Source organism: Strongylocentrotus purpuratus, unplaced genomic scaffold (genome assembly GCF_000002235.5).
Source record: "Strongylocentrotus purpuratus isolate Spur 01 unplaced genomic scaffold, Spur_5.0 spur5_contig_822, whole genome shotgun sequence".
NCBI lineage: Eukaryota > Metazoa > Echinodermata > Echinoidea > Camarodonta > Strongylocentrotidae > Strongylocentrotus > Strongylocentrotus purpuratus.
In genome coordinates, this window is record NW_022145527.1 from 207138 (window position 1) to 351316 (window position 144179).

The 144179-nt window shown below is 38.5% G+C and overlaps 6 protein-coding genes across 7 annotated transcripts; 3 read left to right on the plus strand and 3 right to left on the minus strand.

Moving 5' to 3' along the window:
- The first annotated feature begins 962 nt into the window (after positions 1 to 962).
- LOC115918522 (succinate dehydrogenase [ubiquinone] iron-sulfur subunit, mitochondrial-like) lies at positions 963 to 18762 on the plus strand. The gene is made up of 9 exons (XM_030981717.1): positions 963 to 1091; positions 5148 to 5222; positions 6662 to 6720; positions 7108 to 7251; positions 7875 to 7953; positions 8822 to 8938; positions 9871 to 9972; positions 17081 to 17203; positions 17675 to 18762. The coding sequence occupies exons 1-9, from the start codon at positions 1005 to 1007 to the stop codon at positions 17753 to 17755; spliced, it is 867 nt and encodes a 288-aa protein (XP_030837577.1). The 5' UTR covers positions 963 to 1004; the 3' UTR covers positions 17756 to 18762.
- Positions 18763 to 22721: 3959 nt separating this feature from the next.
- On the minus strand, positions 22722 to 57525 carry LOC115918523 (ubiquitin carboxyl-terminal hydrolase 48-like). Its single transcript, XM_030981729.1, has 26 exons — positions 57272 to 57525; positions 50520 to 50640; positions 50056 to 50115; positions 49470 to 49557; positions 48749 to 48848; positions 48178 to 48235; positions 47654 to 47778; positions 45029 to 45137; positions 44589 to 44722; positions 43973 to 44055; positions 42707 to 42889; positions 41509 to 41610; positions 40123 to 40323; positions 39298 to 39464; positions 38057 to 38226; positions 35167 to 35339; positions 34363 to 34491; positions 33175 to 33299; positions 32222 to 32338; positions 31747 to 31922; positions 30133 to 30248; positions 29432 to 29631; positions 28048 to 28182; positions 26555 to 26732; positions 24771 to 24800; positions 22722 to 24119 (listed from the first exon to the last, which is right to left on the minus strand). The coding sequence occupies exons 1-26, from the start codon at positions 57400 to 57402 to the stop codon at positions 24097 to 24099; spliced, it is 3234 nt and encodes a 1077-aa protein (XP_030837589.1). The 5' UTR covers positions 57403 to 57525; the 3' UTR covers positions 22722 to 24096.
- Positions 57526 to 57622: 97 nt separating this feature from the next.
- On the plus strand, positions 57623 to 62709 carry LOC583925 (signal peptidase complex subunit 1). Of its 2 annotated transcripts, XM_011671070.2 has the most exons (5): positions 57623 to 57778; positions 59143 to 59202; positions 59497 to 59583; positions 60749 to 60888; positions 61043 to 62709. In XM_011671070.2, exons 1-5 carry the CDS (start codon positions 57746 to 57748, stop codon positions 61044 to 61046), a joined length of 324 nt encoding a protein of 107 aa, XP_011669372.1. In that variant the 5' UTR covers positions 57623 to 57745; the 3' UTR covers positions 61047 to 62709. The 2 variants fall into 2 exon arrangements, with proteins under 2 accessions (XP_011669372.1, XP_788906.1); XM_783813.5 differs by having other exon boundaries at positions 60749 to 62709.
- A 3095-nt stretch (positions 62710 to 65804) lies between these two features.
- On the minus strand, positions 65805 to 72543 carry LOC115922543 (ileal sodium/bile acid cotransporter-like). Its single transcript, XM_030981562.1, has 4 exons — positions 72067 to 72543; positions 67832 to 68025; positions 67010 to 67214; positions 65805 to 66509 (listed from the first exon to the last, which is right to left on the minus strand). The coding sequence occupies exons 1-4, from the start codon at positions 72391 to 72393 to the stop codon at positions 65805 to 65807; spliced, it is 1431 nt and encodes a 476-aa protein (XP_030837422.1). The 5' UTR covers positions 72394 to 72543.
- A 17840-nt stretch (positions 72544 to 90383) lies between these two features.
- LOC115922548 lies at positions 90384 to 93836 on the minus strand. Its single transcript, XM_030981572.1, has one exon. It carries the CDS (start codon positions 93834 to 93836, stop codon positions 90384 to 90386), a length of 3453 nt encoding a protein of 1150 aa, XP_030837432.1.
- A 22290-nt stretch (positions 93837 to 116126) lies between these two features.
- LOC105442694 (histamine H2 receptor-like) lies at positions 116127 to 117512 on the plus strand. Its single transcript, XM_011675052.2, has one exon. It carries the CDS (start codon positions 116127 to 116129, stop codon positions 117066 to 117068), a length of 942 nt encoding a protein of 313 aa, XP_011673354.1. The 3' UTR covers positions 117069 to 117512.
- The last annotated feature ends 26667 nt before the right edge of the window (positions 117513 to 144179 follow it).

Sequence of the window (144179 nt, forward strand, 5' to 3'; positions counted from 1 at the left end):
AACGGCGTTTGTGTATTTCCTATTATTTCTTCTTATTCTTAGTATAGTCTATATTCAACTATAATAAGTATTTCTCTACTTGGGGGGGGGGGGGGGGTTCATTCATTAGTGATAGGGATCCTTCAATTATCCTTATTTCCCAGTCAATCACTGGAACTCCACGGTAATCGCCACAAAAGCAATGCACATATTATCAATCCGTTGAATGGGGGTTAATAAACCCTTCGCCCCCCCCCCCACCCCCCACTCAAAAGACGTTTTTTGACTGACCATTTCAGATTCTAGAGCACTTTTCTTTTCAAGTCCGAGCTTATACACCCATTTTCTCTTTTCTCCTATTATATGGGAGTACATGTAGTAGAGCGTTAAAACTTCATTTAAACAAATTTTTGGATTCTCCAATATATTTTGAGAACGACCCCAGGCATTTAAAAATTTCTTTTCGGGAAGACACATCCCTATTATATATTTTAATCAACGATGTCCTGATGTTGAAAGAGATATCATATGTCTCTATATTAAGCTGATTGAACCAAGCGGCATGCAGGCATAATTCTTCTTTTTTTTTCATTTTGGGCGTATATGGGGCTTTTCGGGGGGGGGGGGGCAGCATATTCAGATTTCAATGGAGAAGAGCTGTATCATGACTAGTTTTCGCTTTTGATGAACGGCGTTTGTGTATTTCCTATTATTTCTTCTTATTCTTAGTATAGTCTATATTCAACTATAATAAGTATTTCTCTACTTGGGGGTGGGGGGGGGGGGGTTCATTCATTAGTGATAGGGATCCTTCAATTATCCTTATTTCCCAGTCAATCACTGGAACTCCACGGTAATCGCCTTAGCTTGCTACGTTGTAAGGTCTTCGTACATTCAGAAAACGACTGGCTATACGTCTATTTCCTGCAATCTATTTTATAACACGCACAGCGGAGTGACATAACGCGAGCTTACTACGTAGAGATTGTGTACGTTATGTATACCGGCGTCATATAATTGTATGCATGATTTATCAAGTGAACGAAATGGCGACTGCTCTACGAAACTCAATATCTCTGCTTCAGAGACAACATTTAGCACAAACATGCCAGGTGAGTTGACTGTTTCTTCTTTCATGGGTAATTAATGATCTATAGCTGATAAAGACATCATTGGGGCCACTTTTTGTCCAAACAATTTAGTAATCTAGGCCTAGATCTAGGCCTAATTTAGATTTAATTTAATGAAGCTTTGTTAGTTTGTCATTTGTGAATTGTGTGTTGCTGTTGTTTTAGATTTTTTAATCAAGTGTTGCTTCAAATTTCAATATTCAGATTTCTTCCATTCTGTGTTACGCTTGTTCACCGTAGCCTTACGGGCTTGGTTATTTATGAAATATATGTTAATTGTTATAGATATCACCAAGAGGTGAGACTTATTTAACATGCAATTGCTTGTTGCTGTGACGGTTCCATGACACATGCTCCGCCGACGATTGCTCCGCCGACATTTACTCCGCAAAACGCGACAATTGCTCCGCGACATTTGCTCCGCGACATTTGCTCCGACGTCAAATGCTCCGCCGACAGGTGCTCCGCCGACAGTTGCTCCGCCGGCAGTTGCTCCGCCGACAATTGCTCCGCCGACAGATGCTCCGCCGACAATTGCTCCTCCGACAATTGCTCCGCCGACAATTGCTCCGCCGTCAATTGCTCCGCAAAACGCGACAATTGCTCCGCCGACATTTGCTCCGCCGACATTTGCTCCGCCTGAAGCGACACTTGCTCCGCCGACATTTGCTCCGCCGACATTTGCTCCGCCGACATTTGCTCCGCCGTCAATTGCTCCGCCGACAATTGCTCCGCCGACATTTGCTCCGCCGACAATTGCTCCGCCTGAAGCGACAATTGCTCCGGTGACATTTGCTCCGCCGATAATTGCTCCGACGACATTTGCTCCGCCGACAATTGCTCCGCCGACAATTGCTCCGTCGACAATTGCTCCGCCGACAATTGCTCCGCCTGAAGCGACACTTGCTCCGGTGACATTTGCTCCAACGACATTTGCTCCGCCCAAAAAGTGTCCCATTAAATACAAATGCTACTAGTACTACGACAAATGCTTCGCCGACAATATTTTTTTTTCACGGGTTGTTTTTGTTTCTTTCTTTTTTTCTTCATTTTTTGAATGCATTTCTTGACATTATGTAAATGAAATGAAATGAATGAATGTTGATAATGTGGGAGGAAAAAGCAGTTGCCTAAAAGTCATTTTGAATATACTGAAATAACTTTCCATCTATCACTGTACGTCCCACATAATGTACACTTAACACTCATTACATGTCATGGGAAGTTTTTTTTTTTTTTTAAAGTAGAGCAGCAAGCCACATTCCCCAATACGCGCATACCTCCTAGTTAATTTCAAACAGCTCATCAATATGTAAGACCTGAAATTACCTCAATGAAAGAAGACTAATAACATGAGAGGAAAGAAAAGAGCAAAAAAGACAATCGTTTTTTGCTATTCCCCATAATGTTTGATTTAAAAAAATAAAAAATAAAATTATAGCTCCTTACGCAAGTTCTCCGGCGAAAGATAATTACTCCGCTCAAAATCTGTTTCATGTATTACTCATTAGCTGATCCAAAGCTCAAGGCTATCTCTCTCTCTCTCTCTCTTTCTCTCTCTCCCATGCTCCTCCTTTTCCTGTTTACACCGTTTTCTTGTCTTCTTTGCTCTTTTCTTTCCTCTCATGCTATTAGTCTTCTTTCATTTCCATCACTTCTTCTCTGCTCCCCTCTCGAGTTCTATTTCTCTCGTGAAATTGAAACATAAAGTAATACAATCATGTAGTACATTCTTGTTTAGAATAATATGTTCAATAATATCCAGTCCATTTTCTAAAGGTTTCTTTCCTTTAGTTAAGTGTATGTAGCTTTAATATATATATGTTAGTGTGCAAAGCACTCCGTTTCATTCGAGTACTTTGTTTTCACTAAATAATTTAAGGGACTCACGAAGCCACCGGAAGAAGAGCAATTGGCTTATCATGAAGAACTAACATCAAACTGCAACAAAATGACTTGTATAAATGTGAATAAGCAGAAAGGCTGCCATCTCATTTTTCCGTCTGAATGGGTTCTCTTCCTTACGTATATAAGTGCCCTTATTTTCTAAACTTTTTTTTTTTTTTATATTTGTGTGTTTATTAAATTTTCAATCATATAAAAATTACATATTTACAAGTCATTGGTAATAATTAGACAAACAAAAAAAACAATATGTATAAGAACAACTAACAATAATGAAAGGACAAGAAAGTTAAAAAAAAAAACATTATAGTAAAAAAAAAAAATACACTGTACACATATAAATCATAGTTTGAACTCCAGTGCATAAAGGGGAGTGAGGGGGCACAGGAATAAAAGTTAAATCAACATGAGTATCATAAGTCAAATCGCCATTTCTTAAAATGCGAAACAAGCTTGTTCCTTTTTTTCGCTGAGAAATATTCAATATCTTTTTGTTTCTTTATAAAACTCTTAAAAAGATCAACACTTGGTAAATCCCCCTTACTTATTTTCTAAACTTCCATGATGACCTATTACATTGTATAATGCTTTACCTAGTAAGATGCATTGATCGAGGTAATTTCAGGTATTACATATTGATGAGCTACTTGAAATTAACTAGGAGGTATGCGCGTATTGGGGAATGTGGCTTGCTGCTCTACTTTTTTTTTAAAACTTCCCACGACATGTAATGAGTGTTTAGTATACATTATATGGGACGTACAGTGATAGATGGAAAGTTATTTCAGTATATTCGAAATGACTTTTAGGTAACTCCTTTTTCCTCCCACTTCATCAACATTCATTCATTTCATTTCATCTACATTATTTCAAGAAATGCATTCAGAAAATGAAGAAGAAAAAAAGAAACGAAAAAAAATAGGTGTAAAGAAAATATTGTCGGCGAAGCATTTGTCGTAGTACTAGTAGCATTTGTAGTTTATGGGACACTTTTTGGGCGGAGCAAATGTCGTCGGAGCAAATGTCGGCGGAGCAATTGTCGCTTCAGGCGGAGCAATTGTCGGCGGAGCAAATATCGGCGGAGCAATTGTCGCTTCAGGCGGAGCAATTGTCGGCGGAGCAATTGTCGGCGGAGCAAATGTCGGCGGAGCAAGTGTCGCTTCAGGCGGAGCAAATGTCGGCGGAGCAAATGTCGGCGGAGCAATTGTCGCGTTTTGCGGAGCAATTGACGGCGGAGCAATTGTCGGCGGAGCAATTGTCGGCGGAGCAATTGTCGGCGGAGCATCTGTCGGCGGAGCAATTGTCGGCGGAGCAACTGTCGGCGGAGCAACTGTCGGCGGAGCAACTGTCGGCGGAGCATTTGACGTCGGAGCAAATGTCGCGGAGCAAATGTCGCGGAGCAATTGTCGCGTTTTGCGGAGTAAATGTCGTCGGAGCAATCGTCGGCGGAGCATGTGTCGGGTTACCGCTGTGACTTGTGAGCTGTGTGGAGTAGTCTGAAGGGCTAGATCTAGGTGATTAAAAAATGGGCGCTAGTTCAAAGGTGTATTCAGACTTTGAACCGTAACTCCGGCGTGGAGATACCCTAACTAAAACATACTGAAAATCAACTTAATCTTCATCAATTATACCTTGGATATACCTTGGAAGTAGGCATTTAAGGTTAAAAACTTATTTGCCTCTCGTTGACATTCGGATGAAGAATCCATATTTTGACACATGTTTAGTTGTTCAAATAATGGTCATGATTTAAAAGTCATTATGTTTCTTACCAGTTTCGTGTCAATTTTCTTATCTTTTTTGGAGTGTTTTTCCTGAAAATGAAGACTTACTTTCTCACGGGATTCACGGCAAACTGCTGCACAATACAATTGCATACCGTACCAACGATGGGGTGCGTGCGCGCTCGCGCGTGTTTTTAGGTAACGACTGTAATCTAAGCAATTCAACATTAGGGAGCTCACGAAAATCTAAATTCAGCGAATTCTATTGACTTTAAAAAATAAATGACGAGAGATAATTTCCAAAGCTCTTTGGAAGCGCATAGAGACGTTACATAATGTGATATGCGCTATGATACAAGAACCGAATCATTTATTGCATGAATATATTGACATATTATCTTTCATACAGGCAATAAGGCTGGCACAAACTGCAGCTGCAGATAGACCAGCTGAAAAGTTGAAGACGTTTTCCATTTACAGATGGGTAAGTATTTCTTACATTGCTATCCCATACCATAGTACATGTAGGTCAGAGTTTTGTAGTTATTAGGTTCTCTTATTAGCACCAATTATTTTGTATTTTCTACTCTTTCATAGTTCAAGAAAAAACAAATAGAAATATCAAAAAAGTATAAAAATGAATAGTGTGAAAACTCTGAATGAACATTTTGAAGAAAAAAAAAATTGAACAAGAATTTTCCAATTTGTATATGGAAATGTTGATTATCATTTTTGCTCTCCATTACTAATTTAGAGACTTACCTTAACAGTTATTTTTTATTCAATCGCTCTCTTTCATGAATGGCCTAATCTACTGCAGCAGACATGGAATCAAGTTTTCCTGTGATTTTTGTTTAGTGCTTTCTGCTCATCTAACAAGCTGTAATTCTGATCATTCTTGATGAATAGATAATAATGAAATGTCACTAAAACTAAAAGGCGATACTGAAATGCAATGGGCTAGAGCAAGATTCCCATGATTTTGACAACATCGTTCCAATTCTGTAAGTTGGAACCCTTATCATAAGAATGTTTCATGATTTTCTCGCCTTTTATTCATTCTCTACCGCACTGGTCCAATTCTAAAAATATCACAAAGTAAAGTTAGTCCAAATTCTGAACTGTCGTCTTTACTGTAGCAAGCAAGATGATTAAATATTTGCACATGTATGTAATCCTCACTGTTGACATTAAATTTCATTTTAAAGGTCCATTGTATTGAGTTAAATGATACAGAAGTTCACCGAAGGGATATGCATTTACGCAATAAAATGTTTTACTATGCTTCCAGCTACGTGCAGGAGATCATGAGCTACATGTACAATGTAGATCTTAGATCTTGCAGATGTACTTAAGGCCAACTTATTACATGTATATGGGTTCAAGGATACATGCTCATGAATTTTACTTTTAAAGTCAAGCTCTCATCGTACATTTGTCAATATTCACTAGATGATGATGATGAAAAGAACCTTATTTATAAATTTAACGAAAAAGATCCCCCTTGTAGCAGAAATAACAGAGTAAATCAAAACGACATTTTCAATTACAATATTTCTGGCATTTGTCTGGTATTTATGGAGGTGGAAACACAAAGAATGTTAAGTTTTATCAGCATGCCGCCAGGGTAAGGGTGAAGGTTCCTTTCGTGATTGGGTATTTAGTGCAGTTACAGGGAATAATTTTCCTGGTATCGCATCGCAATTTGCTATGCATTTTTGCATGACTGCTATACAAAATATCTTTTGTGTAGCAGTTTTCTTCCATAGAAATGTACAGAATTTCATTTGAAATATTTATCCATCGACTGAAATTGCTAATCAAAAAATTTGAGGAAAATTATTCCCTGAGTTATTCTTATTTTTTTCCTCTTGAAAATGTCAATTTTCATTATTATTATTATTTGTGTGTGTGTAATTTTAGGACCCAGACAAGGAAGGAGACAAGCCCCGTATGCAGACGTATGATGTGGACCTCAACACGTGAGTCATTGTAACACTTGATGATTAATCTATAGAACAATAGCCCTTCATACAGGAAGGGAGAGAGCCTTTGTCACCTTGTGTTGGTGTGTTTATAAACTGTAGAAAGCTCCTCCATTGATATGTCTGCTAATAAACTCTGTGCTGAGACAGAAACAGAAACAGAGATTTTATAAGTAAACTCAGGTGTAGATGGGCACCTGATGGAACCTGGGCCCTGTGTCTTAAAAACTTTTGACCAATAACAAATGCTAAATTTATTTATACCTTTTAAGCACTCTGTACTTCATGTATACTCAGTTGTATTCATGAACATCAACAAGCATATAAATGCTGTTCACACTTTGAAAAAGAAACTCTAATGTTATTCCTTTTCTCCACATACAGGTGTGGCCCCATGGTCCTTGATGCGTTGATCAAGATCAAGAACGAGCTTGACCCCACGTTGACCTTTAGGAGGTCATGTCGAGAGGGCATCTGTGGGTCATGCTCCATGAACATCAACGGCACCAATACACTAGCATGCATTAGGTAAGTCATGAAACAATCAATATATTTAGTCATCTTATTTTACATTTTAGTGGTTAATAGTTTTTGGCTAGACCGGTATCTACACCCCCCCCCCCCCCCCTCTCCAATCAACCTCTGTGAATGTCAACAACACCATCACGCAAGATCTTAAAGGGAGTGTAGCTTGGCAAATACTGGTTAATGCCATCTACGTCTTCTTTTGGACAACTGCATGTAACAAATAGACTGATTAACGGTAAGCATCAGGCTAGTGCTACACTCCCTTTAATACCATAAATGTATGCCTGCTTTTAAATGTTGAAGGGACAGAGTCGATACTGCACGCTAATAAAATTTTCATGCGTACAAGGAGTCAAGGACAAACTTTCAGTGTATGTGTACAAATATTGAATCATGGTAAACAAACTGCTGCACATCTGGCAGTTAGTTGTAGTTCTTGAAGTAATGTAGATACAAAAAATTAAAATTCTCATATCGTCGGGCAACAGAAATTTCACTTGGCTGGCAAGAGACAAGTTAGGCATTTAAATCATACCATTTCTATATACCATCTCTGTTGGATTTTAAGATCTATTGACAATTTTTTTATCACATTTCTTTTTCACATTTTTCCCATCTTTTAGCCGCATTGACCGCGGTTCAAGCAAGGCCACCAAGATCTACCCCCTTCCTCACATGTACGTCATCAAGGACCTTGTGCCGGTAAATAAGATCCTTGTTTATATTTTGAAATAGATAGTTTGCACAAAAAATGTGATCTCAAAGATGCACGCATTCCAAAGCAAATATTTGTTAAGTTTATATTTATGACTATTTACATGTATGTTTTACTGGAAACTACATACATGATCCAAGCTGGCCCTGATAAGATGTCTACCTAGCTATTTAATGCAGCCTGGTAAAACCAGCGAATAACATAGCCTACATGTATACGTTATGGAAAAGAAAAGTAAAGTGTGAACTTGTGGGGCTTGTAAACCTCCCTGTAATTTGAGCAAAGGTTTAACATGAATCGTTCTACTTTTAACACGTTCCTACACACCTCAGCTATGGACTATGCTAAGGTCTGTTCGCACACACACTGTAGTAAACCGTGATGGATCAATGGAGGGGCTTTTAGTGTAATGCAAATCACATTTCTGCATGTTAGTATGCATGGGTCCATTGTTCCACGCAGCCATTTTTTATCCCCACATCCAATTCATTCATATGTAATAAAATACTATGGCAGTAATTGCTGCTTATTCTCACATAATGCCTTAATGCCTCAGTCACACTTTTGCGTATATGGCTTGCGTATTGCTGCGTATTTATGGCAAGCCGTTTTAACATTAATTCCTATTTCTTGATATCAAGGATTCAATTCTTGCTATCAAGAATTACCATTGCTTTACATAGAAAATCATTTCATGATATCAAGAAATAGAAATAAATGTTGAAACGGCTTGCCATAAATAGGCAGCAATACGCAAGCCAAATACGCAAAGGTGTGACTGAGGCATAAGAGAGAGAGAGAGACGATTCAAGTCACTTTTAATATTTTAATGTTATTCTCATTATGTTTCTCCAGGACATGAACAACTTCTATGCCCAATACAAATCCATTGAGCCGTATCTCCAGAAGAAAGAGGACATCAAGTATGGTGAGAAGCAGTTCATCCAGTCTATAGACGACAGAGCCAAGCTGGTAAGGGCGCCATTTTCAAGTGTCATATTGTTTATTCAGAGCTGTTAACATTTACTTACAATGAAGTTTTCTTGTTCCCCTGATTTTGTCTTTTCTTATACACACTTATCATTAGTGGAGGGATTAAATTTTGCAACTCATAAATGTGAACTTTCAGGAGTGGGGGAAAAAAATTGTTTGTTTAGTATACACGTATCACTTGGCATTATTTTTGAAGATATATATTGCATGGTTTTTATCAGAACAGTTACTTGGTCCTTAACTATTTGTATACAATTATGGGGGGGGGTGGGGTGGGGGGACTGATGCCTTAAATTAAGTTACGAGGTATTATTACCCCACTGAAATTATGTTGGAAGGAGTTACACAAGGAGTCCCTAGTTTTAATCCATCTTACGCATTTCACTCAGTGTAATTCATATAATAGTAATTCATATAACATGTACATTGAAAGAGGCGCGTTAATGATGATCGCTGATAGGTTGCCCACCATTTGCTCCGAAGACATTTCGTCTGGGATTTATTTCATCAAAGATAAAGAGTTAGGTTTCTAGGGTTGCATGTAGATTTTAGGTTAGGTGCAAGGTTAGGGTTTAGGTTAAGGGTTAAGGTAAGATATAAAGTTTGTTTCAAGATGGAAGTTGAGAATTTGGTTAGTATAGGAAAGTGACGAAGAAGCAGTTGGGCCGGAGCAAGAACAAAAAGTTCATTGATTAAAGCCCCTCTGCACTAGTTTGGCATGGAGGGATTAGACCTCCCTACATGGTCACTGACAGGTGGTTATCTCATCCAATCAGTTCTCAATTAACATAAGAAAAAGGGGAATATAGGACCAATGGTCACCGATTACGGTAGGCATTGTTTGCTATATATCAAGTAGCTATAAGTAGTGCAGTTGGGCTTTAACTTCAACTTTTGTTTTCTCCTTTCAGGATGGTCTCTACGAGTGCATTTTGTGTGCCTGTTGCAGTACCTCCTGCCCAAGCTACTGGTGGAATGGTGATAAATATCTTGGACCAGCTGTTCTTATGCAGGTAAGCTGTCCCTAGATCAGCTGGACAAAGTTCAGAAAACTTGTTACTATTTACAAGTTACAATAACTATTGAAGATAAACTTGTAGTCAGGTCAAGATATGAAAAAAAAGGGGTCAACCTAGAACTAATTGCAACAGAAACGATTCCACTTGCATATAATCTGGAATAGCCATGAAAACAACATACTCAAAGTTGACAAAAATTGAAGTGGTGGATCAGTGCCTAATTTGCATAAATTCAAAATGGCCGCCATGTCAGACCCTGGTAGACACACAAAACCTATTTTAGCCTATATCTCTAGATCTTAAACACATAGAACGCTAAACGAAGTGTCTTTACACATGTTTGGGGGTCAATAAACATGATTATAGCATTATCAGCAGCTAACAACTACTCCTTGACTCTTAATTTGCATAAATTTGCATAAAATTAACCCTTTTTAAAGTCAAAATGGCTGCCATGTTTCATGTTTAAAACTATTTCTCATCTGATACTTACAGAAAGTTGATTTAAGTGCCCTTATCCATGTTTAGGGGGTCAAGGAAAAATAATTATGGCTTTATCGGCAGCTTAGAACTATTCCTTGACTCCTAATATGCATAAATTTGCATATAATTAACCCCTTTTAAATTCTGAATGGCTGCCATTTGTTCATGTTTAAAACTATATCTCTAGATCTTATACACATAGAAAGCTAAACGAAGAGTCTTTACCAATGTTTAGGGGGTCAAGGAACATGATAATAGCATTATAATCAGCTTACAATTACTCCTTGACTCCTAATTTGCATAAATTTGCATATAATTAACCCTTTTTAAAGTCAAAATGGCTGCCATGTTGCATGTTTAAAAGTATTTCTCATCTGATACTTAAAGAAAGTTGATTTTAGTGCCCTTTTACAAGTTTAGGGGGTCAAGGAACATAATTATAGCATTATCAGCAGCTTAGAATTACTCCTTGACTCCTTATTTGCATAAATTTGCATATAATTAACCCCTTTTGAATTCTAAATGGCTGTTTTTCATGTTTAAAACTATATCTCTAGATCTGAGACACATAGAAAGCTAAACGAAGTGTCTTTACTGATGTTTTTGGGGTCAAGGAACATAATTATATCATTATCAGCAGCTTAGAACTACTCCTTGACTCATAATTTGCATAAATTTGCATATAATTAACCCTTTTTTAAAGTCAAATTGGCTGCATACGTTGCATGTTTAAAACTATTTCTCATCTGATACTTATAGAAAGTTGATTTAAGTGCCCTTATTCATGTTTAGGGGTCAATGAACATATGAGCAATGATTATATAATTAAGGTGCATGTATGATTTAATACTTTCTTTAGAGTAGCTCACAATATACGTCACGGTGTTGCCAATTTATGTGTGCTTGATTACAACTTTAAAAAATCATAATTTTCTTTAATATTTCTTCTTGTATTTTGCTCAAACCTTCACTGATCTGTTTCTTTAATTTTTCTGCTTCTGTTAAAACCAACTTCTAATCAGGGTGGACTTCTCATTAAAGTTTGGTGTTTTAACCATTTTCTTTGGTTAACAAACTTGACTGTACCATTTACTTCAATTCAATTCGTTTATTCGTCCATGTAAAAATATAAAAATAAGCTTCAGTCATATAGCGTGATGGATTTAAAGCAATTATAATGAGTTTAGTGTATAAAAATGTAATGGCAAGTCAAACCATTCAAAAGGGGATATGACCCGATTCTGATAACTAAAATCTTTTGCTTGTAAATACACAGGATATGGGTTAATTAACACTCAAAGAAACCAGACTTTCAAATTGAAAAACCCCCGGAATGATATTAAGGACGGCATTTGTTCCCTCTTGAAACGCCGAAAAATACCCCGGTGTGTGCAGCTGAATATACAATGGCGTCTTATTTTGTTTACAAGCGACACATTCCTTTAGTTTTGTATCGCTGCATTTGTCATCAAAATAAAAACATGCGCGGGGTTTAGAGTGAGGCAATAGATTATACATTTAGCCTGAAGGTAGTGAAGTAAGAGAAAGAACTCAAGAGAAGATGAAAACACAGGCACTGAACATGTGTGAGATGTCATGGGACATCGTCTGCTTGTGCAAATCATGTCCATACTGTGATCTCACACATCTTAGCAGCGTTCAGAGAACTCTTCAGGTGCTATTCCGGGGCTGTATTTAAGCGTTTTGAAATTTATAATAATCAGTACTTCGAATGTTTCCAAGCATTGAATTTTGATATCATTGTTGAATCAAAGTTTCAACTTTGCAATAATGAAAATAGAGTAAGTTTTTAGAATTAATGAATATCTACTTTAATTTCTGTCTCCCTTACAGCTTTGACGATAAGAGACACGACGTTAAAACCGTCTGTGTTTCTTTCATCACTGTACGTGGATGAAAATAAAGTTATTTTTTAAAATCAATGAATATCTACTTTAAGCAAAATGACAAGGCTCACCTAGTGTTCAGAAAATTAGAATGGTTCTTAACAGTTTGCTAGGAATGCTTTCTGATTAAAATAAGGACCTATGCATTTATACCAAATACAACTTGATGACACTAATTTGCAAAGTAGAAAGAAAATCATGAAAACAAATGAGCATCCATATTAGAATATGATGCATTTATCAATCATTGGATGTAAGGTGCAAATGTTTATGGTTGATTATCTGGCAACCTGTGGATAAAAATAAGAATTAGAAGTTGTGCTTCTTAATGTCTCAACCATTTTGCAAAAGTATCTACCATTTACATTTATATTTCTTCCAAGAAAAGTGCTGCTTCAAGGCCTTGAAGATTGCGCACTGTGTGTGTATGTGAGGAGCCTGTGTGAGCCTGCTGGCCAGGATCCTTGTGCATATATGTACAGGGTGCAAGTAAAAACTTTTAATCCTGTGGGGGCAGTTAGGGGTGCTTAAATGCCTCAAGGGAGAGTGAGCAGGCTGGATCTACTGGAAGGTTGTTCCAGTCCTTGGTAGTTCTGGGGAAGAAGGAGATGATGTAGGCTTGGCTAGTGCACAGTGTCGCTCCGAAGCGGAATCCGTGACCTCTTGTTACAGATGTTGCTGCCTTAAGGTATTGTTGCCATTCAATGTCAACAAGACCAAAGCGGATGCGATACAGCATTGCAAGATGGCTTTGCAGACATCTACTAACTAGCGAGGGCCATTTTACTTTCTTCATCATAGATGTAACACTGCTGGTACGATCGAAGTCGCCACAGACATACCACGCACTCCTGCATTGAACCATTTCGACCTTGTTGATGTTTCTTTGGGTGTGTGGATCCCATGCTGTTGCAGCATACTCCACTATGGGCCTAGTGTATGTGACATACGTAGCCTCCTTGATCTTGTGGTTGCAGTGTCGAAAGTTACGGCGCAGGAAGGCACAGACAGAGTTAGCCTTCTTGACTGTGGCATCTACATGGGCATGGGCGTCAATCCTGGGGGGACGGGGGGGGGGGGGGGGGACACGTCCCCCCCCCCCCACGAATTTTCAGGTGGTGAAATGTCCCCCCATGATTTGGGGTTTAAATATATTTTTTTTGTTCTCTCTTTCTCTCTTTCTCTCTGTGTTGAGAAAAATCAAGCAAAATCAGGCGATCAGATTTTATTAAAAGAAGCGTCATTAATATTACATTCACATTACCGGAAGTACAAACATTGGTTACGATGAAGACAAAAAATCTTTTCACCAACTGAAAAAAAAATCTCCCTTGTATCTTCCAAACCTTATGGCTGATTGTTCAATGGAAACGACAAATTCATCCATCTACCCCCTTGCATTCTTGTTCCTGTTATTTGATCTTAAGACTGTTTTCTCTTTAATTTGGCAAAAATTATGCCCCAAATCAAGCCATCTATCCATCAATTTAAAAAAAAATCTTTAACTTCTGAGGGGGGCACATCCCCCCAACAGACACCCCTGCGTTCTTGTTCCTCGTTAATTGAACTTAAGACTTGTTTTCTTTTTAATTTGGCAAAAAGTATGCACCAAAGCGAGCCATTTAAGCATAAATTTGAAACAAAATCTTCAACTTCTGAGGGGGCACATCCCTTCAGACATCCCCCCCCCCCCTGTGTGGCGCAGCCCATTCGCCTCCCTAACAAAATAACCTGGCGCCGCCCTGTCTGAACTTGTGTCCCCCCACTCCACGGTCTAATTTGGATTGACGCCCATGTACATGGGCATTGAAGTTCAGCTTCTGATCAATGTGGACCCCGAGGTACTTGGTTGAGTTGACCTGCTCCAGCTGATGACCATGGATGGTGTATTGGCCTAGGAGTGGCTTCTTCTTGTTGGTCACTCGCAAGACCTGGCACTTGGAGGGATGGAATTCCATCTTCCACGTCTTCTCCCAGTCCTGGAGCCTGTCTAGATCTTCTTGCAGTTTGTCACAGTCCTGGATCGATCTGATTGGTTTGTAGAGCAGACAGTCGTCAGCATAAAAGCGTGTGGTTGAATGCCTAATGCAATCTTGTAGGTCATTGATGTAGATCAAAAATAACAATGGACCTAGGACGCTACCCTGGGGTATGCCAGATGTGACCTTGGCTTCCGAGCTGAGTTGGCCCTCCAGTATGACTTGTTGGGTACGGCCAGTCAGGAAGTTCTCGATCCACTGAAGAGTAAGGCCGTGTATACCACAATGTTTGGCTTTGAGAAGGAATCGTTTGTGAGAGACCTTGTCAAAGGCCTTAGCAAAGTCTAGTACGATTACATCATACTGACCCGTGTCTTCCAGTCCTCTAGCAAGGTCATGGATGGTGAGGGTCAGTTGTGTCTCACAAGAACGGCGCTTCCGAAAGCCATGCTGATTGTCAGATAGAATGTCATGATGGATGAGGTGGTGGATAACTGCACAGTGAACAACATACTCACACAGCTTGCATAAGATCGCAGTCAGTGAAATCGGCCTGTAGTTACCCGGGGATGACTTGCAGCCCTTCTTGTGGATGGGAACTACAAGTGCCTTCTTCCACATCGATGGAACGCATCCTTGATGAAGGGAGGCTTGGAAAAGCAGGGTGATCGCAGGGGAGATCTGATCGGCAGTTTCCTTCAACATTCTGGCAGAGATTCCGTCTGGCCCTGTTGCTGTTACTCGACAAAATCAAAATTGTTTTTGCAACCACTGGATTATTTATTTGGAATGGACCAGTCATCTGCCAGAGCACAAAAATTGTGTTGGATTCAAAGAATAAAAGAAGCCGATAAACAAGGATGGTTTCAAATTCTTCAATTGTATCTTTAAAAGAACAGTAGTTTGTTCCTGCTTAACTGTAACTATGGTTATAAAATGTTAGACAAAAACATTCCTAAGTTCTACCAAGCTATTTTCCTTGACCCCTAAACATGAATAAGGGCACTAAAATTAACGTTCTATAAGTATCAGATGAGAAATAGTTTTAAACATGCATCATATTATGGCAGCCAATTTGACTTTTATATAAAAAAGGGTTAATTATATGCAAATGTATGCAAACTAAGAGTCAATGAGTAGTTCTAAGCTGCTGATAATGCTATAATCATGTTCCTTGACCCCCTAAACATCGGTAAAGACACTTCGTTTAGCTTTCTATGTGTATCAGATCTAGAGATATAGTTTTAAACATGAAAAAATGGTAGCAATTTAGAATTTAAAATGGGTTAATTATATGCAAATTTATGCAAACTAGGAGTCAAGGAGTAGTTCTAAGCTGCTGATAATGATATAATCATGTTCCCTGACCCCTTAAACATGGATAAGGGCACTAAAATCAACTATCTATAAGTATCAGATGAGAAATAGTTTTAAACATGAACAAATGGCAGCCATTCAGAATTTAAAAGGGGTTAATTATATGCAAATTTATGCATACTTGGAGTCAAGGAGTAGTTCTAAGCTGCCGATAATGCCATAATTATGTTCCTTGACTCCCTAAACATGGATAAGGGCACTAAAATCAACTTTCTGTAAGTATCAGATGAGAAATAGTTATAAACATGCAACATGGCAGCCATTTTGACTTTAAAAAGGGTTAATTTTATGCAAATTTATGCAAATTAGGAGTCAAGGAGTATTTGTAAGCTGCTTATAATGCTATTATCATGTTCCTTGACCCCAAAACATTGGTAAAGACTCTTCGTTTAGCTTTCTATGTGTATAAGATCTAGAGATATAGTTTTAAACATGAACAAATGGCAGCTATTCAGAATTTAAAAGGGGTTAATTATATGCAAATTTATGCATACTTGGAGTCAAGGAGTAGTTCTAAGCTGCCGATAATGCCATAATTATGTTCCTTGACCCCCTAAACATGGATAAGGGCACTAAAATCAACTTTCTGTAAGTATCAGATGAGAAATAGTTATAAACATGCAACATGGCAGCCATTTTTACTTTAAAAGGGTTAATTTTATGCAAATTTATGCAAATTAAGAGTCAAGGAGTAGTTGTTAGCTGCTGATAATGCTATAATCATGTTCCTTGATCCCCCAAACATTGGTAAAGACACTTTGTTTAGCTTTATATGTGTCACAGATCTAGAGATATAGGCTGAAATAGGTTTTGTGTGTCTACCAGGGTCTGACATGGCGGCCATTTTGAATTTATGCAAATTAGGCACTGATCCACCACTTCAATTTTTGTCAACTTTGAGTATGTTGTTTTCATGGCTACTCCAGATTATATGCAAGTGGAATCATTTCTGTTGCAATTAGTTCTTGGTTTTTTCCTATTTTGACTGTATTTTCACAGAATCAAACGAAACTTACACTGAATGTTCAAGATTACAAATAAATGTCATTTGCCAAACAATTTTGGTAGAGAATGTATACTGGCTGAGTAATGAGCATAGAAAGATAAGGAAATCAAGGTAAGTATGCCCAGAAACCATTTGTGTAGTCCCATATACATCTTTCTGTGTACAGCGCTTGTAACTTTACCAAGACTGGGCCAATTTCTTATTATTTTGATGATTCCAGAACCTTGCAGTACACACCAATACATGTATATGCTTTTCTGGCCGATTTCACAATGTTTCTTTCACAATGCAATTGCATGACCAGATCTGGTCTATACCTTTAAACGATTCCTTTAACCCTCCCTATCCAGGCCTACCGCTGGATGATAGACAGCCGTGATGAGCTCCAGGCTGAGAGACTAGCCCAGCTCCAGGACAAGTTCTCCGTCTACCGATGTCACACCATCATGAACTGCACCAAGACATGTCCAAAGGTACACAAATCATTTAAAGCCACACAGTCCTTGTAAATCCCCTCTAGTGCCATCTCAGGTCAACTGGGTCTTATTTAAACCAATTTTGTTTTTGGCTGATTCAACATTTTCATAGGTTTTCAGGAAATGTTAAATAAATTGACAACATTTTTTTTGAATTCTTGCAAGTTTCAGAGAAAATGACCGTAATTAGAGCTTTAAAGTATCACATTTCAAATGTTCTTTTATCATTGCATCAATATTTTGGGAACGATTCAAATGATTTTTTTAAAAGATAACATGGCATTCATATTTATCTGTTATAGATTAAAAATGAAGTTATTCTTGGTCCTAAAATATACTTGCAGTACTGTCCAGCATTTGATTTCTTAAAAAAAGAAAAAAAATAGAGACGTATCTGTTAAAGCATATCGTTGCCTTCTTTTGGTAATTTTCTGACTTTATTTTTTATTTTTCATTTTATAAACACAGGGTCTGAATCCAGGCAGGGCAATCGGTGAGATCAAGAAACTTCTTGCAGGATTTGGCACAAAGGAAGCAGCGACTGTATAATCATGGAGGATGGTGTACAATCCCACAAGAAATCCTATATATGGGACTACAGACTTTCTACTGTGCTTTTAACCAAGTTTATGATACACTTCAATTGTCTATATGCAAGTCCGGATGATAGAATAAGTGCTTTATGGATAATCTTGGATTGTATGTGGTCACAAAATGACAGTTACAAAATGTATTTAAATTTAGCACCGGATATTTGATCCAAAACATCAGGTATTGTAAATAAATATGCAACACATCAATTGCATATTACAGTATTCATTGTTATCACCAAAGTGAGAGCTAAAATCCAGCAAGGGAAGGAGTTAGTGGGACTGTAGTATAGAGTCGTGAGTCAGATGTTTGCCATTTACATGTATTACACTGACTTGACGAGACGTCTGTTATACAGATTATGCGTTATGTAAATAAAGAGGTTATACCGATAGCACAGAAAGGTGCGAGTACAATGAGAATTTGTATCTCAATTTCAGTGAAAGTGATACGGAAAAGAGCAATCTCTGAAAGAAAATTATAAATTAGCACAATATTTTCCTTCCTTGAATATTTTCTTCTTTAATATGCCACATCTTTTAAATAAGTCTGTTGAAAATTTATGATTTATGTAGATAAAGAGAAAAAAATGTAATGAATTCCTGAGCAGGTAACTCTAGCTCTGTTTAAACAAAAACTTTTCCTGAATAACATAAAAACATTGTAATTTTGACAATTTACCAAGTACGAATTAAGATACCTCATATGTAAGATATCATCATATTATAAGTGATAAAGAAGAAAAAAAAGTATAATGGAAGAAAGAAGTATTGAACCAAATCATAATGGGAACTTATTTACCTCGGTCGTGGATTTTAAATCTTATTCAGATTAAAAGAAAGAAAATACATCTTCTCTTTTGTAAGTAAGGAAACTTCCGTATTCTATTCCTTGAAACAGCACTGTGTGTGGTTTCCTTAATTTGAGATATATATAAATTTTAGGAGATTGTGGATTTTAACCAATACATTTTGTGTACTCGTCTATTTTTGTTTATGGGGCATGGGTGTTTGCATATAGACCTCCTATGAAAGAGCGAAGTATTTTTAAGTCTGGTTGGTGAAAGAAGGGAGAGAGAAATAGAAGCATGGTAGGAAGAGGGGAGGAGAAAAAGAGAGAGGGAGTAAGAAAGAGACAAGGGAAGGAGGGATCGGGACTGATGAGGAGAGAAAGGTAGACAATAGAACTGTTCACTAATGTATTCAAACACATGGACATTTCTTTGAAAAAACCCTGAGCCACTCGATTGAGCTTTGGTGTAGGGTAGCACCTCTACGGCTGTAATTGACCTTCAATACTGGGCTATTACTCTACCGGGCTTGTTGTTGAATTTAATGGCGTTTTTTCATTGTCGTTGGATGATTTTTGCGGTTAGGCGATCTTCTTTAAAAGCTTATAGGTTGTCAAGATAGAGTTTTCATCCATATAATATAAAAATAAATCTAATTTCGGTTTAGTGAAGAAAAATCCTTATAAAAACAGTCCAAAGACTGAAACATATAAATTTTGCATAGTTGCATTATGAATAGTGTATGTACTTGTATCAATCTTTGGACTGTTTTCAAGAGCATCTTTTATTGAGGAATAAAACATTAAATTTAAATTCATAGATCAACTGGTATATGAGAACAATAACATAACCGAGGAAGGGAGCAACTACATGACAAAAAGTAGTCCAGATTCTGTCCGAGAAGGTATTGAAAAGATATGAATGTATATAAAGGAGAGAGAGAGAGAGAGAGAGAGAGAGAGAGAGAGATGAATCTTTTAAAGATAAGAATGCTAGAGAGAGAAAAGGAGATGATATATACCTACCGGATAGAGGGGATGGAAGCAAAGATCATTATAGCCTTGTTAACACACAATGCATTAATACATCTTTAAAATATAAGCAATGGTAAAATAACTGAAACGCATTGTTGCAAAATAAATACCATGTTATGAGTGAATGAATGGCAAATGAGGGTCAAGAAAATGTACCTAGGGCCCCTAGCCATATTTATCTGATGTTAGATGGATTTTGTTTTCTCTGCCGCATATTTTGTTTAGGCGGTTGACCGCATCTTGTGTAAACTAGACTTGAGGGAAGAGAGATGAGAAAGATAGAGAACAATCTAGCAAGAAACAAAGACAAACAAGGATAAGGCAAATTATGACGGTCAAAGACAAAGACTACTCATGGAGACCTGAAGATATGGAAAACGCAAAAAATATTTATTCTTTCATTATACCGATACACTAGCCTCGACAAAGAAACGTGTACATGTGCTTCACAAGCCTTTAGAAGTAGTGTCTCTTATTTACATCATTACATGTATATACATCCACATGTGAACACAGTGACCATGTCATGTGCACTTACGGCATAGGACTGCTAAGCATAACAGAGGAATAAACAGTCATGTACAGTAATTCTTTGACAAGGAATTTTCACTTAAGTTTAAAGATGAAGTTGAGTTCTGGTCATGCGATTTCAGTGTGAAAGAAACACTGTGGAATTGATCAGAACAGGTTGATCATCTAAGTATTGGTGTGTACTGCAAGGTTCTGGAATCATCAAAATGATAAGAAATTGGCCCAGTCTTGGTAAAGTTACAAGCACTGTACACACAGTATATGGGACTACACAAACATGTGGCGTAAAAATCTGTCCTGACTTTTATGATGTTACATACCATATTTAGAATATGTGGGCATTTGAAGAGCCATGCTTTTCAGAGATCATTTTTTATCTGATGTTCTTACACACTTCATAATAACAATGATAATGCTCACAAATATTTTTCATCTCTTACCAGAACTCAACCTTCTCTTTAAACCAATAACCCAACATCGGGTTTAAATTTGAATAGAATACAGGCCCAAAAGTGCCTTTGACCATGATTGTCAATTGATATGAACAGTGCTTTAGACCGACAAGAGATTTGTGTAATGTTTTGCATCTGAATATACACATGTAAACATACATGCAGTACTTTATACATGTATACTTTACCAAACAAAACTCGACATAACTTAGCATCGTATAATCATGATATTTCTACAATTTCTACTGAGTTATACATGTTTTCTCTTTGAGACAGTGGGAAATGTACAATTATGAAAGACATTCTTAAACACAAAATGAGCACAAATGTCTACTCAACCTAATCCTAAAAAATAACATGTACTTTTAATAATGATTGTTAGAAGTCTGCTCTAAACATTCACCTCTGTTTTTTGAAAATTCATAATATATCTGGAGAGCCAAAAAAGCATTAATTAATAGCATTTTATTTTAATAGAGGAATTGCCTTTTTAGCTCTTAAAGATAAACTTGAGTTCTGGTAAAAAAAGAAAATGAATTCTCACAGAATCTAACGAAACTTACACTGAATGTTCAAGATTACAAATAAATGTCATGTGCCAAACAATTTTGGAAGAAAATGTATACTGGCTGAGTAATGAGCATAGAAAGATTATGACATCGGGGTAGTACTAGCCCCGACACCATGTGTGTTGTCCCATATACATCTATCTGTGTAAGTGATTGTTACTTTACCAAGACTCTGCCAAATTTATGATGATTTTGATGACTCTAGAACCTTGCATTACACACCATTACTTACATGCTATATGATCAACTTTTCTGATCCATTCCACACCTTTTCTTTCACAATGAAATCGCATTACCAGTACTCAAGTTTATCTTTAATAGGCAATACTTCAGCCATCTCAAGTTCCACATCAACCCTTTCTTGATGGTTATGACTCTACTTTGACAAAAGAATTTGAAAGGTGCCATTTGGCATCACAGTGACACAAGAAGTGTAAATGAATAGAATGCTCCCCAGGGAGTGGAGAATGTGCATACATTGTGTGAGGGCAAGCCTGAAAAGCACTTAGAGATATCTTCAATGTATCAAGCGTGGAATATTATTATTATTATAAAAGGCAAACTAGCCACAAGGTTTCTTACTTCTAACAATACAGTACATGTATATCATATGTTTTCACATTTCATGCCTTCTTTGGTCAAAATAAGGCAAATTTCACGAGCTTAATTTACAAACTGCATGGCACAGATCACAATTTGAAAAGTCTATCAATATTAATTAATTTTCCTACAAAATACAACCTCTTTCATGGGCATAATGTATCAGCAATTTTGTGTCTACAGTTTAATGTGTTCTGTACAGTTAATTTTCAAACAGAATTTGAAGCGGCAGGTTACTCTTGTAATTTGGTATGTCAAATGGTACGGGCACATCCTACATGAATAAGTATATTTCTAACTAAATTGTGATGCAACTATAACAAAGGGGTTTCTTATACTCTTACTGTCAAACTGTCATACCACTACCACATGTATGTATGTATGTAAGCCAAAAGCACCAGGGCCCTGTTTGCACAAAGCCTTTTTTCAATGACAAACGACAAAAATCAGTGACAAATCTGTTGATAACCAATCAGAAGCAAGGATTTCAGTAGCTAACAACAAAACTGTCACTGGTACAGGGTTTAACACTCAATGAGCAGCAGAGATAATTGAAAGTCGAATGGAAGGAACGAGAAGGAGAGGCAGACAGAGAAATGGATAGAAGTGGAGTAAAGTGATTGATTATCAGGAGTGCAGATATGGACACCAATAGCCAGTTAAATGAAGGAGGCAGCCAGGCAGGTATGTGTACAATAAGGCAAACAGATATTTAGTATTCACAAAAGGCAAGAAATAAGGAATATCTGAGCTGAAGAGATCATGTCCCCCCCCCCCCCCTCCCCTCCCCTCCCATTCTACGTATGAGATCGGTGCATTTGCAGTCACAGTGTGTACAAGCCCATTTGGGTCCTGTTTCACAAAACTTGTTATCAACGACAAGTTACAATAACTGTTATAAGCTACTGAAATCATGGCATCTGATTGGCTGCGAGCAAATTTGTCATAGAAATTTAGCATTTGTTATAGATAACAAGTTTTTGTGAAACAGGGTCCTGTTTTCAGCTCAGAGAAAAGTACAAAAGATATATGACCCACTATGAAAAACAACAACAGTGACATCCATCACAAACGAACTGGTTTGAAGGATACATGATTCTCACAGCATATTACAGGTGTTAAATGTAAAACTGTAAAAGTTCACAAAGTTTACAAATTCACGATAAGATTCTTGATACAAAAATTGTTAACAATCTGCACACATTTTCGATTTTACTGTAGAGACTACATAAATTGATTTGGCATAACAGTTAAATGTGCATGCTACAAATAATGCAGATAATTTCAGACAAGGAAACCAAACTCTCAATATGATCTGCCAACCATTGCATGAGTACAAATTACACTATAAAAGACAGTGCTCTGATTGTCATAAGGCCTGCTCCGGGGAGGTGCCATGGCAACAATAACTTTGGGCTTTTTGGCCAACTATTCTGGATTGTCATCACAATGCTATATAACAGCAAGAACACTGAGGGAACTTATCTACCAGGCACACAATACATGGAGTAGACTCTACTCTCTGCATGGTACTGCCACTGTACTGCCACAAATATATGTTCCTTCAACTTCCGTCTTTTTAAAATATACAATTTTTAAACATCCAATATCTAGCACATATAGACTATTTTCTCTGTTTCACATACTGCCACAGATATTTTCATATATATTTGCCTGTCTGAATTAAAATAAAATCTTAAAAATCAGACTATCTAGTATATATATTTCTCCTTGTATAAGTACAGACATCTTCAATACTTTACCTACATGTAGTCTCCCTAAAAATGCAATCTCCAGACTCTTTTTGCAGCACTATTTCACTTATATCCTTTAAGGCTCGTTCAGATATTGTGTGGTAAACTTGCAACAGTCGCAAAAAGGTGTCACATTTTTTTTCTTTTTTAAGTGTAAATGAATAGTTACTGTGCGCTGCTAAGGACATGCCTGCATTCACTAAGCTTTTTTTTATAAGATACAAAAATGTAATGAGCAGTACATTTAATGTCATCTTGAAAAACCGCCAGTTTTGTCGTGTCTGAGTGAGCCTTTAGTCTACCGCGTACCTGCATTGATAATTTTCCCCCATCTTCTTCACAAATATAATTTGTAAACACACAATATCTAGCATATATCCTTCTATATGTCATGTTTTACCATGGTCATCTTTAATATCTTTCCACATTTTCTTTCACAAATACAATTTGTAATCACACAATGTCGAGCATATATCTTTCTCTCTCTGATGTGCACTGTACATCCCTGAAACACCCCTACCCACTTGCTGCATTTTCAGTCACTGAGGTCAAAGGTCAAAGGTTGGGGGTCAACTGCTTTGCAGGCCAGTTCCTGAAGAAAAAAAATTGAGAGATGCTACATTATTCAGTGTGCACCTTCAAGATAAATGTAAAACATATAATGGTATCAAATTCTAACAGCCTTCCTTTTTTTAGAATCATTAATTTTAAAATATGTGTAGAATTTGCCTGCTTAAAAAACATGTACATTTACATGTAGCATAAAAGTGCAAATAATCCTTTGAAAAAGTACTTTAAATAGTCTCAAACTAGAAGGCACACATTACAGTTTACTCTTCATCTGTATATTAGTTTATGGACTTGCTACCAGCCTACAGTTTCTACATGTTTAACACCATCATAACCACATCAATCTGATCACTCTCAAATTCATAAAACTTGTTATCAATAACATATGCTGAATTTCTATGACAAATTTGCTCTCAGCCAATCAAATGCCACAATTTCACTAGCTTGTAAACAAGTTTTATGAAACAGGGCTCTGATAAACTTGTACTACACCATCGTAAAAGTGTGTCCAGATTTGATTAGGTTCTCTTTATTTGTTAATACTGGATGCAAAATATTCAAATTTATCAACTTCACTATAACAAATTTCACAATGTCTTCAAGTGCACCAAGCTATGAGGCAGAATCCCTGTATCATAGCAGGATAAGGACATTAGTGCAAGTATCAACATACCTTTAAAACCTGCCTCTGGTACTGATGACGCTGTAGAAAAAAATAACACAACAGAAAGAGAGGCAAATGAGGCTAGAGCAGATTTCAAATCACTTTATCCTGCATACTTATACACAAATTCCTAATCTAACTTTAGTTAAACACTGGTCAATAGTTTTCAAGTTAATTTATGAAGTGGAGTAGGTTTTTCATACTTAACCCTATTTAGCCCGGGGGGGAGGGGGGCTTTAGAAGCCCCCCCCCTCGACATTTTTCGCGATAATTTTTTAACGCAAGAAAATCTTGCACTGAAATTTTGTGATTTTTTTCTTTCGAGTCTTGCGCATCTTTTGAAAGAAATTTTTTCGAAAATCGGACCTACCATTACGTGTCCTTTTGTCTTTGCATGTCAGCCCGAAAATCGCTCATTTTTGTGATTTGTGTACAAAACATATGGAAATCTCATTTTTCAAATAAAGAGATAAAACATTGGTTATTTGGTCTTATTTATAGTTTAGGTGTTTATTTTGGGGTCAAAATTGTTGAATTATTGTTGGAAATGAAATAAAACAACAAAAACAAGAAAATACATAAGTTAAAAAAACAAAGAAATACATAAGAAATTATCAAAACATTAGATAACATAAGGAATAACCCTGGTTTTTCAATTTTTTGTGTTGTATTATTTTTCCAAATGGTCTAACAAATATATGTAGTGAGAAAGAATGCTTAAATGTGAATAATGTCTGATTTATGGGCAAAAATGTGAATTGTATGACCTTATTTGCATAAATTACCATCAATATGCAAATGAGTGAAATTTTCAAAAAATTGAAATTACCATAGTATTCTATACACTTTACTGGACATGTATGCAAATTTTCGCGGCGATCGGGTGTTTCACGGCCGAGATCATAGGGGGGGGGGGGGGGGGGGGGGGGGGCACCTTAGAAGCCCCCCCCCCCCCCGGGCTATGCAGTTTCAAAATAAATGTGCTGTATTGAATGTACTGGTAGGTGGAAATATTTACAACTGATGTGATCATGTGTATCTTCCACCATTTTCAAGGGAAACCCCAGTATTGGAAACGCCCCAATTTCAAAAAATGAAATGGAAGCTCTTATTACCAATCATGCGAAAGAATATGTTTTGAATAATACATGATGATAACAATTTTGCCGGGAAACCGCCTACTAATTGATATATTTGGTAAATTAGTTTATCTATTGGTGTGTGAGAGATAAAAATGCATGTGTCGCGCACATGTGCGTAGTCCCATATACATCTTTCTGTGTACAGTAACAATAAGTTATGTAACTTTATGAAGACTTGCCAAATTTCTTATCATTTTGATGATTCCAGAACCTTACAGTACATCTATGCTAGATGATCAACCTTTTCTGATCGATTTCACAACTTTTCTTTCACAATGCGATCGCATGACCATAACTGGTCTTTATCTTTAATAATGACATTCAGGCTCCAAGTTATTGTGGTGACAAAAAGTGGGAGAGAGAGATGTACAAATAGAAAGACTGAAAACAAAGTGCTTCTAGCACCACTGTGATGGAGGCATAATTATGATACTCGTACCTTAGTCACACCAACAAGATACACCAACAAGATTGGCATCGGATCGACAAGAGACCTAACACAAACATTATATTACCCCTATGGCCAAGAATTGGTTGATTTGGAGTCGTATTATAGTCGGTTTTGTGCTTCGACTGAGGTATGGAATCAAAATCAGGACCAGACTGCTTAATTTGAAGGGAATGGAGGGGAGAAGGACACATCAGACTTACCTCTGGCAATCTCATCCATGGCAAGGGGGTCCTCACATATGGGGCTGTCTACGATCAGCGTGATTAAGGCCTCGGGCGTGACCCCCAGATGACTTAGAGTTGCTTCATTATCCTGGAGGGGTTTCCCCCTGAACAGCAGGGTCTGATCAAAGGGTGCTACGCTGAATGCATGCATGACCTATCAAACAGAGACAAGGTAAGAAAGTTCTGTTATCTTTGCTTTAAAGTCTTTCAGGAACGCTTGATGAAGTGGAGCAAGATCTGGACCCTGTCTTACAAAGAGTTGATATTAATGGCAACTTATTTGCGATTGATATCAATCGCAACAAAGTACATACAGTAAGAGATAGGAGACTGCACACTTGCGATTGATTGGAGGACTTGCGTTTGATTTGGATCAATCGTAACCGTTTAGTAAGACGGGGCCCTGTATAAATGAATACATTTGCTTTATTGCACGTGCTGGTAGATGGAAACATTTATAACCGACGTCATCATGTGTGTTTTCCACCAATATATCACAGCATATTATATGTTAGGAACCAAGAGGGCATTAAATCTGTGCAATAATTAAAATGAAGGTAACAACGCCCTTCTGGCTTCAAGCAGATAATGACTTTGTTTTAGATTTAGTGAACTGCTTTATTTTGCTCCAGAATAAATAAATAAAAGATTTTACATGTAGTGAAAGAAATTGAGTTTTCTAATCATCAAACAATATTCTAGGCATTAAAGCCCCACTTCACTACTTATAGCTACTTGCGCCCTCTTTATAGCAAACAATGCCTAATCGGTGACCATTGGTCCCCCATGATCCCCTTTTCTTGTGTTAATTGAGAGCTGATTTGATGAGATAACCACCTGTCAGTGACCTGGCAGGGAGGTCTAATCCCTCCTGCCCAAACTAGTGCAGATCGGCTTAAATCAATTATTTTCCTGACTGCTAAGAAACCATGCACAGGTACATACTTGGAGATAAGCAACCACAGGACCTACAGTCGTGAGTCCTATCCCAAGGATTTGGTAATTGAGGATTTATGTGCATGTCTTACCAAAGACTTTATTTCTCTTGATGTTACTGTACATTGCAAAATTTAAAGGTATATTGATATCAAGACTCAAGACATATACACATATCTATATGTATGTAAACAATTTTTAGAACAATTGTTAGTATGCTGGGATTGATTTATTATTGTAGAGGTGCAGATATGTCACTGGACTGTCGATCACAAGGTCTGCGGTTCGAGTCCTGCTGCAGCACTAATGTCCTTTGGCAAGACATTGATCTATATTTGCCACACTCCACCCAGGTGTGGTAAATGGGTACCTGGTAGGAAGTTATTCCTTGAAACGCAGAGTGTGTGACAGCTGCTCTGCTAAAGCCAGGGTAATTATGCTGCATTACTGTAGAGCGCTTAAAAAATTAAATAGTGTTAGGCGCTATATAAGCAAATATAATTATTATTATCTACTTTTGAATTATCTCTTACCTTTATCTTGAGTTCTTTGAGTGTGTTTGTTGACGAGACCATGACTTCTTTCTCCCCTCTTACTCGTCTGTGTCGTGAACTCCTCCTAGAGCTCGAGCTGTTGTCTAGTTCCAACTTCATTCGCTTAGGATCATTCTAAAATACACAATAATGTAATTGATCAACAACAAATACAACATTTGAACCATCGTGATAGTGTTGTTGCTTTGTGTGAAGGTAGGAAAACCCTACACATTCTGAATACCTCTTCAAATAAAAACCTTAGAGAAGAACAGGAGCATGAATTGATTCAATGGAAAACTGTAAGGCCTTGTTCTACAGGACTCAGGACTAAAAAAAGAGATTGACACTGCAAGACATAATAAAACAAGATTGGTGTGCCTCACATTTCTGTATATTATAACATACAGATAAGAGAGGAAGCTACAGGCTCATTCAGATATGGAGCGGCAATCAGCCACAAAAGAATTAGAAATCCTGCAGTGTTTTTTGATGTGTAAATGAAAGGCAGCTGAGTGCAACAATGGTCTTACGCTTAATTCTGTGTTACACGATACAGAAATGTTAAGTACTACACTTTACATCAAGATCATTTTTGTTAACGCAATGGTTTACTGCTGCATATTTAAACAAGACTTCAGGGGACTTTTTTATTTGCAGATACTTTATTTCAACCCCCCCCTTCCTTTATATTTAAATGAGAGCATAGTTTGCTGCAGTAGATTACGATGTTGTATGGTTAAACAAGCTTTTCAACAATTTGAGGGTGTTCACTGGGGGGGTTGTATGACGCAGCAACAACTGCTCTCCAATTTCCTGCACTAACTTAATTTCAGACTTCAACCCTGGAGCAAGCCTAACCTTAACCTGAACAGGAACGCTTATTCTAACCCTAGCCTAAAACCTAATTGCAACTATAACCTGACCTTATTCCCTAGCCCTAAACCTAACCCTGAACTTACAACCTAATTGAGACCCTATCCCTAATCCTTTATATTTTGACAAAAAACCTGGAGCTATTGTCACCTGAGCATATATCATGGCACCTCCCTGGAGCAGATCTTCCACAATCAGGGGAGTGTTCCACAAATACTAAGATGGACCTTAAGTTAGACTTAACTATGGCTGGCCATTCATGCCACTGTTTGCTCTCACCGTTTACTGGCATTGGTTTTTCAAAGGATGAAGAAATCGTGGTCACAAATCTACAAAATTTCTATTTTTTTGATAGTTCATTATTGAAGGAAACAAATATTATCTACAGATCATAATTAAGAGACCAATAGTAAGAGCAACCAGTGGCATGAACGGCCTGCCATAGTTAAGTCCAACTTAAAGTCGATCTTAATCTTTATGAAACACCGTGACCCTCCAGAGCACTGACCTGCTGGAAATCAGGATCCTTGTTCTCCTGATCGCTGGATCCACCTGGAGACGTAGCCTCCATGAGGAAGTTGATTGCAGCTTTGGCGTTCTCGCCGACCTCTGGCATGTACTTGCGGATGTAGAGCTTGACCCCGGAGTAAGTGAACCTTGCCTGGTGCTCGGCTAGCTGTCTCTCCTGGGAGCATGTCTGGCAAAGATCTGTGGCAGGTGGAATTATGGGAAATGATTGCAACATGTATGCTGTGGAAATGGGTAAACGACAGCGATTTTCATGGCAAGAAAGTTTTGCGGATCACAACAAATTGAGTGTTGTATCCTGTATGAGTCAATGACTTGCGACATGAAACTTGGGAAATTTTAACCACTCACCAAATTTACAACCATTTCATGCATGCAGAGGTTTGAAGTTTTAAGGAGAAGTTACAAGCATTTAAACAATAGACTACTGAATTATCCTATTCCCCATAGATTTATTAAGGAACCATCCGGTTCCAGTTTGTAATGGCTTAATTCGAACAGAAATTACCAGTGAAACCTGTCTATAAAGACCAAAGGGAGACAAGGAAAGTGGTCTTTATAGGCAGGTGGTCTTTATGTACAGGTTTCTATAGTACATGTTTCAATGAGAAACCGTTTTCAAGGGAAACAAAAAATGTTGTCTTTCTATACAGGTGGTCACTAAAGCAGGTTTGACTCTACCTGGTTCTGTAATGAAGCAAGGCTCGTCCGCAATCACCTTCCATATCCTAATGGGTTGATCTACGATGAAGTTTGCTTTCAGTATCTCCCATTCATAGGGCCATACTAACGCAACTCTGTAGGGGGAAAAAACACATTGCCCACGATCATTATTTGAAATGATTCTTTGATTAAACACTAGCAGTGAAGATCTAAAATCAAGTCATAATTCTATCAAATGATAATTCAATTGAAAGATTGATGGGGTACTGTTTGATAACAAGGGAAATGCTCTTGGCGGTCTCGCCTGCATTACGTTAGGTTAGGACATTATTTATAAGAAGGGTGGCCCATTAGCAGGCACCCAAAAAAAAGAAATCCTCTGAATATAATGAGCATTTTGAAGTGAATATTGACTAAGAATCATTGGAAGAAATTATTTACTATCATTTGTACCAAGATCGATAACTTGAATGAAATATGAACAAATAACAAATATTGATTTCTTTATTCTTATATTAAGTTGTTAAAACATAATCCAAGTCTACCGACCTAAAATGATCTTTGACCTTTACTTTGTGACCCAGAATTTGTGTCATATAATTTGAGATACCTGAGATATATGATAACCCTTGGGTAGAAGTTTCATGTAATTTTAACAAATGTTTTTGAAATTATGCTCAAAATTCAAAATCTTGATGTTGTACCACTGAGTAAATACGCGCAGGACTTCTGCTGCATGCAGTTGCTATTCATTAACACGTGAAAACAAACACGACTGGTTTTTGTTTCCGTTTAAAGCATCATATCTGAACAAGTCTTAAAGGTAAAGACCAGTATTGGAAACGCCCCAGTTTCAAAAAATGAAATGGAAGCTCTCATTACCAATCATGTGAAAGAATATGTTTTGAATAATACATGATGATAAAAAATTTGCCAGGAAACCGCCTACTACTTCATATGTTTGGTAAATTTGTTTCTCTCATGGTCTGTGAGAGATATAGGGTAGTCCCATATACATCTTTCTGTGTATAGTGCTTGTAACTTTACGAAGAATGGGCCAAATTTCTTATGATTTTGATGATTCCAGAACCTTGCAGATGCTAGATGCTAGATGATCAACCTTTTCTGATCGATTCCACAACGTTTCTTTCACAATGCAATCGCATGACCATAACTGGTCTTTACCTTTAAGGGTAAGGGTTTAGGAACAATGGACATTGTAAGATCTAGGGTCACAGTAAGCAGTCTGAAATAAGGAATATGTCAGGTGTATTACATGTAAATTGAACTTAGAGATATAGTTGTTAGGGGGTGTTTCACAAAGATCTTAGGTCAAACTTGACTCTAAGTTGGACTTAACAATTATGGAGAGCTCTTTGTGGTCTTGAAATAAAATATATTCAAAGTTCAAGTATTTTAGACTTTTCATAAATTCCACATCAAGAACATGAAATCTCCCATGATAATAGAAAATATAAATGATTTGAATCAACATTTTATGCCTTTTAAAATAACTTTTACAAAATATTTTCAAGGATGCTAAAGGCTTTCCATAATTGTTAAGTCTAACTTAGAGTTAAGTTCAACTTCGGATCTTTGTGAAACACCCCCATGTGTCATCGAGCTGCTTACCCTGATGTTTCATCAATGGGTGAGATGGTGCTTGGATCTAAGATCAAACCATTGTGTGCGCAGATGAACGAACTGTTTACGATGTCGGTCGGGAGATCCGCTTTGACCGGGTGCCGTAGAAAGCTCCGCCACGCCTCCACAAAGGGAAGTGGGGCAACGTACACTTCCATGGATTCCTTGAATTGAACAGAAATTATAAAATCATTACACACATCTGCATAATTGATTAAAAAGGAGTCCATCTCAAAAGGTCTTGTTACTTTGCAGAGCTAAGCCTGATTTCATAAACTGGTGTCATATATTAGATAATGTAAGACTTGAAAGAAAGTAGCCAAGAGAGCATGGGAAATATTTTGCATATTTCTCGCACTTACCTCCTTTTGTTCCATGACAAAGATCTTATCTCAATTCACACAATACCCTCTCATACTTTACATAAAACAAAGCCCCTCAAAAAAAAAAATTGTGTACTTACTCCCTTCTTCCATGCAGGTCTACTCCTTCCATGAAAGAGCTGTGAGAGGGATTTCTTCTGTTCTGTGGCAAGATCACATCTCTGCTGTGCTTGCTCTGCGTCCTCCGCATCTGCAAGCTGTTGATAAGGTGAGTACAGGGAGGAAATGACCGACATGTAAAAGAGTATGTGGGACAAAAAAACATATAAATAAGTTAATGGGACTACATTAGGCTGTGAGAGGGATTTCTTCTGTTTCAAGATTACATCCTTTCTGGGCTTGCCAGGCATCTTCAGCATCTGCTAGCTGTTGTAAAATACATGGACAGTACATGAGTGACAAGGAAATAATTTTGTATGTAAAGCGCTGTGAAACAACAGTTAGTTTGTAAGAGCGCTATAGAAATGACTTCATTGTATTGTATTGTATTGGGACTAAAGGAAATATTTGAAAAACATAAAAACAAGTAAATGGGACCACATGGATTTAAATTTAGCATTGAGAGGGAAGACATTAGTAAGGTCACGTCTCTTCTGGGCTTGCTCAGTGTCCTCTGCATCTGCTAGTTGTTGAAGGCATAGCACTTCACTTGGACAGAACATGGAGAGAAATGAAGACTGGCACGTAGATGCAGGCAAGAAAAGGGAATTGTGGGACAAAAGGCTGCAGCATATTTCTCATTTTGTAAACATAAATATACATTAATAAAACTATATTAATCAATTAAACATTCTACATAGTGATCAATTCAACGCAGAAATAAATTGCACACTAAATTGCAATAGTGCCCGTATGCATGCATCCTGTCTTAATTTTTTTAATTTTGTGGGTCTGGCGTTAAAATTCAGGGACCGCTGTCGGTCCTGAGTGACTTGAGCCCTGTTTGCTAGGCATGTGTTCTTTGGTGTGTTTTTTTTTTTTTTTTTTTTTTTTTTTGGGGGGGGGGGGGGCAGAGTGATGCATTGTGACTCACATGACACTGCAGGCAGTGCTGGCTGTCGGCTTTAAACTCTGAGGATTCCGGGAAGTATTTGCGGAGGACCTCCCACACTGGTGCAAAGACCAGTCTCCTCTGACTCATGTCTGTGCTCAGGTTCCCTGGATGGGGAATAAGTTATAATGACAAAAATATTCATAATGTTCACATTTGAATTGCGCTTGATATTCCATTTTACCCAAACCCTTAAAGGGCAATCCAACCTTTGTAGTAGGTTCATTCGTGTCAAAGCAGAAAAATAAGAGAAGCAGGATTCACATATATAGGAAGTTATGCACGTTTTGAAAAAGAGATAACTATTATTAATATCTATGCAAATCTAGAATCAGCAAGTACATCAGTTGAATATGATGTATTCACAGACAGCTTTCCCAGTTTTTGTAAGTAAAATATCACTGAATCAAAGTACAGATATTATGTCAGCATCACTGTCATCATCAAACAGCAGCAGCATCATACCGGATTTGCCGGCGATAAGGCCGCACCCCGATTCTGACATTTAAAAAGAAAAAAAAAAAAACTTTTTGTCAAAGTCGGGATTTGATCTCTTGTGTATAAATGTTGAATCGACTAAAATCACCGCCTTAGACCGATCGACCATCCCGCACTGATGCTAGCTTATGTAGTTTTTTGTAATGTATACATTGCGCCTCTCTCTTGTGTATTGAAATGGATTCAAAATAGTGACTTCGCGTGCTGGATGCTTTGCGGCAGCTATGTTAAACGGGCCCTTCTTTTACTTTTGCAATGCATTGGCACAAACTTAGATCAAGATCTATCGGCAGATGTTGTTTTTGGAAGTTTATTTTTGTCTTCATGTCAACAATGCAAGATAAAATTGTCGGTAAGGTGTGTGGAAATGTATAGTTATTGTACCGTTCGTAGCTCTAGTCCCATATGTGCAAATTCGTGCTGGTTCTGACTTACTTTATTTTTTGTTTTTTTACTCTTTCGTCGCATAGGCCGCACCCCGACTTTTTGATATTTTCTCTTCCAAAAATACTGTGGCCTTTATGCCGGCAAATACGGTAATTAATATAAATATCATCACTATCAACACCATTATTATCATCACCATCATCATAATCGTGATCATCATCATTATCAGCAGCATCATCATCATCATCCTCAATATCATTGTCATCATCATTGCTAATAACCTACCATGGGGGCAAAGAAGGTCTTCGTTGAATACCAGTGGTTCTTCATCCTCTTCCTCTTCCTCTTCATCCTGCTCATCTTTCTGCTCTCCGTTTTCTTTTGGAGGGGCTCCATTCTCTCCTCCATCAGCGGCTATTACAGTGTAATATACATACCAAAGCAGGTTAACAAAATATGCTGCTGCGAAAATTTTGGGTGCAAATAAATGGCAAGTTACATTTTTTGTTCTTTTTGGTTTGAGGGGGGGGGGGGGGTTAGAATTACATGGTTTCATGGCCCCCTATAACATGTACTCTTTGATCTTTATGTGATTATAAGAAAAAAATGCACATAAAACTATGCTTTTGTTACGGTATTTGTCTGCCACAAGCAATATATCACCATTTGTTAGTGTACCTTGAGCTATATACGGGCACCAAAAAAAAGGTGGATAACTTGACCTACGAACAAATGAACAGACATACCATGATCCCAGACACATTGAACCTCCAGTATCAAGGGGGAAGACAAATAATACCAACAAAAAGTGCATTGTAAAAACAGAAACAAAACATCAGCATGGAATTCACAATTAATTTGTAATCATTTTATTTTTGATTGCACAATCGTTTTCAATTTGGGGAGGAAACCGATAATGTAGTATGCTGTAATGTTATGAGCTGAAGTTTCACAGCACTCCTAATTTGAACATAATTTATGTGCTCATTATGAAACAGTCATGCACATATTCATTATGAAGCAAACATGCAGAAAGCACTCTTCAATACATCACATCAAACACCATGAATGGGATTATATGTATCATACCTCCAGCTGCAGAGGATTTGCCATTGGGCAACGCCTGGTCTTCATCATCGATCTCCATATCCTCTTCTCCTTCTGTCGCTCCTCCTTCTCCATCAAACTGAGATTCTACCTTCTCAACTGCCATTCTCTTCCACTGCTTTAGAGAGTCTTTACCCACCCAAAAGCCATCTTCACTGAATTCACACACAAAAAAATAAGAAAGAAACTAGTTCTAAGACACATGCTCTGGTGATAATTGCTCTAACAACATCTTGGCCCTTGTTACATGAGTGACAAGGAAACAAGTATGTGGGACTACATGAAATAATTGAGAAACATAAAAACGAGTTAATGGGACCACATGGGTTTAAATTAGTTATCAATAACAAGTTACAATAACTGTTATAAGCTACTGAAATCATTGCATCTGATTGGCTGAGAGCAAATTTGTCATAGAAATTTGGCATTTGTTATTGATAACAAGTTTTACGAAACAGGGCCCAGCATTAAGTTTCCTATACTGGCTGAATTCCTAGCTTGAAACCCTGAACCTAACTCTGACACAAACCCTAAACCTACACGTAAAACCCAATTGCAGTCCTCAACCTACATGCTTGATGAAATATATCCCAGAGCAAATGTCGCAAGAGCAAATGTTGGGCAACTATGAAACAACTAGATGGATGTTCGACTGCACGCAGTCGAAAATGATGCCTCCGCCATAGAGCAATTTTTCAAATTCAAGTTTGATTGTAATCCATTAACAGGTTCGCAGAATATCGCGATTACAAGTTAGTTTTTATATACATGTATGACCCTTTAGTCTTTGATCTTATGACCCTAAAATCTAATCAGGTCAAGATAAATACATGTTTTGATGGTAATCTGTTCATCGGTTTAATTAAATGTGATCATAAGCTATTTTTGCATATATAATGAGCCCTGTGACCTTTGACCTTTGACCCCAAAATCTAATCAGATCATTGGCTCTGCAAGATACATACAGGACTAAAGTTTGGCAGAAATCCATCCATCGGTTCAAGTTCTCTCAAATATGTTTAACAAAAATACTGAATTTCATAGTTACCCCACGAGAATAGCAAAATGCTATCACCTACCAAAGCCAAGAACGCAATTTTCCAGCAGAATTTTCACTTTCACTGGCCCAAAATATTGGAATGCCCTTCCTGGCACATTACAAGAAAAGCCCTCATTAAGTGGTTTAAAAAATGCCCTCAAGCTCTTTTTGTTGCAAACGAATCAGAATAAGTAGTACCCCTCTCCCTCTCTGTCTCTTTCTCTGTCTCCCTCTACCCCCTCTCTCCGTCTCTTTCTTTGTCTCCCTCAACCCCTTTTCTGTTTTTTACTCTCTCATTCTTATATTCTTCATTTATCATCATCATCTTGTCATTCTGCTAATGTTTCTGTTTTATTTTTGTCTCGTTTAATTGTTTGTTTTTCTATTGTCTGTCATGATTTTTTTGATTCCGTAATTTTTTTCAAAATTAAGTTATAAATGTATAAAGTATAATTATTATTGTGCGAACCTAGATCTAAGAAGCTTTGCTTTCAAGTAGGTTCATTTTTTCATTTCTTGTAATTAAATCATTTTGCATTACGATGACTAAAAAACAATGTCAAAAATATTTCAATGCTCATTTCTGCTATATCATTACGTGTATTATTGTTTGTTATTGTTTATATTATGTGAAAAGAAATGGAAAAATAAATTCGCTCTGTATAGAGCTACTACTACTACTACTACTACTACTACTACTACTACTACTACTACTACAGGCTATTTTTGCATACATAATGAGCCCGGTGACATTTGACCTTTGACCTTGTGACCCCAAAATCTAATCAGTTCATTAGCTTTGCTAGATACATACATGACCTAGGTTTGGCAGGAATCCATCAATCGGTTCTTGAGATAACGTGATCACGAGCTATTTTTGCATACATAATGAGCCCGGTGACCTGTGACCCCCTGACCCCCAAATCTAATCAGTTCATTGGCTTTGCCAGATACATACATGGTTTAAGTTTGGCAGGAATTCATCTATTGGTTCTTGAGATAACGTGATCACGAGAACGGGACGTATGTACGAACGGACGGACAACCTTTTATTTATTTATTTATTTCACATCTTTAAAAAGGGTAGCCCGATCAGCATGAGCTGGTTTTCATCAGGGCCCTTTACAACATACATGGGTCAATAATAATGTCAATCAAAACAACAATAAATGCACATTATAATATGAGAGATAATTCGGACATGCAATAAAAAGGCGATACAGTACATTTCATAGTATACGAAGTTCAAATTAAGATAAGGTATGCTATAGATATTTATAAAATTGTTGCGAATACTGAAAACATAATGCCTCCGGCTACTTCGTAACGGAGGCATACAAATGGGGAAGGGTTAAATTACAGTAGTGCTGGCAATGACAGGACTTTAAATAAACTTGTTTTAATTATGCATTTTCTGTGGGAGACCTTATACTATTCACAAGGAGAAAGCATTATTTAACGCCCCACTGACCTACTTGTAGCTACTTGCTCCCTCTATATAGAAAACTTCCCAAATCGGTGCCTGTTGGTCCCCCATGATCCTCTTTTTCTTATGTTAGTTGAGAGCTGAGTTAATGAGATAGCCACGTGTCAGTGACCTCGCTGTGTGGTCTAATCCCTTCTGGCCCAGTAGTGTTGACGGTCTTTAATGGGTCTTTTGATAATGACTTTTTGAACACACCTTCACTCTGCCATCATGTAAGTTGAAGAACAAAAGAAAAGTTTTGGCAAAACAAATAAGACATTGAGCTACATGTACCTTCGACATATCGTAGCTTATAAGTGTTCCTGAAAAAAAGAAAATTAAACAAATTTAGCACAAAAAAAAACTACCTTTGACATTTTGCTTTGGTGTTGTCGGTGACAAACTTCTGATCGGCGACCAGCTGGGCTTGGATCCTCATGACCTGGCACTTCTGTTTGACACACGCTAGACACATCTTAGACTGTGTCATTCTAAGCTGTAACCCATCACTACCATACTTTGCAAACAACAGGTCAGCCTAAATGAAAAGAGAAAGCAGAAATTAACAATTTCAATTTCATGCAGTTCATTCCAGAAATAGAAAACCTAATGATATATTCTATTACATTGTATATTAAATACATTCAGTAAAATAAAGAAAAACCAGCTGAGCCAGGATCGTCATGACCTGGCACTTATATTTGACACACGCTAGACACATCTTAGACTAGAACATTCTGAAATGTATCCCATCACTACTACACTTAGCAAACAGGATAGCCTAGATGAGAACAAACAAGGGTATCATAGTCAAGTGGTTCAGATACTTGACTGGAGATGAAAGAGTCTTGAGTTTAATTGCCATCACCACAATTATGTCCTTAAACAAGGCATTTTATCAACATTGCTTCTCTAGCCAGGCATTAAATGGGTACCCAGTAGGATGCACAGGGGTGATAGTGAGCACTAAAAAAAAAAAATAGGTTTTTTGTTTTCCCCTCAACCACGCCCCCCTTGAGTAAAAAAAAAAAGTGGATTTGCGGGGAAAAAATTGCATCTAACAACATTCTCCCCTTTCGAGTAAGAAAATTGGGACAAAATTGGGGAAAAAATAGGGCAAAATAGGGAAGAATAGAGACAATAAGAGAGAAATCGGGAAAATCAGGATAAAAAAGGGAAGAAAAAAAAAATTGTAAAAAAAACCCAAAAAAAACACTTTTTTTTTAAATCGGGAAAAATCTGGAAAAATAAAAAAAAATCGGGAAACCGATTTAAATCAGGTTTTTATCAGGCCTGGATGCAAGAGTCCTTTTCATTTGCTAGCATTATGAGCATCTGTAAAATGGCGACGAGCTGGAATGCTCCGTAGGGGGTGGAGAATGCGCACGTTTTATGTGCGATCAAGCCTGAATACAATGACCAGGGTAACGATATGTCTGTAAAGTGCTTAAAGATTTCTTAGATATATGAAGCGCTACATGAGCCCATGAATGTAATGTATTATTATTATTATTATTATTATATATTATACCAATTGTGTTTAGGGTAAAGCTCTAGAATGTTTGTTTTCAAACTCTACAAGTTTATACAAATACTCTTAGTTACTTACTGCTTTTGAACTTATCCTCTTGAGTTCCTTTACTTTGTGTGGATCAAGATTCTTGTGTTTGCATTCAAACTTGTAGTTGTTGATCGGGCCAACCTTTGACCCCGTAGTTTCATCCTCGTGTAACCATTTCTTCAGCCATTCCGTTGCTATCCAATCACATCTGCCATCTACAAAAGATGATTTGGAAAATTGTTTACATGTGTCAAGAATTATAACTCCCTGACATCACTATCACAATCACCATCACCATCGATCATTATCATTTCATCGTCATCCTCATCATAAATAAAATAAGCTTTATCATAATCACCATCTACATCACCATCATCATAACCATCACTACCACCATCACCTCATCTTCACTATCACTATCATCATCCTGCTCCTCCGCATTATCATCATCATCATCATCGCGTCATCACTGCCACCATCATCATCATCATCATCATCGCATAACCACCACTACCCCCACCATCACCACCACCACCATCACCACCACCACCACCACCATCATCATCATCGCGTCATCACTGCCACCATCATCATCATCATCATCATCTTCGCATCACCTCCACCACCACCACCATCATCATTGCCTTACCACCACCACCACCACCACCACCACCACCATCTGTACCACCACCTCCTTACCATCTTCAGGATGTATCTGCTTTTAGATGGTTTGTATTTCCTGCTGCATCCTTCTTCCAGCCTCCACATTCCTGGTTCTCATTGCCACCATCTCCACCTCCACCACCATCACCACCATCATCATCATCACCACCACCACCGCCACCACCGTCATCTGTACCACCACCACCTTACCATCTTCAGGATGGATCTGCTTGTAGATGGTTTGTATTTCCTGCTGCATCCTTCTTCCAGACTCCACATTCCTGGTTCTCATTGCAACCATCTCCCTCAACCAGTCCTCAAACTTCTCATTATCCCGCCCGATCAGCTCCTGTAAATAGTCTGGTAGGCTCTCAACGCTCGTGACTGTTGATGAATTATCCACATGACTCTCTGAAAGTGAGAAATGACATACACACAATGATGCATTTACAGCTCCAGAAAGTTTTGATAAACAGTCAAACCTGCTTTAGTGACCACCTGTCTACGAAGACCACTTTTTGTGTTTCTCTTGAGTGAGCGCTATAGACAGGTTTGATTGTACTTGATATAGGCATACATGCTCTGGAAACAATCTCTCTGCAGTCAATTTCCTACACTTACCGAATTCCCAACTGCAACCCTAGACCAATCGCTATACTAACCCTATCTAATCTACTAATCTACCGCATTGTAACCCTCACCCTAACCCATATCTTCCATTGTAGATAAAATGAGAACTGGAGCAATAGTCACCAAACTGATACAATGTAGGTCACTCTTATGTGAACATTCGCAATATATCTTTTTTTCTAAGGCAGTTTGCCAACACTTGTAGAGATACATCATAGAGATACATGTCTATACTACAGTCAAACCTGCTTTAGTGACCACCTGTATAGAAAGACTACCTGTCTATAAAGACCACATTCTTTGTTTCCTTTGAATGTTTTTTCATCGAAACCTGTCATGAAGGAACCTGTACATAAAGACTACCTGCCTATAAAGACTAGTTCTCATGTTTCCCTTGAGTGGTCTTTATATACAGGTTTCACTGTATATGTTATCCAATGAAATTTCTAGTCTCTGAAATTTCTTTGCCTACTGTGAAGTCTAAAACAATTAGGAAGAAAACCGATAACTTCTGTCTTTCTTTATTTAGTACATCAAAAATGGGAGAATAATTCCATGAATGACATCACATATCGTGTCTGGAAAGTCAATGGAATACTTATATAATATTGGATGGCTATGAGTGTGATACAAGAATATATTGCTTGAGCTTTGACAATATTGAACGAGTCAGAGACGAGTCCAATATTTTCATAGCCAGAGCAATATATTCTTGGATCACACGAAAACAAAGACATACAATATTATTAATATTATCTATATCAGACTGCATGACTAGCGAAATAACAAAATTTGACTTCAGGAAATATGGCTTTGTTTTCGTGTGATGTCGATAGTCGAAGTTCCTGGATGACTGAGCAATGCAAAAACAATATTGGTCAGTCGTCCGGGTACTGCGCTAAAGAAATTGAGAACACTGATCTATTGTATCACTTGGAAGCCTATATAGATAATAATAAGCGTTACCTCTCTGGTCTGTGGACCTTCTTTTGTAGACCAACATGTAGGCATTCTTGGATGCATGGTTTCCCTTTGGTACTTTGGGTCTCTTGCCTTCCTTTCCTGCGGCTGAAAATAAGAACATCATCAAATAACTTATTGGATTCCTTTCCAATTCCTTTTAAAATACATAATTAATTTGTTATTTTAAAAGGACAAGAAACACACTAACACATGAATCTTACCTCAAGCAACACGATAAAAATTCTATGTATTTGAAGTGATAATGCATAATACTATCTTAAACAAAAATAACTGACTCTTACAGTGCCACAGGTGATTTCAACCTCTAAGACCCGAATATTGTATCAAACATCTTTTGACTTAGAAAAACTTGTTCTCCTTCTTGAAATCTATAACTCACCTAAAGATAAAGTCGAGTTTTGCTCATGTGATTGCTTTTTGAAAAAACGGTGTGGAATCAAATCAAAAAAGGTAAATCATGTAGCATAAGTATTGGTGTTTACTGCAGGGTTCTGGAATCCTCAAAATGATAAGAAATTCGGCCCTCTTGGTAAAAGTAACAAGCACTGTAGACAGAAAGATGTATATGGGACTCCACTAACATGTGGCATAAAAATTTGGTCCTCATTTTTAAGCTTATATATGTCATATTTAGAATATGAAGGCATTTGAAGCACCATGCTTTTCAGGGAACATTTTTTCTCTGATCCAGACTTGCATAATAACAATGAAAACGCTCACAAATTATTTTTCACCTCTCCCCAAGATCTCAACCTTCTCTTTTATGTAGTTGAACAAACCATGATTAAAACTTGTCTTCTGAGATATTAAATGTGCAGCTGTAGTTTTCAAATATTCAAATTTGTCGAAATGAACAGCTCCATCTTTCACTTATGTATTTAATACATAAAACTTCTTGTTGGCTGCCTGCAAGAAAGCCTATATGAGCTTTGTATAGTCAACGGCAGTAACAACCTTGTTGCAGGCAGTCAATGCTGTCAATCATTAAAGGGATCGTTTAACAATGTTAAATCTGAGATGCATGGCCCTACGTATTATCAGTGTCTGTGAGTCAGGGATTCCTGACTGACCTAAAGATTTATAATTATCATTGCAGCATGAGCTAAAATTCCAGGATTTTATTTCAGAATCTGAGACAATGTTACCGAGTCACTTTAACAGAAAGAAATAGACCACTCACAGAGCTCATCCTCACAGCCTAGCTTGAGATTCTTTCCCTCCATCTTCTGAATCTCCTCATCGTTGAACTTGAACCACACCCCTCCGTCGCCATGGCTACGGATGTGGGCCACGTAATGACCAGAGTAAGCAGTAGGCCCCCTGTGTATCAGTACAGCCTCTAGATCGTACATAGCACTGTTGTCTAGTAATAAGCAGGACGAAAAAAGAAATGCACATAAAAAGGGATTTCCCCTGGTATATTTTCAACCTGATTTAAACCATGGAAGGAGGGACATTGACATATCATTTTTTACCTTGGAATTAATCAAACATGATAATCTATTCCATTTGCATAAATTATAACTATTTGAATGAGCTCTTTTTGAAATAAATATATCATTAGTGCTGAAGTTTCCTTGGTTAATTCATGAGGACCTAGTATACGTGTACAAAATCAGCAAGAAAAATTGACATGCCCTTTCAAGGGTTAAAATTTAGAAAATACAAAGGAAAAAAAAGAACATAAACCCCCATGTACAAAACTAAAGCTAGACTCCGGAACCGTGCATGCCCTTTTTTGTACAAGTTTATTGAGAAAAGGGGACGCACAAAACAAAAGTACAACTTGTTTAGTGTACAGGGTCTTATGATATTGATTATTCTCTTCATGCTCCTGAACAATTAGCCCATAAAATGCCAAGTAAAATGTATAAACTACACTCCAAATATATACTAGATGTACACAAATTATTTTAGGGGTGAATTGTATGTACCTTGGCACCATGAAGTTGTATGAACTAATGCAAGTTAACATTTAATATTTCTTTAATCTTAGGTTGGATATTAATTTAAATTATTTTTTATGCGCCTTGAGCATCTCTAGAGATGGATATGTTGCGCTTTCTAAATATTGTTATTATTATTATTATTATTATTGTTCCCTTTTAACTTAACGGTGGTATTCTTGAAAGCGGACTAACTTCAGTCCATGGTTAATCGACTGACTATATATGGAATGCCAAGTGTCCATATGAATATAGTTTTGATTTGATATGTCCCTAAATTATCATGATAACATAATTATATCGTAGTTATATACTTGTTTATTAATTATGTTATTACATTTTATTTCAATTTAGTGACAGATTAAATTATTCAGACAAAAAATTCATATGGACACTTGGCATTCCATACTTAGTTGGTGGATTAAACCATGGATTAAAGTTAGTCCGCTTTCGAGAATACCACCCAAACAGAGCAAGCAATTCATTAACTGTATTAATACCTCTCCTGGCAAGGTGTTTGGACATGTCAATCTCCTCAGGGAACTGTAGAAAGTTGTTTAGCTTCTTCTTCGTTCCACTATGTCTGAGAAGAAAGAAATCATAAATACAATGAAATTAAATGATAATTCATTATATTTATACAGAAATTTTATTTTAAAGGCATCGTTTAACAATGTTAAATCTGAGTTGCATGGCCCTATGTGTGTAATATTGAAGCCCTAAAAAAATTGTGCCTCAAACAAATATCAATATTTGGGTGACCGATTTTACCATACTCATTTTCCCCAATAGACTGTAGTGTTATAAAAACCTTTGGGTAATTGGTTTTGAAATTTTGAATTCCAATCATAAATATCTGGATAATCAGACGGGCGATCAGCTTGTAAACGTCATGGGATTCCTGACTGACCTGAAGGTTTATAATTATGATTGCAGCATGAGCTAAATCCAGGATTTTGTTTAGAATCTGAAACAAAGATAATAATAATAATATTCCGCTTTTATAAAGCGCTTAATACAAATGTCTCTAAGCGCTTTACAGATACCCAATCCCTTTAACTACGACACATTCACAAAGTGTATCACACCAAATGAATGAAAAGTATGAATGCTTACCTGTCAAACACAAATCTTAAGAGTTGGATATTGAGTACCGGCGGCAGAGTCTGAAGCTTAATGCACCTTGTTGCATTCCTCTTACAGTTACACTTCTCACAAAGATACTGATTAGCGCCCTCTAGCTTCTCCTCCTGAAAAGAAACAAAATCAACAGGGTGAGATCATCAATCATTTCAAAAACGAAAAACACAAAAACAGCAAATTTACAAAGGGTATGAATAATTTAGTTGTTAAATGCATTTTTGTGGGTAAACGTCAACATATTTATTCCCCTTGTCAGTACCCTTGTCAACAATAATTCGCCTTAGGAACTAAATTTTTCTGAAATCCCCTATGCTTGGTATTATTACCAGAGGTGTTACGTACTAGCAAGAACACAAGTAGTAAACATTTCATTCTCCTGAGAACTCCTGCCAACCAGGGGGAATGACACTTACCTTCAGAAACTCACTCAGACTGTCTTCCAGCTGTTTGTGACCTTTGATGTTGAGGTCGAGCTCGTAGAACCGAGACGGCCTCTCAGAACAGTTGCCACAGTGATTGCACCTGTTATAATAGCAAATTATTTTAGCAGTTAGACTTGAAATCTTTTTAGGCCCTCTCTTCCTTTCAAAGATTACTGATCATGAAAGTAAAAGGTGCAATACACAGTTTCCATAAAACACATGGAATGCAATAATTCCATAACATCAAGCTTGTAGCGAGTCTGCCAAAACAGTACTGGGTTTACTTTAAATTTCACACACATTGATATACATAGATCATGTAAACAAGCAACTTTTAAGTAATTAACAAGTCAGAACATTATATTCCCTGTTTACCTTGAAACATATGAATACTGTCAGCTGAATTGCTCCTTGAAAACGTTCCTAACCAAAGCAAAGGGTAATTCTTTCAGCTTACTTCGTGACAAGGTATGTGCTCTCACATGTTCACAACCCTAACTAGTGCTGTAGCTCGGAACCCAAAACCCGGACCCGGCCCGACCCGGCAATTTTCCAAATTTCTTAACGGGACCCGGAAAGGACCGGTAACCCGGTGAGAGTTTGACTGAAAAAATATTGACTAGATTCTATTTGAAAGCTACTACAAACACATCTTGTGTGACCTACCGACCTTGTCCTGAATAGAGGGCACATCGCTTCATTTTGTTTATCATGCTGTCTGCGAGTCCAGACATATAAGTCCCAGGTCAGCATAAATTATCACCCTTAATCCACTCCCTAAAAAGATGAAGCATAAGGCTAGCTACATGTATGTAGGCAACCTAAAAATAGCTCATTTCCCTGTCAGAGTGCCCATACAACATGCTCTACTATGATTGGTCTGTTTGTCTGCCAATTAAAAACAATGATCACATGTAAGGCACATGCTATAGCTTACCCAATATTTGCATATTTTTTGGAATGTGCGCTATAGCTGGACAAAGGCTGCTTGTTGATCCTTTGAACCTTTGAACCCTGTTCAAAGAAACCGCGTGTAATATTACACCCAGCTGGGCCCAAGCTGTCTGGCATGCATTAATCTTTGATAGGGAATGTTTTTGTATTCTAAATTTCTGCGACATGAATGTGAAAGAGATATATCAGATGTGAATGAATTTTTGGGGGGATCGAGAGACACAATGTAAGAAACTTAAGAAAGAAAAGAAAACATGAGAAAAACTACATTACGTAAATAATTCTGTACTTTTATTTTTTTAAGAAAGAAGATCAAATTGATTTGAGGGGGGAAAAGGGTTTAAAACACATTCGGAAGATGAATAAATAGAATGGAAAAAAGATGGAAGGAAGAATGATGATGAAGATAACTTCTTTTTCCTTCTCATCTCTAAAGGCTATCAACATTTCACACACTTATCATTTTTTTTCTTCATTTTTTCTTCTAATCTGGGCTTAAACTTTTTGTTCAATTTTGGTTACGAATGAAGGCAGAGAGAGACAGGGGAAGAAGAGGGAGGATAGACCCCAATAATTTTTCTTCGGAGGACAAATCAGCTTAGGTACATGTATTGTTTGCTAATTAAATCCGCTTGTCAGGAAGTATTTTGGTGATGGAATTACTCTTTTATTTAACTCTCTGCCGACTTCATTTCAGCTCAGCCTCCACCTCAAGCATAACAAATTTTCACATACACACTCTCATACACATTATGTCAATTTGCCACTCACTATATCGTCTATCAGCTAGGTCAACAAACTTCATAATTTATGAATCGTCTGTTCTACAGTGCCAGCAGTCACTGAACTTTAATTTATGCTGGTTTCACTCTCCGCCCACTCGGGGGAAACTTTCTGATTGGTCAGTACAGTGAGCTGATCAGTCACATCACTTGCAGACAGGGCCAGGGAGATCAATATACACACTTGAACACACAACACAAAATCTATGCGTGCAGTGTCTATTGCAAAGACAGGTCAACAGATGTAAAAGATCGAGCCGTCATGCTGTGTTTGTTTACAGTTACTTTTGACGGTTTTATCGTGATGAAAGATAAGTAGATAACGAACAATGAGCTATTTAAAAACTCTTTTTTACTGCCGGGTTTTGTTACCGAGTTGATCCAATTCTGGCTACAGTTCGGCCCGGAACTGGTCCGGCCCGAAATGCTCAACCCGGCGGGTTGGAACCCGATAAGCCTTCCGGGCTACAGCACTAACCCTAACCCTAAGCTTTGATGAAATAAAGCCTGGAGAAAATGTCACTAGGGGGGTGTTTCATAAAGCTGTGCATAAAGTTATGCATGACTTTACGTACGACTTGAATATGAAGAGCTAAATGGAATTCTCAAATCATTTTATTTGCATAATCTAAAGTTGAAATATGCAGATGTAGATTAACCTTATGATTATTAACAAAACATTTTAATGCAAAGTGTATTTTTGGCTACAATTTAATTGAGATTATGAGAAAAAAGTCACACTTTGTTAAAATGTCAGGAAAAACTTTGGGCTTCCCATTTGGCCCTCCATATTCAAATCATTGTAAAGTCATTTGTAACTTTATGCACAGCTTTATGCAACACCCTCCAGACCACATATGTCACAGCACTGTTGACTTACCTTGTAACATATGAATATTGTCCGCTGAATTGCTGCTCGATGACGTTCCTAACCCGAGCATTGGGTTGCTCTTTCAGTGTGCCCTCCAGCAAGGAGATCAGAAGCTTGCTAAACTCTTGAGCATCCTGAAACAAGTTCCAAGAAGAGATGAAAATGAATTAATTGTGAAGTATAAAATCAACCCATCTTTGCTATAGATGCATTTACATTTTAGAAAAGAAATGTCAAGCTTGAACAACCAAAAACAATTCATTCAGAGGAAATGAGTATACATTACAGCTGGATAATATTTGATCTTTAAAAATAAATATATGTTAAGTGACCACTCTGCACGAATCAATCATGACCACTACGAAAGACACCACACCACAGTATCCTCGTTTAGTTGCTGAAAAGGCTTTTGACGAGTGTTAGCATAGACAAAATACCTTTGATTGCAAATTTCACTAAGAAACACTGAATATTGATATCAATTATCTGGACTATGTTAAAATAACAAGAATGTGTGAAAGAAATTTGATTACCTGCTGTAGAGCTGCGTCCAGTCCCAGGCAATTGATGAAATTCGAAGGATCAATGTACCTGAAAGATAATCATCAATTACACTTTCAGACTCACAGACACAATCACTCAATGAAATCTTGAAGGGGAAGAGAGAAATGGGGGGGGGGGGTGGGAGAATTTTGGGCAGTATCTCAACCTCCCGTTTGAAAAACAGTAGTTTCCTAGGAAAAAATATTGACAAATTATTTTACTACCAGACTATCCTGACTAAACATTTTCATACCTTCTTGCAATAACTAAGAATCTTTAGACCAACTAATCAATAAATCAATCAATCAACTAACTCTTGCTAGCTTTATATCGATCAATCTACTATCTATCTGTATATAATTTATCCTTCTATATATTATCAGTATGTATTTATTGATCCACTGATACACATCTTTATTTTATTTTTGGTGGGAGCACTGGTCTAGTGTATGATCTTTGCTTTGTTTTTACATCCTTTGACAAGGTATTATATACCCTGGGTAAATAAAAACATAATATCATTACTATTGTTATTATGTATCAGTGACTCATCGGGCATACCTTCTCTTGCTGAACTGTAACAATGCAAAGAGGAGTTGTAAGTGACCACATATTGAAGTTGGTTGTAGAGATTCGTCGGGAATGGCAGCCAACACTCCATCTGAAATCATAATAAACATAAAATAAAACATTAATTACAAAGTAAAAACAACAACACTAACAACAAGTAAATAATAATTTTATATAGTAATTCTCTTGCTAAACTGTAGCAATACAAAAAGGAGTTGTAGGTGACCACATATTGACATTGGTTTTAGAGATTATTATGGAAGTGCAGCTGAAACACCAGACTAATAATGATAAAAGACGATTTTGAGTACTTGCAGTAAGGTTTCATTTCAAGAGATTGTTATCATTAAACAATCATTCATCATCACCATCACCATCATTATCAACATAATCGTCATCACTATCATCATCCAAGAACAAAACAAATGAGATTGAACAAGAAAAGTAATCTGACTCTTAAACTATTCCTTTCTTATTTTTATATTTGTTCATCCTGTACCTCTCCATACCGTCTCTTTCAATAATTTACGTCACATACTCAGAACAAACAAACATTTCAAAATGTAACACTTTAACTTCCCAAAAACTAGTTGCTCTCTACTCCATTCCCAAGCCTGTAACCCTTATGTTCTATTTTTGTGTTTATTATAATATAATCAGGACTTTAAAAGAAAGGGGGAGGGGGGCTATGAAATGGAACACTCCGTCCTACCCTCAAGCGGTTGATCTTTTCCCCATTCTTTATCCAACGGCCTCCACTTGTAAATGGCTTCTCGAAATTGGCGGTTGTGAAACCAAACCTAACAAGGATTTTAAAAAGAAAGGAAAGAAAACCATACACGAATAAAAGATTGAATCAGGAAAAATGGTCAACATACAACAGCTGCTGCATCAGGATCAAATCTTACAATTGTTATGCATTACTTCCTGTTGAAACTGTCTGACTTCCAACATTCTCTATATCAGTGTAAAAAATTCACTAAAACAGTGAATGCTTTAAGCTCTAGAAAGCTGAAAGAGTGCTGGGGGGTGTTTCATAAAGTTGTTCGTAAAGTCATGCGTAACTTTACGATCAGCTTTATGAAACACCCCCAGGACCACTAACTGTTACTACTAAAAATGTTACCCCACTGATACACCAGAAAATTTATTACAGCTGATCCACTGAAAAAAAGGCTACAAGCCTTTTACACACAACTTTCAAGATAGAAATTTAATTTTGGCCAAATCAGGTTGAACTCGTTTCTTTTTTTGTATGTATCTTAAAGTTTAGCACGAGTACTTGCTGATTTGCTTACCTGTAAGAAAGTGTTGACATAACATGTTGCGCCAAGATTTTTCAATCCGACTAAGTCCTCCTGAAAAAAGGACAAAATAGCATACAAGATAAATTGTGAAACTTCAGGGAATATAACTTATATAATTTAACTGATGAATAACTTGAGTTCTATTATATAATTGAACACACCATTCATCAATAACCGGTAGTAAACATAATACCCACACTGTATTTTCCCTGTACTCTATTTACTATTTTGTGCATAATATATTCAAAGTTATTGATTGCTCACATTGTGATTGCCCAGGGGGCAATTGTCCTGATACGCTCACATCAATAAGTAACACATGTATGTGATAGAGGACTGGAAACTTGCGATTGATTGGAGGACTTGCAAGGTGCTATTTGGATAAATAGCAACTCTCTTTAAGATTGGCCCCTGGATTACTAAAAACATAGTACAATTGCTTTATAGTCACTGACCTTTGTTCTCTTTTCTTCTTCGGGGTCATCCATCTGATACCAGTGCTCATCTCTGATCTCCTTTAGCCATTCCTTCTCACCCAGATTCACCAGGCAGTTGGGATTGCCTTTGCAGTTTCGTCTGGACAAGAAAGAAACATGATAAGTTATAAATGACAAGTAGATCTGAAATAAGATTTTGAGCGTACAGATCATTAAAAAAATTAATTTGTGTACAGCTAGGATGTATACTTTAATCAACGTCAAAAGACTTTATTCACATACTATTGGCTACAGATAAAGAGTAGACCTATAAAATTCGAGATGCACTGCCAATATGGGAGACTGTCTCGAATTTCAGAGACTTTTGTCAAGCATGTGCCCCCCCCCCCCCCATTGAATGGCAAATAAAAAAGGGGGAAAAGTGGGCAGTGTCATGATAATGAATATGTATCAGATTATGCAAATGTGACACCTGTGACCTCAGGAGGTCAGATCGCATGTGCGCGATGTATATGCGATACGCGTGACTTGATACCCAGTGCGGGGAATAAACACCAGACTATGGTTTATGGAATTCAACTACTTTGTTAGTTTGTTTGCACTTAATATGTGACATTGGCGACGAGGATTAATGTTTCTTGGATGTTGAATCTGTGGCTACGAGCTGGAAAAGTTTCAACATGGCATTCGCTGGAGCGGAATTGTTAGCGCTTCGAGGAGTTCCACACTTCGATCCGACGGGTGGTGCAAGTATTGTCAGCGGCAAGTGGAAAGCTTGGCTTGAAGAGTTCGAAGCCTACGCCGATAGTCGCGGCCTGTTTCTGGACGGATGTACGCCGGCCCAGGAGGCGCAACGGAGAGCACTGTTGCTGTACACTGCGGGGCCTGTGGTAAGGGAGACTTTCAAAACACTTCCCAATAAAGGAGAGAGGAATGAGTATCAAAAAGCCACAGATGCCCTAAATGCTCATTATGTTGTCAAACCTAATGCTACGTTTCAAAGACATTTGTTCAGGAAAACAAAGCAGGAAGATGGTGAAACGGTTGCCCAATTTGTTACCAAATTACGACAGGTTGCTATTGGATGCAATTTCGTAGCTGGGGATGTAGAAAACCAAATTCTTGACCAAGTAGTTCAGTACTGCAGAGCTGATAAACTTCGCAGGAGAATGCTGGAGAAAGGAGGTGAGCTCAAGTTAAATGATGCATTGTCCATGGCTGCTGCTCTAGAAGCTGTTGAAGGTCAATTTAACTCCATGTCATTGAGAGAGAGAGAAAGGCCTAGAGCTGGTGGACAAGTTCAAGTGAACCAAGTATCGTATGAGAATGACAGAAAAAAGAATTTGGAATGCTACCGATGTGGGAACAAAGGACATTTTGGGAAGGATGCATCATGTCCAGCCAAAGGAAAGATCTGTCGGAAATGTGGAGGCCAAAACCACTTTGCGACAATGTGCAAAAGTAAGGCCAAGAGCACAAGTGAGGCGAGAGGAAAATTCAGAGATGGGAAGTCCAGAGATGGAAAGAAGTATAAGAATAGAGTTCGCCAAGTGGAAGGTGAACCCAGAAATGATAGTGATGATGACAACAGCCGTGGCCGTGATCAGAGGTACTATCAATTTGCTGTGAATGGTGATCATGAGAAAGTCCCAATAATCATTGGAGGTGTCACAGTCCCAGTGATAGTAGATTCGGGAAGTGATTGCAATGTAATAGATCAGATATTGTGGGAGAAACTGAAGAAGGACAAAATCATCTGCAAATCTACTAAGAGTACCAAGAGGCTTTATCCATACACATCACATATACCATTAACGACCATTGGATGTTTCACAGCCACCGTAGAAGTTGGCAAGATGAAGTCGACTGCAGAGTTTGTTGTCATCAAAGAAAAGGGAGAACCTTTACTGAGCAAACATACGTCTAGAGAGCTGGGAGTGCTCCAGGTGGGAATTGTACATGTAAATGCGGTACAGAGTTATGCAGGTTTAAAGCAGGAGTTTGAAGCAGTCTTCAAAGGAGTAGGGAAGTTGAAGGGTCGACAGGTGCAGTTAGCAGTGGATGAAACGGTGAAGCCAGTGGCCCAGCCTGTGCGAAGGACTCCATTTGGACTGAGAAAAAAGGTTGAGATGAAGATTGCGGAATTGATCGATCTCGACATCATTGAGCCAGTTGAACGCTCCACGCCATGGGTAAGCCCAGTTGTCATAGTTCCAAAGAGAAATGATGAAATCAGACTGTGTATCGATATGCGTAGAGTGAACGAAGCAATCATAAGAGAACGTCACCCCATTCCCACTATTGAGGAAGTCCTACAGGAGCTGTCGATTAGCAAGGTCTTTTCGAAAATAGACCTGAAGTGGGGGTACCACCAACTGGAGTTACATCCGGAGTCTAGAGAGGTGACAACCTTTGTCACTCATTGTGGGTTGTTCCGCTATAAGAGACTGTTGTTCGGAATCAATGCTGCTCCAGAGATTTATCAATATGAGATACACAGAGTGATAGCTGGGATAGAAGGAGCTGCGAACATATCAGATGACATCATTGTGCATGCATCGACCCAGAAAGAGCATGACAAGAGGTTGAAGCAGGTGCTTGGCAGACTGCGGGACGCAGGACTTACTGCAAATGCAGAAAAGTGTAAGTTTGGTGTCTCTGAGTTGGACTTCATGGGGCACAGACTGACTAGCGAGGGACTCAACCCAGGATTGGCCAAGGTGAAAGCAATTGCAGAGGCCCGTGAACCCCAGACTGCAACTGAGATGAGAAGTTTCTTGGGGCTAGTCAACTACTGCGCAAAGTTCATTCCGAACTTTGCTACATTGGCAGATCCACTGAGAAAGCTGACCAGAAAGGACACGCCATTTCAATTTGGTCATGAACAGCGACAAGCGTTTAAGTCGCTAAAGGAAAGCTTGATGAGTGCAGAGACCCTGGGCTACTATGATCTAAATGCACCGACAAAAGTCATAGCGGATGCCAGTCCAGTTGGCTTAGGAGCAGTGCTGGTGCAGGTGCATGCTGATGGCCCGAGGATAGTAGCATATGCCAGCCGCTCGTTAAGTAACGTTGAAAGGAGATACTCTCAGACGGAGAAAGAAGCCCTTGGACTTGTGTGGGCTTGTGAAAGATTCCATGCGTACCTGTATGGAATAGAGTTTGATCTAGTGACTGATCACAAACCGCTTGAAGTCATTTATTCACCGAGATCTAAGCCATGTGCGAGAATAGAGCGGTGGGTTCTGAGGCTTCAACAGTACAAGTACAGGGTAGTCCACATCGCAGGAAAGTCCAACATAGCAGATCCATTGTCAAGATTGCTGAAGGATGATCAACCGAGAGAAACTTCTGTGTTGGAAACAGAAGCAGAGAGCTTTGTGCGTTTTGTGGCAGTCCAGTCAACGCCAGGTGCGGTGACAACGAAGGAAGTCGAAAGAGAATCTGAACATGATCCTGAACTCGAAGTTATCAGAGAGTGTATTCACAGTGGACAATGGGATGATTGTCCATATAAAGCATACATTCCCATCAAGGATGAACTCTGTATAATTGGTCAGTGTGTGCTGAGAGGTAGCAGATTGGTGATTCCACAGGCACAGAGGCCAAAGATGGTGTCATTAGCTCACGAAGGACACCTGGGCATTGTTGGCACCAAACAGAATTTGAGAACCAAGGTATGGTGGCCAGGATGTGAGAAAGATGCAGAGAAATTCGTCAAGACGTGTCATGGTTGCCAAATCACAAGCAGGGGTAATCCACCAGAACCAATTCGAAGTACTATGTTGCCAACAGGACCTTGGGTGGATGTAGCTGTTGATTTCCTAGGACCACTTCCGACAGGAGAATCTATACTTGTGGTAGTTGATTATTATAGCAGATACTACGAGTATGCAATCATGAAATCAACCACTGCAGAGAAAACAGTCAAAGCCCTGGCTGAAATCTTTGGCAGACATGGGTTACCTGTGACGTTATACTCAGACAATGGACCCCAGTTCATCTCAGAAGTTTTTGCAGAGTACATGAACATTACAGGAATTCACCACCATCGGGTGACTCCTAAATGGCCCCAAGCCAACGGCGAGGTCGAAAGACAGAACCAGAGTATAGTGAAAAGGCTTAGAATTGCACAGGCAGAAGGCAAGGATTGGAAAGAGGCCTTGCTGACTTACGTCGCAGTCTACCGGGCTAGTACTCATTCGACAACGGGAAAAAGCCCGGCAGAAGTGTTGTTCGGGAGAAAGATCCGAACTAAACTACCACAAATTCAGGACATTAGTGAGGATCAGGAACTCAGAGACAGGGACCTCCAAATGAAAAGTGGTGCAAAACACTATGCAGATCTGAAGAGGGGAGCCGTACATTCTGACATAGTGCCAGGAGATAAGGTGATAGTAAGACGTGATGAAAGGAGGAAACTAGACACGCCATACTTTAGCCAGCCATACACAGTGACAGCAAGAACAGGAAGTATGGTAACTGTGAAATCACCTGACGGAGTCCTGTATAATAGGAATGTATCAAGTGTAAAAAGATACATGTCCCGAGACACTCATAACGAAGCTGCCAATCCAGAGAGGACAGACGGCAATCCTGAGGCGGTGACCGGTATTCCTGAAGGGTCGGACGGTAATCCTGAGGCGGAGACCAGTACTCCTGAGGCGGTGACCAGAGATCCAGACTCAGAGGCAGCGAGCAACACATCAGGCGGTGACCAGAGACATCAAGATGGTGATACCCAAGCAGAGACAACAAACACCAACGTTCCTATGGCAGCTAGTAGACCACAACGCCAGAGAAGATTCCCTAAGCGATATGATGATTTTGTGTGATTCCAGATCAATATGGTGGGGATGAGCTCTTTGTAAAATAGCGACAGTGATATATGAAACTACATGTGCCAAGGAGAAATGTTTGGAAATCATTGGTTGAAGCCAAGTTATGATTTAAAGGGTGTACGCCTTGCGCTGCCCATAGTTGTGAAATCGACATGTTGGAGAAATCACCATGGAAACCAAGTGTACGAGGAAGTTGTGTTATGTGCTAAAATAATAAGTTCTGATATATATATGTTTCAATATTACACATACATTAATCAATGTAAAAGGGTGTACGCCGAACGCTGCCCTTATTGTATGTGATAGGTGTTGCGAAAAACACAAGTTTGAGTTGGAGCATCGATCAGTTTTCAAAAATGGATTCAATCATCGAAGAGAGTATTTCCAGAAACTTCAGTTTCAGCTAGTCGTATGAACGCTTGGAGATAACAGATGATTTACACAAACTCAAAACTAGAACTCAAATAGTATCCAGTGAACAGTTGAACTTTTATTTGGACCACAGACTGGATGCATGAAAGATATTGCATGAAAGATATTATATTGCATGTTATGTTTTATGTTGTTCAACAAAGTTGTTTGGAAGATAAAACATTTGGGAAAAGTTTATCGACCAGATAAATTTGTTGTTTGTTAGAAGTTGTTCTTTGAAAAAAAAAAAGGAAGAAACAAAAGCAAATGCATCAAAGCATGTTTATTTCAGTAATTCACATATGGCTGAAACACAAGAACAAAAGAAATATTACAAGAATTTTCAGTGAAACTATAGTATAAAAATAGACCAGGATAAAGTTTCATTCTGGCAAAGGAGGGATGTCATGATAATGAATATGTATCAGATTATGCAAATGTGACACCTGTGACCTCAGGAGGTCAGATCGCATGTGCGCGATGTATATGCGATACGCGTGACTTGATACCCAGTGCGGGGAATAAACACCAGACTATGGTTTATGGAATTCAACTACTTTGTTAGTTTGTTTGCACTTAATATGTGACAGGCAGGGGAGGTGAGCTGAGAGCGATGGGAAAGATGAAGTTGTTTTCTTCGGCGCTCTGCTGGTTTCAGGTTCCCGATCCATGCGCTGGCGATGCGAAAACGGATTCAGCGTAAAACAATACCCCCAGTTCACCATCTATGAATGAGCTAGTTTTATGGGTTGTCCATCTTCCCAAGCCCAAGGATTTATCGCTTTAGTCTTAATTAACGTGAAACTCTCTCTCTGTAGACCCCTCTACAACTACAAAGGTCAATGTAAAATTCATCAAAAAAAATCATTGTAGAACCTGTTTTTCGCATCGCCAACTCCCGGATCGGAAATCAGAATGGTCAGTGAAAATGCAGACACGTCTGTCCCAGAGACACCAAGTTTAAAGATCGGCAATGCGTGACATTTTCATGATTCGGCGCGTGCGAAGGTACTATAACACACGTAGGCCTATAACTTATAAGGTATAACGTTTTTTCAAAATCTAGCGTGCGCGTCGTGCGTAAGAGCATTTTCAGACCCTCGAAATGCGTGATACTTGGTAGCTCAGGGCAGCGTCTCACGAAACCGTCATAAGTACAAGTTCACTGACATCCCATTGAAACGTGTGTATTAAGTTTAACACACGTTTCAATGGGATGTCGTTGAACTTGTACTTATCACGGTTTCATGAAACGCTACCCTGCTGTCCATGTTTACAAATTTACGAAGACGATCCTCGTTTGTGCGCACGATCCTTATTCTCGGACCAGCACCCGGCTCCCGTTTAATTTTTCAAATTAATGTACCACCTTAGCGCTTAACAACACAAAACATCTCTCTTACTAAGTCTCACTGCACTGCCCCCACCCATTTTCTAAACCAGTGAGCAGTGAGTTTGAGTTTATGATGCGACATGACTGAGTTTTCTTTACAAACAATGTTGTGTGAATGCATTTACCTGCACGACGTTGAACAAATTGGGAGATTCACACGATAAGCGACCCGAACATGCTCCTCCGTCACTTCGTCTGGAGAGGTTGTTTCTGTCCATCGCCAAATTTCTTTGTCTGAAGCCGATTTGCTTGGCATTTCAATAGCTGTTTTCTCCCTAATAACAAACAATTTTAGATAAAAACGTTGGCATACCAAACTATGTCTGAGATCGGCGGCAACAGTACGGCTGATTTCGCAACAAACAAGTGGAATTCGTTCGCGCGAGAAAATTCACACACAGTGTTTTCATTTTTTCATGATCTGGAAATTTTATAAGAACGTAGATGACGCTATACCATTTTGCTGCCGGGAAGAACACGTAGATCTATGTTTATGATTCTTCACGAAAAACACCATCAAGGGTGATATTTGCTTTCCTAGATCAGTAATTATTCATAGAATTTCCAGTATTCTAGAAACCGTCATCATAGACTTTAAAATGGGCTTCTTGGACAGCATACCAACCCATATGGTAAGGAAGATTTTAAAAAATTGAATTAGTCTTTTACTGTGGTCCCACCTGAAGCGATATGAGTTTGTGTTTTACTCTTTTTAGCACAATGATTGAATGAGCAGATGAAAGGAAATTGTGTTTTTTCAATTTGACTTAGATTTACATTCACGCATAGACTAGGTCTATTGTACGGTACAGTAATCTGTAAGTGTTATAAAACAGTGTGCAAAAAAAAGTCCAGTGTTTTTTTAGCTTTGTTTTGTCATTCTGTATTGTACTTTTATTGACGGTGGTGTTTTGTGTTTTTTTCCTCCCTTTATTTTTTTATGAATGGGTGACCAAAGTTCGCGTACATTTTAGAACATATTACAAAATGTGATATTCGAACTACGATTTCTCATATTCTACACAAATTTATTGATTTCAATTACCAAAGGGACGGCAAAGTTTTTAACTACAGATTAGTTCAACTAGAAAATTTTAACGTCAAAGGATTTCAGAGCGGAATTCATTTCGGAACGGACGCAAAATAATGCAAAATTTGCTGATCTTTTGTCAATATTTTCACAATTTCGTACCCAATCCTGGGTAATTTTATGTTCCTCTTTCCATTGGTGATATCAGATTTTCGTAATCTTACTGTTTTTTTTGAGATAGCGAACTTAGGTCACGCGCGAACTTTGGTCACACCACCATACTGCAAATTCTCCTTACGCCAACACCCCCAAATCCAAATGCCTCGATGTTGACCTCTTAGATGTAATTTTGAACTACCTCGAGTACTTACATGCTTCCGTTGCATGCTAAGGTCCTGGGCCAGTTTCTCAAAACCATCATAGATCTACTTCTCAAGCAGTTGACTACAAGTTATACAATGCATGTTTCAACGGGATGTCCAAGAAGTTAAGACTCGGAACAGTTTTTTGAGAAAAGGCCCCAAGAATTTGTTTTGTGTATGGATCATAAATTTAAAAATGTATAGCAGGCAGTAAAAAGAGGAGATCTTTCTTAAGAAATATAGAATTCACATGTTCAAGTTGGCCCAAAGTTTTTCATCTGCAACAAATGTAAAGAAAGTAAATTTTGTTTCCTAAACGCAAGACTGTCTCCCAAATAGGCTACAAAAAACCTTGATAAAACTTTCTGGCAAATAGACAGCCAGTCACAGCTCAGCCTTCTGAATATGAAAGAGTCTGCTGTATGGGCCATGTGTCTCTATTGACAATCTAGAAAGAGATTACTAGATTTAGCGCCCTCAATTGTCTGATAATGACATTCAGCAATTTTATCTCTTAACCGTTTATCGTTTTTCAGATTTTTCAGAAATACATATTAGCATGATTAATACTTTCCTTTTCTGTTTTAATTCTATTTCTCGCCAGGATTATACAGGACAGAAGCTAGCGGAGCAGATATTTCAGGCAATAATCATGCTCTTTGGGGTAAGTCATTTTCATTGAGATTTGTTAAAGTTTTTGTGGAATGATGAGTCTCATCTACGTTTACGTGGATCAGTCATCTAATGTTAATCAATCTAAGAAAAGTAAGGGCTTCACATTCTTATTATTTTTTTAAGTGACACAAAGTTTAAAGGTTCATACTGTCAAGTGATTTGAAATAAAATGAAATAAAATGAAAAGTAAAGAACTAGGAATCTTCTTTGTGAATCGGTGCAATGTGTCCCGTTTATTCATACACATATAAAGAGCTACTTTTTAACTTGTATTCATTTTCAGGTTGTAGGGTTCGTCTGGGGTTATGTCTGTGAGCAGTTTGTCCAGACTGTGTACATACTTGGTGCTGGCTTTGTTCTTTCCTGTATAGTAAGTACCAAACAATTCTTCAAATATTCCACATCAAGGGGGCGTTTCACAAAAATTGTCATCGGTGACAAATGACAGTTTTTGTTATAAGCTACTGAAATCCTTGCTTCTGATAGGTTATCAGCTTATTTGTCACTGATTTTTTTTGTCATTTGTCATTGAAAAAAGGCTTTGTGAAATAGGTCCATGTTCATGTGTTTCATGCTAATCTGCAACAGACAAATTATTCACAGAAGAAGTTCACTGTGACACAAGTTGGATTTAATGAAAGCAGAGTATTATATCCATGAATTATTTTAGAAAATCAGATTTAAAAATTTGAATGTTGTAATTTTTTTGGAATTTGTTATAAATCAGATGTTCATTACATTATCTGTAGGTGTCATTCTCCCCAAATTTTTCTCATCACTTTTAATTGCTCTACAGTTAATTTTCATTGTGAGACACATTCCAAATTTGATTTGTGGCCCATGCTCTCTCCTCTATGGCACATAATAAACTTATTGGTTTGGTCTGGTCTGATAGTTTGTTTTACCTGACTGCTAAGAAAGCACATGTGTGCTTGTAAGTAAGCAAACATTCTGATTTACTTGCAGCTGCTGCTATCCAACTCTAATGGAATATAAGAAGAAGAAGAAGATTTTAGATATCAGATAATTTAGAATCGCTTCACACACCATGAACAAGTTCTGCTCAATCTTAAGTTTTGTTTTAGCCCCAAATGTGCTGTGACCTACTGACAACAATTACGTGTTGTATTGTCAAAGATAAAGGGTTAGGGTTAGGGTTTCAATTAGGTTTTAGGTTTGGTTTAGGATTATGGTTACGGTTAGGTTTAAAGCCCCACTGTCCTACTTGTAGCTACTTGCTCCCTCTATATAGAAAACTTCCCCAATCGGTGCCTGTTGGTCCCCTATGATCCTCTTTTTCTTATGTTAGTTGAGAGCTGAGTTAATGAGATAGCCACCTGTCAGTGACCTCTCTGTGTGGTCCAATCCCTTCTGGCTCAGTAGTATTGACGGTCTTTAAGTTCAAAATTTAGTTACTGGTAGTACATGTATAGGATATTGACCTGGGAGGAATTGTTGGTGGAGCATGTGTCGTAGAACCATCCCAGAGTCGATCCATAATTATGTCTTTGTCGCGTCTTTGTTGTGTCTTTCAGTTGACCTTACCACCCTGGCCTATGTACAGGAGAAATCCAGTCGCATGGCAGAAGCCTCAACAACAAGCAACCATCGCGCCGCCAGCAGAAACTACGACACAATCAGCAAGGAAGTCAGGGAAGAGGAAGGACAAATCCAGATAGATTTGTCTCAACATTTCATTAAATATTCCCATTTATTCAATCTTTTGTTTCTCTTTAGGCTAGTCAAAAGTATTTCAGTTTCTATTTAGACAAGTTAACTCAATGCCTCACAAGTAATCTACCTGTGCCACAATGGAAGGACAAATCCAGATAGATTTGTCACAACGTTTCATTAAATGTTCCCATTATTCTATCTTTTGTTTCTCTTTAGGCTAGTCAAAAGTATTTCAGTTCTTTTTAGACAAGTTAGATCTTTAAATGCCATTGTGGCATTGGAAGATTATTTGTGCCACATATAAAGAGTTAACAGTCATAGTCTCTTCTTCATAGGCCACTGGCACCTATTCTTCCTTCTTCTTCTTCTTTTTTTCCCATAACTTGTGGAAATTTTTCTTGCAATTTATTTTGGACATAACTTAATTTGGATAATGGCAATTGTTTATAAGATATGGCCCTGATTTGATGTATGAAAATAGAAATCTACAGGGATTCTGTCTCGTGCACCCAATTTCATTGCATAAGTATGGTTGATAAAACTACTTGTTTTAGGGCAGTTACTTTTAATGTAATTGTGAGCACTTTTTTGTCAATGTTGTTTCGGTGATTGTTTGATCATTGTCTCTTTTACCCCCTTGAGAATTTATCAATGTAGCACACTGACAATGCTATGAAAGTATGTCTTTATTCTGACACAGTTTAAAATACTTTGATGTTATTCTTTGACACATACACGGTAGCACTGGATAATATGCAATACAATAGTGTACTGATCACCCTTGTACATTGTACATTGTGTGTCTAAGAAATCATTATCCATTTTGGAGAAAAAATCAGGAGCTCATAGTTTGTTTTTCTATTCTAATTTTTTTCTTTTTTGTGTCCTTTTTGGTATGTTGCTTGTACGTTCTTATGATGAATATTATTTGTTTGACTCTAGTTGTGTCTGTCTTTGATGTTTCTTGTTTTGGGTTAAATTATTTAGTGTATACCATGTACATTTATTTCCTTTTTTCCTCGTCCACAAATATTCAAAAGACAAATTAGATAAAATTTGTCAATGATTGGAAATCTTGTTACTGACATCTTCATTTGTTTTGGTACATGTATATAAAGTTTATTTCATTCCTTAGTTACACGACTTAAAGATTTAATACTGTGTAGTGTGTACCAAATTTCTTGCACTTATATCTCAATAAGCTAAATTTATCAATTAAAATATTTGTTAAATTGAGAATGGAATATTCATGAATTTCTTTATTCTTGGTGCCTGGGAGTTTGGTTGTTTGAAATACTGAATGATGGAAATAAATTTCATGTGTCTATAAGATTATGGACCATCAGTGCAGAAAGATGAACAAGTTTGCCGTTATGGTTACACAAGCAAAAGTTATTGATCAAGGCCATTAATTTATCAATAGCTATAAGTTTAATTGAATGCAAATTGGCAAGTAAATTGTGGATATGCGTTAATATGCTATTTTTTACAATGGAGATGTTACACAATGGTCTTTGGGCGAGTAACCTTGACATTGAATCAGCTAATTTACTTCCATTGGTAATAAAACGTGCATTTTTAGGCATATGAACTTATTTAGATTTGTAAGTTTGTGGTTTCGCCATGAGGGTTATAGTCCTATAAAGGACTGTTGGGTTTGAAAGAAGATTTTTAAAAGATAATAATAAAAACCCCACACTCTCTGTCAGGACTACCCAGATGGTGAAACCATGAACTTGTGAATGTATACACACCACCATGCAACCCTCAATCTCACAGATCATCTGAACGTACATGTATATAAATGAATGTCTATTGTGTATTTTGCGGATGGTTTCATTGATTGCTCTTTGAGAGGAACATTGAATGAATGATTGAAACTTCCCCCAAAATGGATTAAATAGTTGTATTAATCAAAGTGCAATCATGAGTGTGAAAAGGGAAAAAGAGGGAGAGGGAAGGGAATGGGAGAGAGAGAGGGAGGTTACTAAAAAGACAGGAAGCAAGTGAGAAAGAGAGGAAGGGAGGGATAAAGGAGGAAGAGAGAGCGTGGAAATGGAATAGGGAGAGGGAGTTGGAGAGAGAAGGCCAGAAAGCGACAAGCGAAGATGATCCAATACACCCCATAAATAAACTTTCAATATTATTTCAGTTCGAATGTTCAAATGGGATAGGAAGAAGTTTTGAGGAGATAGTATGAGTGAGATAGCACCAGTGACAAAGATAGGTGTGGATACTGTGGGTGTGTGTTTGAAAATGTCTGAAAGGAATATATAATTTTTTAACGTTTTTTTTATACAGGGTAAATGGGAGGGAACTCGCAAGATACCTCACGGAGTTCCCAGTTTGTCAACTTTCATATTTTTAATCGGTTTTTACATCAAGCTTTCTCTGACTTGTTTTTCTTATTTTTCTTCTTCTACTTAAAACCAATTTGAAGCCCCTTTGCACTAGTTTGGCCAGGAGGGATTAGACCTCCCGGCATGGTCACCGACAGGGGGTTATCTCATCAAATCAGCTCTCAATTAACATAAGAAAAAGGGATCATCATGGGGGACTAATGGTCACCGGTATGGCATGGTTTGCTATATAGAGGGCGCACGTAGCTGTAGTGCATTGGTGATTTAGTATCAAGGTGGAATTCTCTTTCAATTATTTTTCTAACGTTTAATAAGTAAATAATGACAACAGAGGTAATTTCGTGCTGTGATAATGGCAGTATATCAAAAGTGATTTATTTTTGCATAGTGATATTACAACACAGGGATAAAACAAATATGTAGTTCAGTAAGACAAGATATACGGCATAAACAAATATACCCTTAATCAATTGTATACGAATCAGTATACATGAATATACTATACATTATCATAATACTTGCATAACGTTATTGTAAATAAACATTAGTAGCATATAGCGCGTAGTTTGGGTCCAGTCCGCAATTGAGGGTCGGAGGCACTGGACATGGGTCTTACAAAAATTACAAGGTAGAATCTTGTAGGGGGGGGCAAAGCGACCGAGCGGAGTAGTTATAATGTGCGAGGGGTCCTTTCTTAATATTCCACTCACTTTGATACTGGTATGTGATGATAACATCAACATTTAAATTCATCAATAATTTATCAATACTTTATCAATACCTATACAGGAAGAAAACATGAAGTTACAATTTTTACAACATTTGCACTTTCTTCAAAAATATGACTCTACACCTTCAAGTAAAGCCGTGATGAACGATACTCACTTTATGGTTTCCTTATTCACAACATTACTCCTGCCAGATAATAGACCCACTCGATCCTCACTATCAAGTTAATGACGTACCTAATTGGTTATACGTTCAAGGACTCAAGGACAAGGTCAACTAACTTCCAATAAAGTATTGTTTACCTATTGTGAAAAGGGTTCGTTTTGGACTCCCGTCATAGTTAGTACTTCAGATTAGATTTTAGACACTCAGAATACTTCAGAGTAGATAAGAAAATGTACTTTGTAACATTATCAGATAATGCATTCGAGACATCAAATACGTAAGGTTACCATCAGACTTAAGTTAACAACTAAATTAATCATTCCCTTACCAAGTTTTGCAATTTTATAAGTATATGGAAAAGCGATTGTTCTGATATAATTATGTTTCATGAGAATATAACACATTAAAGCTTACATTTAAAGGTATTCAACAAGGGCCCTAAGTCAACCAGTCAACTTTGCATTATTGAGTTACGAAAAACACAAAAACATAAAATTGACATGGGTTATGAATAATTTAGTTGTTAACTGTATATCTCCCTTTATCGTTATGATTGTACCTTCATGGTATGCTCTATCCTCTCATCAACTAATCGCGTCACCATTCCTAATGATTAACTCTTTGTACTCATGAAAGCAAACTGTTTATCATAATCCGATGATCCCTACACATAATAATACATCTTTCTTTTCTTTCCTCTCATTTTTTTTTAAATTTTGGGGCTGAGCGAATGATGCGTGCGTGCGCTCCCATAGCTACCTAGCTTATACCTACATGAGTAAAGGTACAATAATATTGATGAAGAGAAGGAAGAATAGTCGAATGGCAAAAACAGAAAGAAAAGTAGGGAAAGATGTGGAAAGAGGGAGCGAGGGTAGGGAGTGTGAGGGAGAGGAGTGGGAGGGAGAACAAGATAGAGAGAGAAAGAGAGAGAGAGAGAGAGAGAGAGAGAGAGAGAATGAGAGTAAGATGGTATGGTATGGTATGGTATGGTATTTATTTCATTCTTCATAAAAAAAACATATACAATACATACAGAGTATTAAAAAAATTAAATATATAAATACAGGTACAAGGGTAACATTACAGATAATATGAATACAATAAAATTAATAAGGAAACTAGTTAAGAAAGCAAATTTATGTCGAATGAGGGGTCAACAAAAAAAGAGCATTTAGCCTTGTTAAACGTTGACCCCTAAACAAGTACGTAATTAATATAACATTAGGAAGAAAAAGATATCAGGTAGAAACAGTAAAACAGAAAAAGAAAACATTATACAAAAAAAAAAACACATATATATATATATACTATGATATTCAGGTTGTTGAGTACAAATTTGATAAAAACAATCGAAATGAACGTTTAATACTATATAAGTAAAACTTGAATAATAAAATATATCATCATCAAAAGAATATGATATAACATGTATATATTCTCCCTATCCCCTCCAATTACCCTCTATCACATCAGAACCCCCCCCCCCCGTCAATGACCAGGAAGCCTTTTTAGGGCACTTTGGGGGTTCGGGGGCTTGGGGTTTCTCGCATTCATTTTCTACATCATGTACCACGTGACCATTTCTTGAGGAGCTTAAAATAAGTATTTAACAAAACGTGTCCGTTAAATCTTAAAACTAAAAAATATTCTGAGCACAGCTTTATACAGCAGGAACAACATCTGTATCAACAATAGGATTCTCAATTATCTTCATGTTTCTTTCGTCATGAGTGGTGTCATCTGATTTAAGAAGCTGGTAATCCCCATTTATAGTTATTTTGATTTCATTGTTCTTTTTATCCGAATCTTTGTTTGGCTGTTTTTCTCCGTTAGCTGTCAACGTGCCAGTGACGTCATCAGGTATTGGCTGGTATTTGATCTGGATGCCGTTGCCATGGTAGCAATCCTGGTCGATATCTTTCCCCTTCTCATTCACCTCATCCTTATCAGTGTCTCCTCCTTCGCCTTCGTCTTCGTCCATCTTTGTCGGTGCATTGCGTCGTCGATAGTGCATCCTGGCACGGAAGAACGCGACGTAGAAAAGGAAATCGACGAAACTGATGATACCGTAGAAGCACGGAACAGTCAACATGTCGTAAAGCAGGTCCGAGTCGGCGAAAGTCAGGAGCATGATCGTGACGGCCAGCGCCGAATTCTGTATCCCGGTCTCGAAGCCGATGGTCCTGCATTTGGAGGTGGGTTGTCGGCAGATCCGTCCAACGCCGTATCCGAAGAAGTAGCCCACGAAGGGGAGAATTGTGGTCGAAGTCCAGATCTTCCAGCTGGCAGAGAACATACCCGGGTTGATGATGCCGATCAGGGAGATCGAGACGGGGATCGTCGCAAGCCCCATGATGCTTCCGAACTAGAGCCATTAAGGGTTATAGACAAAAAATGATAATAATGATATCTCTGGAATATACAAATAACAGCCCCGTAAGCCCTTTATTAACCAATGAAAAGAACTCGAGGTTCCGAAATTTTCTTTAGCCCTATGTCGGCCAACGGAATAACATGACCACTTGAACAAGTTATTTCGAAATTGACGCCCGTTAAAGTAAAGGCCTTCCTATTTTGTATGTAATACATTTGACAATAAATGACAGTTATGTTTACATGTAGCGCTTGATACTATAATGTTTTTATGTATTTTTACAAGGTTATTTTTTCCCAGGTCGAGCCAAGTAACCCTGATAAGGCATTCGATCAACAACAAATCTTCATATACTGATGGGAATACCCATTTACTTCAACAGGAGTCACCGTGGAAGAGAGTGGCAAATGTAGATTATAGTGCTTGTGCTTGAAATATTATACGCTTATTGATGTCTGATCGACGCTGGTGGACCTTCTCTATTTTCCTACCTGTGAGACTCTACTAGCCCATTTCACGTTGTATCTTCTGACGATCATGCCAGCGATGGCGGGGACGATGATGGTGACGAGGGTGGTGAAGATGTTCATGAATGGGACTTTGGTCTGCTCCGACGTCCATCGTCGAGAGTAGATGAGGAGGTTGAGCGGCATCATCCCGATCGCAGCCACGCACGATACCGACGTCATACACACACTGGTTGACGCGAAGAAAACAACATGTGAGAAAGATATTGGGACAAGATCGCTATTGGAAATATCACATCATCACTTTCATCTTCAATGTTATCATCATTATCCTCAGCAGCAGCATCATCATCATCATCATCATCATCATCATCATTATTTCCATTAACATTATTATCATAATCTCATCTCCATCATCATCGTCATCATCACCATTACATTATCATTATCATTATCACTATATGTGACATTGTAATCATAATCATTACTGCCCGGATTACCCCTTATAATCGCCATTATTATCACCTTTATCATTAAGTACATGTATATCATAATCATGATCATAATCATCATCATTATTTCCATCAACATTATTATCATAATCTCATCTCCATCATCATCGTCATCATCACCATTACATTATCATTATCATTATCACTATATGTGACATTGACTGCCCGGATTACCCCTTATAATCGCCATTATTATCACCTTTATCATTAAGTACATGTATATCATAATCATGATCATAATCATCATCATCACCACCACCATCATCACCATAACCATAGCATCATCAGCATCGTCAGCAGTAGCGTCGTCGACTTGAACATCCCGTGATCGTACCTAAGACAGACGTCGCCATTAGTCCAGAACGTGAAGAGGTTCGACACCGTCCCGCCGGGGCAGCACCCGATGATGAGCAAACCGAGAGCGAAGGGGGTCTCGAGCCCGAGAGCGAGGGCGGTCAGGAAGCATATAAGAGGCATGGTAATGAACTGGGACAGAAACCCGATCACGAAGCCAATTGGGTGACGAAACTAGAAAGAAAAAAAAAGCAAAATGTTTATTGTAATATTGATGTATACTTATTCCCCCATCGCCATCTTCAAACTTCCCAATTATAACTCCTGAAATAATATTTTTTTAACTCATCTGTCTCGGGAATCCTTTTCATATATGTATTTTGTAGTAATAAGTAGCCTATCACAATTGAATACTCCGATTGGCCAATTGCCATACGAAAAGCCTGTTAGAATATCATTCTCTTTATTTTGTAATTGACTTTACATTCTTAACGATTGCCAATTCTCCTTTATTCTTGTTATATTATAGTTCGTGTTTGAGTATATTCTTTACAAAAGCTTATATGTATTGCCAACAACATTTTAAATGTGTCATTTAAAATCACCTAACATCAAATATGATCATTGGAGGGGGTTTAACTTGTTTCCTGTCCCCCCCTATACCACACTCCTAATTCATCACTAACACGCCCTTTTAATTATTACGTGTAAATATATGAGTACTTCTTACATCACTAGTAAAATAACTGATGATGATGATGATGAGAATGACGATCATGATGATGGTGATGATAATAATGATGATGATGAGGATGATGATGATGATGATGATGATGAATAGGATGAGGAGGAGAAGGAGGAGGAGGAGGAAGAGGAAGCGGAAGAGGATGTGATGACGATGATGATGGTGATAAAAATGAAAACTAGATCAATGCTACATCAGATGGAAATTGAAACAGCGAGCATTTGGAGATGAAACAAAATAATCCAGCTCATCTTTTAAAACAACGAGAAGTGATCGAATATTCGACAGAATGCCTTGATCCTCCAAAATCTTAGTTAGTTTTTATCAAGCTAGAGGCACAATAGGTATTGACAAATTTAATTTAGTCCCATATGAATAGACGAAAACATTCTTCTCGTAAATTCAGATATTTTCACTGATTTAAACGACATTTTAACCACACAAAGGGCTAAGAAATGGAAGAGAATAACAAAGGTGACCTGCATGATGACCTTCAACTGATTATGGGAAATTGTTATTGACATTTAGAACATCTGTTCCGACATTCTTCACTTTAAAATTTATGTGTATCTAGATCTTTTTTTAAAGACATTGTGCTTGCAAGTCACGCAAAAGGTAAGTATTAGCGCTTTCATGTTGACGGAGATCTTTTTTAATGTCAACACAAACATTCACATGTTTTAGTTGACTTATGCCCCTGAACTTTATCAGTAATACTAGAATAATTAATGTCAAGTTTAGATAAGACAAGTCCGTGATATAGTTCTACAATTAACATACGCCTAGCTAGTCTTAATGTTTCGAATTATGAACTTTATTTGCGGAGGAGGCGGTGGGCAGGTGGCACTCGGCGCCCCCCCCCCCCCCCTCCCCGGCCCTCCTCTGCTCTCGATGCATTCTCAGGTTTAGGAAATACACTCTGTTCACTTGGTAGAACGATGTGTAGGAGAGTACAGTCACAGGCCATTTGATATGCACATTATGTTCTCTATTGGGTAGATTTAAAGTAATTGATAACAAATAATTTTGATTTTTGTTTACACTGAACTCTTATTGATACCATAAGTAATTGTACTAAACATAAGTACATCTAGCTTCATATCTCATCTACATACAGTCAAGTTTTAGTTATTTTTTCTCTCCTTCACTTTAAACAAAAAATCCATTCTGTCTTTTCTTTCCATTTATTTAAAGAAATAGGGTAGTAAATAACGATGAGACGAGATCCCTCGTTGTTGAAAAATAAAGTCTGGCGTCTCAGCATGCATCCAACTCACTACTCTTGGGACAAATACCAGGGGTGGATCAAGGAATTTGGTCAGGGGGATAGGGTCAATCTGCGCGGAGGTGGGGGGGGGGGGGTATTATTAAGAGCAAGAGGTATAAACATATCACACTTTGCATTGTGGTGCTCTCAGAGAGAAAAATATTAAAGAGGGATCCGAGAGGGCGGGGGGGGGGGGGCTTATTTGTTCTTGTGTACTTGGGATGCCTCTAGCTGCCCCCCTCATATTATATATCCGTCACACAGTGCATGCCAATTCTCTATCTGAGAAAAAAAATTATGCGCAGCGTGGGATTGCAAACAGGTTGAGAGTTGAAAGCTGTAAGTTGAACTCATAATGAAAGGATGACCGTTGCATTGACCCCATGAAGGAAAAGGAACATAAAACCTTTGTTTTCCTGTTCAATATAGTCAGGAAAGTGAAAGGATAGTGAATTTGCAGGATAATTTCTCTGTTTGGTAGGTATTGACTTTATATGGTATATCACACACTGACTACTGATGCACATGCTAATTGATATTCAGACCTTGAATTTCTTATTAAATTCTTTCTATCGCGAATTCGAATCGACTCTGTAAAGTGGTTTATCAAAGTGTAATCCAAAGTTTACCCACATGAACTTTGAATCCATATCCGTTTTAAATGTGCATTGGAATAGTGATATAGATAAATGGGCGTGGGTATGTGACCAGTCCCCCTCCCCTTCCAATCGCATAAGAGAGAGAGAGAGAGAGAGAGAGAGAGAGAGAGAAAGAGAGAGAGAGATAACGAGAGATAGAGAGAGAAATGGAGAGAGAGGGAGAGAGAGAAAGAGAGAAAGAGAGAGAGAGAAAAAAAGAGATAAGGAGATAAAGGAAGGGAAAGTGAAGAGGATGAATAGAAGATGATGCAACCCTCTCCCATATACCCTCACCATATCCACGCATTTCATCCGTCCACCAACACCACCAATTTCCAGGCAAAGAACAAAAACAAAAACGTAGATAGACAGAGGAATTCAGAAATCCGGCAGACTAGTGCTCGAGGATCGTCGAAAGGAAACTGATTCCTGTCAAGTAGGTTCTTAAAGTTGAGGTTAGCTAAAGATTTATTTATCTCGAGGCCTGATCGCATGCGCATTTGCAGTAAACTTGGTGGCAAGAAGAGTGTACTTCTGAAATGGTTAATTGTTTTATAAACTGAAACAGCTGTGTATAATGAGGTTTTGCGTAATCAAACGAATTAATCAAAGGTTACTGAAAATCAGTGGCTTTTTTGTTATCCTTTGTTTGACCATCTGTATGTTTATTTGTTTCCTTTTTAATCTTACAGATTTACCTTTACTAGAGTTTCCTATTTGTTTCAATACCTTTTAAAACTAATTTTATGGAAATGAATGGATGCTTCTTGAATAGGGAAACACCTAGTGACGATAATTATATCCAATTAATCAATTAATCAAAATTGACTCAAATGAGAATAAAGAACCCTGTTGAAATGTATGGTAGGCCTTTATAGTACAAACATGGTCAACTTTGAATAATCTCCGTCCCAGAACATCATATCTTCTACTATAAACAATTACCTAACTGTTCGTATCTTCTTCACATAATAGAGGCGTAAACCGCATAAATTAGTGTTAATTGCCGTACTAAGTACAATGTATACATGCAAGCTTTCGGGATTTCAATTTACTGTTTTTTACCCCGGGGTAACACGTGTATTGAAATTGCGGGAGCTAATTCAAGATTTTAAAGATGGGGCGAAAGGCCATGGGGCACATATACTGTCATCCTTGAAGATGATTTGAAAATGAATCTCTTTACTAAGATTACATTCTTTTTAATTTAGTGAACCAAAAGGGGCATGGGTCTCCTGGGTTGTCCAAATACTTGGACATCTGAACCCTGCTTAGTATCGTCAAAGATTCAGGATTCGGGTTAGGGTTTTAATTTGTCTTATGATAGTTTTAAGCAGTGGCGGGTTTGGGCAACCGGCCTGTACTTGTACCCCCCCCCCCCCCACCATACTTTGAAACCAAAATGACATACCTTAAATAGAAGTTGCCCCTTAATTTTAATGGTGCCCCTTATATCTCTCCCTTTACAAATTATGGATCTGCCCAAGGGCTGAAGTTAGGAATTCGGTTATTGTAGGATAAGGATAGCTGCGTAATTGTCAACGGGGCAAGTGTCATAGAACCCCCCCCCCCCCCGCCAATTTGTTACCCCTGCATACGCCGCAGAAGTTGACTGAATTGCTCACCGTTTCTTTGAAATCCTTCGCCGTGATCACAGCCCCCATTGATAGCATGATGCAGACCAATGCCACAGTAAGGAGCCACTTCTGAAATGTCTTCAAAACAGTCAGATAATGTGGCTCCGAGTATCCCACGGTTGTACCGTTCATAAAGTCTTCCGTACCGTTCATAATTCCGAACTCGGTGGTTTCTACGATGTCGGACATCATCATAGCTGTTGTCGATGTCGATATCGACGATAGAAACACCGCTGCTGATCCCGACAGCGTCGATGTGTTGAATCCATCCATGGGTATAGTTCCAGGGGCCTGGGTCTGCAATGCTGTCTCCATGATGTCAATTTTTTAACTTTAAGTCTTTATTTCCAGAAAGCAGATACTTCGCCTTAAAACAAACTGTAGTAAACCTTCTGATCTAAGTTTGCTTAGATTCAGATTACTCGAAGATTATCTTTGCCAAAGTACCAAATTAGGGACATCTAAACTGGTATATACTTTAGAGGAGATGCCAATTGGCGAATCTTGTTCCAGTTACTTGTTTAAATCCCAAAGCAGAGCGGTACACCCGACAGAAATAACCGAGCAAACCCATTAACCCAAAATCCAACCTCAATACGAAATGGCAATGACATCATTGACAACTGTATAGTTGTGCAAACAATGCTTCACTGGCCATGAACTGTATATAGGATGAATTTTGATTGGGCAAAGTTCGCGCATGTGCTCAGCACTCATACTAGGGCCCTCGGTAGATCAGAGGGGTGTTAACCCCTCCCTGTTTTGCACCCCCCCCCCCCCCCCACTTCGAAATGTTCTAGCTATTACCCTGAACTTCTGCGAAACTTTGATAAGCTTCAGACAGTGATTTTAGATCAGACGCATGCTGTGTACGGTATTTGTTTTCAAACTTGTGAATGACCGTTCATGAAAATTAACATGGAGAAGGGGTGGGGTATCTCAAAAGACATGGGTACCAGTTATTCATAATTGTTTTTATATATCCTAAATCATGACAAACAGTATATCTTTTCAAAATGAACGAATTTTTGTTCATTTTTCCTCAAAATTTCATCAAAATGATTCCCTGATTTTTTTTTCACATCTCCGCACACTACCACACACATATCTGAATTTTCGATCTCTCTGCTTGACATGCTCTCCAGTCTCTTCACTCAACTATCATTTGAACATAAAAGAATTAATGTCAGTTACTCCAGACAAAAATTATGTGAACCCAAATATTATTTCAATTGTTATATCGATGTTAACGTCTGTTATCTTGAAGAGCTAGTAATTGATTATTTGCTACATGTAGGTCGCTTGGTTGTATAGTTATCAAAAATGTTGGACACGCATACATTGTACATTAAAAGAGGTGGTTTCTTCTGTTGCATGTGGTTCGATTGTAAGTTAAACGTTTTATTTACATTTTAGTGAACATTTTATTCCTTGTATCTCGGTTACAGTGACGTAGACAGGTCCCCAATATTATTGTGGGGATGATTAATGAAAATACAATATATCTTATGCATGCACATACACACATGCACGCGCGCGCGCACCCCTGAAACCTGGGGATGAATACTGTACACGCTACCCCCCCCCCACACACACACACACACACACACATACACACTATCTACGCCGCTTCTAGCTATTCTTGCTCCCTATGCTTGTCCTGGCATCATGATGTACATGAAGAAAAGTGGTTTTAAATTAGAAATCCAAATGAAACTTATTACAAATAATGTTATTTTCTCCTCAAGTTGTTCGATCATGCATTTTGCACGATCTAATTAATTGCACCGTATTAAATGCCAAAATGTGAATTTCAAATCAATTAAAATGGATAGCCTCCAACTCTTAACCGAATTGATACACGTTTCGCCCACCAATTTCCGATATATCGTCGCTGTTTTCACGAAGTGACGGTAGTGAAAAAAAATTGCATTCACTTTGCGTTACGATTTTCCTCACTACCGTCACTTCGTGAAAACAATTATGATAGCCTAAATAAATGAATAGATCATATGGCTCCGTGTAGTCTCATTTCACAACGCCCCTATCGTCAGAGTCAGCAGCCTAACATGTTAGCCTATGGAGAATTACCTCAAAAAAAATCGTTAAAAATTCTTTTTTTTTTTGTGCCAAGAACACTGTTCTGTGCATGCGCTGGCGTGCCACGCTCACATAATTGGGTTTCTGGTGGCTTGTCATGCACACATAAACGCTCATTTGCTCGCGTGCCACGGACACATTTTCGTGCATAAGTACACACGCTAGCTGAACCTACCTTAAATTAACATGGCACACAGAGGATTAGTGGCTGGCACAATAGGGATTAGCACTGTGGCACTGGGTGAATTGAATGGGGGCAGCTTAAGAGTTAAACGAAAAGCACATCCACCCCGACGTTCGTTATCACTAGCTCTTTCATTGGAACCCTCATGTCCCATTGAATTTTGAAAGTTCACCCAGCGTAATTTGATCAAAATAGGTTGCAAGCTCGTCATTGCCTATAATACACATGTGAAACAAGTCGAACTTTGGACTCAGTTTGCCAAGCGATTTTAAGATTATAGGTCAAGCACACGAAGGATAAGAAGCATGAATTATCATAGATCACTTCTGCTTGGTTCATTATGTCCATTTCATCCAACCCCTAACGTCATTTTCCATTTCGTAAAAGCAAACATTTTGCCGAGGTAAGCAAAAACATGAATATTCATGAACGGTCAGACAATACAGCCTTTCAGTACGTAACGTATAGTGAATGGAAATGGGCGATGATCCGTCCAGGAGGTAGAGGTCAGTGGTTTGTGCTGTCAATGTTCCAGCGAGCGAAAATGAGGCAACCGGAGCAATATGCCCCAAATCGAGGCTATCAAAACTGTCTCTATGAAACCATATCGCACTGCAGCCTCAATAGTGAGGTTTGTGTACTTAGCGTGGATAAAGGTCTATTACAGAGTGGTTTGAGTGTTTTTATTTTTTATTTTGAAGGGCACTTTTTTCCGAAGGTTTTTTTTTTTAAACGGCCCGGTTTACCGCTGCATATTTGAACGAGGCTTTAATTTGATTATTTTCATGTTGTCGCGATGACAGTGGATCGATTCTTAAATAGCTGCAGTTATGAAGTTTTTGTGGTACACTCTAAAAAATATTGGGCAAAAAAATTTGCCCAATTTTTACCCGACATGAAGGCGATTATGTGTCCAACCAACTGTTGGGTAAATTAAAGATTTTGCCTGATTTACCCAGTGTTGGATAAACAGAAAATACCCAACTTTTAACCAACCAAAATTTACCCAAGCAGAAATTCACCCAATTCTCACCATAATGTGTAGCATATTAGACTCTAGTTGGGCAAATAAGTTGGATAAAATATGATATATATATATATATATATATCTTAAATAAAAGGACATTAAAGCGGCGGCGGGATTCGAATCGCGGACCTTGTGATCCACAGGCCTGTGAAATATCCACTCGACCACGATACCTCTACTGTAAAAATTGAACACTATTGTTGCATAACTGTTGCACGACTTGCGTTTGCCCAGTAACATCTGTCCAACTAATTTTAAACATTTAATTGGTTAACTACACATGTAGTAAATGGTTGGGAGAAAATAACCCGAATGTTGGAAAAAAATGGCCCAACTTTAATTTTCCCAATAACATTACCCAATAATTTCATCGGTCACTACATGGTTGGTAAAAAATTACCCAATTATTGGACAACATTTGCCCAACATCGATTTGCCAAGTAACACCTACCCAACCTATTTTTTACCTTTTATTAGGTAACTTCATAGAGTAAATTGTTGGGAGAAAATAACCCGATTATCGGACAAAATTTTCCAAAATTCGATTTACCCAGTAACATCTGCCCAACTTTTTTTTTACAGTGTACGTCAACCTGGTGACATTTAAACACATTGGTATCATTGTTGGATCGCTATGGTTTATTGGTATTACGAGCAACTTTCCCGTTACGCGAATCCTCATCTTGAAACGTATGTCTGAACTCTGAAAATAATTAAAGTTTGTATTGTAATTGTGCTGAGCATTTTCTCCCAGTTTTAATGCAGTCACCTTTTTTGCTTATCTAGCTCATTTTTTGCCCAATTGGAGAGCCCTCCTGACCGCGACCCCATCACCCTGTGCGCGGCAGATGTCCCTTTCCTACCGTGGCTTTGTTCATGGATCAATACTATTGTAATCGAAAAACAGTTCCCTTTTTCCCGCTATGTTGACACCCTCAGGCCATCGGCCTAAAACTCCCATTGGCTTAAATGCGCATCCAACAAAATAAAATTACCACATACAGCACATCTATGAATATCCCCACCACCCCACTATGGTGATAGAGCTTTTTGGACATTAAAACTATTTACTATCGAGAAACATTTGTAATAAAATGAAAGCAGTTCCTATTTGTGTGTTGTGGATTAGTTGATAAGTCACCCGATCAGGCGCGGATCCAGGATTTCTTAGGGGGGGGGGGCCCAAATTTGAAATTATGCGAGCAAAATATTGGTACGTAATGGTGACCAACAGCGACGTAATGCGGGGGGGGGGGTGCAGGGAGGGGCGAGTTTTCCCCTCCCTCTTGACGTTTCATTGAATTAGTAGAGAAAGATGACGATTCGTTGTACCGTTCTCGAAAATAATCCTCGTCTGATTTAAGTTCCCCCCCCCCCTCCCGCGCAAAGCGCAAGCTTTTACGTTTCATTAAATCATTAGAAAAACAAGACAATTCGTTGTACAGTTTTCGACTCTTAATCCTCGTCTGAATTCAGGTTCCCCCTCCCGCGCGAAGCGCGGAAGCTTTTAAGTTTCATTAACCCATTAGAGAAACAAGACGATTCGTTGTACAGTTCTTGATTCTTAATCCTCGTCTGAATTAAGTTTCCCCCCTCCTGCGCGAAGCGCAGAAGCTTTTACAATTCATTAAATCATTAGAGAAAGAAGACGATTCGTTGTACCGTTCTCGACTCTTAATCCTTAGATTCAGTCCCCCCCCCCTCCTGCGCGAAGCGCGGAAGTTTTTACATTTCATAAAATCATTAGAGAAACAAGATGATTTGTTGTACAGTTCTCGACTCTTAATACTCCTCTGAATTAAGTTTTTCCCCTCCCGCGCAAAGCGCGGAAGCTTTTAAGTTTCATTAAAATCATTAGAGTAAGAAGACGATTCGTTGTACCGTTCTCGAAAATAATCCTCGTCTGATCTAAGTTTCCCCCCCCCCTTCCGCGCGAAGCGCGAAAGGTTTTACGTTTCATTAAATCATTCGAGAAACAAGACGATTCGTTGTACAGTTCTCGACTCTTAATCCTCGTCTGAATTCAGGTTCCCCCCCTCCCGCGCAAAGCGCGGAAGCTTTTAAGTTTCATTAAACCATTAGAGAAACAAGACGATTCGTTGTACAGTTCTCGACTCTAAATCCTCGTCTAAATCAAGTTTTCCCCCTCCTGCGCGAAGCGCGGAAGCTTTTACAATTCATTAAATCATTAGAGAAAGAAGACGATTCGTTGTACCGTTCTCGACTCTTAATCCTTAGATTCAGTCCCCCCCCCCCCCCTCCTGCGCGAAGCGCGGAAGTTTTTACATTTCATAAAATCATTAGAGAAACAAGATGATTTGTTGTACAGTTCTCGACTCTTAATACTCCTCTGAATTAAGTTTTTCCCCTCCCGCGCAAAGCGCGGAAGCTTTTAAGTTTCATTAAAATCATTAGAGTAAGAAGACGATTCGTTGTACCGTTCTCGAAAATAATCCTCGTCTGATCTAAGTTTCCCCCCCCCTTCCGCGCGAAGCGCGAAAGGTTTCACGTTTCATTAAATCATTCGAGAAACAAGACGATTCGTTGTACAGTTCTCGACTCTTAATCCTCGTCTGAATTCAGGTTCCCCCCCTCCCGCGCAAAGCGCGGAAGCTTTTAAGTTTCATTAAACCATTAGAGAAACAAGACGATTCGTTGTACAGTTCTCGACTCTAAATCCTCGTCTAAATCAAGTTTTCCCCCTCCTGCGCGAAGCGCGGAAGCTTTTACATTTCATTAAATCATTAGAGAAAGAAAACGATTCGTTGTACCGTTCTCGAAAATAATCCTCGTCTGAATTCAGTTTCGCCCCCCCCCCCTCTCCGCGCGAAGCGCGGAAGGTTTTACGCTTCATTAAATCAGAAAGAAGACGATTCGTTGTAACGTTCTCGACTCTTAATCCTCGTCTGAATTAAGTTTTTCCCCTCCTGCGCGAAGCGCGGAAGCTTTTACGCTTCATTAAATCATTAGAGAAAGAAGACGATTTGTTGTACAGTTCTCGACTCTTAATCCTTAGATTCAGCCCCCCCCCTCCTGCGCGAAGCGCGGAAGTTTTTGCGTTTCATAAAATCATTATAGAAACAAGACGATTCGTTGTACAGTTCTCGACTCTAAATCCTCGTCTAAATCAAGTTTTCCCCCTCCTGCGCGAAGCGCGGAAGCTTTTACATTTAATTAAATCATTAGAGAAAGAAAACGATTCGTTGTACCGTTCTCGAAAATAATCCTCGTCTGAATTCAGTTTCGCCCCCGGCCCCCTCCCGCGCGAAGCGCGGAAGGTTTTACGTTTCATTAAATCATTAGAGAAAGAAGACGATTCGTTGTAACGTTCTCGACTCTTAATCCCCGTCTGAATTAAGTTTTTCCCCTCCCGCGCGAATGGCGCGATAGCTTTTACGCTTCATTAAATCATTAGAGAAAGAAGACGATTTGTTGTACAGTTCTCGACTCTTAATCCTTAGATTCAGTCCCCCCCCCCCCCTCCTGCGCGAAGCGCGGAAGTTTTTACGTTTCATAAAATCATTAGAGAAACAAGACGATTCGTTGTACAGTTTTCGACTCTAAATCCTCGTCTGAATTAAGTTATCCCCCCCTCCTGCGCGAAGCGCGGAAGCTTTTACATTTCATTAAATCATTAGAGAAAGAAGACGATTCGTTGTACCGTTCTCGAAAATAATCCTCGTCTGAATTCAGTTTCGCCCCCCCCCCCTCCCGCGCGAAGCGCGGAAGGTTTTACGCTTCATTAAATCAGAAAGAAGACGATTCGTTGTAACGTTCTTGACTCTTAATCCTCGTCTGAATTAAGTTTTTCCCCGGAAAAACGGAAGCTTTTTACGCTTCATTAAATCATTAGAGAAAGAAGACGATTTGTTGTACAGTTCTCGACTCTTAATCCTTAGATTCAGCCCCCCCCCCCTCCTGCGTGAAGCGCGGAAGTTTTTACGTTTCATAAAATCATTAGAGAAACAAGACGATTCGTTGAACAGTTCTCGACTCTAAATCCTCGTCTAAATCAAGTTTTCCCCCTCCTGCGCAAAGCGGGGAAGCTTTTTCATTTCATTAAATCATTAGAGAAATAAAACGATTCGTTGTACCGTTTTCGAAAATAATCCTCGTCTGAATTCAGTTTCGCCCCCGGCCCCCTCCCGCGCGAAGCGCGGAAGGTTTTACGTTTCATTAAATCATTAGAGAAAGAAGACGATTCGTTGTAACGTTCTCGACTCTTAATCCTCGTCTGAATTAAGTTTTTCCCCTCCCGCGCGAACGGCGCGATAGCTTTTACGCTTCATTAAATCATCAGAGAAAGAAGACGATTTGTTGTACAGTTCTCGACTCTTAATCCTTAGATTCAGTCCCTCCCCCCCCCCCCCCCCCCCCCCTCCTGCGCGAAGCGCGGAAGTTTTTACATTTCATAAAATCATTAGAGAAACAAGACGATTCGTTGTACAGTTTTCGACTCTAAATCCTCGTCTGAATTAAGTTTTCCCCCCTCCTGCGCGAAGCGCGGAAGCTTTTACATTTCATTAAATCATTAGAGAAAGAAGACGATTCGTTGTACCGTTCTCGAAAATAATCCTCGTCTGAATTCAGTTTCGCCCCCACCCCTCCCGCGCGAAGCGCGGAAGGTTTTACGCTTCATTAAATCAGAAAGAAGACGATTCGTTGTAACGTTCTTGACTCTTAATCCTCGTCTGAATTAAGTTTTTCCCCGGAAAAACGGAAGCTTTTTACGCTTCATTTAATCATTAGAGAAAGAAGACGATTTGTTGTACAGTTCTCGACTCTTAATCCTTAGATTCAGCCCCACCCCCCTCCTGCGCGAAGCGCGGAAGTTTTTACGTTTCATAAAATCATTAGAGAAACAAGACGATTCGTTGAACAGTTCTCGACTCTAAATCCTCGTCTAAATCAAGTTTTCCCCCTCCTGCGCAAAGCGGGGAAGCTTTTTCATTTCATTAAATCATTAGAGAAATAAAACGATTCGTTGTACCGTTTTCGAAAATAATCCTCGTCTGAATTCAGTTTCGCCCCCGGCCCCCTCCCGCGCGAAGCGCGGAAGGTTTTACGTTTCATTAAATCATTAGAGAAAGAAGACGATTCGTTGTAACGTTCTCGACTCTTAATCCTCGTCTGAATTAAGTTTTTCCCCTCCCGCGCGAACGGCGCGATAGCTTTTACGCTTCATTAAATCATCAGAGAAAGAAGACGATTTGTTGTACAGTTCTCGACTCTTAATCCTTAGATTCAGTCCCTCCCCCCCCCCCCTCCTGCGCGAAGCGCGGAAGTTTTTACATTTCATAAAATCATTAGAGAAACAAGACGATTCGTTGTACAGTTTTCGACTCTAAATCCTCGTCTGAATTAAGTTTTCCCCCCTCCTGCGCGAAGCGCGGAAGCTTTTACATTTCATTAAATCATTAGAGAAAGAAGACGATTCGTTGTACCGTTCTCGAAAATAATCCTCGTCTGAATTCAGTTTCGCCCCCACCCCTCCCGCGCGAAGCGCGGAAGGTTTTACGCTTCATTAAATCAGAAAGAAGACGATTCGTTGTAACGTTCTTGACTCTTAATCCTCGTCTGAATTAAGTTTTTCCCCGGAAAAACGGAAGCTTTTTACGCTTCATTTAATCATTAGAGAAAGAAGACGATTTGTTGTACAGTTCTCGACTCTTAATCCTTAGATTCAGCCCCACCCCCCTCCTGCGCGAAGCGCGGAAGTTTTTACATTTCATAAAATCATTAGAGAAACAAGATGATTCGTTGTACAGTTCTCGACTCTAAATCCTCGTCTGAATTAAGTTTTCCCCCCTCCTGCGCGAAGCGCGGAAGCTTTTACATTTCATTAAATCATTAGAGAAAGAAGACGATTCGTTGTACCGTTCTCGAAAATAATCCTCGTCTGAATTCAGTTTCGCCCCCCCCCCCTCCCGCGCGAAGCGCGGAAGGTTTTACGTTTCATTAAATCATTAGAGAAACAAGACGATTCGTTGTAACGTTCTCGACTCTTAATCCTCGTCTGAATTATGTTTTCCCCCTCCCGCGCAAAGCGCGGAAGCTTTTACGCTTCATTAAATCATTAGAGAAAGAAGACGATTCGTTGTACCGTTTTCTACACTTAATCCTTGTCTGAATTTCAAAGATGTTCTTTGTCTACTCCTTTTTCTTCCTACGCCCTCTTCCTTTTCTCTCCTCTCTTATTTTTTTTACCGGCGATTTTTGGGGGACCGCCCCACCGCCCCCCCCCCCCCTGGCTACGCGCCTGCGGTCAGGGAGCCCTCAAAAATCAGGGGTTTTAGACATTAAATTACCGTCAGATGAGCATCTAAGGGCCCGCCTTAAGGGGAATCCAGGGGGCAGAGCCCCCGGAAGCTCAGGGTTGTTTTAAGGCATTTAATCACGGTCAGATGAGCATATTTTGATGCCTCATTATTTTTTGACACTGGCAGTTAACTATTTTTTCTTTCTTTTTTCTTTCTCTTTAATATACATTTTCAAAAAAGTGGGGGGGGGGGGGTTCGAGGCTCCATATCCCCGCCATTCCTCGGGCCCTGACATGTAGGAATCTCAAGAAGCATATTTCTTGCCTGGCTGTAAATTTAGCAATTTGTCTTTTTCCAACAAACACCTAAAAAATTATGGAAAAATCTCGGAAATTAAGTCATCTCAGCAATATTTGTAATCCACCGTTATGGAATTAGAAATAAACCACGTTTGAATTTGATTTCCCCCAAGCCCCTCCCCCCCCCCCCCTATCAGTACGCCAGTTTCTTCCCTTTTCCTTTTTTCTTTCCCTTTTCTTCCTTCTCTCTTATATTTTTGATTGGGGGGGGGGGGGGGCAACAGCCTGGGAGGCAAGGCCCTTTCGCCCCCCCCCCCTCCGATCTCCTTCTTCCCTCTTTTCTTTTCTTCTTCCTCTTCTTTCTTTCCCTTTCTCTCCTCTTTCCCTTTCCCTTCTTTTCCTTTCTTCTCTCTTTTTTTTTTTTTTTTTTTTTTTGGCTGGGAGGGGGGGGGGGGCCAAGGCCCGCTCGGCCCCCCCCCCCCCTGGATCCGCGCCTGCACCCGATTGCAGATCACAAGGTACGGGGTTGAAGTTCCGCCGCGGCACTAATGTCGTTTGGCAAGACGTCAATCTACATTTGCCACTCCCCACCCTTGTGAGCGCCAGTTACGTTGGCAGCTCGGCTACGACCAGGGTAATATGTGTAAAGCGCCATGAGCGTCAGGGCCTGACGGAGCAAAATGTCAAATTTTAAAATTTCGAGACCAAAAAAAAAAAAAAGGTGTCTACACTAATACTACTTGATTTATTGTATATGTTGTATAACATGTACCTGATTTTATTCCTAACACTTTGAATGTAGTTGCATTGTATAACCTATATTATAGTATTAACGTATTTTTTGTACAACTACTAATACTTGTAGCACCTTGCGTGACTTATTAGGTCCGAAAGTGCGCAATAAAAAAAATCTATATTATTATCCACATCAATACAAGTATGCACAGTTATATATTCGAAGCCTTGCCATATCCCGCTCGTATATAAAATGATGGCAAAATGGATCATGAACGGGATTCATTAATTGCGTTCCCATGGTTACTGACAACAAGCACTTCACAAGACCAAGGGGAGTTCGTCAATCCTCTTTTTAATTACGTCGACAGCATAATTGCACGTACTTCCTTTCAGGGACAAAGGGTAATTACAAAAAAAAAAACGTTAAACCCCGTTTTGATTAGCGGACAATATCTGTGATAATGAAATGTGTCTGAGTCGATGAAAAGCCTTTTAAAAGCAATCCGTTCGGGTTGCGTCGTGATGATACTGAACTTTTACATTATTGTATTATTAAATTCTGAAACATTGAAATCATTATGAGTAAAGAAGTATTACCTACCCACTCTAGAAACAGTTTGGTAAAGTTTTCCCCATTATTATGTTTTTTAAAAAGGACATGGTTGGATTTTGATTTAAATATTACCCAGGTTTGATAAATTTTTACTGAATGTCACCCAATGATTCACGGTATAAAATGTCGCCAAACCTACATGTACATGCGTGTTCCTGTTTTTACCCATTACCGGGAGGGGGGGGGGGGGTTCCCCACTTTTAACCAAATGTGTATATAAATGATAGCTATCTTATAGATTAAAGTGACATAACCTCTGGTGAGAGCCAGAAAAGTGTATTTGGTCTGTGAGTAGAATATGAGGGAGGTAATGCGCTTCCGGCTCTCAACAGACGATATGTAGTTAAATCAAACTTAACTTTTTACTATAAATTTAAGTAATGTTTCTAACCCTGTGCTTGCTTTATTCTTTGATCAATTTCCCTTTTAATTTCTCTTTAAATAATATGTACGTCATCATAGTTTACTATTAAGTGTTACATACATTACCTAGCTTTTTGTGGGATATTGCACCCGTTCTAGTTCAAGCATATCATTTATTGGATAGTGTATGATAATTTTATTTTGGCCGCTACATACTTGTTCATTTTTTTATGCACCACTTACTTTGTTTACTCTCTATATAGGTTCTTGAGGAGCGCCAGGAATGTCAAATATAAAAGACATGAGTGCTTAACAAGAACCTAATTAGATAATGATAATAATAATAATAATAATAATTATTATTTTTATTATTATTATTATTATTATCATTGTTATTATTATTATTATTATTATTATTATGACTATGACTATGTGTCTTACATCATATCTATTGCTATTTTCGAACATTACAATGAGATTATAATTCGAACATGATTTCTATGGGCAATAGAGCGGGTTGACGAAATAGCCCTTGATATGATTTCATGAAAGTCTTGGCGTCACTCAAAGTACTAAAGGTAATATGTCCCTTTTGCAGGCCAACAAAATGAAAATGTTAAATTACAAGGGCATTTGAAAGATAATACTAATTTAAAACTCCCCTTAAAAAAATGGGGCTTGAAAATGTCTTTAAGTGGGAAAATAACGACTATTAGTTGTCAAATCGACTTAAGAGCTATAGAGCCAATAAGTAATAGTATTGATTATCAGACCATTGTATCGCATGGTCGTTTGTTTTATGCTGCGCAAAGATTCAATCAGTTTAATTTTGGCCATAACAAGAAGTGGGTTATTGATGAAGAAAAATCCTTTACAGCTCATTTTATGTATTTTATTACCAAAGAAGAAGAAAAAGCCGGTCAGTCACTCGATACTGACAATAGTGTCTGACAGTGAAGTCTAGCAAGTAAACGGGTTTCCTTGCACAATTTGAATATAAGGACACTGCTAACGTTTAAATTTCATAGATAGGACATACATTACATATTCATAATTCCTGCAAAGTTCTACAGAATTTGAGGTTGGCTGCAAAAGGGACATATTATCTTTTAACAAAAATACCTTTCGTAGACCAGCAGCATGCACAGTAACGAACCGAACACAGACTACAGAATGGCGAATAATTATTTTTTTTTTAAATTTCACTGTATAATTTTTTCATGATTCGAACAATTCAGCAAACAAAATCGGGGAATTTTATTTTATTTATTAGAAAATTTTGTTGGTATAATATTTAAAAACACTCTTAATATACATGTATTGATGTTAAGTCGATGAAATTGATAAAGGCGCAGTTAGAAGAGAGAGAAATTTCAAGAATTTAAGAAAAAGACTTATTTTGCCTTATCCAATATTTCTCGATACTTGTGGGGAACGATGAGCCATTGTTGTATAAAACTGGAAACTGGTACAGCAATGCACCGGGATGTTCGAAGCTATAGGAACTGAATGGTTGTGATGTTACTTAATTAGCGTCAATTAAAAACATTATTGGAATCCATGCACGTCCGGATTTAAACGCATCCTCAATAAAGCCACAGACGCAATTTACTGACACAGGACAGCTCAAGATCGAGTTCTGACTTGTCCGAAAATTTGGTTTTCATGGAACACTGAACTGCATAGCAAACCATTGAATTTACACAAAAATTAATAAGTATATCGTTCGAAGAAAACATGACAAATTGTTAAATGCACGTTGCACATGGGGCATGCTTTGCCGCACGTATAGTGACACAAGATACTCTGGAAAACCTATCACAATTCCCAAACCCTGCATCCGTTGATAATCGGGTTTCTAGACCAATCGTTTATACTGTACCACAACCAAGGAATCGTCGACTATCATATAAATTACGTTGTCCCTCTAAACATCAGATTAAGCGACGATGGAAACCAAACATATTACGAAAAGTGTCACAGTAAGGGCAACATTCTTGACTGCTTTAAGTCGGTTATCTTGGACAGGCAGTTGCTGTTCCTGTTGCATCCAAATGGCCACTTGTTGACTTGCGATTGTATTCACCTGCTTTACTGCAATGCGAAGTTTGAATGCGTTTGCAACTCGTAACAAAACCATATGCGATGAACAAATTTAGAACTACCGCTACTTCGGCTAGTTCTGAACGTAGGTTTGTAGTTTGTAGGTTCTCACATAGTTATGATTATAAAATGCATGGTAAGTTAATATTTGCAATAAATGTAAAGTTACTTCTAGGACAAAAGGTGCCCCTCCGATGTGATGATGGATAGACCACACACTAAAATGGCGTCAGAGGGGTTACGACGAACTTCGAAAGACTACTACGTTATTCACAATTGACGCAAGATATTTTGAAAGGCCTTTCGAAAAGCCCGATCTCTGAAGCCGTAGATGATAGGATTAACAACCAAACTTATTGTATGCAAAACCAGGAAGGAATTGTTGTATACCATGAGAGTAAAAAGTGATTGGTACGCTGTGAGCCGTAATATGAGATACAGGGGAAACATAAACCAGAAGATAATGAAGACTGTCACGACAAGGGAGATAGTCTTAAAAGCTTTCAATCGGTCATCGTGTACTGGGAGTTGCTGCTGTTGGAACTGGATGATCACTCTTTGACTCGCAATCTTTCTCGCTTGTTTCACTGCGATGTGAAGAATCAAAGCATTGATGGTAAGCAGCGCAACCATTGAAATCACGATCACACAAAATAACAACCAGGTGAAGGTTACGCTCAATGTCCCAGTTAAAGGAGCTCCACAGTCCGTTTCACTCTGGTCTTGACTTGTATGTGATCCATGCGCGAAGCCAACAGATCGGGCGGTGTTCAACAAAATACAAAGAAGCCAAAGACATCCTAGGACGATGGCAATGCGTCTAAACGTCACCAGGCTGACATAACGTAACGGCATCGTAACAGCTATGAATCGATCTGCAGTCAACGCCACAATGTGACAAAACGAAACACCAGATAGTGCATACAAGGGTATAGCATAGTAAGGAGTATTTTCTTCAGCGAAACACGATGCTTCGAATTTAAAGACGGTTGCATACACATGCAGTGGAATCCCAACAAGGGCGTCGAGGAGATTAGAAGTAGCAAGGCTCACAATAATGGCATTTGTTGGTGTTCGGAGGCTGCTTTGTCTGTAAACTGCTAGCACTAACAGGGCGTTGCTGACGACAATGCAAGGTAGGAAAGGTGTAATACATACCATGACAACTATTTTGCCAGCAAATTGATGATGTGCAAAAAGAGCTGATTCCGTACTTTCATTCATCATTGTGATGCTACTCTTTAAAATGTAATGAAATAGACTAGTAAAGATCCAGATTCTTGGACTGCGATGAATCTGAACCTCTCACGAAATAGGGCTGGCCAAGCTAATTAAGACAAAAGTATTCACTGGGTAATATCTGCACATTAACAAGATTAATATCTGTTAATGGCATTTTAAAGTACTGAATGTAAGTGCATGGTTGTTTGTTTTCTGGTTAGTCCGATGGTCGAGCCGATGGCAGTACAAAAATTGATCTCCCGACAGCGTATCATGCAATTCCCGCCATACACCGCGTAATGTGAGTGATTGTATACTGACAAAGTGTTCAATTAAGAGTCATCACGGTTATTAACTCGTGTTAGGTTGTCAGATATAATCTCTGCCTGGCTTTTCAACATTGAGCTGTTCCCTTAAATGGAATAAAATGATGTACGTCGTATGAAAGAAAACCTCGCTTTTCAGAAGTCGCGAACTTGCTCTCAGCATTTTCATACATAGAAATGCAGTGAACAAAAAACTAGTAATGAAACTGGAACGAGCAATGCCAAAAGTTATTAGAGAAGCGTGATGGCTCAGTGGTAGGGCAGTGGTCTCGAAACTGTGAAGTATCGGGTTCTAGAGTAAGTTAATGCACTATACAGTGCCCCTTTTGTAAGGCATTATTCTTTAATACAAATTCCCTTGGAGAGGACTTAAAGCCGTCGTTCCACTGGTTTTTATTTTCTAACTCAGTTTATAATGATTTCCTGGTCATCTTTGAAGTGCCTTAATTCATGCCTTCTTTATGATGAACGATCTGCAGCATGTTTGGAAACGCTCACGACAGCACTGACGAGGTCAAGAGAAACTGAATGTAGAACTAAAATTATTTGGTTCTACAAAATAATTGATAGAAACTCAGTAACTACAAAGTATACTCCATTCTCACGCGTGCACACGCACACACGCACACACACACTCACACACACACACACACCCGCGCACACACACTCCACCTATTGAGGTAATGCCCCTCTGGTTTCAGCGAACGACATGTAGTTGAACCACTTAAAATCAACTTTTCACTATGAATCTATGTAAAGGTTTCTAATATGTGTTCTGTATTCTTTGAACAATTTCTCTTCTACACTGTAGTTTCACTTATATAAACGTTTTTTTTTTTTTTTTTTAATATTTTTTTTAAATTGTATATTTTGTGCATTTTTATGTGTATTGTAAGATATTTGGAATGTAATTTGTTTGTTACAGCAGGGCTCCCTTGGAAAGCAGGCCTTGCGGCTTGAATGGGACCACCCTGCTTTTTTAAAGAAGACATGAATAAATAAATATTGTACCTTCTCTAGTTATATTAGTTGCACTTGTTCTCACATCCTCCCAACAAAAAATCGTTTGCTACATTCCTTTAAAAAATAGGGGGTACGGGGCGATTGTGCCACCCCCCCCCCCCCCGATTTCCAAGTCTTTAATGAGGATAGAGTTACAAGTATTATCAACACCTTCATAATTAACAGACTGTCACTCACAAATGATAATTTCAATAAGGTATTTGGACCTACAATAAGTACGTAAAATGCGATGTCGCTAGCAAATCAAATTTTTCTCAAATCAGGAAAATGGAAGAAAATAAACTGAGAACGCGAGACTATAGGACGGATATGCAATGACATCTTAATGAGATTCTAGGATTGATATCTAATTAATGAAACAGATTGACTGACACTGCGTTTGTAACGGTTTCTACATATTAAAAAGCCTTCTATCACACGGCCTCGATAAAAACATGTATGAAAGACACGAGAAAGTCAAAGTTGTTACTGTAAGGAGCTACATAAACTAAACTTCGGCTTTTCAAAATAAAAATGATTGAACTGTGATATGACGCAGGTTTAATTACTTTTGAAGTGCGCCTATTTAGGAAGCTGACGAGCGCAGATTTCTGATACTAATTTATGGAGGAAAGGAGAGGGAGCCTGGATCATTTCGTGTTGTAGCACGTATATGCTCTCAATACCCTAGCTTCCTCATCAAAACATTTCCGACAGGATTATCGGAATCAGACAAAATCTGTGAAAGACGCAAAAAGGACGGACCCCTACTTTATTCATGAGATGTTGTGTTTTCGCAATTCATGAACTTGACATCTTGACTTCAGTTACCTTGTAAGGACTGATCCAGGATTTTCAAAAAAAGGGGACGAGTTCTGAAAATTTTGACTTAGTTTTATTTTTGTTTATCTGGAATATGATTTCAGGAACTGCATCAGCTCTTTCAGTCGAAGTATATTGAACAAAAGAAAGATCTATCTATATTTCAAGAATTTCAGCAACCCGCACTCCAGAATGCGACACGGCCCTTATACATCCTTGTCTATATTTTCTCGCGGACAAGTACATCACCAGATGATAGTTTTGAAGGTCACACGGATTTAAGATTGATAATTTAACAGTGAAGCAGAAACACAGACCCAGCATATTTATTTTTGCGTAGCGAACAGAATGTCAGATTTAAATACTGTAAATTATTATGGTCTGACGATAAATTAGGTTCTGATGAAATGAGTATGTATCACAAGAAAATCAAGCAATTTCAAGAGTAAAATATAATGTACAAACAATTTATTCAAGAGCCATCGGCTCAATATAATTAAACATGCAAATAATTGACAAATATAAAATGATTCAGAATCACTATGAACTGAGATAGGAGTATTTCCTATCACTGTTTATGTCGTCTTTTCGGTACTCAGTTATGTCACAATATATCACTTCACATTTCCAAAAGGAAAATAGATTACCTGATGACCAGGTCATCCTTCGAGGTATAACATACAGTTAATCACCCACCGACTCTAGCCCGGTCTTTGTATATATAAAGTAAACGGCTGTGGGTTAAAGAGTCCCGATTTAGAGTTCGTAAATACCACCTCTTCCTGTTTCTGAATAGGCGGAACGATATACTCTGGTGTATGTAGTAACCCGGTGCGATATGATGCATGACCTGCTAAGCCTGACCGGTGTACGACAGCACTGGGCGTTGACTCAACGACTTGACGCGAGTAGGTTGCCTGAGCTTGTCGACTACGAACACATGTCCATTCACTGATGGTGCCTAGGGTTATGGCTACGAGCCCAGCTTGTCCAGTTCAGATGTTCAAATGATGATCCAAGTTGAGGCGAGGGCTGATGAGGCTTCTACCACGTCGGCCTGTGCTGCCTGGTTCTTGCCTGGTCCCATAATATAGGGAAAGTCTATGCCAGCAACAGCATGCTTATAGCCTGTGGCTGTAACTTTTACCTTCGTGGCCAACACCCCTCATTCACTCCCCAAAGTCAGACCAAATTCTGAAAGGTCTGCTCCTCTCGAGATCTTCTGTTCCTGCTTTACTTGAAATCAACTACTGGTATCTGGTATCTGGTATCCTACTTAAGTAGTCTGCACCGACGTTTTCACTGCCCTTGATAGCTGTGATGCTAAACTGGTACGGTTGAAGCGCCAGAGCCCATCTCAGAATCCTTGAGTTCGCGACTTTTGATTTCGCGATACACTGCAGTGGCTGGTGATCAGTTTCTAGTTCAAAATGCTTGCCGTAGAGGTATGGTTCGAACTTCTGAACACCCCAGACTACTGCTAAGCATTCACGTTCCATAACACAGTAGCGCTGCTCTCTTGGGAGAAGTTTCCTACTAGCGTAGGCGATAGGGAACTTCTTCCCTTCTGTCTCTTGTAGCAGAATTGCGCCGAGACCATGATCTGAGGCATCAGTCCTCAGGATGAAAGGAAGATCTAAGTCCGGAAGATGGAGGATGGGTTCACTAGCAAGTTTCTTTTTCAAGGTAGTGAAAGCTGCCTCTTCCGCATCTCCCCATTTCACGAGAAGTGGCTCTCCTTTCTTTGTTCGGTCAGTCAGTGGTACTGCTAATGCTGCGAAGTTGGGAACAAACCGTCTGTAATAACCCACAAGACCTAGAAAGGATCGAAGTTGCTTTTTGGTCTTAGGTCTCGCAGCTCCTTGAACTGCATCGACTTTGTCTTGCACTGGTCGAAGCTCTCCTTGACCTATTCGATGACCAAGAAATTCGATACTTACACATCCTACAGTGCACTTGGTAGGCCTCGCTGTCAAGTTTGCTCTCCTCAGTCTCTCAAACACCTCACGGAGGGTATCTAAATGCTCCTCAAAACTTACTGTATGGATCAAAATATCATCAATGAAATTGTCTACACCATGCAAGCCACGGAGCAAAGCCCTCATGATACGACTAAAGCTTGCCGGAGCATTAACTAGCCCAAATGGCATGCTTCGAAATTGATACAAACCATCTGGTGTCACAAATGCTGTCAGTTCCTTGGCTTCCTCTGTTAAGGGTACTTGCCAATACCCTTTGGTTAGATCAAACTTTGTGAAATACTTGGCCCTAGAAAGTTTTGCAAATATTTCTTCCTGATCAGGTATCGGTTCTGCATCAGTTACGGTAACTTGATTTAACTTACGATAATCACAACAAAACCTGATCGTCCCATCTTTCTTCTTTACCATCACTACCGGGGATGCATAAGGAGAAGACGAGGATTCAACTATGCCAACATCTATCATCTTCTGAACCTCCTCCTTCACCTTACCTCGCAAAGCATGTGGTAATGGGTACGGTTTACTCTTAATGGGTTCCTTATGGACAAGTTTAATGTCATGCTTACCTAAGTTTGTCAATCCCGGCATATCAGTCAAAACTTCTTCATACTCCCGTAAAAGAGAGTTGACCTCCTCACGCTGCTTATCATCTAGATGTGGACTGATCTGCACATCTTTGAGAGATTCTGTTGGGGTAAGATTGGGGAGATGAAGAATATCCTTTCTCGAAGAATGGTTTACATCTTCATTCTCTCCTTCGCTACATTCCTCAGACAAGCCATCATCCACAACAGAAACACCAGCAACATCAAACCCACCTGCACTCTCCTCTCTCCTGTAGTACTTCTTCAGAAGATTTGCATGGAAGGTTTTTATCTTTCCATCCTTATCAATTCTGTAGTCCATTTGTCCTATCTTCTTTACCACCTTGAAGGGTCCTTTCCAGTGCATCAACAGTTTGTTGTTGTCACTCGGAAGTAGAAGAAGGACTTCATCATCAACTTCAAACTTTCTCTCCTTTGCTTTCTTATTGTACTGTCTCCTGTACCTCTCTGCTGATTTGCTGAGATTCTGTTGGGCAACTTCACAAGTCAATTGCAGCCTGTCTTTCAGATCCAATACATACTGATATGTAGTCTTGGTATCCGGTTCATCAACCTCTCCAGTCCACAGCTCCCGTAGGATAGCAAGAGGGCCTCGAACTGCTCTCCCAAACAGGAGTTCAAAGGGTGAGAATCCCGTGCTCTCCTGCACTGACTCTCTGTAAGCAAACAAGAGGGGGTTCAAATACCTACCCCAGTCCTTGGGTCGTTCTTCACACATCTTGCGGAGCATAGACTTCAAGGTACCGTTGAAACGTTCAACCAACCCATTGCAAGCGGGATGATAGGGTGTAGTCGTCATCTGACGGATGGAGAATAGACGACTGACTTCCTTCATCAGCTCTGATGTGAATTGGCTGCCCCGGTCTGTCAACACCTCTCGTGGTATCCCCACCCTGGAGTATATGTCCATCAGTGCCTCTGCAACTGTCTGTGCATCAATCCTGCGAAGTGCTACAGCTTCTGGGTAACGTGTAGCATAGTCTACAACAGTAAGAATGTACCGATTACCTTTGCTAGTAGCAGGTTCTATCGGTCCAACCAGGTCCATCGCCACACGTCTAAAAGGTTCATCGATGAGAGGGGTTGATCCCAGAGGCACCTTCGTAACCTTCCCCTTAGGCGAAGTACGCTGACATGGTCCACATGACCGACAATACCGCACTATATCTGCATGCATACCTGGCCAGAAAAAGTGAGTCAAAATCTTATCACGGGTCTTTTTAGTTCCAAAATGACCACCAAGAATAGATTCGTGAGCAAGCTTCAAGACTTGATTCCTGAATTTAGTGGGTACCACAACTTGCACGAGTACATCTGACCCTGGGGTTGCATCAATATATTCTCTATAGAGTACATCCTTCTTAACGATAAAGTAAGACGAATTTCCACTCTTACTTATCTTCTTTTCTCCACTTTCAGCGAGTTTCCTGGACGCATCCAGTGCATTGTCCTCCTTCTGGGCCTGGATTAGATCATCCACAGACACAATGTCATTCAGTGAATCAGGTACTTGAAGGGGAGGCCTCGTACGTCCTGCCTTCCGCTTCTGTCCTCTTGTCTCTACTGCGTTGGCCTGATGATCTTTTGGCTTCCAGTCTTGGTCTGGGTCAGCTGGTTGCCGGGCTCCATAAATGTTCCCTAGTACAATATCATACACGGGTGTTAGCACACACAAAGCTTCTGCCTTACCTGTGAAGAAAGGAGTATCTAGCTCGATCGTTGCAACTTGGAAGGTTCTGATCGTCCGATCAATGAGCAAGCAAGTCCGCTGTTCTCCAGTGAACTGCTCTTCCGACACCAAGTCTTGCCGAACAATGACAGTCGTACAACCGCTGTCACGTAGAACATCCACGAGCTTCCCGTTCACCATTCCCTTGCTGACTGGCATCTCCACTGGTGAACCACTCGCTGCTGCTGATAGTACCGGGAGGGTGTCGCCAGATGCTAGCTTCACTCCGGTTCCATCTTCGGTGAGGTTTTCTCTCACGATGAGACTCAAACCCTTCGAGTCATTCGGATGAGCTGTCTCTCTTGAGTCAGTAGGTCCTGCTGCAGCATCATGTCTGGCTGATGTATCATCTGCTGACCTGCCTTTGACGAGACTTGATCCCATCTCACGTCGACCTTTCTTTCCACTTGGGCAATTGAAAGAAAGATGCCCAAACTTATTACAAGTGTAACATTTCTTGTTCGAAAGATTAGAGTTGGTTGGATTCTCAGACCTACTTGATCTTTTATCACTACTTGAACTAGTAGAACTGTTTGGACTCTTAGTATTATTTGAACTGTTAGAACTGGACTGCTGGGCTTTCACCCTTCTTACCCTCAAATCTGTATGAGCATCATGATATTGATCAGCTAGAGTTAATACTTCTGTAAGCTTTCCCGGATGACGTTCCTTAACGAACATCAGGCATTCCTTACTGCTTGTATTAAATATCTGTTCCTGGATGAGCAGGCTCTTCAGACCTTCAACATTGTCATCATAAGAGCTAAGATCAATCCATCGATCTAAGTATTTCTCAATTCTATGGGCATATTGAACATAGGTTTCCCCCTGATGGAGTTTAGCATACCTAAACTTAGTCCTATACCCTTCTTCCGTAAGATCATATCCTTTTAGAAGTGAGGATTTAACTATGTCATAATCCTTAACCTGGGAAACTGTAAGTCTTGAAATAATATCCAAAGCCTTACCCGACATCAAAGCACAAATTGCGAGTGCCCAATCCGACTTATCCCACCCTACAATGACGGCATGTCTCTCAAACCTAGACAAATAACTGTCAATATCATCCTTTCCTTCTTGGAAAACTGGAAGAGGAGGAATACTGGGCCTACTACGTGGGTGCCCCGACTGTGAACTAGGTCCCGTCCCATTAGTTTTCCTTAGTTCCTCTAGTCTAATCTGTTGAGCTATTACTTCAGTCTCAGCACTCCTTGCTGCCGCTCGTTCATCTCTAGCTTCACGCACACACTCATCAACATACGTTCTCAATTCATTCCCCTCCAAATTAAACTCTTTCCCTTGTGTAATAAACTTATCTCTCTCCATACTGCAGGCCACACCAAGGTAAATTTACAAACCTGCCAAATGCAGACAATTTATGCAGCGCAAACGTCACCACGCCCTCAGCTCTGGCACAGGCACGTAGAGAAGCCTCCCTGCCCCGACCTGCACTTGCACCACCGTCCGAACAGTCTTGAACCTACAAACACTGTAAACTGGAGAGAAGATCAAGTTTTCATTATTACACAAAAACAATCACAAGACATATTAACCAATGATAACAATCTAATCATTATAACCTAACCTATCAAATAGACAAAAAATAGTCCCTTCGTGGTCGCCAATATGTCAGATTTAAATACTGTAAATTATTATGGTCTGACGATAAATTAGGTTCTGATGAAATGAGTATGTATCACAAGAAAATCAAGCAATTTCAAGAGTAAAATATAATGTACAAACAATTTATTCAAGAGCCATCGGCTCAATATAATTAAACATGCAAATAATTGACAAATATAAAATGATTCAGAATCACTATGAACTGAGATAGGAGTATTTCCTATCACTGTTTATGTCGTCTTTTCGGTACTCAGTTATGTCACAATATATCACTTCACATTTCCAAAAGGAAAATAGATTACCTGATGACCAGGTCATCCTTCGAGGTATAACATACAGTTAATCACCCACCGACTCTAGCCCGGTCTTTGTATATATAAAGTAAACGGCTGTGGGTTAAAGAGTCCCGATTTAGAGTTCGTAAATACCACCTCTTCCTGTTTCTGAATAGGCGGAACGATATACTCTGGTGTATGTAGTAACCCGGTGCGATATGATGCATGACCTGCTAAGCCTGACCGGTGTACGACAGCACTGGGCGTTGACTCAACGACTTGACGCGAGTAGGTTGCCTGAGCTTGTCGACTACGAACACATGTCCATTCACTGATGGTGCCTAGGGTTATGGCTACGAGCCCAGCTTGTCCAGTTCAGATGTTCAAATGATGATCCAAGTTGAGGCGAGGGCTGATGAGGCTTCTACCACGTCGGCCTGTGCTGCCTGGTTCTTGCCTGGTCCCATAGTATAGGGAAAGTCTATGCCAGCAACAGCATGCTTATAGCCTGTGGCTGTAACTTTTACCTTCGTGGCCAACACCCCTCATTCACTCCCCAAAGTCAGACCAAATTCTGAAAGGTCTGCTCCTCTCGAGATCTCATGTGCAATCTGATTAAACTACCCTAAATCTCTAATCCACGTTGGCTCTCTCAATAGTAACCTCTTTAACATTCTTTGTATTCCTCTCATGCCAAAACTGTCCATCCAAATTCCTTTTACTGAATCCTCTATACAAAACTTTCCTATTAACATTCTCCTCATCCTTTCCCCACACACAGACAAAGACAGACACCTGCTCTACTAGAGACCCAAGTTAGTTGACCTAGTAAATCCAAGTTAGTTGACCTAGTAAATTGCTACCAACAACATCTATTCATCTAACACCTGTCCATTACATTCTCTGTCTAAAAAAGAAATCCCAGTCACATTGTGACACAGACTACCAGTGTCGGTGCCTACGAGAACTATCTGTTAAGACACTGGTGTGTGTCAAATCTGGCGTTTGATTCGCGACGGACAGCGAAAAGTTTTCTAGGCATTCGACCGGCTTAAATCCGAAAGCGAGGCGCTAAATAGCAAATATAATATATCGTATCATAATTTGAGGATGATAGAAAGAGTACATTGTTTTACCAAGAGAGATTAAGGTAAGAATTATGAATTCCACCTATTCCCCAAACCTGCACGACAGTGGGCTTTTCTTTGCGCTGATGTTGACAATTATGGCTGTGCTAGCGCCGTTCATCATTATTGGGAATTTGTTCGTCATCTTGGCCGTTTACAAAAACTACAATCTACGAACGCCGACGAACTATATCCTCACAAGTCTGGCAGTGAATGATATGGTGATGAAGTGTGGCTCTTGCTCTTGACTGCTACCCAGCCGTATTCTCGCAAAAGACCTGGTACCCTAACATGGCGGACTTGCTGAGTTTACCACTTTTCACTTCGTCTTCGAGTACACTGCTCCACATTGTTGCCCTTACCGTAGACCGGTATATTGCAGTAACAAAACCGCTTAAATATCCTGCATTGGTTACTCCAAAACGCGTTAGTTACGCGATAGCTACCATCTGGATACTTAGCCTGATCTTTAACGTATTACGCGGTTACATTGACCTAAGCGAAGTTCCAAATGCCAACCGCGGTAGAGAACCGAACAATAGCCTCACATACAGCTTGGTCATCATCTCATTTTTGGTCCTTACACTGTTGGTGATAGTCGTCTCTAACCTCCGCATAATGCAGATCGCGGTCAAGCAGGCAAGAGCCATAGCGAATCAAACAATCCACGATCAAAATAACCGCGTCGCACCGGCAGCGGTGGAGCGCAGGCTCAAAGCGGTCAAGACAACTGGCATCATAGTCAGTGTTCTTGTGTTCTTTTGGTCCCCATACATCGTGTTTTTCACTCTTCAGGTAACGCCGCTAGCGGACGAAGCCTCTGTGGCCTATCTAAATCTTTGTTTTCTGGTAGCAGTAGCTATTGCTGCCGCACTCAATCCCTTCATATATCATCATAGAGATAGGGAGTTCCGCAACACCTTCCTCGAAATATTTCGAGCTGCGTCAAACAAATTCAAGTGCTAAAATGTATTCCTTTCATATATCATCGCTATCAGAAAGTTTATTAACGGTTTCCCCGAAATATTTCAAACTACGTCCGTTAACTTCAAGAGCCAAGATTCATTTCTTTCATATATCATCTAAACCTCACCGTAGAGACAGAGAGTTTCGGTCAAAAGCTACGATTTGATCCCTTTGTATATCGTCATATAGACAGTGAGTTCGCAACGCTTTCCTCGAAATATTTCGAGCTGCGTCCATTAACTTCAAGAGCTAAGATGTATTTCATTCATATATCATCGCAGACGCAGAGACAGAGAGTTCCGTAACAGTTTCCTCGAAATATGTCAAGCTACATGTACGTCAAACAAGTTTAAGTGATAAGATGTATTGCTTTCATATATCATCGTACAGACAGAGAGTTTCGTAACAGTTTCCTCGAAATATTTCGAGCTGCGTCAAACAAGTTCAAGTGCTAAGATTTATTCCCTTCATATATCATCGTAGAGACAGAGATTTTCGTTCAAGAGCTATGATTTAATCCCTTCATAATTTCCATCACTAAACAGAGTTTCGCAGCGTTCAACTTCAGAAGTATATCGAGCTGCGTCTAACGGGTTCAAGCGCCAAGATCTTGTGCAGGCTCAATTTTTAAGAACTATTGCTATAATAACTACATTTTAAACATCTTAAAAGATGCAAATTCACACTTCTGATTTCATTTTTTTTTAAAGAATTGCTCATAGAATATTTTCAGAGCCATGTATTTAAGTTTAAGACATTGATGAAACGTTAAAATATGTTGATGATATGAACCAAGCTTATCGTTTTTCATCGGATGGTCGTGGAGCTGCAACTTTTTTTTTTTTATCTGATTGTCGTAGAGTACTTACTTAACCTGCATGGACATTACTGTTCTTATACAACGATACTCCCAGTGTATTACTGCAATATATACCATAGTCTTACCGCGGTAAACCCATAGGTTAATATACACCATCGCAAAGATTTTCAAAAATCAAGCTTAGGCAATGCCAATAGCATGTGCGTCACCTATCGAAATATCTAAACCTGATTTCTATTCTTAGGCAATTTGAAAGTGACTTTAATTGACTTATTAAGCGTTGCACATTACATGTTCCTCTTGCGATACGATTTTCGTAGAAAGCGCGGTTGTATTAGATGTGGCGATCTAAACAACTACCATCCTTCTGATTTAAGTTCTAAACAATGATAAGAACATTAAAGGTACTATGTCCCATTTGCAGGCCAAAAAAATGAAAAAGTTAAATTCCAACTGCATTTGAAAGATAATACTAATTTAGAACTTCCCTAAAAAAGGTGGGGCTTGAAAATGTCTTCAAGTGGGAAAATAACGACTATTATAAACCGTATCAGACATCTGAGCAGGGCAATTTTTAAATGTTATTGCCCTCAAGGTTTGATGGATAAGTCAACAAAATTACAATAAGTTAGTCCGCTCAGAAAAGTCAATGGGATTTTGTGTGTAATTTGGCGGGCAATATAGGTTATACAGTAAACCAATGCGCAAATATTTTAGCCCGCTCAGAAGAGTCAATGGGATTTGTGTGTAATTTGGCGGGCAATATAGGTTATACAGTAAACCAATGGACAAATATTTTAGCCCGCTCAGAAAAGTCAATGGCAAAATGCGTGTTAAACTAGTGAGCAATAATATAGTGCCAGTTGCAATTTACATCGCGCATCGTGTATAAGATAATGCGCACTTTGCGCGAACTCTATTGTGACGTAACAATCACACCCTAGGCAAACTGTTTGCAGTGTATCGAAAATTTGTCAAACACTGGATGAACAATGCTGGTTTGACAATGTTTTTGCAACTTCTAATGCTAGGAAACCCTGTGTAGCCTACATAATTTAAGAGTATAAGATAGTAAGAGTTTCTTGTTTGCTCTAGATGTCTGATGTGGTTAATAATAGTAATATTGACTGCCTAATTCAGGGCAATACGACTTGTCATATATCACCCTCACCTTCCCCTTTACTCGCATCAACCGGACCCTACCCGCCTGAAGTCAAGGAAAAGCTTCCTTCATACAGTCCAGCCACTGTCACAACCTCCTCATTCAACCAGAGTGATCTTGTGGGAAGAGAAACGTTCTGAAAACCACCACCATGAAAAGCTACCAATCCCGACCAAGGAACAGCTGCCCCCAGGCCATAGATGTGATTGGAAGACGTGGAAGTCCCTCAATAGGCTTCGCACAGGTGTGGGGCGATGTAAATACAACATGAATAAATGGGGATATACTGACGACACAGACACCAACTGCGAGTGTGGAACATCCGTGCAATCCATGTCACACCTATTAAGATGTCCACTCCTAATCGACCAATGCTGCCTGGAAGACCTGGTGGCAGCAAATGAGAAGGCTCTCCAGTGTGCCAAGGCCTGGCAGAGCATTTGAGGACACGAAAGAAGAATACAAAGTGTATATATCCTTTTCTTGAACATGATATTATTTATTTTTGGTGCTTGATAAATCTTTATAGATATTTATCACAACTATGAAATTTTAGATGGTTACCATTTCGTGTTTTTTTTTTTTTTTTTTTTTTTTTCTTCTTTTTACTTTTTTTCTTCAGTTATGAGTTATGAGTTTTTGATCGATCATCGGGTGGGTGGTACATGTACGACATTACTTATTATAGGCTCTGTATAAGCTTGGCTTGTTAGAACTCTTGTGAGTAATGTGCCGCGGGATTCCATATCCTTAAACTGCTGGCGAACAGAGCAACAAGACCAAGCTCTGTAATTATTAGGATCTCTGTCCAGTAGTGCCGTGTTTGTGCCATCTAACTGGATCGACCAAATCAATTGATTCATAATATATGTATATGCAATATTTTTTTCCCGTATCATGAGAGTAATTTTAATAGTTTCATACTATTAATTAAATGTATTGTTAACTGTAACTGTATAATTGTTTTAAATGGGGGCACGCTACAAGAGTCCTATCTCGCACCCCGGGGCAACGTGTCTGACACGGCCGGTTGTAGCAACTACTCCGAAGATCAAGATTACAGTAATCTTGATCTAAGGAGACACGAACGAACGAACCTTCGGTTCGGGCGATATATGTCGTATTGCCCAGAAGGCAGTCAATATTACTTAATTAGTTGTCAAATCGACTTTAGGGCTATAGAGCCCAAAAGTAATAGTCTTTATTTTCAAACAATTGTACCGAATGGTCATACGTTTTATGCTGCGCAAAGATTCAATCAGTTTAATCTTGGCCATCGCAAGAAGTGGGTTATTGATGTAGACAAATGCTCATGTACCCTTTACAATTTTTTTCTTGTATGTTATTACCAAAGAAGAAAAAAGCCAGTCAGTCACTCAATAGTGTCTGACAGTGAAGTCTAGCAAGTAAAAAGGGTTTCCTTGCATAATTTGAATATGAGGACACTGCTAACGTTTAAATTTCACAGATGGGACATACATGACATATTCAAAATTCCTGCAAAGTTCTCCAGCATTTGAGGTTGGCTGCAAAAGGGACATAGTACCTTTAACGCCGGAAGTTTAGTGCATTTAACTCTTGTTGGAATAAAAGCGGAATCGGCTTCAAATCGTAGACAATCGCAGTATTGGTCTGACGTCATTACGATTATGAGCCGATTTAGCTTTTCCCAATCCAAGGAAGTATAAAATCCATTGAAATTCAATTAATCGTATGACTTTCCGGTTCCTCGGTCATTAAGATTTTAAATGTTTGAGTGCTTATATAAAATGCTCTTACAAAGTCTTTCAAAATCGGATCGTAGTCAGCTCATAGAGTGTGAGCCGCGGTGAGTTTAATTAGCTCACCCGGTGTGATGGGGGAAGTGCGCATCTTCAGTAGATCCATGCTGTGGTGGATTCATCACTGAGTGTATTTTGTAAATAGTTGTATATATTCCATATACATTATTAGGTGGGCTGTATCTAATACAGACCACGTTATATTTTTGTTAAAATTGCCTTTATTATTTTGTATTATTTATTTCTTTATTTTTCTTATTTCCACCCACTTTTTTGTTAGTAAGATTACTTTAAAATGGTTTAATCAAATGCTTTAAAATTTGGCATACATATGTATAGGCATAGAGAATTCACACTAAGGTTTTCAACCTTGACCTTGACTGATGACGTCATCTAGGCGCCATTTTGTGAAAATTGACTCATGATCATATCTTCATAACCAAAACTCAGTTCTCATTCAAATTTGTCATGATCAAGGTCAATATCCATCCGGTCAATTTCGGTTTAAAAAAAAAAAAAAACGCGCGCGTGCGCGTACGTCCGCGCGTCAATGCGCGCGCAAATTTTCAAAATGCTCAAAATAGTCTCAAAATCATTTTGCATACGTTTCAGGCCATTTTAAGCATTTAAAAAAAAATTGCGCGTAACACCATTACACAACATAGAATCGACATTTTTTTTTTCATGATATTTCACATATTTTTACAAACAAATTGATACCATGTTTATCTCTTTATGACTATTAATAACGGAATGAGCGTCCGCTTAACATAAATGTCCGTGCGCGCGAGCTCTTGTAATACATAACATACATGGGCAAAAACATGCCCATACAAAATCCATTATAGCTCTTTGGTATGCACCTGGACTCCAATTTTGTTTTCATATTTGAAAAGAGTATGAGTCGGAGATATGATTTCATGTCTAATTTGGCCATTAAGTGTATCGTGACATCATCTTAATGGCCTTGGAACTCAAAATACGAATATGCATATTATGACGTCAGCATATTTATGGAAAATTGATTGTATCTCTGTAAATATTGATCGATTTTCTTCCACATTTTGATATGTTGTAGCTAAGACAATTTTCTACAATCTCAGTTTTTACCATTTTTCATTTTGATGACGTCATCATAGTAAAAATTTCGATTACTCATGTCAGAAATTTCATAATATGCGTGTTATGCCCATGGAAGGTGAATTTCGTTCACGTCATGAATCTACATGACATTGTTTTATAAGAATTGTAAAGCGTCATCTCGCTTATTTTCTCTCTATTTTGTCTCAAATTTTAGTTGACCAGCCCACCTATACTTGTTCCAAACAAGTATTACATGTCTAGTTTGTTGTTGTATTCATGAACCAGTTATCTTTGTCACATATGAGGGGGCCTTAACTTAACAAGCTGTGCTTCAACCAAGGTCTCCTCGTCTTTCGTTATTCTACATTGTACTGTTATGATTATACTCTATTATATTTTGTTGCATGTGATTTCTAGAAGACAAATAAACTTGATACTTGATACTTAAAAATGCCTGAGAGCGTGTTCGTTATTGCATTTACAATTCTAGCCAGAAATCAAAACCCCAAAACCTTGATATTTTCAAATGGTACTGGGGGCTATATAAAGGCTAGTCATTTTTAAACTACTTTGGAAGGAGTAGGAGGACGATAAGCCATAATGTAAAGTCACAATGTGCTGTGTATACTAAAAATAAAATCGGAACGTTATTATTACTATGATAGAGATTTTGTTTTAAAAAAAGATATAACACTGAGAACAAAAAAAATATTTAGTAGGTGACGAGGTTTTATTATTTTCTGTGGGTACATGCAGTAAAAAATGGGTTCTTCGACATTTAGATTAAGATTCATAGTTCATTTGGCATTTCACAATTGGTCAAGTGTCAACAGTAAATATAAAATTCGAGCTTCAGTCACAATGACGTGAACAACAAGAGATTAATATACACTGGATTACATTACCACAATGACAAGGAAACGATCAGTTCGGAGTCGGAGTGGCGGTGTGACTGGGGTATATTATGTCAGATTAAAATGAAAGCTTAATTCAACAATTTAATATCTTAATCCAGCGCAAATGAACGGGTTTGTGCAACAACAAGCATCAACATTATATAGTCCAAGCATGAAGTGACCAAACAGAAGGTTATTCAGAAACAAAGGCTACACACAACCAAAAATTCTGAATAAAATGGCTTTAATTGACCTTTGAATGTGCAATTACAGTACATACATGTTCTTCTAACCCCGGAGGAGTAATGACTGTCCAATATTGGCTCATTACCTATAATCACAGATACAAGCACCCGATTCCGGGGGATGATTATAATTATGATTCACCTTGAAGTCATGTTAGCCTAGATATCCATTTGACACATTACTTTGTTCCCTGTTCCTTGCTACAATAATCAAACAGGCTGACTGCCACTGGCATAAAATCTTATTCAGATCAGATTGATCATTTATCGTTTCCACTTATCATCTTGATGAATCGTGTAGGGTAGGTGTAGGGAATTGGTGAATGCGGGTAATTGGAGACCACCAAGCTTGAACCCATTACTGTCTGTCTGTGTTGGCTCTAATATTGCTATAGCGCCATTTGTGGCCTTTAACAACACTACTGCATGTATTCAATTCATTTTGAAAACTACAATGTGCTCTTTTTCCGAGAAAATTGGCAAAATTGACCAAGATAACCAATTTGATCGTAACATTTTGCTCTGATATAAAAACACAATTTTCATTGAATGTTGTGGTGTATGCAGATATTTAGGGGTGGCTCTTAAGAAGTAGTTTAAAATGAAGTTTATGAAGTGTGCCAACTATCACAGAAAACTTATGGCCATTGTATGTTGTGAATGGGTGTTGCACAGCACCTTATGAATTGTGTCTTATCAGAAATGTGTGCAGGCAATGGGGGACACCAGGTCCAAGATTTATTATTATTATTATTCATTTATTGGTATATAATGATCGACCAGCAGCACAAGGCTGTGATGTAAATTATATACATGTACAATAGTATAACGAAACATAGTAAATAAAATCTGTAACATAATGACAATACAGCAGAATTATATTGTGTTCGTGTATGTACATTAAATGAAAGGATGTACTAGCAGAAGATATACAAGAGCAGGTGAAGGTATATGGCTCATGAAAATGAGAGTGAGCAAGCGAATAGAATAGAGAGAGAGGGGGTGTTGGAGAAATGGGAGGTACAAAGAGAGAAAGGAAGAGAGAGAGATAGAGAGAGAGAGAGAGAGAGAGAGCAGGGAATGGAATTATCATAATTAAATAAACATATTATTCCTAATTACATGTAATACATTATTGAAAATTAAGAGAGTCAGATTTCGGCGAGAAAACAATAATCATCATACAAGTACATGCTAGAAGAGAGAAAAGGGAAGGTCAAAAGAAAAAAAGAAGGAGAGAAGTTTGAAGAGAGAGAAAGAGGGAGAGAGAGAGATGGGGTCGTTTGTTGTGAATGTCCGACAGTCAATGACCCGATGCTGGTTGGTTAATTGTCCATGCTTATAAATATTTTGGGTCACATTGTTATAAAATCGTTTCAAAATTACAGTAAGTTCATTGGCTGAATATATCTCTTTCAAAAAGTGTTTGAACTAACTATAACAATCCCATTTTCATTCAAATTGTATCTAAAATGTATTGATTTCTTACTGTCCTTTATAACCTTCACATGTAGGTAATGAGAGACCTTTGGTGATGAAGTCATTAATCATTGTTATCTTATTAATCAGTTACATCATGACCCAATTTTGTTACCAAATAAAGAGAAAAAGTTACTGAAGAGAATACAAAACTTTCTTTATGTTTAACATTTTTCCTGTTTATGTAATTTATGCAAATGTGCTTAAGGGTCTCCAATTCCATACACTTACCCTATATATTGATGGTGCTCAGGATGCATATAAATTACGTTATGCGTTAATCCAAGCTTCGAAACCCGTTGCACTCGCGCCATCATTGAGAAGTAAAGGCTCGTTCAGATCATTATGACGCGGCAAAACCGCGGATGTTTTTTTTTTAAAGACGAGATAAAGTTCCATACACCTCTCATTTATGTGTATCTTCTAGCACGGCGCTCAATAAATACGCGTAAATCCTTTGTTGCACACGTTAATAAAAAAAACTCAGCAGCTTTTTTGAGGCCGTTTATTTTGTCGCGCCAGTTGAGAATGACATCGGGTGATCAATGCAAATTGAACAGTGGAAACATTGCGTTGATCTTTCTGACGGGTGGCATGCATGTGCAAATTGTCCTCATAAGTCCCGATTAGCGTCGGTAATGACGCATTCGGAATAACGCCTCGGGTACGACGGGTATTCAATATTGACCATATTTATTTCAGTTAATGGTCTAGAAGCCTGTCCCGAAATAGTCACCCTACTCTACCCATAACATTAACCCCTTAGACCAATACAGTCATTAATAATAAAAAATAAAAAAAGATTGTCAGCCTGGCCGTAGCCGTTGAGTTTAGCCCCCAGAGCCCCGAAAACAAAAACAGACCCCAAAGTCGGGTCGTTTTCACTTAATCTAGCCCACGCACCAAGGGCTTTGCTACAACACCGAGGAAGCATGCAAAGTAGTAAGCCCTAAAACATCGTCAGTTCCATTGCTTGCTGACTTAAGGCTCTTAATATTTAGAATTATGAACGCGTTCGCAGCTATTGAGGCAACCATATGTAATGAACAATGTTAGAGCTACTGCTACTTCTGACAGGCCCTCAGTCAGGTCTGTAGTTTGTAGATTCTCACGTTAAAATGAATTAAGGTTTTGCAATAAATGTAAAGTTACTTCCAGGACAAATGGTGCTACTTTGATGTGATAATGAATAGATCACACGCAAAAATGGCGTCAGAGGGGTTACGACGAGCATCGAAAGATTACTACTTTATTCAAAATTGCCGCACGATATTTTGGAAGGCCTTTCGAAAGGCCCGATCTCTGAAGCCGTAGATGATAGGATTAACAACCAAACTTATTGTATGCAATACCAGGAATGAATGGTTGTATACCATAATAGTAAAAGACGATAAGTACGTTGTAAGCCGTAATATGAAATACAGGGGGATCGGAAACCAGAAGATAATGAAGACTGTCACGACAAGGGAGATAGTCTTAAATGCTTTCAATCGATCATCTTGTACTGGGAGTTGCTGCTGTTGGAACTGAATGATCACTCTTTGACTCGCAATCTTTCTCGCTTGTTTCACTGCGATGTGAAGAATCAAAGCATTGATGGTAAGCAGCGCAACCATTGAAATCACGATCAAACAAAATAAAAACCAGGTGAAGTTTACGTTTAATGTTCCAGTTAAGCGCGCCCCACAGTCCCTTTCTTTCTCGTCTTGACTTGTTTTTGATCCATGCGCTGAGATAACAGATCGGGCGGTGTTAGACAAAATACTAAGAAGCCAAAGACATCCCAAGACAATGGCAATGCGTCTAAACGTCACCAGGCTGGCATAACGTAACGGCTTCGTAACAGCTATGAATCGATCTGCAGTCAACGCCACAATGTGACTGAACGAAACACCAGATAGTGCACTCAGGGGTAGAACATAGTAAGGAGTATTTTCTTCGGCGAAGCACGATGCCTCGAATTTAAAGACGGTTGCATACACCCTCAGTGGAATCCCAACAAGGGCGTCGAGGAGATCAGAGATAGCAAGGCTCACAATAAAAGCATTTGTTGGAGTTCGGAGGCTGTAATGTCTGTAAACTGCTAGCACTAACAGGGCGTTGCTGACGATGATGCAAGGTAGGAAAGGAATAATACATACCATGACAACTATTTTGCCAGCAAATTGATGATGTGCAAAAAGAGCCGATTCCGTACTTTCATTCATTGCGATAATACTCTTTCAATCGTAATGAAATAGGCTAGTGAAGATCCAGATTCATGGACTGCGATTTATCTGATTGTCTCACAAAATAGTGCCAAGCTAATTAAGACAAAAGTATTCACTGGGTAATATCTGCACATTAACAAGATTAAAATCTGTTAATGGCATTTTAAAGAACTGAATTTAAGTGCAAGGCTGTTTGTTTTCTGGTTAGTCCGATGATCGAGCCGATGGCAGTCCCAAAATGGAACATCTTCCGACAGCGTATCATGCACTTCCTGGCATACACCGTGTAATGTGAGTGACTGTTTATTGACAAAGTGTTCAATTAAGAGGCATCACGGTTATTAACTCGTGTTAGGTTGTCAGATATAATCTCTGCCTGGCTATCAAACATTGAGCTGTTCCCTAAATTAAAATGGAATAAAATGATGTACGTCGTATGAACAAAAACCTACGCTGTTCATAACTCACGAACTTGCTCTCAGCATGTTCATACATAGAAATCCAGTCAACAAAAACTGGTAATGAAACTGAAACGAGCAATGCCAAAAGTTATTAAAGAAGCGCGATGGCTCAATGGTAAAGGGCGGTGGTGTCGAAATCGAGGATTCCCGGGTTCGAGCCTAAGTTATAATTGATGGGCTATACAGTGTCCTTTGGTGAGGCACTATTCCTCATTACTAAGTCACCCGGAGAGGACTTAAAGGCATTTTCTCTTACTCGGTTGTTAATGGTGTTCCTGGTCTTCGTTGAAGTACCGTCATGCCTTTTTATGAAGAATTACAAAATGGGTCCAAGAATGTAGCCAATGAGATGCGTCGAAATGGATCACGTGTGTGTGCATCGATGTTTAGCATAGACTCGAGGAGTGCATTTTGGTGATAACAACCGTCAATTTCCCGACGTAATACTCATATTGTAGACCCATCTACTAAAACAAATAATTAATGTTTTTAGCTCGTTCAGTATCCTTATGTGATTAAAACTCGCTGCAGTGCATATTCACTAATGCACTCGCAAGCATGTATTATTTGCATATAATCTTTAGCACGTTTGGAAACACTCACGACAGCACTAACGATGTCAAGATAAACTGAATGTAAAACCAATTTGTTTTTGGTTCTACAAAATAAATTGACGAAGATTCACTAATTACAAAGGAATCTATATCGATCTCTCTCTCTCTCTCTCTCTCTCTCTCACGCACAGACACACACACCCGCGCGCACACACTCCACTTTATCTCATTCTCTATTTCTCTCTCTCTCTCTTTCTCTATTCAAATCCCGATCCTAAATATATTGAGGAAAAGCTCAGTGAACAGCTGTCTACGTGTGCCGATTGGATGACTGATAATAAGCTTTCTTTACACTTGGGACAAACAGAAAGCATTTTGTTTTGTTCTAAAAGTAGTTCTAAAAAGTCAATTGATTTAATTTGATTTGATTCGATTTATTGGTTTATTGATATATTTGAATTCAAAGTTACACAAACTAATCAAGTAATCAGTCTGTGGAGTATTTAGGCATTGAGTTGGCTAGCGCAATTTCATTTTCATCTTTAGTAGAATCAGTTGTAAAAAAAGCAAATTTTCGTCTGAAATTTTTGTTCAGATATCAAAGTTCTATGGATTTAAAAACAAGACGTACACTCTGTTTTGCTCTTATTCAATGTTTATTTGACTATGCTAACCCTGCATGGTATAGTAACATAAACAAGTCATATCAAAAGATGTTGAAGATTATACAGAACAAAATGGTGAGATTTATCAACTGTTCTTGTCCAAGAACTCATGTTGGCTACAGTGAACTTTCTAAAGCTGGTTTTCTTGAAGTCGACCAAAGATCAAAACAACTCGTATTGCATCACGTGCATGAAATATATCATACTAGGTCGAATCATTATATTCGATTCCAACTACGATCTTGTTACTGACGTACATGATTATAATACAAGAAATAGCCGATTCAACTTTAACTTACCAGAAAGAGTAGGTATAGTATTGGAAATTCGTTTTTATTACAATGCCATAAAACATTGGAATTCCCTTCCCAATGATGTAAAGAAAATAGAAAACTATGCTGATTTTAGAAGGATATTAAAGGAATACCTAATACTTGAGAGTTAGAGAAGAGAAGTGAATGACATGTTATATGATTGAAATTTGTATTCTTATGCCGGTTCATACTTTTTCATTTTGTATATACTTATGTTTTTGTACGTTATAGAAATTCTGCAAATCATTATTATTTTCCTCTTCTTCCTCCTCCTCTTGTTCTTCTTCTCCTTCTTTTTTTCCTTTTGTACTAATTATTATTTGTAACATCAGTTTAATGTTGTTATTATTATTATCTTTAATAAGTAGTTATTTTTATTTTTATTATCTGTCTGTAAATATTACTGTTTTAAATTATTAATTTTGTACATGTCTGTAGGGGACCCAACTGGAAATAAGCTCTCGAGCTTTTGTGTGTTATCCTGTTCAAGCTGACTTATTTTTGATCGATTATTATTGTATATTGTTGTATGTTGGAAGCTTGTCGAATTAAAATTGATCAATCAATCCCAAAATATGGTTCGGCTCATTCACATTACTCTGATTCTCATCACCATTAATTATACCCAGACGTTGTGTGTCCGGTAATGTTTTGTATCCGGACAGTTGATTAAAAACAATGATTAATTTGAATACGTTTACAACCAATAGTTAATAAATTGTTAAAGACTTATATATATATATAATATATATATATATATATATATATATATGATATTATACATGACAAATATCCAACAGGCAAATGGTGTTCACCTCGTTTTGTATCTTCCAATCGGATTCCTAATATAAGTAAAGTTTGATACTTAGACGATGTCACCGACTGATCTTTTTATTAAGTTTACCCAAAGTGCTTACATTTTATGTTTTAGGGGCCCATCATTGTTTATATGCATTTCAACAATCATTCTTGCTATAAATATTCGTTATATCTAAGAAACCCACTACGAACAATATAAAGAACTAAGTTAAAGAAAAGACCCACATAAGACCACAAAGGCCAGTTTGTTAATACCTAATTATATATATTGACATGGCATCAAAAATAAATAGCAATTTGTGTCAATGATAATCAGTGCCAACTGACGTTCTTTCAATATGCGAACGTACTTAAAAAAATCAATGACACATGGCATCTTAAATAGCAGGAATGGATCCTGAATAGATTTCATGCGATTAACATGACAACTTAATTCAAAAATGTTTTATCTTTAACGCAAATGAACAGGTTTGTGCACAATACGCATCAAAACTATTGAGTGCTTGCAAAAAGTGACCAACAGAAAAGGTTATTCAGAAACAAAGGATACAGACAACAAACATTCTAAATAAAATGGCTTTAATTGACCTCTGAATGTGCAATTACAGTAAATACATGCTCCTCTAACCCCGGAGGAGTTATGACTGGCCAATATTTTCACATCTTCCTTCAGACATTTAAAAGCTAAGTTGATTGGAGGAGCTGTCGGCGTTGAATGTTTTTGAAACAGATATATGGCGAAATACAAATGCTGTGAATCATCATCATCATTAATATTTGCTCATAATGTATTAAAATTCTCAGATGCAAGACTGATTATACGTTTCACCTTAACGTCACTTTAGGCCAGATATCCCTATGACATATTACTTTGTTCCTTGCTACAATAATCAAACAGGCTGACTGCCACTGACATCAAATCTTATTCAAATCAAATTGCTCATTTTATCGTTTCCATTTATCATCTTGATGAATCGTGTAAATATTGATGGTGCTATGGATGCACATGAATTATGTTATGCGTTAATCCAAGCGCTGAAGCCCCGTTGCACTCGCGGCATCATTAAAAAGTAAAGGCTCGTTCAGATCATTATGACGCGGCAATACCGCGGCGTTTTTTTTTTAAACGACGAGGTAAAGTGTCATACGCCTCTCGTTTTTTGTTTGTATCTTCTAGCACAGCGCTCAGTAAATACGCGTAAGTTCTTGTTTTACACGTTAATTAAAAAAAAAAGGAGCAGCTTTTTTTAAGGCGGTTTATTTAGTGGCTGGCGTCAAGTGAGAGTGACATCGTGTGATCAATGCAGATTGAACAGTAGAAACATTGCGTTGATCTTTCTGGAGCGTGGCATGTATGTGCAAATTGTCCTCATAAGTCCCGATTACGTCGGTAATGACGCTTTCGGAATGACGCCTCGGGTACGCCGGGTATTCAATATTGATCATATTTTTTTCAGTTCATGGTCTAGGACCCTGTCCCGAAATAGTCACCCTACTCTACCCATAACAGTTAACCCCTTAGACCAATACAGTCATTAATAAAAAGATTGTCAGCCTGGCCGTTTTGTTTAGCCCCATGAGCCCCGAAAACAAAATCAGACCCCAAAAACGGGTCGTTTTCACTTCATCTAGCCCACGCACCAAGCCCCCAAAACATCATCAATTTCATTATTTGCTGACAATGCTCTTAATATTTAGAATTAAGAACGCATTCACAACTATTAAGGCAACCATATGTAATAAACCAAGTTAGAGCTACTGCTACTTCGGCTACTTCTTACAGGCCATCAGTCAGGTTTGTAGTTTGTACGTTCTCACACTAAAATGAATTAATGTTTTGCAATAAATGTAAAGTTACTTCGGTTATCTTGGACAGGCAGTTGCTGTTTCTGTTGCATCCAAATGGCCACTTGTTGACTTGCGATTGTATTCACCTGCTTAACTGCAATCTGAAGTAAGAATGCGTTTGCAACTCATAACGAAACCATATGCGATGAACCAAGTTAGAGCTACTGCTACTTCGGCTACTTCTTACAGGCCATCAGTCAAGTTTATAGTTTGCAGGTTCTCACACTAATATGAATTAATGTTTTGCAATAAATGTAAAGTTACTTCGGTTATCTTGGATAGGCAGTTGCTGTTTCTGTTGCATCCAAATGGCCACTTGTTGACTTGCGATTGTATTCACCTGCTTAACTGCAATCTGAAGTAAGAATGCGTTTGCAACTCATAACGAAACCATACGCGATGAACCAAGTTAGAGCTACTGCTAATTAGGCTACTTCGGACCTCAGTTAGGTTTGTAGTTTGTATATTCTCACATGGTTATTATTACAACATGCACGGTAAATTAACGTTTTGCAATCATGTTAAGTTACTTCCAGGACAAATGGTGCTCCTTTGATGTGATAATGGATAGATCACACGCTAAAATGGCGTCAGAGGGGTTACGACGCACTTCGAAAGATTACTACGTTATTCACAATTGACGCAATATATTTTGAAAGGCCTTTCGAAAAGCCCGATCTCTGAAGCCGTAGATGATAGGATTAACAACCAAACTTATTGTATGCAATACCAGGGCGGAATGGTCGTATACAATAATAGTAAAAGGTGATAGGTACGTTATAAGATGTAATATGAGAAACAGGGGAAACGGAAACCAGAAGATAATGAAGACTGTCACGACAAGGGAGATAGTCTTAAATGCTTTCAATCGGTCATCTTGTACTGGGAGTTGCTGCTGTTGAAACTGAATGATCACTCTTTGACTCGCAATCTTTCTCGCTTGTTTGACTGCGATGTGAAGAATCAAAGCATTGATGGCAAGCAGCGCAACCATTAAAATCACATTCGCACAAAATATCAGCCAGGTGAAGGTTACGTTCAATGTCCCAGTTAAGGGAGCCCCACAGTCCGTTTCTTTCTGGTCTTGAATTGTATGTGATCCATGCGCTAAGATAACACATCGGGCGGTGTGAAACAAAATATTGAGAGGCCAAAGACATCCCAGGACGATGGATGTGCGTCTAAACGTCACCAGGCTGGCATAACGTAACGGCTTCGTAACAGCTATGAATCGATCTGCAGTCAACGCCACAATGTGACAAAACGAAAGACCAGATAGTGCACTCAAGGGTAGAGCATAGTAATGAGTATTTTCTTCGATGAAGCACGATGCTCCGAATTTAAAGACGGTTGCATACACATACAGTGGAATCCTAACAACGGCGTCGAGGAGATTAGAGATGGCGAGGCTCACGATAATGGCATTTGTTGGTGTTCGGAGGCTGTAATTTCTGTAAACTGCTAGCACTAACAGGGCGTTGCTGACGACGATGCAAGGTACGAAAGGAGTAATACATACCATGACAACTATTTTGCCAGCAAATTGATGACCTGCAGAAAGAGCTGGTTCCGTACTTTCATTCATCATTGTGATGATACTCTTTAAAATGCAATGAAATAGACTAGTTGAGATCCAAATTCATGGATTGCGATGAATCTGAATGTCTCACGAAATAGGACTGGCCAAGCTAAGACAAAAGTATTCACTGGGTAATATTTGTACATTTACAAGACTCAAATCCGTTAATGGCATTTTAAAGAACTGAATGTAAGTGCAAAGTTGTTTGTTTTCTGGTAAGTCCAATGATCGAACTGATGGCAGTACCAAAATGGAACATCTCCCGACAACGTTTCATGCGCGTAACAGCTGCACTGCTAAAGCCAGGGTAATTATGCTGCATTATTGTAGAGCGCTTAGAGACTTCTGATAAAGTAAGTGTTAGGCGCTATATAAGCAATTATAAATATTATGCAATTCCCGCCATACACCGCGTAATGTGAGTGACTGTTTACTGACAAAGTGTTCAATTAAGAGTCATCACGGTTATTAACTCGTGTCAGGTTGTCAGATATAATGTCTGCATGGCTATTGAGCATTGAGCTGTTCCTTAAATTAAAATGGAGTAAAAATTATGTACGTCGTATGAGAGAATACCTTTTCAGCATTTTTATTCATAGCCAGTCAACACAAACAAGAAATGAAACTGGAACAAGCAATGCCAAAAGTAATTAAAGATATGCGATGGATCAGTGGTAGGGCAGTGGTCTTGTAACCGAGAAGTCCCGGGTTCAAGACTAAGTTAATAATGCGCTATAGTGTCCTTCTTGTAAGGCATTATTCCTCAATACCAATTCAGCCGGAGAGGACTTAATGCCGTCGGTCCACTGGTTTTTGTTTTCAAACTCGGTTTATAATGATTTTCCTGGTCATCTTTAAGTACCTTAATTAATGCCTTCTTTATGATGAACGATCTGCAGCATGTTTGGAAACACTCACGACAGCACTAACGTGGTCAAGAGAAATTGGATGTAGAACTAAACTTATTTGGTTCTACAAAATAATTGACGGACACTTAGTAACTACAAAGTATACTCCATATTAATTTAAATATCTCCTTCTCACACACACACACACACCCACGCGCACACACTCCACCTATTGAGGTAATGCCCCTCTGGTTTCAGCGAACGACATGTAGTTGAACCACTCAATATCAACTTTCACTATGATGAATCTATGTAATGTTTCTGATATGTGTTCTTTATTCTTTGATCAATTTCCCTTCTAATTTCACTCATAATAATAATATGCTTTTTGTGTCAGCGATATTGTACCCCCTTTAGTTTCATTAGTTGTACTAGTACCCGGCCAACCCCCCCCCCCCCCCAAAAAAAAAAAAAAAACAACAACAACAACAACAACAACAACAACAACAACAACAAAGAAACAAAAAATAAAAAATAAATAAATAAATAAAATAACAAAATTTAAAAAAAAAATAATAAAAATGGTATGCTACATTCCTTAAAAAAAAGGGGGGCACGAGGCGATTGTGCCACCCCACCCTCGTCCCCGATTTCCAAGTCTTCATGAGGAAAGAGTTACAAGTATTATCAACACCTTCATAATTACCAGGCTGTCGTTCAAAAATTGTAATTACAGTAAGGCCTTTGGACCTATAATATGTACGTAAAATGAAATATTGCTGGCATCAAATTTTTCTCAAATGAGGAAAGTAGAAAAGACTGTGAGAAAGTGAGACTATAGGACGGATATGGAATGACATCTTAATGAGATTCTAGGGTTAATTTCTAATAACTGGAATGGATTGACTGACACTGCTTTTGTTACGGTTCCTACTTTTAATTTAAAACTTTCTATCGCATGTTCTCGATAAAACATGAATAAACTACACGATAAAGTCAAAGTATTGTGTATTCCTATATTAATGCGCAAGTTTGTTACCGTAAGGAACTACATAAACTAAACTTCGGCTTTTCAAAATAAAAATGATCGATCTATGATATGACGCAGGTATAACAACTGTTAAAGTGTGCCCATTTAGCATGCTGACGAGCGCAGCTTTCTTGTACTAATTTACGGAGGGGAGGAGAGGGAGCGTGGATCATTTCGTGTTGTAGCACGTATAATGCTGTCAATACCCTAGCTCCATCATCGAAACATTTCCGGCAGGTTCAGTATCATCAATTATCGGAATCAGACAAAATCTGTGAAAGACGCAGGAAGGACGGATCCTTACTTTATTCATAAGATGTTGTGTTTTCGCAATTCTTAAACTTTACACCGGATTTTCAATATCAGAGGGACGAGTTCTGAAAATGTTGACTTATTTTTTGTTGTTTTTTGTCTGGAATTTGATTTCAGAAACTGCATCAGCTCTTTTAGTCGAGCAAAAGAAAGATCTATCTCTGAGGTATTTATATATTTCAAGAGTTTCAGCAACCCGCACTCCAGTTTGGGAAACGGCCCTTACACATCATTGTCTATAATTTCTCTCGGACATTTACATCATCAGATGATAGGTCACAGGGATTTTAGAATGATACGTAACCAGGGAACCTTCATAGCGCAATAATTATTTATTTATTTGTAGCGAACAGACTGCCCATGTCGGTGCCTACGAGAACTATCTGATAAGACACTCGTGTATGTCGAGTCTGGCGTTTGATTCGCGACAGACAGCGTAAAAGTTTCTGGGCATTCGACCGGCTTACAGCTGACAGCGAGGCGCTAAAAAACAAATATAATACATCGTTTCCTCATTCGAGAAGGATAGAAGGAGCTAAACTAGATTGTTTTACCAAGAAAGAATGAGGTAAGAATGATGAATTTCACCTATTCCGAAAACCTGCACGACAGTGGGCTCATCTTTGCGCTGATGTTGACATTTATGGCTGTGTTGGCGCCGTTCATCACCATTGGGAATTTGTTCGTCGTCTTGGCCGTTTACAAAAACTACAATCTACGAACGCCGACGAACTTTATCCTAACAAGTCTAGCAGTAAATGATATGGTGTCAAGTGTGGCTTTTGCTCTTAACTGCTACCCAGCCGTATTCTCGCTAAAGACCTGGTACCCTAACATGGCGGACTTGCTATGGTTACCAAGTTCCACTTTGTGTTCGAGTACACTGCTCCACATTGTTGCCCTTACCGTAGACCGATATATTGCAGTAACAAAACCGCTTAAATATCCTACATTGGTTACTCCGAAACGCGTTGGTTACGCGATAGCATCCATTTGGATACTTAGCTTCATCGTTCTCGTCGTACTCGGTTACATTGACCTAAACGAAGTTCAAAATGCCAACCGCGATAGAGAATCGCACAATAGCCTCGCGATCGTAACATTCAGCTTGGTCATCGTCTCATTTTTGGTCCTTACACTATTGGTGATAGTCGTCTCTAACCTCCGCATAATGCAGATCGCTGTCAAGCAGGCAAGAGCCATAGCGAATCAAACAATCAACGATCAAAATAACCGCGTCGCACCGGGAGCGGTGGAGCGCAGGCTCAAAGCGGTAAAGACAACTGGCATCATAGTCGGTGTCCTTGTGTTCTTTTGGTCTCCATACATCGTGTTCTTCACTCTTCAGGCAACGCCACTAGCGGACGAAGCCTCTGTGGTCTATCTAAATCTCTGTTTCCTGGTAGCAATAGCTATTGCTGCCTCACTCAATCCCTTCATATATCATCATAGAGATAGGGAGTTCCGCAACACCTTCCTCGAAATATTTCGAGCTGCGTCAAACAAATTCAAGTGCTAAGATGTGTTTCCTTCATATATCATCGCAGAGACAGAGTTTCGTGACGGTTCCCCGAAATATTTCGAGCTGCATCCATTAAGTTCAAGAGCTAAGATTTATTACCTTCATATATCATCGCAGAGACAGAGAGTTTCGTTTAAGAGCTAAGATTCAATCCCTTCATAATAGTCATCACATAGACCGAGTTTCGCAGTGCTCAACTTCGGAAGTATTTCGAGCTGTGTCTAACAGGTTCAAGCGCCAAGATCTTGTGCAAGCTCAATCTGTAAGAACTAATTCTTTAATAACTACATTTTAAATATCTTAAAAGATGCAGATTGACATTTCTGATTTCATTTTTTTTTTAAATAAGAATTGCTCATTGAATTTTTTTAAAACCATGTATTTAAGTTTAAGACATTGATAGAATGTTGAAATATGTTGATGTTATGAACTAAGCTTATTGTATCTAATGATCGTAGAGCTGCGAAGTAAATCCTGCTGGAAAAATATTGTTCTTATACAGCGATACTCCCAGTGTATTAATACAATATAAATAATAATAAAGTAATAATTAGTACCATTGCAAAGATTCAATAGCTTATGCGTCACCTATTGATATACTCGAATATGATTTCTATTCCTTATGCAATTTGAAATATTATTGTCCTTAATTGACTGTTAAAGCGGTGCACACTACATGTTCCTCCTGCTATCCTGATTTCGTAGAAAGGGTGGTTACATTAGATGTGGCGATCTAAACAACTACTGTCCTCCTGATTTAGGTTCTAAACAATAATAAGTATATTAACAACCGGAAGTTTAGTGCATTTAACTCTTGTTGGAATAAAAGCAGAATCGGCTTCAAATCGTAGACAATCGCAGTTTTGGTCTGACGTCATTACGATTATGAGGCGATTTAGCTTTTCCCCCTCCAAAGAAGCATAAAATCTCTTGAAATTGAGATTTTGTTAATTATATGACTTTCCAGATCCTCGGTTATTAAAGTGACTGGGTGACATTGTTGAAGGTTGATGAAAAAATTGCTTAATTTGTGTATAAAATTTTATTTTGTATATTCCTTCTACTGTACTAGCCCTCTGACATGCAAACAAATCCTGAACAAATTCTCAAACCACGAAGATATCTATGATTTTCTTTGAAGGCGTCACGGTGCAACACCCTCTAACAGTGATTAAAAGTAAATTCTCCAAACCATTTTTGAGTTTCCCAACCGTTTTTCCATGAAAAAAGGACATGAAACAGGCTTTTTTAAAAATGTCTGGAATGGTATATAGAGCCAATTTATTGCTTTGTGACTATTTACATTCATCTATTAAATTTTAGTCAAATGTAATTAAATTTTAATAATATAGTTGGGATAATTCAGGAATCGATAGGATCAGTTTTCCCAATTTTTATCATTAAAAATGCTCCGTTTTCACTCAAATTTTCAGATAATTGTATATTCAGCATTGAAGTCACTACCTTAGCACCACTATCTCTCATCTGAACAATGTTAGCAAGTCCCTTTAAGATTCCAAATGTTTGAATGCTTATATCATTTCTTTCAAAGTCGGTTCGTAGTCAGCTCATGGAGTGTGAGCCGCGCTTAAAATGCCTCTGAGATCATGTTCGTTATTGCATTTACAATTTTACAAAAGCCAGAAATTTAAACCAATAAAACTTTGATATTTTCAAATGGTACGACACTGGGAGCTACATGTGTATAAAGGCTAATTATTTCGAAATTACTTTGAAAGGCGCAGCAAAAACGTTAGGTCATAATGTAAAGCAACAATGTGCTGTGCATACTACAAATAAAATCGGAATGTTATAATTACCATGATAGAGATTTTTTGTAATGAAACATAAAACACTGAAAAAAAATACCTTTAGTAGGTCACGAGGTTTTATTATTTTTCTGTAGGTACATGCAGTAAAGAATGGGTTCTTTGACATTTATATTAAGATTCATAGTTCATTTGGCATTTCACAATGATGATTATGGGTCAAGTGTCAACAGTTAATATAAAAATTCGAGCTTCAGTCACAATGACGTGACCAACAAGAGACTGATTAATATACCGTCAAACCTGCTTTATTGACCACCTGTCTACAAAGACCACCTGTCTACAAAGGCCATATTTGTTGTTTCCCTTGAAAATGGTTTCTCATTGAAGCATGTACTGAAGGAACCTCTCTACAAAGACCACCTGTCTACAAAGGCTACTTGTTATGTTTCCTTTGGGTGGTCGCTATAGACAGGTTTGACGGTACATTGAATTACATTACCACAATGGCAATCTCATTGAAGCATGTACTGAAGGAACCTCTCTACAAAGACCACCTGTCTACAAAGGCTACTTGTTATGTTTCCTTTGGGTGGTCGCTATAGACAGGTTTGACGGTACATTGAATTACATTACCACAATGGCAAGGAAGCAATCAGTTTGGGGTCGGAGTGGCGGTGTGACTGGGGTACATTATGCAGAGGTGTCATCGTGGTCGAGTGGATATGTCACCGGTCTGTGGATTACAAGGTCCGCGGTTCAAGTCCCGCCGCGGCACTAATGTCCTTTTACCTTCTACATTTGCCAATTTCCACCCAGGTGTTAAATGGGTACCCGGTAGGATACGAAAGCTAATGTTGTTTGATTAGCAAGTGGCGTTTGTAAAATGGCGACTGGCTGTAATGCTCCCCAGGGAGTGGAGAATGTGCATACATTGTGTGCGGATAATCATGAATCCGATGATATATATCTGCGCTATATAAGGACGAACTATTATTATTATTATTTTGTCAGATTAAAATGACAGCTTAATTCATTATCTTAATCCAGCGCAAATGAACGTGTTTGTGTACAGTAATCATTGAAATTATATAGTCCAAGCATAAAGTGACCACAAAATGTTTTACAGAATCAAAGGCTACAGAAAACCAAAAATTCTAAATAAAATAGCTTTAATTGACCTTTAAAGGCACTTTGTCCCATTTGCAGGCCAAAAATGAAAAGGTTAAATTCCAACTGCATTTGAAAGATAATACTAATCTAAAACTTCCCTAAAAAAGGTGGGGCTTGAAAATGTCTTCAAGTGGGAAAATAACGACTATTAGTTGTCAAATCGACTTTAGGGCTATAGAGCCCAAAAGTAATAGTCTTGATTTTCAGACAATTGTACCGAATGGTCATACGTTTTATGCTGCGCAAAGATTCAATCAGTTTAATCTTGGCCATCACAAGAAGTGGGTTAATTGATGTATACAAATGCTCACGTACCCTTTACAACTCTTTCCATGTATGTTATTACCAAAGAAGAAAAAAAGCCAGTCAGTCACTCAATAGGGTCTGACAGTGAAGTCTAGCAAGTAAATGGGTTTCCTTGCATAATTTGAATATGAGGACACTGCTAACGTTTAAATTTCACAGATAGGACATACATGACATATTCATAATTCCTGCAAAGTTCTACAGAATTTGAGGTTGGCTGCAAAAGGGACATAGTACCTTTAAATGTGCAATTACAGTACTTAAATGCTCTTCTTACCCCGGAGGAGTTATGACTGTCCAATATTTGCTCATTACCTATGACAAATCACAGATACAAGCACCGGATTGCGGGGGATGATTATAATTATGTTACATGTCATTTTATCCTAGATATCCATTTGACACATTACTTTGTTCATTGCTACAGTAATCAAACAGGCTGACTGCCACTGACATAAAATCTTATTCAGATCAGATTGCTCATGTATCGTTTCCACTTATCATCTTGATGAATCGTGTAGGGTAGGTGTAGGGAATTGGAGACCGCAGGGAATTGGAAATCACCAAGCTTGAACCTATCACTGTCTGTCTGTATTGGCTCCAATATTGCTATAGCGCCATTTGTGGCCTTTAACAACACTACTGCATATATCCAATTCATTTTGAAGACTACAATGTGCTCTTTCTCCGAGAAAATTGGCAAAATTGACCAAGGTAACCAATTTAGATCGTAACATTTTGCTCTGATATAAAAACACAATTTTCATTGAATGTTGTGGTGTATGCAGATATTTAGGGGTGGCTCAGAGAGAAAGGAAGAGAGAGAGAGAGAGAGAGAGAGAGAGAGAGCAGGGAATGGAATGATCCTAATTAAATAAACATATTATTCCTAATTACATGTAATACATTAATGAAAATTAAGAAAGTCAGATTTCGGCGAGACAACAATAATCATCATACAAGTACATGCTAGAAGAGAGAAAAGGGAAGTTCAAAAGAAAAAAAGAAGTAGAGAAGTTTGAAGAGAGAGAAAAAGGGAGAGAGAGAGATGGGGTAGTTTGTTGTGAATGTCGAGTGTGCCGAGGACAGTCAATGACCCGATGCTTGTTGGTTAATTGTCCATGTATAGAAATGTTTTGGGTCACATTGTTATAAAATCGTTTCAAAAGTAAAGTAAGTTCATTGGCTGCATATATCTCTTTCAAAAGGTGTTTGAACTAACTATAACAATCCCATTTTCATTCAAATTGTATTTTAAATGTCTTGATTTGTTACTGTCCTTTATTACCTTCACATGTAGGTAATGAGAGACCTCTGGTGATGAAGTCATTAATCATTGTTATCTTATTAATCAGTTACATCATGACCACAATTTTGTTAACAAATAAAGAGAAAAAGTTACTGAAGAGAATACAAAACTTTCTGTATGTGTAACATTTTTCCTGTTTATGTAAATTATGCAAATGTGCTTAAGGGTCTCCAAATCCATACACCTACCCTATATATTGATGGTGCTCAGGATGCATATAAATTACGTTATGCGTTAATCCAAGCTTCGAAACCCGTTGCACTCGCGCCATCATTGAGAAGTAAAGGCTCGTTCAGATCATTATGACGCGGCAAAAACGCGGATGTTTTTTTTTAAAGACGAGATAAAGTTCCATACACCTCTCATTTATGTGTATCTTCTAGCACAGCGCTCAATAAATACGCGTAAATCCTTTGTTGCACACGTTAATAAAAAATTTAAAAAACGCAGCAGCTTTTTTGAGGCCGTTTATTTTGTCGCGCAAATTGAGAATGACATCGGGTGATCAATGCAAATTGAACAGTGGTAACATTGCGTTGATCTTTCTGGCGGGTGGCATGCATGTGCAAATTGTCCTCACAAGTCCCGATTAGCGTCTGTAATGACGCATTCGGAATAATGCCTCGGGTACGACGGGTATTCAATATTGACCATATTTATTTCAGTTAATGGTCTAGAAGCCTGTCCCCAAATAGTCACCCTACTCTACCCATAACATTAACTCCTTAGACCAATACAGTCATTAATAAAAAAAAAAAAGATTGTCAGCCTGGCCGTAGCCGTTGTGTTTAGCCCCCAGAGCCCCGAAAACAAAAACAGACCCCAAAGTCGGGCCGTTTTCACTTAATCTAGCCCACGCACCAAGGGCTTTGCTACAACACCGAGGAAGCATGCAAAGTAGTAAGCCCTAAAACATCGTCAATTCCATTGCTTGCTGACTTAAGGCTCTTAATATTTAGAATTATGAACGCGTTCGCAGCTACTGAGGCAACCATATGTAATGAACAATGTTAGAGCTACTGCTACTTCTGACAGGCCCTCAGTCAGGTCTGTAGTTTGTAGATTCTCACGTTAAAATGAATTAAGGTTTTGCAATAAATGTAAAGTTACTTCCAGGACAAATGGTGCTACTTTGATGTGATAATGAATAGATCACACGCTAAAATGGCGTCAGAGGGGTTACGACGAGCATCGAAATATTACTATTTTATTCAAAATTGCCGCACGATATTTTGGAAGGCCTTTCGAAAGGCCCGATCTCTGAAGCCGTAGATGATAGGATTAACAGCCAAACTTATTGTATGCAATACCAGGAATGAATGGTTGTATACCATAATAGTAAAAGGCGATAGGTACGTTGTAAGCCGTAATATGAAATACAGGGGAATCGGAAACCAGAAGATAATGAAGACTGTCACGACAAGGGAGATAGTCTTAAATGCTTTCAATCGGTCATCTTGTACTGGGCGTTGCTGCTGTTGGAACTGAATGATCACTCTTTGACTCGCAATCTTTCTCGCTTGTTTCACTGCGATGTGAAGAATCAAAGCATTGATGGTAAGCAGCGCAACCATTGAAATCACGATCAAACAAAATAACAACCAGGTAAAGTTTACGTTCAATGTCCCAGTTAAGCGTGCCCCACAGTCCCTTTCTTTCTCGTCTCGACTTGTTGGTGATCCATGCGCTGAGATAACAGATCGGGCGGTGTTAGGCAAAATACTAAGAAGCCAAAGACATCCCAAGACAATGGTAATGCGTCTAAACGTCACCAGGCTGGCATAACGTAACGGCTTCGTAACAGCTATGAATCGATCTGCAGTCAACGCCACAATGTGAAAAAACGAAACACCAGATAGTGCACTCAAGGGTAAAGCATAGTAAGGAGTATTTTCTTCGGCGAAGCACGATGCATCGAATTTAAAGACGGTTGCATACACCCTCAGTGGAATCCCAACAAGGGCGTCGAGGAGATCAGAGATAGCAAGGCTCACAATAAAAGCATTTGTTGGAGTTCGGAGGCTGTAATGTCTGAAAACTGTTAGCACTAACAGGGCGTTGCTGACGATGATGCAAGGTAGGAAAGGAATAATACATACCATGACAACTATTTTGCCAGCAAATTGATGATGTGCAAAAAGAGCTGATTCCGTACTTTCATTCATTGCGATAATACTCTTTCAATCGTAATGAAATAGGCTAGTGAAGATCCAGATTCATGGACTGCGATTTATCTGATTGTCTCACAAAATAGTGCCAAGCTAATTAAGACAAAAGTATTCACTGGGTAATATCTGCACATTAACAAGATTAAAATCTGTCAATGGCATTTTAAAGAACTGAATTTAAGTGCAAGGTTGTTTGCTTTCTGGTAAGTCCAATGATCGAGCCGATGGCAGAACATCTTCCGACAGCGTATCATGAGATTCCCGCCATACACCGTGTAATGTGAGTGACTGTATACTGACAAAGTGTTCAATTAAGAGGCATCACGGTTATTAACTCGTGTTAGGTTGTCAGATATAATCTCTACCTGGCTATCCAACATTGAGCTGTTCTCTAAATTAAATGGAATAAAAATGATGTACGTCGTATGAAAGAAAACCTACGCTGTTCATAGAAACCCAGTCAACAAAATCTGGTAATGAAACTGGAACGAGCAATGCCAAAAGTTATTAAAGAAGCGCGATGGCTCAGTGGTAAAGGGCGGTGGTCTCGTAATCGAGGATTCCCGGGTTCGAGCCTAAGTTATAATTGATGGGCTATATAGTGTCCTTTGGTAAGGCACTATTCCTCATTAGTAAGTCACCCGGAGAGGACTCAAAGGCACTTTCTCTTACTCGGTTGTTAATGGTGTTCCTGGTCTTCGTTGAAGTACCGTCATGCCTTTTTATGAAGAAATACAAAATGGGTCCAAGAATGTAGCCAATGAGATGCGTCGAAATGGATCACGTGTGTGTGCATTGATGTTTAGGATAGACTCGAGGAGTGCATTTTGGTGATAACAACCGTCAATTTCCCGACGTAATACTCATATTGTAGACCCATCAAATAAAACAAATAATTAATGTTTTTAGCTCGTTCAGTATCCTAATGTGATTAAAACTCGTTGCAGTGCATATTCACTAATGCACTCGCAAGCATGTATTATTTGTATGCAATCTTCAGGATGTTTGGAAACACTCACGACAGCACTGACGTTGTCAAGATAAACTGAATGTAAAACCAATTTGTTTTTGGTTCTACAAAATAAATTGACGAAGATTCACTAATTACAAAGGAATCTATATCGATCTCTCGATCTCTCTCACGCACAGACACACACACCCGCGCGCACACACTCCACTATATATCATTCTCTATTTCTCTCTCTCTCTTTCTCTATTCAAATCCCGATCCTAAATATATTGAGGAAAAGCTCAGTGAACAGCTGTCTACGTGTGCCAATTTGATGACTGATAATAAGCTTTTTTTACACTTGGGACAAACAGAAAGCATTTTGTTTTGTTCTAAAAGTGGTTCTAAAAAGTCAATTGATTTGATTTGATTTGATTCGATTTATTGGTTTATTGATATATTTGAATTCAAAGTGACACAAACTAATCAAGTAATCAGTCTGTGGAGTATTTAGGCATTGAGTTGGCTAGCGCAATTTCATTTTCATCTTTAGTAGAATCAGTTGTAAAAAAAGCAAATTCTCGTCTGGAAATTTTTGTTCAGATATCAAAGTTCTATGGATTTAAAAACAAGACGTACACTCTGTTTTGCTCTTATTCAATGTTTATTTGACTATGCTAACCCTGCATGGTATAGTAACATAAACAAGTCATATCAAAAGATGTTGAAGATTATACAGAACAAAATGGTGAGATTTATCAACTGTTCTTGTCCAAGAACTCATGTTGGCTACAGTGAACTTTCTAAAGCTGGTTTTCTTGAAGTCGACCAAAGATCAAAACAACTCGTATTGCATGACGTGCATGAAATATATCATACTAGGTCGATTTATATTCGATTCCAACTTCGATCTTGTTACTGACGTACATGATTCTAATACAAGAAATAGCCGATTCAACTTTAACTAACCAGAAAGAGTAGGTAGTATTGGAAATTCGTTTTTATTACAATGCCATAAAACATTGGAATTCCCTTCCCAATGGTGTAAAGGAAATAGAAAACTATGCTGATTTTAGAAGGATATTAAAGGAATACCTAATACTTGAGAGTCAGAGAAGAGAAGTGAATGACATGTTATATGATTGAAATTTGTATTCTTATGCCGGTTCATACTTTTTCATTTTGTATATACTTATGTTTTTGTACGTTAAAGAAATTCTGCAAATCATTATTATTTTCCTCTTCTTCCTCCTCCTCTTGTTCTTCTTCTCCTTCTTTTTTTTCCTTTTGTACTTATTATTATTTGTAACATCAGTTTAATGTTGTTATTATTATTATCTTTAATAAGTAGTTATTTTTATTTTTATTATCTGTCTGTAAATACTACTGTTTTAACTTATTAATTTTGTACATGTCTGTAGGGGACCCCACTGGAAATAAGCTCTCGAGCTTTTGTGTGTTATCCTGTTCAAGCTGACTTATTTTTGATCGGTTATTATTGTATATTGTTGTATGTTGGAAGCTTGTCGAATTAAAATTGATCAATCAATCCCAAAATATGGTTCGGCTCATTCACATTACTCTGATTCTCATCCCCATTAATTATACCCAGACGTTGTGTGTCTGGTAATGTTTTGTATCCGGACAGTTGATTAAAAACAATAATTAATTTGAATACGTTTACAACCAATAGTTAATAAATTGTTAAAGACTTATATATATATATATATATATATATATATATATATGATATTATACATGACAAATATCCAACAGGCAAATGGTGTTCACCTCGTTTTTTATCTTCCAATCGGATTCCTAATATAAGTAAAGTTTGATACTTAGACGATGTCACCGACTGATCTTTTTATTAAGTTTACCCAAAGTGCTTACATTTTATGTTTTAGGGGCCCATCATTGTTTATATGCATTTCAACAATCATTCTGGCTATAAATATTCGTTATATTTAAGAAATCCACTACGAACAATATAAAGAACTAAGTTAAAGAAAAGACCCACATAAGACCACAAAGGCCAGTTTGTTAATACCTAACTATATATATTGACATGGCATCAACAATAAATAGCAATTTGTGTCAATGATAATCAATGCCAACTGACGTTCTTTCAATATGCGAACGCACTTAAAAAAATCAATGACACATGGCATCTTAAATAGCAGGAATGGATCCTGAATAGATTTCATGCGATTAACATGACAGCTTAATTCAAAAATGTGTTATCTTTAACGCAAATGAACAGGTTCGTGCACAATACGCATCAAAACTATTGAGTGCTTGCAAAAAGTGACCAACAGAAAAGGTTATTCAGAAACAAAGGATACAGACAACAAACATTCTAAATAAAATGGCTTTAATTGACCTCTGAATGTGCAAGTACAGTAAATACATGCTCCTCTAACCCCGGAGGAGTTATGACTGGCCAATATTTTCACATCTTCCTTCTGACATTTAAAAGCTAAGTTGATTGGAGGAGCTGTCGGGGTTGAATGTTTTTGAAACAGATATATGGCGCCATACAAATGCTGTGAACCATCATCATCATCAATATTTGCTCATAATGTATTAAAATTCTCAGATACAAGACTGATTATACGTTTCACCTTAACGTCACTTTAGGCCAGATATCCCTATGACATATTACTTTGTTCCTTGCTACAATAATTAAACAGACTGACTGCCACTGACATAAAATCTTATTCAAATCAAATTGCTCATTTTATCGTTTCCATTTATCATCTTGATGAATCGTGTAAATATTGATGGTGCTATGGATGCACATGAATTACGTTATGCGTTAATCCAAGCGCTGAAGCCCCGTTGCACTCGCGGCATCATTAAAAAGTAAAGACTCGTTCAGATCATTATGACGCGGCAATACCGCGGCGTTTTTTTTAAAAACGACGAGGTAAAGTGTCATACGCCTCTCGTTTTTTTTTTCTGTATCTTCTAGCACAGCGCTCAGTAAATATGCGGAGGTCCTTTGTTTTACATGTTAATTTTAAAAAAAGACGCAGCAGCTTTTTTGAGGCGGTTTATTTTGAGGCGTCAAGTGAGAGTGACATCGTGTGATCAATGCAGATTGAACAGTGGAAACATTGCGTTGATCTTTCTGGAGCGTGGCATGTATGTGCAAGTTGTCATCATAAGTCCCGATTAGCGTCGGTAATGACGCATTCTGATTGACCAAATTTATTTTTCAGTAAATAGTCTAGGAGCCTGTCCCGAAATAGTCACCCTACTCTAATAAAAAGATTGTCAGCCTGGTCGTAGCCGTTGGGTTTAGCCCCATGAGCCCCGAAAACTAAATCAGACCCCAAAGTCGGGTCGTTTTCATTTTATCTAGTGCACGTATCAAGGGCTTTGCTGCAACAACGAGGAAGCATGCAAATGAGTAAGCCCCTAAAACGTCGTCAATTTCATTGCTTACCGACAAGGCTCGTATATTTAGGATTATGAACGCGTTCGCAACTATTAAGGCAACCATATGCAATGAACCAAGTTAGAGCTACTATTACCTCGGCTACTTCTGACAGGCCCTCAGTCAGGTTTGTAGTTTGTAGGTTCTCACGCTAAAATTGATTAATGTTTTGCAATAAATGTAAAGTTACTTCGGTTATCTTGAACAGGCAGTCGCTGTTCCTGTTGCATCCAAATGACAACCTGTTGACTTGCGATTGTATTCAACTGTTTCACTGCAACGCGAAGTATGAATTTGTTAGCAACTATTAAGGCAACCATATGCGATGAACCAAGTTAGAGCTACTGCTATTCCGGCTACTTCTGACAGGCCATCAGTCAGGTGTGTAGTTTTTAGGTTCTCACATGGTTATCATTACAACATGCGCGGTAAATTAACGTTTTGCAATAATGTTAAGTTACTTCCAGGACAAATTGTGCTCCTTTGATGTGAAACTGGATAGATCACACATGGCGTCGGAGGGGTTACGACGAACTTCGAAAGTTCATTACGTTATTCACAATTGACGCAATATATTTTGAAAGGCCTTTCGAAAAGCCCGATCTCTGAACCCGTAGATGATAGGATTAACAACCAAACTTATTGTATGCAATACCAGGAAGGAATTGTTGTATACCATGAGATAAAAAGGTGATTGGTACGTTATAAGCTGTAATATGAGAAACAGGGGATACGGAAACCAGAAGATAATGAAGACTGCCACGACAAGGGAGATAGTCTTAAATGCTTTCAATCGGTCATCTTGTACTGGGAGTTGCTGCTGTTGGAACTGGATGATCACTCTTTGACTCGCAATCTTTCTCGCTTGTTTGACTGCGATGTGAAGAATCAAAGCATTAATGGCAAGCAGCGCAACCATTGAAATCACGATCACACAAAATATCAACCAGGTGAAGGTAACGTTCGTCGTCCCAGTTAAAGGAGCCCCACAGTCCGTTTCTTTCTGGTCTTGACTTGTATGTGATCCATGCGCTAAGCTAACAGATCGGGCGGTGTTCATCAAAATACTAAGAAGCCAAAGACATCCCAGGACGATGGCAATGCGTCTATACGTCACCAGGCTGGCATAACGTAACGGCTTCGTAACAGCTATGAATCGATCTGCAGTCAACACCACAATGTGAAAAAACGAAACACCAGATAGTGCACTCAAGGGTAGAGTATAGTAAAGAGTATTTTCTTCAGCTAAGCACAATGCATAGAATTTAAAGACGGATGCATACACATATAGTGGAATCCCAACAAGGGCGTCAAGGAGATTAGAGATAGCAAGGCTCACAATAATGGCATTTGTTGGTGTTCGGAGGCTGTACTGTCTGTAAACTGCTAACACTAACAGGGCGTTGCCGACGATGACGCAAGGTAGAAAAGGAGTAATACATACCATGACAACTATTTTGCCAGCAAATTGATGACCTGCAAAAAGAGCTGGTTCCGTACTTTCATTCATTTTGATGATACTATTTAAAATGCAACTAAAAAGACTAGTTGAGATACAAATCGTGAAGCTGCGATGAATCTGAATCTCTCACGAAATAGGACTGGCCAAGCTATTTAAGACGAAAGTATTTACCGGGTTATATCTGCACATGAACAAGATCGAAATCTGTTAATGGCAGTTTAAAGAACTGAATGTAAGTGCAAGGTTGTTTGTTTTCTGGTAAGTCCAATGATCGAGCCGATGGCAGAACCAAAATGGAACATCTCCGGACAGCGTATCGTGCAATTCCCGCCATACACCGCGTAATGTGAGTGACTGTATGCTGACAAAGTGTTCAATTAAGAGTCACAACGGTTATTAACTCGTGTAGGTTGTCAGATATAATCTCTGCCTGGCTATCCAACGGTGGGCTGTTCCCTTAAATGGAATAAATTATGTACATCGTATGAAAGAAAACCTACGCTTTTTATAACTCACGAACTTGCTCTCAGTATATTCATACATAGAAATCCAGTAAACAAAAACAAGTAATGAAACTAGAACGAGCAATGGCAAAAGTAATTAAAGAAGCGCGATATCTCAGTGGTAGGGCAGTGGTCTAGTAACCGATAAGTCCCGGGTTCAAGACTAAGTTAATAATAAACTACAGTGCCCTTTTTGTAAGGCATTATTCCTCACTCCAAATCAGCCGGAGAGGTGTCGGTCCACAGTTTTTTTTTTTTCTAACTCGGTTTTTAATGTTTTACCTGGTTATCTGTGAAGTGCCTTCATGCCTTCTTTACGCAGAAAAATCTTCAGCATGTTTAGAAACACTGACGACAGCACTGACGTGGTCAAGAGAAACTGGATGTATAACTAAAATTATTTCGTTCTACAAAATAATTGGCGGAGACTCAGTAACTACAAAGTATACTCCATATTAACATAAATATCTCCTTCTCACGCACACACACGCACACATACTCAACCACGCGCACACACTCCACCTTATGAGGTAATGCCTCTATGGTTTCAGCGATCGACATGTAGTTGAAGCACTAAAAATCAACTTTTCACTATGAATCTATGTAATGTTTTTGATAAGTATTCTTTATTCTTTGATCGATTTCCCTTCTAATTTCACTCATAATAATATGCTTTTTGTGTGTGCGATATTGTATTCCCTCTAGTTAAATTAGTTGTACTAGAACCCACCCCCCCCCCCAAAAAAAAAAAAAAAATAATAATAATAATAACAAATAAATAAATAAATAAAATAAAATAAAAAAATAAAAAAATAAAAAAATTAGAAAAAATAAAAAATGAATAAATTAATTAATTAATTAATTAATTAATAAATAAAATTTTTAAAAATAAAAATAATAATAATAATAATAGTAATAAGAAATAAGTAAATAATAATAATAATTGTATACTACATTCCTTTAAAAAAGGGGGCACCAGGCAATTGTGCCACCCCACCCCCTTCCTCGATTTCCAATTCTTTCATGAGGATCGAGTTACAAGTATTATCAACACCTTCATAATTAACAGGCTGTCGCTCAAAAATGGTAATTGCAATAAGGCCTTTGGACCTATAATATCTACGTGAAATTCGATATTGCTGGCATCAAATTTTTTTCAAATGAGGAAAGTGGAAAAGACTGTGAGAAAGTGAGACTATAGGACGGATATGGAGTGACATCTAATGAAATTCTAGGATTGATTTCTAATAACTGGAATGGATTGACTGATACTGCTTTTGTTACGGTTTTTACATATTAAAAAAACCTTCTATCGCAAGGTCTCGATAAAAACATGTATGAAAGACACGAGAAAGTCAAAGTATTGTGTAGTCTTATATATTAATGCGCAATTTTGTTACTGTATGGAACTACATGGTCTAAACTTCGGCTTTTCAAAATAAAAATGATTGAACTGTGATATATGACGCAGGTATAATTACTTTTGAAATGCGCCCACTTAGCATGCTGGCAAGCGATCAAGGATCAACTTTCTGGTACAAATTTACAAAGGGAAGGAGAGGGAGCATGGATCATTTCGTGTTGTAGCACGAACGAATTGAATGCTGTCAATGCCCTCGCTCCATCATCAAACCATTTCCGACAGGTTCAGTATCATTAATTTTCGGAATCAGAAGAAATATGTAAAAGACGCGTGAAGGACAGATCCTACTTTATTCAGGAGATGTTGTGTTTTCGCATTTCATGATATTGACTACGATTACCTTGTCAGGACTGATCCAGGATTTCCAAAAGAAGGGGAAGAGTTCTGAAAATGTTGACTTAATTTATTTTTGTTTGTCTGGAATATGATTTCAGGAACTGCTTCAGCTCTTTAAGTCGAAGGGTAGGGTATATTGAGCAAAAGAAAGATATATATCAGAGGTATCTATATATTTTAAGAGTTTTAGCAACCCGCACTCCAGAATGGGATACGCCCCTTACGCATCCGTGTCTGTATTTTCTCGCGGACATGTACGTCATCAGATGATAGCTTGAATGGTCACACGGATGTAAGATTGATACTTATCCAGTGAACCAGATACACAGACCCAGCATAGCGCAAGATTTATTTATTTATGCGTACCAAACAGACTGCCCATGTCGGTGCCTACGAGAACTATCTGTTGAGACACTCGTGTGTGTCAAGTCTGGCGTTTGATTCGCGACGGACAGCGGAAAAGTTTTATTGGCTTTCGACCGGCTTACATCCGAAAGCGAGGCGCTAAATAACAAATATAATACATCGTATCCTCATTCGAGAAGGATAGAAAGAGCTAAAGTAGATTGTTTTACCGAGAAAGAATGAGGTAAGAATGACGAATTCCACCTATTCCGAAAACCTGCACGACAGTGGGTATTTCTTTGCGCTGATGTTGACAATTATGGCTGTGCTGGCGCCGTTCATCATTATTGGGAATTTGTTCGTCGTCTTGGCCGTTTACAAAAACTACAATCTACGAACGCCGACGAACTTTATCCTAACAAGTCTAGCAGTCAATGATATGGTGTCAAGTGTGGCTCTTGCTCTTGCCTGCTACCCAGCCGTATTTTCGCAAAAGACCTGGTACCCTAACATGGCGGACTTGCTATGGTTACCAATTTTCACTTTGTGTTCGAGTACACTGCTCCACATTGTTGCCCTGACCGTAGACCGGTATATTGCAGTAACAAAACCGCTTAGATATCCTACATTGGTTACTCCGAAACGCGTTGGTTACGCGATAGCATCCATTTGGATACTTAGCCTGATCTTTCTCGTATTACGCGGTTACATTGACCTAAACGAAGTTCAAAATGCCAACCGCGGTAGAGAGCCGCACAGCCTCGGGTTCGTAATATTCAGCTTGGTCATCGTCTCACTTTTGGTCCTTACACTGTTGGTGATTGTCGTCTCTAACCTCCGCATAATGCAGATCGCCGTCAGGCAGGCAAGAGCCATAGCGAATCAAACAATCAACGATCAAAATAACTGCGTCGCACCGGGAGCGGTGGAGCGGAGGCTCAAAGCGGTCAAGACTACCGGCATCATAGTCGGTGTTCTTGTGTTTTTTTGGTCTCCATATATCGTGTTCTTCACTCTTCATTTAACGCCGTTAGCGGACAAAGCATCAATGGTCTATCTAAATCTTTGTTTCCTGGTAGCAATAGCTATTTCTGCCGCACTCAATCCTTTCATATATCATCATAGAGATAGGGAGTTCCGCAACACCTTCCTAGAAATATTTCGAGCTGCGTCAAACAAATTCAAGTGCTAAGATGTGTTCTCTTCATATATCCCCGAAATATTTCGAGCTGCATACATTAAGTTCAAGAGCTAAGATTTATTCCCTTCATATATCATCGTAGAGACAGAGATTTTCGTTCAAGAGCTAAGATTCAATCCCTTCATAATTGTCATCACATAGACAGAGTTTCGCAGCGCTCAACTCGAAGTATTTCGAGCTGCGTCTAACAGGATCAAGCGCCAAGATCTTATGTAGGCTCAATCTGTAAGAACTACCGCTATAATAACTAGATGTTAAATATCTTAAAAGACGCAGATTCACACCGATTTAATTTTTTTTTTTTTTAATTGCTCATTGTATATTTTCAGAACCATGTATTTACTGGTTTGACATTGATGTTATTTTGAAATATGTTGATGTTATGAACTAAGCTTATCGGTGTTATCGAATGGTCGTGGAGCTACGACGTTTTTTTAAAACTTTTTAGCTTAGGCAATTCCAATAGCTTGTTCGTCCCCTATTGAAATATCTAAACGTGATTTCTATTCCTTAGGCAATTTGAAATTATCTTTAATTGACACTACATGTTCCTCCTGCGATCCTATTTTCGTAGAAAGCGCGGTTGTATTAGATGTGGCGATCTAAACAACTACTATCCTCCTGATTTAGGTTCTAAACAATGATAAGAATATTAACAACCGGAAGTTTAGTGCATTTAACTATTGTCAGAATAAAAGCGGAATCGGTTTCAAATCGTAGACAATCGCAGTATTGGTCTGACGTCATTACGATTATGAGGCGATTTAGCTTTTCCCCCTCCAAGGAAGCATAAAATCTCTTGAAATTGAGATTTTGTTAATCATATGACTTTCCAGATCCTCGGTTATTAAAGTGACTCGGTGACATTGTTGAAGGTTGATGAAAAAATTGCTTAATTTGTGTATAAAATTTTATTTTGTATATTCCTTCTACTGTACTAGCCCTCTGACATGCAAATAAATCCTGAACAAATTCTCAAACCACGAAGATATCTATGATTTTCTTTGAAGGCGTCACGGTGCAACACCCTCTAACAGTGATTAAAAGTAAATTCTCCAAACCATTTTTGAGTTTTCCCAACCGTTTTTCCATGAAAAAAAGACATGACACAGGCTATTACAAAAATGTCTGGAATGGTATATATGTAGAGCCAATTTATTACTTTGTGACGATTTACATTCACCTAAAATTTTAATAATATAGTTGGGATAATTCAGGAATCGATAGGATCAGTTTTTCCCAATTTTTATCATTAAAAATGATCCGTTTTCACTCAAATTTTCAGATAATTGTATATTCAGCATTGAAGTCACTACCTTAGCACCACTATCTCTCATCTGAACAATGTTAGCAAGTCCCTTTAAGATTCCAAATATTTGAATGCTTATATAAAAGTCTTTCAAAATCGGTTCGTAGTCATGGAGTGTGAGCCGCGCTTAAAATGCCTCTGAGATCATGTTCGTTATTGCATTTACAATTTTACAAAAGCCAGAAATTAAAACCAATAAAACTTTGATATTTTCAAATGGTACGACACTGGGAGCTACATGTGTATAAAGGCTAATTATTTCGAAACTACTTTGAAAGGCGCAGCAAAAACGTTAGGTCATAATGTAAAGCAACAATGTGCTGTGCATACTACAAATAAAATCGGAATGTTTTAATCACCATGATAGAGTTTTTTGTAATGAAACATAAAACACTGAAAAAAAATATCTTTAGTAGGTCACGAGGTTTTATTATTTTTCTGTAGGTACATGCAGTAAAGAATGGGTTCTTTGACATTTAGATTAAGATTCATACTTCATTTGGCATTTCACAATGATGATTATGGGTCATGTGTCAACAGTGAATATAAACATTCGAGCTTCAGTCACAATGACGTGACCAACAAGAGACTGATTAATATACCGTCAAACCTGCTTTATTGACCACCTGTCTACAAAGACCACCTGTCTACAAAGGCCATATTTGTTGTTTCCCTTGAAAATGGTTTCTCATTGAAGCATGTACTGAAGGAACCTCTCTACAAAGACCACCTGTCTACAAAGACCACTTGTTATGTTTCCTTTGGGTGGTCGCTATAGACAGGTTTGACTGTACATTGAATTACATTACCACAATGGCAAGGAAGCAATCAGTTTGGGGTCGGAGTGGCGGTGTGACTGGGGTACATTATGCAGAGGTGTCATCGTGGTCGAGTGGATATGTCACCGGTCTGTGGATTACAAGGTCCGCGGTTCCAGTCCCGCCGCGGCACTAATGTCCTTTTACCTTCTACATTTGCCAATTTCCACCCAGGTGTTAAATGGGTACCCGGTAGGATACGAAAGCTAATGTTGTTTGATTAGCAAGTGGCGTTTGTAAAATGGCGACTGGCTGTAATGCTCCCCAGGGAGTGGAGAATGTGCATACATTGTGTGCGGATAATCATGAATCCGATGACCGGGGTAATGATATATATCTGCGCTATATAAGGACGAACTATTATTATTATTATTTTGTCAGATTAAAATGACAGCTTAATTCATTATCTTAATCCAGCGCAAATGAACGTGTTTGTGTACAATAATCATTGAAATTATATAGTCCAAGCATAAAGTGACCACAAAATGTTTTACAGAATCAAAGGCTACAGAAACCAAAAATTCTAAATAAAATAGCTTTAATTGACCTTTAAATGTGCAATTACAGTACTTACTATAACCCCGGAGGAGTTATGACTGTCCAATATTTGCTCATTACCTATAAAAAATCACAGATACAAGCACCGGATTGCGGGGGATGATTATAATTATGTTACATGTCATTTTATCCTAGATATCCATTTGACACATTACTTTGTTCATTGCTACATTAATCAAACAGGTTGACTGCCACTGACATAAAATCTTATTCAGATCAGATTGCTCATGTATCGTTTCCACTTATCATCTTGATGAATTGTGTAGGGTAGGTGTAGGGAATTGGAGACCGCAGGGAATTGGAAATCACCAAGCTTGAACCTATCACTCTCTGTCTGTATTGGCTCCAATATTGCTATAGCGCCATTTGTGGCTTTAACAACACTACTGCATAATATATCCAATTCATTTTGAAGACTACAATGTGCTCTTTCTCCGAGAAAATTGGCAAAATTGACCAAGGTAACCAATTTAGATCGTAACATTTTGCTCTGATATAAAAACACAATTTTCATTGAATGTTGTGGTGTATGCAGATATTTAGGGGTGGCTCAGAGAGAAAGGAAGAGAGAGAGAGAGAGAGAGAGAGAGAGAGAGAGAGCAGGGAATGGAATGATCATAATTGAATAAACATATTATTCCTAATTACATGTAATACATTGATGAAAATTAAGAGAGTCAGATTTCGGCGAGACAACAATAATCATCATACAAGTACATGCTAGAAGAGAGAAAAGGGAAGGTCAAAAGAAAAAAAGAAGGAGAGAAGTTTGAAGAGAGAGAAAGAGGGAGAGAGAGAGATGGGGTAGTTTGTTGTGAATGTCGAGTATGCCGAGGACAGTCAATGACCCGATGCTTGTTGGTTAATTGTCCATGTATAGAAATGTTTTGGGTCACATTGTTATAAAATCGTTTCAAAAGTAAAGTAAGTTCATTGGCTGCATATATCTCTTTCAAAAGGTGTTTGAACTAACTATAACAATCCCATTTTCATTCAAATTGTATTTTAAATGTCTTGATTTGTTACTGTCCTTTATTACCTTCACATGTAGGTAATGAGAGACCTCTGGTGATGAAGTCATTAATCATTGTTATCTTATTAATCAGTTACATCATGACCACAATTTTGTTAACAAATAAAGAGAAAAAGTTACTGAAGAGAATACAAAACTTTCTGTATGTGTAACATTTTTCCTGTTTATGTAAATTATGCAAATGTGCTTAAGGGTCTCCAAATCCATACACCTACCCTATATATTGATGGTGCTCAGGATGCATATAAATTATGTTATGCGTTAATCCAAGCTTCGAAACCCGTTGCACTCGCGCCATCATTGAGAAGTAAAGGCTCGTTCAGATCATTATGACGCGGCAAAACTGCGGATGTTTTTTTTTTTAAAGACGAGATAAAGTTCCATACATCTCTCATTTATGTGTATCTTCTAGCACGGCGCTCAGTAAATACGCGTAAATCCTTTGTTGCACACGTTAATGAAAAAAAAACGCAACAGCTTTTTTGAGGCCGTTTTTTTTGTCGCGCCAATTGAGAATGACATCGGGTGATCAATGCAAATTGAACGGTGGAAACATTGCGTTGATCTTTCTGGCGGGTGGCATGCATGTGCAAATTGTCCTCACAAGTCCCGATTAGCGTCTGTAATGACGCATTCGGAATAACGCCTCGGGTACGACGGGTATTCAATATTGACCATATTTATTTCAGTTAATGGTCTAGAAGCCTGTCCCGAAATAGTCACCCTACTCTGCCCATAACATTAACCCCTTAGACCAATACAGTCATTAATAAAAAAAAAAAGATTGTCAGCCTGGCCGTAGCCGTTGTGTTTAGCCCCCAGAGCCCCGAAAACAAAAACAGACCCCAAAGTCGGGTCGTTTTCACTTAATCTAGCCCACGCACCAAGAGCTTTGCTACAACACCGAGGAAGCATGCAAAGAAGTAAGCCCTAAAACATCGTCAATTCCATTGCTTGCTGACTTAAGGCTCTTAATATTTAGAATTATGAACGCGTTCGCAGCTATTGAGAGAACCATTATGTAATGAACAATGTTAGAGCTACTGCTACTTCTGACAGGCCCTCAGTCAGGTCTGTAGTTTGTAGATTCTCACGTTAAAATGAATTAAGGTTTTGCAATAAATGTAAAGTTACTTCCAGGACAAATGGTGCTACTTTGATGTGATAATGAATAGATCACACGCTAAAATGGCGTCAGAGGGGTTACGACGAGCATCGAAATATTACTATTTTATTCAAAATTGCCGCACGATATTTTGGAAGGCCTTTCGAAAGGCCCGATCTCTGAAGCCGTAGATGATAGGATTAACAGCCAAACTTATTGTATGCAATACCAGGAATGAATGGTTGTATACCATAATAGTAAAAGGCGATAGGTACGTTGTAAGCCGTAATATGAAATACAGGGGAATCGGAAACCAGAAGATAATGAAGACTGTCACGACAAGGGAGATAGTCTTAAATGCTTTCAATCGGTCATCTTGTACTGGGCGTTGCTGCTGTTGGAACTGAATGATCACTCTTTGACTCGCAATCTTTCTCGCTTGTTTCACTGCGATGTGAAGAATCAAAGCATTGATGGTAAGCAGCGCAACCATTGAAATCACGATCAAACAAAATAAAAACCAGGTAAAGTTTACGTTCAATGTCCCAGTTAAGCGTGCCCCACAGTCCCTTTCTTTCTCGTCTCGACTTGTTGGTGATCCATGCGCTGAGATAACAGATCGGGCGGTGTTAGGCAAAATACTAAGAAGCCAAAGACATCCCAAGACAATGGTAATGCGTCTAAACGTCACCAGGCTGGCATAACGTAACGGCTTCGTAACAGCTATGAATCGATCTGCAGTCAACGCCACAATGTGAAAAAACGAAACACCAGATAGTGCACTCAAGGGTAAAGCATAGTAAGGAGTATTTTCTTCGGCGAAGCACGATGCATCGAATTTAAAGACGGTTGCATACACCCTCAGTGGAATCCCAACAAGGGCGTCGAGGAGATCAGAGATAGCAAGGCTCACAATAAAAGCATTTGTTGGAGTTCGGAGGCTGTAATGTCTGAAAACTGTTAGCACTAACAGGGCGTTGCTGACGATGATGCAAGGTAGGAAAGAATAATACATACCATGACAACTATTTTGCCAGCAAATTGATGATGTGCAAAAAGAGCTGATTCCGTACTTTCATTCATTGCGATAATACTCTTTCAATCGTAATGAAATAGGCTAGTGAAGATCCAGATTCATGGACTGCGATTTATCTGATTGTCTCACAAAATAGTGCCAAGCTATTAAGACAAAAGTATTCACTGGGTAATATCTGCACATTAACAAGATTAAAATCTGTTAATGGCATTTTAAAGAACTGAATTTAAGTGCAAGGTTGTTTGCTTTCTGGTAAGTCCAATGATCGAGCCGATGGCAGAACATCTTCCGACAGCGTATCATGAGATTCCCGCCATACACCGTGTAATGTGAGTGACTGTATACTGACAAAGTGTTCAATTAAGAGGCATCACGGTTATTAACTCGTGTTAGGTTGTCAGATATAATCTCTACCTGGCTATCCAACATTGAGCTGTTCTCTAAATTAAATGGAATAAATTGATGTACGTCGTATGAAAGAAAACCTACGCTGTTCATAGAAATCCAGTCAACAAAATCTGGTAATGAAACTGGAACGAGCAATGCCAAAAGTTATTAAAGAAGCGCGATGGCTCAGTGGTAAAGGGCGGTGGTCTCGTAATCGAGGATTCCCGGGTTCGAGCCTAAGTTATAATTGACTATATAGTGTCCTTTGGTAAGGCACTATTCCTCATTAGTAAGTCACCCGGAGAGGACTCAAAGGCACTTTCTCTTACTCGGTTGTTAATGGTGTTCCTGGTCTTCGTTGAAGTACCGTCATGCCTTTTTATGAAGAAATATCTGGGTCCAGCATGTTTAGAATGAGATGCGTCGACAGGATCACGTGTGTGTGCATTGATGTTTAGGATAGACTCGAGGAGTGCATTTTGGTGATAACAAAATCAATTTCCCGACTCAGTACTCAAAGTAGACCCATCAAATAACAAATAATTAATGTTTTTAGCTCGTTCAGTATCCTAATGTGATTCAACTCGTTGCACACACTCCACCTTATGAGGTAATGCCTCTATGGTTTCAGCGATCGACATGTAGTTGAAGCACTAAAAATCAACTTTTCACTATGAATCTATGTAATGTTTTTGATAAGTATTCTTTATTCTTTGATCGATTTCCCTTCTAATTTCACTCATAATAATATGCTTTTTTGTGTGTGCGATATTGTATTCCCTCTAGTTAAATTAGTTGTACTAGAACCCACCCCCCCCCCCAAAAAAAAAAAAAAAAATAATAATAATAATAACAAATAAATAAAAAATAAAATAAAATAAAAAATAAAAAAATAAAAAAATTAGAAAAAATAAAAAATGAATAAATTAATTAATTAATTAATTAATTAATAAATAAAATTTTTAAAAATAAAAATAATAATAATAATAATAGTAATAAGAAATAAGTAAATAATAATAATAATTGTATACTACATTCCTTTAAAAAAGGGGGCACCAGGCAATTGTGCCACCCCACCCCCTTCCTCGATTTCCAATTCTTTCATGAGGATCGAGTTACAAGTATTATCAACACCTCATAATTAACAGGCTGTCGCTCAAAAATGGTAATTGCAATAAGGCCTTTGGACCTATAATATCTACGTGAAATTCGATATTGCTGGCATCAAATTTTTTTCAAATGAGGAAAGTGGAAAAGACTGTGAGAAAGTGAGACTATAGGACGGATATGGAGTGACATCTAATGAAATTCTAGGATTGATTTCTAATAACTGGAATGGATTGACTGATACTGCTTTTGTTACGGTTTTTACATATTAAAAAAACCTTCTATCGCAAGGTCTCGATAAAAACATGTATGAAAGACACGAGAAAGTCAAAGTATTGTGTAGTCTTATATATTAATGCGCAATTTTGTTACTGTATGGAACTACATGGTCTAAACTTCGGCTTTTCAAAATAAAAATGATTGAACTGTGATATATGACGCAGGTATAATTACTTTTGAAATGCGCCCACTTAGCATGCTGGCAAGCGATCAAGGATCAACTTTCTGGTACAAATTTACAAAGGGAAGGAGAGGGAGCATGGATCATTTCGTGTTGTAGCACGAACGAATTGAATGCTGTCAATGCCCTCGCTCCATCATCAAAACATTTCCGACAGGTTCAGTATCATTAATTTTCGGAATCAGAAGAAATATGTAAAAGACGCGTGAAGGACAGATCCTACTTTATTCAGGAGATGTTGTGTTTTCGCATTTCATGATATTGACTACGATTACCTTGTCAGGACTGATCCAGGATTTCCAAAAGAAGGGGAAGAGTTCTGAAAATGTTGACTTAATTTATTTTTGTTTGTCTGGAATATGATTTCAGGAACTGCTTCAGCTCTTTAAGTCGAAGGGTAGGGTATATTGAGCAAAAGAAAGATATATATCAGAGGTATCTATATATTTTAAGAGTTTTAGCAACCCGCACTCCAGAATGGGATACGCCCCTTACGCATCCGTGTCTGTATTTCTCGCGGACATGTACGTCATCAGATGATAGCTTGAATGGTCACACGGATGTAAGATTGATACTTATCCAGTGAACCAGATACACAGACCCAGCATAGCGCAAGATTTATTTATTTATGCGTACCAAACAGACTGCCCATGTCGGTGCCTACGAGAACTATCTGTTGAGACACTCGTGTGTGTCAAGTCTGGCGTTTGATTCGCGACGGACAGCGGAAAAGTTTTATTGGCTTTCGACCGGCTTACATCCGAAAGCGAGGCGCTAAATAACAAATATAATACATCGTATCCTCATTCGAGAAGGATAGAAAGAGCTAAAGTAGATTGTTTTACCGAGAAAGAATGAGGTAAGAATGACGAATTCCACCTATTCCGAAAACCTGCACGACAGTGGGTATTTCTTTGCGCTGATGTTGACAATTATGGCTGTGCTGGCGCCGTTCATCATTATTGGGAATTTGTTCGTCGTCTTGGCCGTTTACAAAAACTACAATCTACGAACGCCGACGAACTTTATCCTAACAAGTCTAGCAGTCAATGATATGGTGTCAAGTGTGGCTCTTGCTCTTGCCTGCTACCCAGCCGTATTTTCGCAAAAGACCTGGTACCCTAACATGGCGGACTTGCTATGGTTACCAATTTTCACTTTGTGTTCGAGTACACTGCTCCACATTGTTGCCCTGACCGTAGACCGGTATATTGCAGTAACAAAACCGCTTAGATATCCTACATTGGTTACTCCGAAACGCGTTGGTTACGCGATAGCATCCATTTGGATACTTAGCCTGATCTTTCTCGTATTACGCGGTTACATTGACCTAAACGAAGTTCAAAATGCCAACCGCGGTAGAGAGCCGCACAGCCTCGGGTTCGTAATATTCAGCTTGGTCATCGTCTCACTTTTGGTCCTTACACTGTTGGTGATTGTCGTCTCTAACCTCCGCATAATGCAGATCGCCGTCAGGCAGGCAAGAGCCATAGCGAATCAAACAATCAACGATCAAAATAACTGCGTCGCACCGGGAGCGGTGGAGCGGAGGCTCAAAGCGGTCAAGACTACCGGCATCATAGTCGGTGTTCTTGTGTTTTTTTGGTCTCCATATATCGTGTTCTTCACTCTTCATTTAACGCCGTTAGCGGACAAAGCATCAATGGTCTATCTAAATCTTTGTTTCCTGGTAGCAATAGCTATTTCTGCCGCACTCAATCCTTTCATATATCATCATAGAGATAGGGAGTTCCGCAACACCTTCCTAGAAATATTTCGAGCTGCGTCAAACAAATTCAAGTGCTAAGATGTGTTCTCTTCATATATCCCCGAAATATTTCGAGCTGCATACATTAAGTTCAAGAGCTAAGATTTATTCCCTTCATATATCATCGTAGAGACAGAGATTTTCGTTCAAGAGCTAAGATTCAATCCCTTCATAATTGTCATCACATAGACAGAGTTTCGCAGCGCTCAACTCGAAGTATTTCGAGCTGCGTCTAACAGGATCAAGCGCCAAGATCTTATGTAGGCTCAATCTGTAAGAACTACCGCTATAATAACTAGATGTTAAATATCTTAAAAGACGCAGATTCACACCGATTTATTTTTTTTTTTTTTTAATTGCTCATTGTATATTTTCAGAACCATGTATTTACTGGTTTGACATTGATGTTATTTTGAAATATGTTGATGTTATGAACTAAGCTTATCGGTGTTATCGAATGGTCGTGGAGCTACGACGTTTTTTTAAAACTTTTTAGCTTAGGCAATTCCAATAGCTTGTTCGTCCCCTATTGAAATATCTAAACGTGATTTCTATTCCTTAGGCAATTTGAAATTATCTTTAATTGACACTACATGTTCCTCCTGCGATCCTATTTTCGTAGAAAGCGCGGTTGTATTAGATGTGGCGATCTAAACAACTACTATCCTCCTGATTTAGGTTCTAAACAATGATAAGAATATTAACAACCGGAAGTTTAGTGCATTTAACTATTGTCAGAATAAAAGCGGAATCGGTTTCAAATCGTAGACAATCGCAGTATTGGTCTGACGTCATTACGATTATGAGGCGATTTAGCTTTTCCCCCTCCAAGGAAGCATAAAATCTCTTGAAATTGAGATTTTGTTAATCATATGACTTTCCAGATCCTCGGTTATTAAAGTGACTCGGTGACATTGTTGAAGGTTGATGAAAAAATTGCTTAATTTGTGTATAAAATTTTATTTTGTATATTCCTTCTACTGTACTAGCCCTCTGACATGCAAATAAATCCTGAACAAATTCTCAAACCACGAAGATATCTATGATTTTCTTTGAAGGCGTCACGGTGCAACACCCTCTAACAGTGATTAAAAGTAAATTCTCCAAACCATTTTTGAGTTTTCCCAACCGTTTTTCCATG

Coding starts and splice junctions, on each gene's coding strand:
- LOC115918522 (XM_030981717.1), top strand. CDS start 1,005: ATGATTTATCAAGTGAACGAAATGGCGACTGCTCTACGAAACTCAATA. Junction 7,954..8,821: donor TCATCAAGGACCTTGTGCCG/GTAAATAAGATC, acceptor ATGTTTCTCCAG/GACATGAACAACTTCTATGC. Junction 9,973..17,080: donor GACCAGCTGTTCTTATGCAG/GTAAGCTGTCCC, acceptor CTCCCTATCCAG/GCCTACCGCTGGATGATAGA.
- LOC115918523 (XM_030981729.1), bottom strand. CDS start 57,402: ATGCCAAGCAAATCGGCTTCAGACAAAGAAATTTGGCGATGGACAGAA. Junction 28,183..29,431: donor AGGATCCTGATTTCCAGCAG/GTCAGTGCTCTG, acceptor TGTGTATTTTAG/AATGATCCTAAGCGAATGAA. Junction 24,801..26,554: donor CATGGATGAGATTGCCAGAG/GTAAGTCTGATG, acceptor TTTTTTCTACAG/CGTCATCAGTACCAGAGGCA.
- LOC583925 (XM_783813.5), top strand. CDS start 57,746: ATGGGCTTCTTGGACAGCATACCAACCCATATG. Junction 57,779..59,142: donor ACAGCATACCAACCCATATG/GTAAGGAAGATT, acceptor ATTTCTCGCCAG/GATTATACAGGACAGAAGCT. Junction 59,203..59,496: donor CAATAATCATGCTCTTTGGG/GTAAGTCATTTT, acceptor ATTCATTTTCAG/GTTGTAGGGTTCGTCTGGGG.
- LOC115922543 (XM_030981562.1), bottom strand. CDS start 72,393: ATGGAGACAGCATTGCAGACCCAGGCCCCTGGAACTATACCCATGGAT. Junction 67,215..67,831: donor AATGGCGACGTCTGTCTTAG/GTACGATCACGG, acceptor CGCGTCAACCAG/TGTGTGTATGACGTCGGTAT. Junction 66,510..67,009: donor GGGCTAGTAGAGTCTCACAG/GTAGGAAAATAG, acceptor TAATGGCTCTAG/TTCGGAAGCATCATGGGGCT.
- LOC115922548 (XM_030981572.1), bottom strand. CDS start 93,836: ATGGGATCAAGTCTCGTCAAAGGCAGGTCAGCAGATGATACATCAGCC.
- LOC105442694 (XM_011675052.2), top strand. CDS start 116,127: ATGAATTTCACCTATTCCGAAAACCTGCACGACAGTGGGCTCATCTTT.